The sequence below is a fragment of the Cibotium barometz genome, chromosome 7 (genome assembly GCF_041138505.1).
Source record: "Cibotium barometz isolate CiBa-2024 chromosome 7, ASM4113850v1, whole genome shotgun sequence".
NCBI lineage: Eukaryota > Viridiplantae > Streptophyta > Polypodiopsida > Cyatheales > Cibotiaceae > Cibotium > Cibotium barometz.
The window spans coordinates 24,878,235-25,022,413 of NC_141052.1; the positions used below are offsets into that span (position 1 = coordinate 24,878,235).

At 42.4% G+C, this 144,179-nt stretch overlaps 2 protein-coding genes and 1 pseudogene across 3 annotated transcripts; 1 reads left to right on the forward strand and 2 right to left on the reverse strand.

The window, feature by feature from the left end:
* Positions 1 to 22,580: 22,580 nt before the first annotated feature.
* LOC147636815 (translocon at the outer membrane of chloroplasts 64-like) lies at positions 22,581 to 72,241 on the reverse strand. Of its 2 annotated transcripts, XM_086800375.1 has the most exons (14): positions 71,771 to 72,239; positions 71,150 to 71,302; positions 70,939 to 71,063; positions 51,782 to 51,907; positions 51,396 to 51,575; positions 51,134 to 51,284; positions 50,848 to 51,016; positions 26,976 to 27,110; positions 26,659 to 26,862; positions 25,972 to 26,099; positions 25,746 to 25,797; positions 25,602 to 25,671; positions 23,780 to 23,865; positions 22,740 to 22,899 (listed from the first exon to the last, which is right to left on the reverse strand). In XM_086800375.1, the coding sequence occupies exons 1-14, from the start codon at positions 72,154 to 72,156 to the stop codon at positions 22,876 to 22,878; spliced, it is 1,989 nt and encodes a 662-aa protein (XP_086656501.1). In that variant the 5' UTR covers positions 72,157 to 72,239; the 3' UTR covers positions 22,740 to 22,875. The 2 variants fall into 2 exon arrangements, with proteins under 2 accessions (XP_086656502.1, XP_086656501.1); XM_086800376.1 differs by lacking the exon at positions 23,780 to 23,865 and having other exon boundaries at positions 22,581 to 22,899; positions 71,771 to 72,241.
* Positions 72,242 to 85,130: 12,889 nt separating this feature from the next.
* Positions 85,131 to 86,273, reverse strand: LOC147636816 (calcium-dependent protein kinase 4-like; annotated as a pseudogene).
* An 18,690-nt stretch (positions 86,274 to 104,963) lies between these two features.
* LOC147636817 (ATP-dependent DNA helicase pfh1-like) lies at positions 104,964 to 108,804 on the forward strand. The gene is made up of 2 exons (XM_086800377.1): positions 104,964 to 107,281; positions 107,428 to 108,804. Exon 1 carries the CDS (start codon positions 105,059 to 105,061, stop codon positions 106,970 to 106,972), a length of 1,914 nt encoding a protein of 637 aa, XP_086656503.1. The 5' UTR covers positions 104,964 to 105,058; the 3' UTR covers positions 106,973 to 107,281; positions 107,428 to 108,804.
* Positions 108,805 to 144,179: the final 35,375 nt, after the last annotated feature.

Here is a 144,179-nt window from a genome sequence, read left to right on the forward strand (position 1 = left end):
CTAGGGTCCATGGGGGAAGTGATGGGCTTACAATCTGTCATCCCCAAAGCATAGTTGTAAGAAACGTTTCGAGTTTTTTTTCATTTTGAGATTTTTCAAGTTTTGTTTTGAAAGGTTTCGTTCCTCGGCTAAGAAACCGTGAGGTTTTGAAAAATCCATAATTTCATAAAGCATAAATACTTAAAGAACTTATAGTAGCCATCTAAAAACATAGTGTAATGATGAAAAATGGTGTCTTCTCACACATCTCGGGGAACCATCCTTATTTTGGTGAAGCATTATGGAAATTTTGTTTGATTAGATGCCACAAGTGGTTCAATCAAGGACTCTTAAGAAATTGAAGAAGAGAAGGTAGAAATTGGGAAAGATTTAAGACATTAAAGGATAGTGTATGAAGATAAAAAGAAGAGAGGAGAAGAAGAGAAAAGAAGGAGAAGAGCAAGGGATAAGGAGAGGAGAAGTGAATGAAGGAAGGAGGACTAGAGGTGAAAGAAGTAGCAGAAGATGGAAAAGGGAAGGAGGGAGGCAGGAGAAGAAGAGGGAAGGAAGGTGATGAGGAGGATATGGAAGAAAAACAAAAATAAAAAAATCCCAAAAAATCAAGGGGGTAAGGGGGAACGAAACCTAAAATTTGGGCGAAACTGCCATACTGGAGAGGTTTCAAGGTTCTTAAAAACCGTTTCAAGTTTTCGAAAGCTAGAAACGGGTTTTTTTGTTACTATGCCTGAAAGCCTCCATCGGCCCTATAACATACCACTACTGAGAAATTAATATGCCATCTGAGCGTTGAAAAATCTCCAATCCTCCAAGAAAGAAGTGAAGCAACCCAAGATCTATCATCTCAAATTCCTATCTGAGGGCAACCTTTGTCTAAGCAATGTGTGCTAGATGGCTACCTATAATGATCAAGCTGTCCACATAGAGAATGATGAGAGTATACAACCCTTTCTCGAGATAAATGTGGAGATTTGGATCAGCCGCCGCCGTCGATCTCTTAAAACCCTTCTATTGAAAGAACACATCAATCTTCTCAAACCAAACCCTTGAGGCTTGTTTCAAACCATATAAGGCCTTTTTCAGCCCCCTGTAGACCATACCTTTGGAGCCAAGAACCTAAAATCCTGGGGGCTGTTCCACATAAACTTCCTCCTTTAGCTCCCTTGAGGAATTCCGACTTGACATCCATCCCTAAAATCCTGGGGGCTGTTCCACATAAACTTCCTCCTTTAGCTCCCCATCTGAAAGATGGGCCAATGAGAGTGTGTAGCAAGAGAAGAACAGTCCGTATGGTCGCCATCCGAGCAGGCACTGCCTGCAAAGGTATCATCAAAATCCATGCCAACTTTCTGAGAATAGCCTTTGGCCACACAAGCCTCGCCTTATGCTTATCCAGAGTCCCATCTGATTTGTACTTGGTCTTATAGACCCACTTGACACCAATCACCTTTCGCTTTGCTGGTCTAGGAACTAGCTCCCAAGTATGATTCCACTCATAGAATCAAGCTCCTCTTCCGGAAAGTGTCTCCCTAATATTAGTAGGTTCCGAGTCCTTCTTGAGATGATGTCATGGTATACAACCGCTCCGATCGACGGGGACCCCCAGGTGAAGGTAAACATGCTACCCCCGAGTCCCACAATGTCTAGTACAACCAATTGGGAATTCAACATCCCCCTCAGAAGTCAAACACTGCTCCTGAGATGAAGCTTGTTGTGGAACATCCACCAAAATCTCCTCCTCCTGATCAATGTTGGACGATTCCTCCGCCCAAGGTGCTCGAGGACATGTCGGGCCAAGTCGAGGAAGAGGAACAAGAGGATCTAGCGAGGAACCAAGGAGAGGCTGAGTCGAATCAGCCCCTGAAGATGAAGAAGCCCCCTCTGCAACGGAAGATGAAGTCTCATAGCAATGATCTTTGAGGTTGCAGGATTGTAGAGCCGATAACCTTTAGATTCTGAGCTGTAAACCAACCAAAATATGATGCTTGGACTTTTCATCCAGCTTCCCTCTGTCACCATCGGGTACATGAACAAATGCATCAGACCCTAAAACTCGAAAATGAGAAACTGTGGGTTTTCTACCGAGGTAGGCTTAAAAGGGAGTCTGGCTGTCCTAGAACAACAGTAAGTAGGGGACCGATTAATATAAACAGCAGTAGCAACTGCCTCCGCCCAAAGCTTTTGCGGAAGACTCCGATGTTCCAACATAGTCCAAGCCATCTCAATCACCGTTTGGTTCTTCCTCTTCACCACGCCATTCTCTGAAAGGAGTACCTGTGTTGGCAAACTCCCTTTGAATTCCATGTAGCTCACAATACTAGTTAAATTGATGACAAGCAAACTCGCCGTCTATGTCGGCTTGAAATGTCAAGACAGAGTGTCCCAACTATTTCTCCACCAAGGTTCTCCATGTTTGGAATCTGTCAAAAGTTTCATCTTTGGACTTGAGAAAATAGGCCCATGTATACCAGCTAAAATCATCAACCAAGAGAAAAACATAACTGGCAGAACCAAGAGACGGAGTGCGCATTGGGCCACACAAATCCGCATGAACCAACTCCAGAGGTGTTGTCACCGTGTAGCCTTCTTTGGAAAGGCCTCCCAATGTTGTTTCCCTTTGAGGCAAGAGTAACTATTACATGACCTTTTCTCCAAGTACAAGATTTCAATAAATTTTACAAATTACTTTCAATAAGTTAACTACTACAAGTTAATAAATCAACCTTAGAAGAAGAATTAAATGGAAAACTTAAACGAAAAAAATATTTATGAACACAAGACAAAAGCATTGGGTCCAATCTGTCCCCCCATATATAAGATCCGTGGTCTCACATATGAGTATTTCAATGATTTATTAAGGTATAAAGTAATTTGATACAATTATACATCTTCTCATGAGAGGAGAAAAGAGAATATAGAAAGAAAAGAGAGCTTCATCCAAGGAACCTGCAATTCTTACAAACCATGTTTAATCTCTCTCTCTCTCTCTCTCTCTCTCTCTCTCTCTCTCTCTCTCTCTCTCTCTCTCTCTCTCTCTCTCTCATGAAATAATTAAACCATATAAGGAAAACAATAAGAGAATTAATACTCCGTGTAGACGTTGCCTGTCTCAGCCTGCTGTCTTGACTCCCTGTATACAAGTACATGCCTGCAACTTGCAGCCACTGTATCTCTCTGGTTTTTCGTCGAGTTGGTACTAAAATTACGGGAATAGGCCTAGTCTACAACTTAGCGCAGGCTGTTTCACTAAATTCAACCGTATGAAAAAATCGACTTACTTTTTGGAGATCTTTATCATAAATATGCTATTTTTATCATAAATTTATTTTCTTTATATTTCTCTAATTGTTTAGAGATATTCATGTACTCTCATCTCTAACTATAATTTTTATTGAATAAATATAATTAAATTCTCAAGAAAGTTCACTCACACCCATATCACATGACATTCACACGACTTGCAGTTATCAGTTATAGTCGTTTTTACATCATACATGCCACTATCGGATAAGTCAGATATTCCACTTAATATCGGGTATTCCACCTAGTGTCTAAAGACTGATCTGTTAAGGTTCAACAGGGATGCACGACATATAATCGGCCAAGACATGCTGTGTGAGCCTTTTTGTACTGTGACAATAAAGTCCAATTCTAGCAGAATCAGCAAACCATCTGGTAATCCTACCTAGTGGTATAGGGTTTATTTACGAGGTAAAGGAGAGCTTGATGGTCCACAAAGAAAATGAACTTGGTTGTCACCAAAAGATAATGGCAAAACTTTTTAACCGTATAGACCATGTCTAACCCTTCTCTTTCTATGTATGGTGGTATAGTTCCATTCTACCTTGTTTAGTTGGTGATAATTGGCAAAGCTTATAGGGAAATACCTATTGTGTTTGCCGGGTTGTGCCAGTACGCACCCAATTGCAAAGGTAGAGGCATCAATGTGAACATGAAATATGATTTCCCAATCTGGGGATCTCAAGATGGGGGCACTTGTCAAGGCTTTCTTCAAGGTATCATACGTCTATTGGGACTCATCATACATCTAGTGGCACTCCTGTACATAAAGATGAAATGTCATTAATACCGGACATGTACCATGAATTGATGGAATTCTTCGAAATTGGTCGATGGTGGCAACAACAGCTGAAGAATGAGTCACACTTGCTATCTTATGTGGATATTCCATGCTTTGAGACAATATTTCCCATGATTACCCCATGTAGGACCCAGAATTGGCACTTGAGAGGGTTGAGAGAGAGTATGTAGAGTCGGAATCTCTCTAGCAATTTTCGTAGACACCACAAATGTGCTTTCCATGTAGATTTGACACACAAAGGTCATCCATGAAGACTTCAAGGAATTTCCAAAGATATTCCTTATAGGCTATGCACATTAGGCATTGGAAGGTGCCTAGGGCATTGATTAGCCCAAATGGCATGACTTGGTATGCATATGTGCTAGCAAAAGCTATTTTATGTTAATCGTTTGGATCGATCAACACTTGATTGTACCCAAAAAATCTAGCAGGAAGCTCTAGGCTTCCTTTCCTGTGCGAGTCTTTCGAGCACATGCTCTGTGAAAGTCAATGGACATTGATCCTGTATTGTGGTGGCATTGACCTTTTTGAGGTCCACGCACACTCGTAATTTACCTTTCTTTTTGGGCACTATCACTATGGGTGAAACCCATTCTTTATTGTCTATCTCGTAGATGAATCTGGCATCTATATGTCATTCAATTTGCTCCTGGACCATCTTGGAATATTTGGGGTTCATAGGATAAGCTCTTTGCTTAATTGGTCACACTCCCTCTACCATAGGAATGGTGTGTTTGACCACTTTGGGAGGCACACCCTTCATGTCCGTATACTTTCATGCAAAGCAATCCGTGAGAAGGACAACCATATCTTCTTCTTCTTCAGATAGGTCTTCCCCTATGTAGATGGGTCTTGAATCTTTGCTTGGGCCTGCCAAGTTAATTTCCTTAACTTTGGTTTGACCATCATAAGATATTCATGGCTTCCCATCTCGTGGGTTCTTTGGGTCGAGTCATATTATACAAAATGATCTATGGCTTTGAAGGCCCTGAAGTGTTTGGGGACTTGTTTAGTCTCCTCAGCTTTAGTGCTAACTTTTTGTTTCGTGCTTTGCATGTAGAGCAGCAAAGCTTTTGACATTCAGGCTAGGAATTGGTGGGTTCCATTAGTTTTGAGATTACCGTATTGGCCAAAATGGGAATGTCAGTGAGCTCCCTTTACCAAACTTGGTAGAAGTTGCATGTGTACTGACAACCCCAACATATTTCAACTAATGTTCTTCCACAATTGGGAAGATATATGCCTCTTTTCCGGGAAAGCCATTGGATTTATGAGTTTTGTGTAAATGGTTTCCCTGTAGAACAGTCCTACCTTACTGCCACTCCTCCCAAGCTCATGGCTTGTGACATTGGGCATGCACGCGGCGCCAAGCATGTAGAGGGATGTGATTTTTACCCGTCGAGCCTCCGCCATAGCAAATGTGGTACTCATGCATCTTGGAAGTATGTCCAAGGTAGCGAGGATATGCATCCAGTTCTCAGAGTCTTTTCGTTCTAGAAGGGGTGCAAATTCTATGCTATCCCTCTCCTCATCAATCATCTTATGGCATTTTTAGCATAAGTGGATTGCAGTGGATCTGATCGTTTTTGTGACCAAATCCTCTGTGAAAGGCCGGCCACCACTCATAAGATGGATTTTCCAAGTGCGCAGGTTGACCTTTAGTGTTTAATCTTTTTTCGGATGTAGATATGATCCGTATCCTAGTCATGGATCATTTTGGTTTCTCTCATGAAGGGACGTCCTAGGATGCAATCATAGGAAACATGCTGTTGGCCAAAGTTCATCACCACAAATGTGTGTCGAAGGTTGGTTCAAAGGATATTTATCTTCAAATCCTGTAGAAGGCCTATGGGCCTTGCTTGTGGCTCCATCAACAAGTTTCACGAGTAAGGACGTGTCATCCATGGTATGTGCTCCCCATTTCTCCCAGCATTGTTTGGTAATAATGCTTACTCCTGCTCCTCCATCTAGTATGGCGGTAACTTGAAGGCCATCAAAGGTTAGGAGTAGGGCTACATTGAGTTCATCTCCTTCAAAGTATTGCCCTAATTTTTTGACTCAGACCATGGGAACGCCCGTAATTTCATGTGGTTGTATGAATGCGTCCTCATCATCAGTCTCATCAGAGCTTCCTAGTTTCACAGGCTCTTTCATTCTCGCTCTGATGCATCCTTCCATCCAATATTTCAAATCTTTCTATAGACTCGGGCTGCCTTGGAGTAAAGTGCCAATGGGGATTTGGATTTGAGGAAGGAAGGAGGAGAGACTTGCAATGTCTCTAGGAATAGAGACATTGCAATGTCTCTAGGAATAGATGGAGTTTCCTGAGCTAGATCATCCTTGCTTGTGACTAGGCTTTTGCGGGTGTGGAGTGTTGGAATATGGATTTTCGTGTCCGTTCTTTTTGGGTGATCGTCTCTCAGGTTTTTGAGATACTCTGTAAAATAGGGTTTTTTGGTGAGGGGTATCCATAGATGTTGGTTCTACCCTTCGAGGAGGTCTCTCAAAGGGTGCTTGGTTATCAGGATCTTGTGCTAGTAGTTTTGAAGGACACCTCAGACGTGCCCTCATACAATTCTCAAGAACGAGTTCCCTTGAAGTTGTCCTCAAATACCATGGCACTCATGCAACATTGCTCAAAGGAAGTATGGGCTAGGGCGTATAGGGTGTTGTGCAAGGGACATCTTTGACGCCCTCTCTAGAAACTTCCCGATCAACCTTTCATCAGAGAACTTATCTGTATCGTTACAATGAGAATGGAGATATCTCACCCGTATAGGGTGTTGTGCAAGGGACATCTTTGAGGCCCTCTAGAAACTTCCCGATCAACCTTTCATCCAGAGAACTTATCTGTATCGTTACAATGAGAATGGAGATATCTCACCTAGTTTGATATAATCCTGGATGGACTCTCCATCCTTCTATCTTACGTTGTGTAATTGTTCGATTGGGCTCCATCAAGTTCCTTGTCATGAGTATCCCACTTTGAAATCCTCCTTCAAGGCTTCAAAGGTGGACTTGTCTTCTACCTTTAGTGAATCGAAACCACTGTCTTGATTTTCCATCTAGGGTGAGGCCAAAGGCACTCACCTTAACTTGGTCATCTACATGGGGCGAATGCCTCACAGATCTGATTGAACATTTGTAGACGTAGTATAGCATCTCCACTCCCATCAAACTTAGTGTGAGCAATTTAGAAATGTGGGCATGTTTATTTGTCTCTTGTCTTGGCCCCTACACCGGCTGAACTGGTGTTGGTGGTGTTATTCCTACAGTTACCCCCTCCCTATTTCCATGGCTATCCTCAACATTTCTACAGTCATTCTTGCCATGGTCGGTGCGTGCGGGTTGGAGCATGATAGGTGAGGGAGCTGGACCGGGTGGATAGTACACCATCGTCGGTGGTCCTTTCCTCAATGGTGGACCGGTTTGTGCTTCATAAGGATCCATATGGTATCTCGAATACATTCCACAATGCAAGTATTGTTGATACATAGGTGTTGGGTGTGGATAGAATTGTTTTGGGTAGGCTCTCTCTCTTCATAGGAGGTCTCTGAACCCTGGGGTGAGTGGGCTCTTGACCTAGGTCTAGCATGGACCTATGGTCTTGGTATGAGTCACTCGTCCTAGTAGTTGGTATAGCTTCCCAGACTGCTAGATTAGTCTTGTTTGGGTTACTCTCACTTTGCCCTATTTATTATGTGGCATGGCAGCTCTCTCTGGCTAGCGTTCCATGCCCCTGTTCCCTAGGATGTGGATCATCTGATTGTGTGTTTCCTAGGATAAAGTTTCTGAATCTCGCAGCAAGACTTCTTTGTGAATGCGTAGGGGATTCAGGGTCTTGCTCAAGGGTCAATGGTATGTCCATACACTGGGATGTCAGCCCTCTTGCCTCTAGGTTAGGGATAGCCCATCATGTGCTAGGATGTTCTTCACTTTCACTAGTGTTGTCAAGGAAAAACACCATTTGACTCCATGCTGTGTTGACCAAAGGATCTGATCTCACAAACAATTGAGCATAGGAAGGTTATTGTCATCGAACAAAGGATTGTTTCGCACTAATTTCCTTGAACGTAGGTGCATGAATGTGGAGAGTGATAATGCTAGATCACCCTCTAAACAAGTTATTTTTTTTAAGGTATGGTCGTACGCTAATCAAGATACAAGTGTACACTAGAGGAGTTACGAGCGTGGACTCATCAGGGAACGGGCATATGCTTTAAAAGAAACGAATGTGCATTAATAAGGGTATGACCGTTCACTAAGGGAAGGAACGGATGTACACTAGAGTTGGTATGGATGTGGCTCATGAAGGAACAGGCGTACATCGGTAGAGGTACGTGCGTTCTCACTCAAGGTCTGGCAAATCTTCTAAATGCGCTAGAATGACGTGTCTCCTAACAGCTACCCTCTCATATTCTCCTAACTGTACAGTTGTACCCTCTTTATACCTTCCTTCAATGCTCTTAATTCTCCTTTTAATGCACTTTATTTCTTTTTAATGCTCCCTGCTCTCATTGATGATGAGGCATATTTTCAAGGATGTAGCCGCCAGAAAGAGTGAAATGGCCATAGCTAAGAAGCGTACGGCGGTTTGTCTGAGAAGTGAACGGCCATTCACTTCTCAGAGAGAAACTGGTCGAAATGCAATCCAAGTTTCCCTCCTGAGATCTCTGTGACTTTGGGCCTTTCTTGATGTTTTTTTTATGGTTTTCTTTTTGTGGATAGCTTGGGCTAACCCCAAGCTAATCAAATCAAAGAAACATGCATACCAAAACATACTCCTACCAGTGGATTTGCTATCCAACAACCGGGCAAATCAAGACTCTAGCAAGTGATAGGATTTGCATTCCAACCGAGCAAATCAAGACTCTATCCAAGTGATAGGATGTGGAGAACCCTAAGCTAAATGCATTCCTCACAGCAGCAACGGCACCAAATATGTTCACCAAATTGAACATGCTTCCTTTCATAAAGAGAGGGTGAGGAGAAGATAAAGAAGATCGTGCAAGGTTCGGTTCGAGAACTAGCAATTAGCCAACCCTAATGAGGGTTAAGTCCCCTATGTGAGGCCACTCCAGGGGCTCACTCCACCACCACTTGTGTCACTCAAGTGGATCTTCCACAAGCTAAGTAAAGAGCAAAGAGAAAGGGAGCTATGGAGAGCTCAACCCCTACTCCATGCCTTCATGTGTGCATGAGTGAAGATGAGGGAGAAGACAAGAATAGGGAGAAGAAGAAGTAAGCCAAGAAGCCATCACCTACATGCACACACCAACAATCAAGTAAGCAAGCATAAACCTACACAAGCCTACCACCATAGCCACAAGAGAGTGAGATAGAGAGAGAAGGAAAACTTAAATGTGATAATGGGATTGTCCCTTTTCATATTTCATAAGTCACTTATATACATGAGCTCTCTTTTTACAATGGCTGGCCACCCATTTAGCAATTGGGGGCCCAAAACTGATTTCCTAGCTCTATGTACACCTCAACTTATTCTTATGGCCGAAAATACACGTCGTAAGCTACGTTCATCCCATACATCTTTTGCAAGAAGCGCTTAGCGCGGTTACATAAAAATGAGTTACATGAAGTGTAACCATGCTTGAAAATAATGTTAACCAGTGTGGTTAACACCAACTGGTCGGCCTTCTTGGCTCAACACAACTCCTATGACAATGCTACTAGCATCTGTCTCAATAACAAAAGGTAATGATGAATCCACGATCTTCAACATAGCCGCAGTTGCAACCGCCTACTTTAACTTATCAAAAGTTTGCTATTGAATGTCGGTCCAAACATAAATAGCTATAACTTGCAACAAGTTAATCAATGGTGCTGCTATTTCAGAATAAAAAATAACAACTTTCTATAAAAAAACCAAATAGTCCTAAGAAAGATCTGAGCACAATAATGTCATATGGAACTAGCCAAGCCTAGATTACTGCTACTTTCTTTGGATCCATCTATATAATGTGTCCCAAATACTCAACTTCCTCTTGACATAGGAAAGTCTTTTGTTTATTGGCATATGACACATTTTCCCTCTACACACCAAGTAATGTAAAGAAGTGTGGTTCGTGCTCCAGTAAATATTTACTATAAACTAAAATGTCATCAATGAAATCCACCACAAATTTACCCATGAATTACCTAAAGACATCATTCATTTTAGCATCATAAATGTGGCTGGCACATTAATAAGCCTAAATGGCATTACAGGTACTCATGAAAAGTAGTCTTAGATACAACTTTGTCTTTAATATGGACTTGGTGGTATCCACTTTTAAATCTATCTTACTGAGGCCTTAGCTTCACCTAGATCATCTATCAAATCATCGATCCTTGGCATTGGATATCGATGTTTTATAGGAAGTTTATTTAAGGCTCTGTGTAGTCAATACACATTCGATAAGAACTATCTTTCTTCTTAACTAGCAAAACCAGAGAAGCAAACGGTGAGAAACTCAGGTGAATGAATCCTTTCACTAGGTATTCCTTGATCACCTTTGACGCCTCGTTCTCCCCTTGAGTAAACTCATCTGGTCCTAAGGTCTATTGATCACAGTTGCATCGGGCACAAGCTCTATTTGATGTTCCACATTTTTGTGCAGAGGCAAAGAAGAGGGCAGGTCAAATTCAAAAACATTAGAAAATTCTGCCAAAAGTTTCTCTTACAAAGATTTTGTGGCATTACAAGTTGCAGTTCCACTTTCATGTGGGTCAATATAACACTTGGAACTTCTTGAACCCAACCTTAAAAGAGAGACTTACAAGATATTCTTAACATTTGTGTAGTAGTAATTAATGCATTCTTGGGTAGATCTAGCTTACCTTTAATGTGATGCACCCTCCCCTCATGCATAAATTGATAGACATGTGTTGCGAAGTTGATAAGAGGCTTCTTCCGTGCATGCCATTCTTTCCCTAGCAAAACATCAAAACACATGAGTCGAGTAATATCAAAGTTGAGCTCCTCAAAGTAGGATTGAATGGTGAGACTAAGGCCTACAACAACCTGTTGATCCCAAACCTCATTTCCTTTGCCATCTTCTAGCTCAACTATGATATCACATAAAGTAAAGCATTACTCCTTAGAAAGCCACTAATCTACTACATCAGCCATGCGAGAAGGTAAAGTGTCATTGTACTTTGGTGGTTTCAAATCCTTTAATTCAAGTTTTCACTTTAATCCCTTTTTCGAAGTACCCTCACGACCCAAGGGGATGGGTATCTGAAGTCAATGGGCTGAGGAACTATAGGTGTTATCATGGTGCATATAAATAGATTCACTTGCTCCTGCAAATCATGCATTTGTTGACGAAGAGGAATAGATTCCAGTGATTGTGGGGTAGAGTGGTTGGAATCCATTTTTAACCAATAATATGTAAGAAGCACCAAACGATGGAAAATAAAAAAAGTAGGGATAACTGAGCCCCCTGGTCGTGTGAATGTTGAAGCCAATGAAGACGGAAGCCGCGAAGAGCTATAGTCTCGAAGATCAAGCCAAGTGCCATGAGAAACATGCCATCAGAAAGAGAAATTTGTTGCTGAGAAACTCTACACGTGAACGTCCTCTTGAAAACCTTTAACAGAAAGAACCTTAGGGTTTTATTTTTTATATTAAACCCAAATATTTCATGTGGGTCAATTGAAGTGGTGTCTTCACGATGGTGGTAATTTAGTTGATGATATGATTGCTTTTTGTAGGAACCTAATCAAGAAGATTAGGGACCCGAACAGATCTTGGAATGAAGAGAAAGACGATTACAAAATCGTACTCTTCAAGAGAGTTCCTTCTAAAATAGAAAGGATATCCCTTGACAAATGCAACTTGGGAAATGGAGTTTTAGTTTCATAAGAGTTATCCTCATTTTTTCATCAAGGATGATGATTCCTAAAAGGGGGAAAGAATGTTACGACCCTTACACGTGGCAACACATGGGATGCATACACACTATTATGTGGGGTTTACATGCCAGTAATGCATGGGACACGAGGATGTTGTGTGAGAAAACCAATGGTAGAATACTATTGCACATCATCACTTATAATAATAAGTGTGAATGGGTGACGCTTGTAGAGGCAAAAGACCCAGTGATGTGTAGCATGGGGGTACCAGCGACGACAAGCGGGCGACACAAGGGGCACATGAGTATGGTGTGTGGTCGTGAAGGTACACACTGGACGCCTAGGGTCACTCATATATATAATGGTTGGGTGGTTAAACATGGTATGCCAAGCTAGGTTTCTTTTTTCTATTCTTGAGTTTATCTTCTTCTCTCTCATGTTTTTTGCATGTGGCTTGATATAGAGACCTAAACCTTTCTTGCAAGGAAGCCTAACATTTCAGAATGTTATGACCCTTACACGTGAGACATGTACACATTGTTACGTGGGATTTACATGCCAGTAATACGTGGGGCATGTGGACGTTGCGTGGGAAAACCAATGGTGTCAGCATACTATTGCACATCATCACTTATAATAATAAGTGTGAATGGGTAATGTTCATTGTGGATGACGGTTGTAGGCCAAAGACCCAGTGATGTGTAGCATGGGGGTACCACGGGGAGACATAGGGCACGTGAGGATAGTGTGTGGCTAGGAAGATACACACTCGACACCCAATTGTTTCTACTTCATCATCTTCTCTTGTAGTGGCAGGCTTTGCCTTATGGGAGAGTGGGGTATGACCTTCTCCTGTAATGGTGGGCTTTACCTTATGGGAGAGCAGGGTATGTTCTCTCTCTCTCTCTCTCTCTCTCTCTCTCTCTCTCTCTCTCTTTTCTTATGGGAGAGCAGGGTATGTTCTCTCTCTCTCTCTCTCTCTCTCTCTCTCTCTCTCTCTCTCTCTCTCTCTCTCTCTCTCTCTTTCTTACGCATTGTGTCTGCAGCATAACAATAACATCATTACAATACCAAAACTCAATGCTGCCTAAATAATAGTGTAATGGCCCAAGATCTAATGTTTTAAAAGACCTCTGTAAATCAGCCTATAAAAGCTAAAATACGATCATCATGAGGGTCTATGAGTAGCATGTCATCAACGTATAGTACGATGACCAAAAATTTATCTTTAGTCCTCTTAATGTAGAGGTTGCTATATCAGTAGGACTATTGTAAAAACCTTGTGTAACCAAGTATACATGTATCTTCTCATACCATGCTCTGGGAGCGTGCTTAAGACCATACAAAGCTTTTCTCAATCTACATACTTTTGATTCCTGACCTTTCTAAACAAAACCACGAGGCTGAGATACATAGACCTCCTCATACAAATCTCCATTCAAAAATGCAGTTTTATGTCCAATTGACATACATTCCAACCATTATGTACTGCTAATGCAATGATCCTCCTCATGGTAGTCATATGACATATGGGTGCAAAGGTCTCACCATAGGCAATGCCTTTTTCATGTGCATAACCCTTTGCAAAAACAAGCCTTTCTTTGTATCGCTCTCAACACTATCGTCGGCTTTATGTTTAAGCTTGTAAACCCATTTTGTGCCAATGACCTTCTTGCCATGAGGCAAATCAGACAACTCCCAAGTACTACTTTTTAGTAAAGCATCATATTCATACTCATCCATTATTTTGATTCCTTTGCTTCATCAAAGGACATAGGCTCCTCTTCATTACATAAACTAGCATGACCTGCGTCAACATGAGATGTGTGAGAACCTACACGTGTTCTGCTAGGCAGAAGAGTGGCCAATTTGATGTCATATAGTGTTTTCACTAGCCATTTGGCATACTTTTTGACTCTGCAATTTCCCTTCTTTCCTCATCAACTACATCATCCCACATTCGCCTCATCAATAGGCTGATGAGTGGCTGAAAAACATGCTAATTTTGAACCTGTTTGGACTAATTTTTAGCATTTCTTTGAGTACCCAAATGCTCTACATCAATGTGTCTTGCATTGAACAATGAAAGGAGAGTGTTGAATATGTCCTGTAAACATACATTTTTCTCTTTCTTATATGAAAGCAAGGGCTGACTTGTATCTTCCGCAAATACATCTCTACTCACAAGAATCCGCTTGGTAGCAAGATGATATAGGATGGTAACCTTTATTTTCTAAGTTATACTCCACAAAAATAGATTTACCAGTCTTATCGTCAAGCTTGCGGGCCAATTTGCTCAAGCACAAGTACATAAGCAAGACAACCAAAAATTCATAAGTGAGCCACAAAAGACTTTCTACCATTCCAAGCTTCAAAAGGCATAATTGTATGCAAAGCCTTTGTAGGATACCTGTTCAAAGCATATGTTGCACACATGACTGCTTCTAGCCAAAAACCATGAGGTAACTCTTGACTTTTAGCCATACGCGACTTGTTTTTGTGTTCAGCTACACTATTTTGTTAAGGTGTATAGGGCACAACACATTGGTGTTTTATCTCATGATCAGCCATGGATAAAACACATTGGTGTTTTATCCCCCCCCCCCCCCCCCCCGAGATTAGTATATGCAAGGTACCAATCTTACAACATAGCAACAAAGTGCGTAAAGCACATTAAAACCTATGATTTCTATTTCAATAGATATACCTAGGTATGTCTGGAATAATCATCAATGAACGTGGCAAGATAGAGTTAGCCCCCAATAGATGGTGTCCTCATAGGACCACATACATCACGGTGTATAAAATATAATTTTTGGACAGCTATAATTGAACCATGTTTGGCTGCATTTTCTAAGCATACACCTCATAAACATGTTTGATATACGGGCTTCAAGATGTGGCAACTCGACACCATGTCAAATGCAACAAACTGCTAAAGTTTAAGTGACCAAAGCGTGCATGCCACAACTTAGCATCACCCATTGCCTTTGTTACAGAGATTGTATATAAAACATACTTTTGTCTTTCATATGCATCTAGCCTATAAAGGCCATGAGACAAAGTACCACAAGCAACAATTGTATTGCCATTCACTATGATCATCAACAAATACATCTGCCATCCATAAACGGAACCACTAAGCCATCCTTAGTAATGCAAAGATAGATAACAAGTTCTTTCCTAGTTCACATATTACATTCGAGAGCGTGATTATTCCACCATTTACAATAGTGAAAACAATTTTACCAACTCCTTTTATATGATATGAGTTTTTCGCACATGTAGTGATGAGAGAACAAACTTCAATGAGAAGTAATGTGCTTACTAGCACCACTGCCAAAATTCCAGACATGTACATCTATAACAACCATGCATACATACTTATGCAAAGGGTCAAAGTTGCATTTATAAACAGCCATGCATAAATCCTTATGCAAAGGGTCAAAATTGCATTACACACAATGAAAGCCCAATCATCATGTGCATAGTGTACAGATTCATTGTTTTTGCATTAGATGCTAACGCATCAGCTAGCACCCATACCTAAGTCTTTCTTTTTCTCCTTCTCCAACCGCTTCCTACACTCATTAATGTAACGACCAAGTTTCCTCCAATAGTTGCATTTGCCCTTTTTCCTTGGCTTGTCATCAACCAGGATCTTTCTCCATACCAACCACAACATTCCATAGCCCCTTGGCTACCAATATATGCCGCATTATGTACGACCATAACGGGTAGTTGGTCCCACAAGCTTTATCCTCAGCCGACCTAAAACATCTGAAACACATCACTATCTGCCATTTTTTAATAATACCCAGGCAAGTAATCACGCGGCCTGCAAGTACTAAGTGATCCTTTGATACAACCAAGTGGCTGCTAATAAGGTCACTAACAATGAAGACCTGCAAGGTGTATGAAAGAAATGCAGAGAAAAGTGAGTAGAAATTTTACTCGTAAGATGTAGAGATCGATGTTGCTACAATGTAGCTCATAAACAAGATCTAGTGTGGTAAGTATTTTATGATGCTTTCACGTGTATCTACACACCCATCTGTAGTAGATCTGACAATCCATAATCTGATGAAGAAGAGTGGTCCCCGAAGATGTCTACACCAAAACCGAAAACCGCACAAACAACCCCCAAAACGTGCCCGAAACGAAAATCTGACCGCAAAACTTTAGGACAAAGTACTACACTACAATGTCCTCTTTCTTCTCCAAGAAAGGCTCCTTGATCCGATTCAAGAAGACACGCAACTCAAGGTGAAGGCAAGGGCAAGGAGCGTATGCTCTAATACCAAATGTTGGAAACAAAGCTGCAGAAAGAATGCACACAGAGTGTGGAGAAGCTCAAGGAAGCACACAATGAGATGATAAATAAATAATGAGTGTGTGTCGTACAAAGGTGATAGGTATACCCCAAGATGGGTGTATACTAGAACGGGGGGAAAACCCTCCTAAAGAGGGAAAAAGATCCCCGCCTGGTCATCACTACCAAATATGGCTACAAACAATAAGCATATATATTTTGTGATTTTTTTGATACTTGGGCCAGATGTGAATAATAGTATGCACATCCATCATGAAAAAATAGCTCAGCATGTCTTAAAGAACATGCTTACAAGAGCTATAAGCAACTACCTTTCCACCTCACATCAGGCGCTAGAGTTTCATTCCCTCCTTTTGTTGTACTCTATTTATAGACGAGAGATGCCAAATATAGAACTCCTTTGTGGTGGTAGAATAGTATAGGTGCCTCTCCATGTGGTAGCCCATTTGTTTAGATGGTACAAACTTCAACTTTTTAAGATATTCAAAAAATTCCATGGGTTTTAACTAGCACTACAATGTTACTACTTCTTACTCGAGTTTTATTATTGATATTTTTTAATATTTTATTAATTATTGATTTCTTGTCAATAACAACTTATTATTAATAAGTCATTAATATGTTACTATTAATTGGTAGTCCAGTGTCTAATTTTTATTAATACATATGTCCCTAGTATTAATAAGTCATTAATATGTTACTATAATTGGTAGTCCAGTGTCTAATTTTTATTAATACATATGTCCCTAGTATAGTACATACCCACAAATCTGATCACCCATACCTTTTTTGTATGAAATATGTTGACACATGTCCTGTGATCTAAACTCACGTGAGCTTGTCTCACGTGTCTAGGCTCAAGGCTCTCACATGTCGAGACTCACGGCTCACATCTCCAAACTTAGCGCTCATGTCTCCAGGCTCACGTGTGTTAACTCGCATTTTTTTTCACGAGAATGTGGTCTCATGTCTCCCAACCTTAGAGCCCGTGTTTGTCCTGGTTTGTAGAGTTTTTTGGACTTGATGTGGGTGATTCGAGTTTCTAATCCTAGTTAATAATGGTTATATAAGTAATTAAGTATTTATTATTATTATTTAATGAGTTTTCATGCTTCTAAGCTACCAATTCAAATAATGCATGAAAAAAAATTAACTATCCTACTCTAATCCATGCCTAATGGAGCTTAATGCTTTTGTTTTCTCAGAGTGGATTCCAAGCCTTGATTGAATGCAAATAAATCTAAGCCTTGCGGTCTCCAAAATCATGCAAATCACCAAGAAACTAGGGTTTTTTTCCTTTCTAGAATGCCCTAATGCCAACAAGCTTCAAAACAAAATAAAAAACAATAAACTAAACACAGTCAAGGCTCTAAAACCATATGTTTTTTGGTGCAACACCTTGCAATATATTGGGTGATCCTAATAGCTTTGGAATGGACGGATGAGTGTAGCTAAGCCATACGCTAATCCCCATTGCTAGCTCCAACTATGTTCAAGTCAAGTGCTTACGTTAGCATTTGCCAAATCATGTGTATTTGGGTCTTGCCTTTGAGCTGCAATGCAACTCCCTGATCTGGGTGCACTAGCTTGTCTGTCACATCCTCAATTCGTTGTCACATGTCGAATGCTCCTTGGTTTGCGAGGGGGTGAAGGGAGATCTCTCTTTGCCTAGTTGGAGGTAAGTAGAAATTGGCCTTTTTGTGGTGGTTCTCTCTCACAAAAGGCAAGAGAAGAAGACGTTAATGCAAGAGGGAAACCTATAAACAAACCTATCACCATGCATCCACCATCGAATAACCAAGATTCAATAGCATATATGCAAGGAAGAGTAGACAACAAGAGAAGAACTCACTAGGATCTACCAGATCCAGAATCGAAACCGACCTCACATTAATCCTAGTAGCCGTCTCCACAACTCATAGGAATCTAGCATGAACCTTATCTTAAACTTCTAGAGTGTATAGTGGGTTCCATCCAACTTCCCATCGCCGAGGAACAGTGGTGCTCGAGCCCTAATGGCTACATATTGTCCCATTTCTCCAAATCTACTCCTCCCAATTAGCTTCCCATCGCCGAGAGGAACAGTGGTGCTCGAGCCCTAATGGCTACATATTATCCCATTTCTCCAAATCTACTCCCAATTAGTTTCCATTTCTTCAAATCTGCTCCCATAGATCCACTTGCCAACAAACCTTTGTCTAGAACCTAAGCTCTGATACCAGGTAAGAAAAAATAACCATTGTGGAATATCACAAGACAAAAAACTTAATGTAAGAGAGATGAAGAATAATGTTGAATTATTGTTACAAACCAATGTTATAAACTGATGGCGCATGTGCACTCTGGGAGGATATCATGCACACAAGGACACAACTAGAGTGAAGATAGTTCTAAGTTGTTAACCTCAATATAACTAAGGATTCTCCCAAACGCATCTACACCTAGCGTCCAAGGTTGGTCATATCACAGGTTGAGCTATGTCGGCCACCCTACAATTGGTCCAAAAGGTGGACCAAAATCGTACATGTCACCTAACTAGGCTAATATTAGACTAAACTTCCATACCTATCTGAGGTATTTATGCATGCCCATTCGAGCCCCACAACCCAACAACTAGGTGTCCTCGAGAAGATCTTCTACCCAAAAGTAGGCATACTATCTCGCACTTGCATGGCATTGTACTTGGCATGGTGCCAAGTCTACATAAATCATATTCTACCCAAGAGGATGGTCAATCAACCTGCACTAGCATGGCATCGTACTTGGCATGGTGCCAAGTCTATATCTACATAAGCCCTCTCCTAACCATCTGGCCACACATGGCCAACATTCAATTTCTAAACTGTGAATTGTTAGTGGGACACCCAGGTGCTCAACAAAACGACTACTCATTATACACAAGGCCTTGCAAAATAGAGCAACCCATCACCCGCACAATGACAGTAATAAGGGTGGAGCATTGATTTTCAATAATGTGTACGTGTGTACACAACGATGAACAACTTGAAATATTTTCTTTGTTTATATATATCATCATTTGGTTTAAGATTTAGTGCTATTATTCCTCATGCTTGTGTCTACTCATATAACAGCCACCTAGTTGCCAAGTTAAGCTTGATATGACATTCATAATGTTCACCTCCTCTAGATCCAATCAAGAGAGGCTATTTCACCTTTAAGAACATGGTTAAACCAACTCATGCACATGAAATGAGAAGAATGCAAGGGAGTCCTTGCAATCTTTCTTCACATACACTCAAGAATAGACAAGCACACAAGAAAGAGATGGATGGTTGAATTTTGTACTATCTTCTTCACTTCTCTACAACTATGACATAAAGATAAGAGTACATATTATAAGGAAAAGTCTCTACTACTAAATAGATAAGACCCATATTGTGAACCTGACTATATGAGTTGGTGCTATCACTATGCCATAACTCTAATAACAAAAGTGGTTGTCATGCAACCTATAAACCACTGGCAGTATATTAACCATAATCTCACCAACCATCTAGTGATATAAGTGTGGAGGTGTGATCCTAGAATGTAATCCATATCTGCACTAGCTACGGTTGATATCTCAATATTTTCTATAGCAAGCAAGATCCAAGACGTGCCTCTTGATTGGCATATACAACTGATCCACTCACTACATTAGTATCAACCACATGTAGATGCTGCCAATGCGAACTCATCGATGTTTGTGATTACATCACCAAACGACATAAGAAATATCATTATATATATTGATGATGCTTGGTATAAATAATGAGGTTGCAATCTAAAACGTGATATAAAAAGCTACATGCTAAATTTCAAAAGGATTGGCTTTATTGAGATATTATCTTGGTATAAAAATTTTCATAAATAAAGATAGTACATGGATGGTATAAATGCAATATGCCATTAGCATATGCTTGTAAGGGCATGATAACATGTAAACTAATAGATACATTCCTTGAGAGAAATTTAAAGCTGAAATGAGATTAGGGCATGTGAAGATGTTAGTATATGTACATACAAATGACTAGAAACCTCGTATATCATAACATACTCGTATGATTGGTGAAGCAAACGTTTGCTAACATATGGTAGAACGGCGTATGAGACTGGCCTATCATTCTTCTTTTTATTAGTAAAAAATTTGAGATTGCTTTCCTGAAAGTGACACCGTGGTGAGATTGCTTTGCTGAAAGTGACACTGTGGTGGGTCTGCACCCAGTAGGTACTAGGCTCGGGCTATAAAGAACCTAGGCCTCAAGTTGGGCAATGGGAACTATACTATGAAAAAGCCCTAAACTGTACCAATATACTGCACATACTTATTAGTAAATATAGTATTATGAACATTCAAGTTTTCAACCTTCAACTTTCAAGTTTCCAAGCAAGTTTCAACTTTCAGCTTTCAAGTGTCAAATTGTCCGTATTTTTAAGTCCCAACTCACATGCATATAAATATGAAACGTATGATATGAACTATGATTTTGATCACGATCAATCTATTTATGCAAAACCCAAGGAGGCCACACTTAGATACAATTAGAATGCTATTGGTATCTGTTGAAAAAGTACAATTGGGTATGGATTGCATTTCATGCTTGTTTGAAATGATATGGCTTTACTTTCCTATTCTAGTCAAGAGATCCACATCTGAATTCATGTTTTTCATTAGGAGGTGTAGCTATAAACTGGTCTTCATATAAAACAATCACCAATTGCCTTATTCTTTATTGAATCTAAATACAGCGGGGCAGCCATAACAGCTTGCGAAGTGACATGGCTGAAGTTGCTCATAGATGAATTGGGGAAACCAATTAAAGATGGAATCACAATTAGCATGCAACAAATAATCTGTGTTTCATGCTTGATCAACACACATTAAACTCATTATTACTTCACTAGGGAGAAAGTGATAGCAAGAGATATGAAGCTAGTGTATGTTCATACTAACAATCACGTAGCTAACATATTCACCAAAGGTCAAATTCAAAGATTTCAACAATCAACTTGGAGTACAAATGGATTTGAGTTTTGAGGGGAAGAATTGAGACTACAAACACAAATCCTCGGGTTCAATCAGCAACGCACCCTGCCCAAGCCATATATCACAAAGCGTCACATATCATGGACATATATGTCCCTAGTTACGTTTGTTTTCTCCTTCCATCCTTGTTTAGGCCAACAAAGTCATGACAAGATGACCCAAAGGGAGTTCCCTTCAATTGCTATTTGTCTTTGATATTCTGTAAACATGTACTTATTAGGGCTTCAATCTAGCTTGTGATTGCTGGTAGCACCCTTCACCCAAGTGAGTGCAGACTTGCAACATCCATTACAGTGCTATTCCTATTAAATAAGTAGACCAAGCTTTCTGCAGCATGTAAGAGATTCACAACCCTTTACCTGAAACATGTTCATAATGTAGACATGTTTTCTGCAGTATATAAAAGGCACTCGTTGCAACCCTTGGCTAAAAAACCATGCCCTCCCATCAAGACTCAAGGAAAGCTGTTAATAAACTGGTTTAGTATTAAAACATAACCAACCTAAAATTCTAATGTAGACATGTTTTCTGCAGTATATAAGAGGCACTCGTTGCAACCCTTGGCTAAAAAACCATGCCCTCCCATTAAGACTCAAGGAAAGCTGTTAATAAACTGGTTTAGTATTAAAACATAACCAACCTAAAATTCTACCCAAAAGAGCACCTTGCTTTAACCTTACTACAGTCTAACAAACCTATCATGGCCAGACCACATTCTCAAACTTTATTACTTGCTTTAACCTTACAGCAGTCCAACAAACCTATCATGGCCAGACCACATTCTCAAACTATATTTCGTGCATTTTTTTATTGAAGTAGATATGAACGTAAGGTTTTGAACCCTGAAAAAAGAACAGTTCTTTGTGGACTGACAGGCAACACCATTCAATGTTATATGGAAGAAGTTGGCAAGAGTAAAAATGTTAGGACGCCTCCCCTGGTTATCACGTGGAAAGTCTGAGTGTTCAGCAGTACTTTTCGTGTGAATAGATATACGAAGTGCACCGACACACACTTGAACACACCTCTTCTCTTTTAAAACACCACCATAGTCTGATGTAGTCCTGACAAGCATTCTGTCTATAATTCAGAGAGTTGCTGAAGTGATGACAGGAAGAGACAAAGATCCAGCTTTATAAATGCATGCCAATGCAGAACAGCAAAAATGACAAACTCTCAACTTCTTTCACTTGTACAAATTCTTATCAAAAAGGTAATTCAAATGCCTACACTCGCAAACAAGACTCTTAAGTCAAAATTACCGAGATTCTCTGCATTAATCAAGGCCAAAGCAAATGGCCCCTGGCCTCATAACTGTACAAAGCTCACCACAAATTGCTATAATTAGCCAGCTTGGCTCAAGGCTCAAAAGAGTTCTTCATAACGTTTGACTCTTGGTGCCTGTTTGCATTCTATGCTTTTGGTAAAAAATGAATTAAACCTTCCAGCTGTACCAGTTGAATGTTGTGCATACAGAATGCTATTCATATAGAAGCTTCTTTAATCTTTTGACACCTTCCCCAGCGGTCTTGTTAGTAGGTTCTAGAACAAGAGCTTGTCCAAAATCTGCAACATTACTCAAAACCTTGACATATCAGAAAGACAGTTGTAACAATGTAGCAACCAACCTGTGTAAAAAAATTGTACACTTTCACTCCAAGTCATTAAGCACAATGCATGCACTACAAGAAGCACACTAGTAGTGAAAGTCTTAGTCAGATAAGCCCAATACTATCTATGTTACGGTTACTATACTAAGAAATTAACAAGCTTAAGGTCACAAATACATCTTATTTCATATGCCCATTGATTAATCGAGCAACCAAGACTGAGATGTCAAGGCACAATTAACAAACTTAAGGTCACGAATACACAATGATTAATTGAGCAACCAAGACTGAGACGCCAAGGCAACCCTATCGTCACATGCATCATCCACAGGCACAATGCATTAACCACACAACCACCATTGGAAGCCCTGTTCAATAGAAGGGGAAAGACCGAGAGTGACCGATTTGATTAGATTTTGCACGACTGGTGTGCAGGTTGATGGTCCAGGTCTCAACCTTATTATGATGGAGCTACATGAGTAGAGATGAATCATGAGAGGTACAACCAGAAAAACCCCAGTTGATCCAGAACGTGAACATCCAGTCATGATAACTATTTATGAACTTGGTTCAGCCTCAAAGTCAAAAATAGAAAAATGAGAACAAGCAACCACAGTCGAGATGCAGACACCCCTCTCAAACAGACTCACAAAATACTTGAAGAAACACGGACTTTTCCTCAAAAATTCTCTAGGAAGATGCAGGGAGTTTGGCAAATACGGATGCCCAAGAAAGTGCTAGAGACCAATAGGAGCCCACCCCACCTCGTCTGAGCATTCATTTATCCTCCAACCCTCTTCAACCAACCCTCAGCAGAACAGTATCCCAGAACTCACCAATTCAGTAACTCTGCAGCAAACCTTGAGATTAGAACCTTCATCTGGAAGAGGCGTAAAATTCAATATGTTGCGCTGTTCCCAGCCTGATTTGCACAGACAGCAGGGGGAGATAATTTGAGTTCATTTTTCAGCGACTACTTTGTACAGTTCTCATTTTCATATTTCTAGAAAAAATGCTAAAATGGCGACATGGCCTCAAGGAGTTTCAAAGTCTGTTGCTCTTGGTAATGGCATGTGCATGTGCACCTCATACATGGGGAGATGATGTGAATTCTTCCCATTACCTCAAGACGACGACTCCATCACAACCTAATTTGCGGCTACGCCCTACGCACAGCATCTAGCATAGACAGAAGCACATAACAAACAATTTTTAGTGTGATGGTCATCAGGATGCTCGGCAGCCCTTGAAACAATTACAGGGTCTACAAATCAGCTATAGGTTTAGGGGAAAAACAGAAACAGAAGATGGCTGTTGTTAGCTGTAATGAGTGGTTTTGCTGGACAAGAATCTCTCAGGTTGGTAAGGGCAGGCCACATGAGCTGCTGTTGAAGCAAGCTGAGAGGGTAACAGAGGCAGCTTGCACCAGCGCTGATATAAAAGTGAGCCACTCATACCCACCGACTGCCCTAAGAGACAGCCCACAGAGACAGCACCACAGCAGCCCGTGCACATTTTGGCCCAACCTGCCAAACATCAACAGCACAGAATATACCCAAGAAGCCTAAAAGAAATCAACCCACAAAAGGGTTTTTCCAAGCCAGAAGAGCGAAGCCTCATCTTAAACAGTCTCCAAAAGCCCCCATGTAAAGAGATCTTTCCATTGTTGAGAGCTCTGGGGAACCCTTCAAAAAAAACAGTCCAGCAAAACAAATTGTGATTTAAACAAGAATGTACTAGGCCACTTAAATAGCCTCTATAACAGCTAATATAAAAGGGATACTGAAGGCTGCTATAAATCAACATTTTAGTATGCCTTGTAGAGGCATTGGAAGTGATTTTGTGCTGAAAATAGCCAAGTGAGAATCTCTAAGAGCTCAAGGGTGGCAATCCCTGGGTCAAATAAGTAAAAGGGAAACCCAAATAACATTTATTCACAGGCTCCAAAATTGTCCAAATGTCCCAACAGAATCAGTATTCCCACAGACAGGCACATCAACATGAGCAGGATCAAGTTGATAAATGTGTGAGGAATGATTGACTAAAGATACACCACAATGGCAATGGCATATCTGCACTTTATAACAAAGTTCAGGATCTCTTAGAAGCTGGGCCATTATTTTCCAAAGGCCAAGCTTCATATTTTGAGGCATCCTAACCAATATGGCCATACAATGCTTTTCCAACATTCTTGTCAATGACATTGGAAAGGGTTGCTTGGCAAGTTGGAATGCAAATATTTGATGGGGTTGATCTACTGTAGAAATCCAAGCTAATTGGTAAACAAAATCCTGATTTACAGCTAGACTGTGTTAGCATTTCACAAGACTTTGTTAGCATTTCACAATGCTAGGCCAAAATAAGAGGAACCCACAGCCCGTCAAAGACTAGACATTATCGAAAGGATAGCACATATTATGTTTCATATCAAAAGAGAGCCATATTCTATCATCTAAAGAGAAGATAAATAGTTCACCAAGTCAGAACCAACAATATGTACGTGGACAACCTGCACATTGTGCTCCCTGTGCTGCTTGCGATATTTTAAATGACACAAACTTGCACATGTCCCTCACTCTCCGTCCTTAGGCACAATGCAAAAGTGTAGCACTACAGGATAGTAGGTTCGTGGTTACAGTAAAGACACATAGTCAGTACCTTCATCAGCCTCCTGGTAGTAACCGAGAAATTCCCGAGCTGTAGCCCTCCTCAGATGAGCTTTCACATTCTGTTTTGCCAGGTAAAATCATATTACTATCCAGAAACATTCAAGAGCCAATCAAAATTTAGATTGTATCGAACCTTTTTATCAAGCTCAATAGCCTTGCTGCAGTCAGCCTCTGCTTGGTGAAAACTGCAGTAAACACCCCCCCCCCCCCCCCCCCAAAAAAAAAAAACACACTCAGCTTATATTTTGGATCTACTTTAAATTTAAATATGCAGCTACTGTGATACGCAATATTTTGGATCTACTGTAAATTTAAATATGCAGCTACTGTGATACGCTAAATAAAAAAGACAAACATACCTGCACATAGCTAAATATGCTGCAGCTCGATTGTTGTAATATGTTGCATTCTTCTCATCACACCGTATAGCTTCAGAATAGCAATCTATAGCCGTTCTAAAATCTTTCTTCTTAAAAGCAGCATTACCCTATAAAACAAGTGTGTCGGTAAGTCTTATTTTAAGACCTAGAGCAAAAATAGTTACCATAACACACGCCATGCTGTTGGGTATTCGGAGCTTCACGTATGTGTGACCATCTAATGTGTACCCTCTTGTGTCTGTGTAAACAGCCCCCAAGGGATTAAGTGTACGAGTGTATGTGTGTATCCACCCTATGTGTGTGAACGACATTATTCATGTACATGTGTGTGTGTGAACACCCCTTATAACTAGATAAGTGTATGCCATGTGTCATGTCTCCATATGTGAGTGTGATTTGTAAGGGTCAAAAGATAAGGTTCTAAACCTACAAAAGCATTAAGGTTATACACATTAATCTAAGCTTTATTGAGCCGTGCAGTTTTGAGCCTCTCTCTCTCTCTCTCTCTCTCTCTCTCTCTCTCTCTCTCTCCACACACACACACATGCATGATGGAGTTTCACCCACCATAGCTGTTCCTGCTAAACCCTAACCCTAGGCCTGGTCTTCACACACGACTAGATGCCACTAATTATGATGGTACAGCTAACAGTCCAACTAAAATACCTTCTCTTTAGCTGCCTCAGCAACCTCTGGCCTTGGAGCTGCCTTAGCAGCCGGACTTGTGCCAGACCCGTAAGCTTCAACTTCCTTTTGAAGGACTGCAAAAAGTGACTTCACGTTGTTGAGTAAAAAGCGGTCTGCCCCATGCTTGGCAATCAAGGACACCGCTGCTGGACATCCATTGTGCTTTCCAATGGGTATACTCACCTGCATTAAATAAAAGGCACACCCATACCACGGCCACACAAGATTCATTTAAAAGCCGCAAAGCCAATCCAACGTCTGAGAATGTAATAGACTGCAACAAGCAGCACTTGTACCTGGCAACAGCCTGACATGCCAGCTACACTCAGGAGTGTAAAAGCCTTGTCCCGAAAATCTCCTAGCATAGACCCTTTTGACTGCAATTTTGGAGGTGCCCCAGGAGCAGTTGGCATCACTAGGATCCCATCACTCTGCAAATGAATGAGACTGGGTTAGACCACAATTGAGACTCAATTCACCCCATATTCAAGAAAAAGAAAACATATCCCTTCAAAACATGTTAAGTGGTTATCCAAAGACTCCTTGATTCTGATATGAGTATTCAAAAATCCACGTCTAAAAAAGCCAACTATAACTCACGAGTCAATAGAAGATAACACATCATGTTTAAAGGAATGCTCCGCAGTCACTACTACTAGTGGGAATCACGATCTCTTCAAGTTAACCTCCATACAACGGGCACTTCATATATGCCTATTCTGTCAAAATGCAAGGATATGCAAGGGCAGCAATTAGGGTCTTTAATCTGTTTATTTTAAGGGGTCTTTCAAAGCATGAACTGGCTATATCAAGTTGGCTCTCTGGTCTTCGCAGGTTCTGGGATCCACCACAGATTTTGGAAAAAATTCATGCGGAAGAAAAACCCAAAAAAATAAAAAAGAAGAACACAAGATCAATATGAAGGAAGGCTACCAGAATTCAGCATTCCCACGCAAATCAATCAAACAATTTTAGACTCAAGTGAATTGTGAGATAGCTGCTATAAAAAGCCCATCATAAACCCACAATCCCCCCCCCCCAAGGCATACCACCCCAGTACCACTTGTTACACTACCAAATACAGTGCCCCTTGCTCTTGAAATCTCTTCAACTCGAGTTTCTAGAGCGCGCAAAGTCGGTGCTTCATTACAAGAACAAATGTCCTCCAAAATCACCATTATAAAAGGCTTCTCTAGCTTCATGTTCCTTGCTTAACTACAGTTCTTCGTTGAAACATTCACGATTTTTTGGGTATCTGTGACAAGGCAAGCACGTGTAATACAAAAAACCGATGGCTCAAATCACAGCATACATTCAGCCGTATTAGCGGACATGCAGATTTCACATTGTGGAGTTTTCGTCCAAGTTGCGGCCAGTTGATATTGTGCTAATTCTTTCTATCTTTAGCGATGAATTTGCCCTATCAACTACTTATTTACTGTACTAATTCTTTCTATTTTCTACTTCCCTTAGTGCTAGGCTTCATTATGGTTGAGTCTGCCCTGCATCGCCGGAGGTTTGACAGCAATTCAATACGAAGAGCTTTGTGTGAATGTGTGTGTGTGTGTGTGTGTGTGTGTGTGTGTGTGTGTGGAGTGCGCGCGCGCGCGCGCGTGTGTGTGTGTGTGTGTGTGTGTGTGTAGAGTGCGTGTATATGCTAAGTATTCGCATCAAGATGTGCTTATATTGCAGGTGGATATTGCTAAGGCATTTGACAATGTTCAATGGGATTTCATCTCTCAGATCATGACAAAGTTGGGGTTTGGTCCCAAGATGGCAAATGCTGTTTACTGGCTTTATTCTGGCTCTACTGCTCAGTGCATTCTTGGGCACCATCTGTCTCGGTCATGCATATTGGGTCGATCAGTTAGACAGGGCTGCCCTGTAACTTGGTTGAACACAATGCTAATCAATACACTTAAATACACAATGAGCCGGAACGGCCGACCCCTCCCTTGAGTAAATTGTATTACTATTGGAGAAATTCAATACATAGTTTCACGGGCATCCATTGCCAAATCCTCCATGCTAATGCATATGAAATTCAGCATTTAGAAAACAATGGTATGTCGATGTAGATCACCAAGGAGCTGCCTTGATGCCCGGCCCGACTTCAGTGCCCATATTCTCTACCATTGGTTCTATGTTCTACCAAGCAAGGTAGCAACATCTTCAAGAGCACATAGGACAAGAGAAATACTACATAGGGCGGCTAAACAAGGAGTCCTGCCCTTCTACTGAGTAAGTAATGACAATACATTGTCCAATTACCTTACCAGTCTTCATAGAAGTTGTTGCAAGCGGAAGCCTTCGCGTTGGAAGCTTTAGAAGTGTTGATATCTTCGATTTGCCGCAATCCTTCGCGACAAAAGTCTTCAAGAGGATGAAGGGAACCTTGGGAAAGCTTCCCCTATGGTTCAACTTAAGAAAGGAAGGCTGAAATTAGGGTTTTCAGCAAAAAGACCAGAAATTACAGCAAAAATGAGAGCTGTTTTGCTGAATTTCAGTTGGGAGTGAGTAGGAGAGTGATTAGCACTTGGAAACACTCTTGGAAGCTTGGAAAACACCCTGGCAAGTTGGGTATGGCTATGGAGAGCTTGGAAATGGAGAGAAATGGTGGAAAAACAGAGTTTTCAGCCTCTAAAAATCCTCATGAAGAGAAAACACGAATTTAAGTGAATTGGGGTCCAATCAGGTGAAGGGACATGGGAAGATGCCCATTTATGAGTAAAAGGGGAGGATCAGGTCCTGGACATTGAGTCTTGTCTGCCTCGGGACTTCAGTGAGTGTGAACTTGGAAGAGGTCATAATTTATAAGTGACTTTTGGGCGTCTAAACTTTAATGAAATGGGAACGCACTCACTTATAAATATTGGCTAAGTCCTAAGGGCTATTTGAGCCTAGATCGGGAAATACTTACCACCTGTTCACATGCCACACAACCATGTCAGCAAACAGTTTCACACGCACGGTTCACGGGCGGGCGTCCCCTTACCCGAAACTACTCATAGGTCATGCAAGCATGAAAACAGCATGCAATTTCATTTGCAGGCAAGCACATAAAGATGCTATGCAATGCAACATTGGCATGAGCAATTTCCGTTCATGAAACCATATAAGACCAGGCGTTTCCAGGCAAGTATATGCAATACCAGACCCAGTGGAAAGCCAATCCTCCAGGCGTTTCCGGGCATGTACACAAATGCACAAGTCCCAGTGGAAAGCCAAGTCCTCCGAGCGTTTCCCGGCATGTACACAAAGGCACAAGTCCCAACGGAAAGCCAAGTCCTCCAGATATTCCGGGCATGATAACATCAAGTCCCAGCGAAGCCATGGACACTAATACAATATGTACATAGTGTGAAAGCAAGAGTGAACCATTCGGGTGGCCAAATGGTGACATTCCCGCCCGCTTCTAAACAGTTGTCCGCAACTGAAATGCATCCAAATATGTCTGAAGCACATGCGGGCAATCTTTGAAGAACTCTTCATCTACCCATTTAGCATCAATGGGAAGATGGTTCTTAAACTTCACAAGGTAACGCCTCACAACTTTGCCTGCAGCAAGCTTGCGTTCCTTGTAATACACAATCTGCTCTGGCTGCAAGATCTCCTCAAACTCATCCACTTCTGGTGGATCCTCAATGACCATTTCACTGGGCTCCGGCCCTACATATTTGAGAAGAAGACTCACATGAAAAGCATTGTGTATGTGCCAATGACTAGGTAATGCCAATCTGAAAGCCACTTCATTGATCTTCTCGATCACTCGAAAAGGTCCATAGTACCTGGTTGCAAGCTTAGGATATGCACCCTCTTTGCCAGGCCTCTTTGCAAGTCTTGCTTTCTCAAATTTCAGCAATACCCAATCATTCTCTTTAACATCCAATTGCCTTCTATGCTTGTCGGCAGCCTTTTTATGCTTGTCTTGTGACCTTGCAATGGCTGTCCGCGCCTGAGCAAAAGCAATATCCAAGTCTCTTACATACTCATCAGCTGGAAATATCTCATCCTTTGTGTGAAGGATGGGTGGCAAAACCACCTTACCATAAACAATCTCAAACGGGGCCTTTCCCGTAGATGCATGCACCGTGTTGTTGTATGCAAATTCCACAAGCGGTAAGTACTTCTCCCAATAAGACTTCTGATCCGCCACAACATTTCAAGAGATCCAACACGGCTGAATTTGCAGCCTCACTTTGCCCATCCGTTTGAGAGTGAGAAGCTGATGAGAAGTCCAATTTGGTGCCCATATTATCAAATAAGGCCCGGCGAAAGAGACTTGTAGTCCTGGGATCTCTATCCCCCACAATGGACTTCGGCATTCCATGATATTTGAACACTTGTGCAAGATGTATTTTAACCATATGCTCAGCTTTGATGGTCTTTTTGACCGGCAAGAAATGAGCTTGCTTGCTAAACCTATCCACAATTGTCCAAATCGCATTATTACCCTGTTGGGTACGTGGCAAGTCCATAATGAAATCCATTGTAATACTTTCCCATGGCTGCGTGGGAATAGGCAATGGCTGAAGCAAACCTGGTGCCTTTTGCCTATCAAATTTGACCTTTTGACAGGTGATACATGCACGTACATGTGCCTCTATGTCCTTCCGCATAGCTGGCCAAAAGAAATACCACTCAATCATGTGCGTAGTAGGCATTATGCCTCTATGACCAGCATATGGAGGAGCATGGCACTCATCCAAAACCTTTTGCCTCATGTCAGACACCACACATAGGCAATTATCTTTCATGAGATAGCCCTCTTTGATCACATATGAGGCATGTGCATGACCAGCCATCAAATCAGCCCAAATAGTGGCAAAATCAGCATCCGTATGATACAAATCACGCATGGTAGACAAGTTCCCATGAAGGGCAACTGAGATAGCTGCTACATACGGCTTTCGTGACAATGCATCGGCCACTACATTCTTCTTTCCTGGGGTGTGCAAGATCTGAAAATGAAACATAGAGAGGAAATTGGCCATCCTCATATGCTTCTCTGACAACTTAGTTTGAGTAAGAAAATACCTCAAACTCTGGTGATCTGTCTTCACAGTGAAATCAGCCCCAAGAAGGTAATGTTTCCATATAGTAAGTGCATGAATTACAGCCAAGAGCTCTTTCTCATAAATGCCAAGAGATAGCTCTGCATCATGCAATCTACGACTCTCATAAGCCACGGCATGTCTCTCTTGATTAAGGACAGCCCCTATGCAATTTCCAGATGCATCACATTCCACACAAAAAGGCTTTTGCAAATCCGGAACGATCAACACTGGACCATGAGTAGTTGCATCTTTCAATTTGAGGAATGCATCTCTCTCTACATTAGTCCATTTGAACACGGCCTTCTTCTTTGTCAAATCATGCAAAGGAGAAGCAATCCATGCAAAGTGCCGAATGAACCTGCGGTAGTAAGAGCATAATCCAAGAAAACTACGGATCTCATGGACCTGTGTGGGAGAAACAGGATTAGGGTTAGGTCATGTGGGAGACATACACAGAGAAGCAAGGGAGAGAGAGAGAGAGAGAGAGTTGTGGGGATAAGTCAACTCATGATATATGAGTGTGTGACTCCCCTATCACACATGTATATTGCACTAGTACACATAGTGCACTTAGTACATTAAAAGTACTAAGTGTACTATGTACTATAACTTTATGGGCTTGTACACACTATAAGGGTAGGCATTATGCCTTTACCCCAACAACCTCCCACTTAAAGGCAAAGTGCCCTTAAATGAAGGAAAAGAAAAATCAGCATGTACATGATAATATACAAGGCCATATCAAGGCTGAAACTGGCCTCATCCAATGCCCATCAAGTGTCTGCAATGAGCAAAACGCTCCGGAGGCAAACTCTTCGTCAACAGATCAGCCGGGTTGTCATCTGTATGAATCTTAACAAGCTGAATTTGCTTGTTCTCTATCACCTCTCTGATGAAGTGATACTTCACATCCACATGCTTCGTCTTTGCATGAAAGACAGGGTTCTTTGCCAACTGGATGGCACTCTGACTGTCACAATGCAACAATGGAATATCCCCTGTATAACCCAAATCAACCACTAACCGAGATAGCCATAATGCCTCCTTGCAAGCCTCTGTGGCTGCAATATACTCGGCCTCTGTAGTAGATAAGGCAGTGCACTTCTGCATCCTGGATATCCATGACACAGCACCTCCTGTGAATGTAAACACATAACCGGTAGTAGACTTCCGGTTATCTGGATGACCGGCATAATCCGAATCCGTGTAACCATGCACTAATGCATCCTGTTTGCCAAAACAAATGCACAAATCCTGTGTGCCCTTCAGGTATCTCATGACACCTTTCACTGCTTCCCAATGCTTCTTGCCAGGGTTGGCCATGTATCTAGAAACCACTCCCACTGCAAATGCAATGTCCGGCCTAGTAGCAACCATGGCATACATGAGACTGCCACAAGCTGAAGCATACGGAATCTTGGCCATATCAGCCCTGTCTCTATCTGACTGTGGGCTGTCCATAGCACTGAGTTTCACATATGGAGGCAAAGGAGTACTAGTCTTTTTCCCCCCGTCCATATTGAACCTCTGCAAGACTTTGCCAATGTATTCCTTCTGAGACAAATACAACACATGCTGATTTATGTCCCGAAGTATCCGCATACCCAAGATGTGATTTGCATCACCCAAATCCTTCATATCAAAGGTTTGATGCAACCTCTGCTTCAAGGCATTCATCTCTTTACGAGATTTCCCGACAATCAACATATCATCAACATACAAGATGAGGATCAATAGACTGCCATCCAAAGCTTTCTTGGTGTACAAGCAGTGATCTATGTCACTTCTCTTGAATTTCTGGGATTTCATGAATGTATCAAATTTATGATACCATTCCCTTGGTGCCTGTTTGAGTCCATAAAGACTCTTTTTCAGCTTGCATACAAGCTTCTCCTTTCCACTCACTGCATAACCCTCTGGCTGCTGCATATATATCTCCTCATGGAGATCACCGTGAAGAAAAGCAGTCTTCACATCCATCTGAATCAAGTCCAGATCACCATGTGCAACCAAAGCTAACACAGCTCTAAGTGTGGTCATCTTGACCACTGGAGAGAAGATCTCATCAAAGTCCACACCATATTCCTGCTTGAAGCCCTTAGCCACCAACCTGGCTTTGTATCTTGGCTTTGCATCAGGTGCAACTTTGAGCCTGTAAACCCATTTGCATGGCAAAACCTTCTTGCCTGCAGGCAAATGCACCAACTTCCATGTTGCTGCGTATGATCTTTCTATTCACGGGATCCCAAAGTCTATACCCCATTTCACCTCTGTCACCATATCCTAGGAATATGCATTTGTGAGACTTAGGATCAAGTTTGGTGCGCATTTCCCTGCGTATGTGCACGTACGCAACGCAACCAAACACTCTCAAGTGCTTGTATGACGGAGGCTTCCCTATCCATACTTCTTCTGGCACTTTCCCACCAAGCCTCGTGTTAGGTGACCTGTTTATAAGGTGAACGGCTGTCATAACAGCTTCAGCCCAAAAACCATGAGGTAATGCAGCATGTGACAACATAGAACGGACCTTCTCCTGAATGGTCCTGTTCATCCTCTCTGCTGTCCCGTTTTGTGGAGGATCATAAGGAGTAGAGAGCTCCCTCTTGATGCCTTTAGCATCACAAAAGTCCTGAAACTGTTTGGACATATACTCTCCCCCATTGTCGGAACGCAAAGCCTTCAGTGTTTTGCCAGTTTGATTCTCAACAAGAGCAACAAACTTCTCAAACACTGAGAATGTATCACTCTTCAAACGAAGAGGATAGACCCACACCTTGCGTGTGGCATCATCAATAAAAGACACAAAATATTTTGCCCCTCCCAAAGAAAGCTGAGGCATCTCACATACATCTGTATGCACAAGCTCTAACTGAGCATCTTTCTGTCCAAGAGCTTTCTTGTGGGGGCACTGCAGTTGCCTGCCATATATACAATGCTCACAAAATTGAAAACTTGAAAACTTTAGAGAAGGCAAGTAACCCAAACGAGACAATTGCTCCATTCCTTTGACACTCATGTGTCCCAACCGGCTATGCCACATAGAAATTTCCGGCAGCTCGGTTGCATTTACATTAGCATGGTGACAAACACCTGCATGCATAAAGTAAAGAGTGTCCACCTTACAGCCTCTGGCAACAACCAGTGAGCCCTTACTAATTTTCCACTTTCCACTACCAAATGTGGTAACATAATCAGCATCATCAAGCTGTCCAGTAGAAAGCAGATTCTTCTTGATCTCAGGCACATGCCTGACATCATGGAGCATAAGCTGTGAGCCATCTGAAAACACAAGCCTCACATCACCTCTGCCAAGAATCTTGCATGCATGGTTATCACCCAAATAAACCACTCCTTCATTGCCAGCAGTATACCTGACAAACAAGTCTCTGCAACCTGTGACATGAAAGGAGGCACCTGAATCAATGATCCATGAGTGCATACCATGACCACCTGTAAGAAGTGAATGGGCATCAAGTGAAGAAGTAAATAGGACCTCATCCTCACTGCCACCTGCATGTGACACATTGATTTCTTCAATCTTGACTCCACTTTTGCCCTTTGGCTTTACATCTTTGGCTTCATCTTTCTCTTTGTCTTTGCCTTTTCCCTTTTCTTTTTGATCATTTTTCCATTTGTAGCATTGCTTTTTAATGTGTCCCTTCTTGCCACAATAATGGCATTCCAAATCCTTTTTGGAGCGAGACTTGCTCCTTCCTCTTTCTTGGCTCTTCCCCCTTTGCTGGGATCTCCCACGTGCATTCATTGCATTGGACTTTCCAACAGAGTTGTTTTTCCTGTTCATCTCTTCTTGAAGAAGAGCACCCTCAACATCTGCATATGACAGCATAGCATGCGAATTGCTAGTGGCTGTCCTGAATGTGTCCCAACTCTCTGGCAAAGTGCATAACAGAAAAGTGGCTTTGAACTCATCGTACATTGTCAACTTTTGATTAATGACCTGGCTGACAATACCATTAAACTCATTTAGATGGGCTGTCATAGACGCCCCTTCCTTCATCTGAAGACCTATGAGTTTCTTCAACCAATACACTTTGCTTGAGGCACTTTGTTGGGCATACAAGTCCTGCAATCTCTGCCACATTCCCCAAGCTGTCTTCTCTTCACGAATGCTGAAAAGTAATGAGTCTAACACAGACAACATGATAGTAGATCTTGCCAGCTCATCCATATCTTCCCACTCTTCAGCAGTAAGAGAAGCGGGCATTACACCCCTTTCTTTGATAGGCTTGTGCTGCTTTTTTTGGAGCAACACATTGTAGCGCTGGGTTTGCCAAATATCATAATTATGTGAGCCTTCAAGCTTCTTGATGTGAAGCAATGAAGAGCTCTCACCTGTGGTTGCCATAGCAAAATGCAACCTGTCAATGCCTGACTCCCTGCAAAATGTGCAAACACTACACCAAAAGCACACAAAGTGCTCACAGTTTTTCTCCCAAGCTTTATCTCCCACTGCGGAAGCACAAATGCAACTTTTCTCCCACTTTATGTGATGAAAACACCAAAATCTGGTTGCTGCAGATTTTGGACAGCACCTTAAATATGCTCTTTAGCCCTTCCAAAGTACTGTACAACAGTACCAATTGCTCACAAATGATGTACCAAACCTGTACCGGCAAGTACAGCAGCTGAAATTGAACCTTTTGGTCACTCAAAACAGTGTACAGCCATGCCAAAACATGCACAAAGCTGTGCCAAATCTGTACCAGCAGGTACAATAGCAATAAATGCTCTCCTGGCTGTCCAAATGAGTGAAAATCAGACTTTTACAGTCCTGTACACTGTATACAACAGTCCCGAACAGAAATTGGGCAAAAGCCCCTTGACTGCAAGCTGATTTTTGAGGATTCAAGCAATAAATGTTGCCTGCTGCTTTGCCAAGCTCAACAAGCATACGAACTTGAAAAGCCCCTTGATTTAAGATCAATTTCTGATCATACATGGTACATTGACGCACATGAAGGCATCCAGAGTGTTCACGATGCTTCCCCCTGGCCACATATACATCAAATACATGAAACCCCCTTGATTTACAGGCACATTGAGTGCTTGTAAGGCATCAACACATTATCCACAGCATCAAATGCGATTGCCTGCGTGCAAATCAACCAAATCGGCACAAAAGCCCCTTGATTTGCACTGCAATTTGCTGCAATTTTGCCCAAATGTGCGATTTTTCACATCATACAGCATGTATGAGTGCTTAATTGCACAATTACATCAAAAGCCCCAAATTTCGACATCCAATTTCCTGCAAATTAATCCTGATTGTGACCAATTTCCTGCAAATTGATCCTGATTGTGACCAATGTCACCCAATTTTGCCAATTTTGCTCAGAAATTGAGCAATTCGGCACCTGTACCTGCTCAATTGATTGAATTGATAAGAAATTCCCAAAATTGAAGGCAAATACCTCTTAATTTTTGAATTTCTCTGATCTGCAGGCTGAATTTCAGTTGTTGCAGGAGAAAGGGGGGGGCACCTCTGATGCTGCTGCTCGTCAGGCTTCTACAGTCGTATTGAAACGGAGGAGGCGCCCGTGGCTAGTTGTGCAGAGTAGGAGGTTGGGCAGACCAGCGTGGCTGTTGGGGAGGCGGACTGTTGACCAGTCGTACAGAGAGAGTCGGAGCAGCGTGGCTGTTGGAGAGGCGGACATGTCATAGTACAACGAGCTACCGTGGCACGTCAAAAGGCGGCAGCTTTGTCTGCGAGGTCGATTGAGAGGCGATCCGGTCGAGCTGGCCTTTGACGCTCATATCGATGAGGCGAGAGCCGTCCTTGCCGAAGCGGACGATGAAGCCGGCAATGATTCAACGGCTGCTGCCTTCGCCACGTTTGCACGGTTGACGCCCGCCTTGTGGACTTCGTTCGCCTAGCGTTTGTTCGCCAACGCTCACTTCGCCTTCTCCGCCAGCAGCGCTAGGACTCCACGTCACTTAACTTGAGCGCCGCCTGCTCTTCGCTCCTCGCTCGACGTCTGGTTGAATGCGCTGGCTTTTGCCACCTCCACCTTGCTGCCACTTTGCTGCCTTTGCCGTGTAAGCTGAAACCTGCTGGTCGCTTCTGGCCTCTTCACACACAGGCTGCGCCCAGCCCTAGACCGAGCACAAAGGCTCTCCCACAAAGACCGAGCACAAAGGCTCTGATACCAGTTGTGTGGGAGAAACATGATTAGGGTTAGGTCATGTGGGAGACATACACAGAGAAGCAAGGGAGAGAGAGAGAGAGAGAGAGAGAGAGAGTTGTGGGGATAAGTCAACTCATGATATATGAGTGTGTGACTCCCCTATCACACATGTATATTGCACTAGTACACATAGTGCACTTAGTACATTAAAAGTACTAAGTGTACTATGTACTATAACTTATGGGCTTGTACACACTATAAGGGTGGGCATTATGCCTTTACCCCAACAGGACCGAACTCAAGTCGAGCCAATTCCGAATTGCATCAATCTTTGCAGGATCCATCCGCACTCCATCTTTGGACACAATATGCCCAAGATAATGTATCTCTGACAAGAAGAACTCACTCTTCTTTGCATTTATGAAGAGTTTATGCTTATGGAGCTCTTCAAAAACAATAGCCAAATGAGCTTTATGCTCTTCTTCGGTCTTCGAGAAGACTAGGATGTCATCAAGAAGACACCTGTAAATTTCCTGTACCCACGGAATATGCGATCCATCATTCTATTGAATGTAGCCGGGGCATTTGTAAGACCAAAAGGCATAACAAGATACTCATAAAGCCCAAATGTTGTCCTGAAAGCAGTTTTGTGTACATCCTCAGGCACTACACGCACTTGATGATATCCACTCTTGAGATCAATTCGGCTAAAGCATGCCGATCCATCCAACTTGTCAAGGATGTCGTCTATGCGTGGAATCGGAAACCTATTCTTGATCTTTTGAACCAAGAGGACGGGTGAACAATATGGGGAAGAGCTTGGCTGAACCAAACCCTTCTCAAGAAGCTCATTCACTTGCTTCATGATCTCGGATGCACTTACACGATAGGCTGGCCTATTAGGTGGTGAGCTACCCGGCACAAGATCAATGCGATGATCTTCCGGTCGTACAGGTGGTAACTCATTTGGTAACTCATCGGCAAAACAATCATTGTGCTCTTGCAAAAATTTCAGCCTATCATTACAAAGAGTGTTTACATGTACAGTAGTTTTCTCAATAGGATCTCGTACAAAAATCAAGTACGCAAAAATACTCTTTTTCATTACTTTCTTAATTTGTACATGAGATACAAGGGAAATGGTATCACCCTCTTCACCAGCATCAATTACATGTTCTCGGCCTTTATGTATGAAGGTGATCCTGTTAGTCTTGTAAGCCTTGCACGGATCAATACGTGTATGCCAAGGCTTTCCAAGCAATACATCACAGCCATTCAAAGGTGCCACAAGAAAATCCTCATGATCCACATAGCCTTGAATGTGTATGCGCAACTTGCCAAAAATAGGCATGACCTGCACTTCTCTACCAACAAAGGCAACCCCTGCTTCAATTTGAGGACCCATGTCCTCCACTTCAATACCCAAAGCAGCTGCCATCTGAGTGGATATGAAATTCTCCGATGCACAATCATCAAACATGAACAAAGCGGGTTGATCTTTGAGCTGTCCCCAAGCTTTATATACAACCCTATCTTTGCTATCATGTGAAGTGTTGCCCTGCACATCCGGAACCATATGCACATTAGGCTTCGGTACATTAGCATTTTTAGCTTTGTTCTTCTTATTTGGGCATGCTTTTGCCATGTGCTCAGTGCTGCCACAAGTAAAGCATTTGCCTTCACGCATATATTGCTCCTTCTTCTCAGCACTAAGACCAAAGTTTGCCGGCTTATAAGGGCGCTTGTTAGCAAACTTATTTTCAGCTTTTGGACCTGATTTGGCTTGGTTTTGGTCCCTTTTAGGTGGCTGTCCATCATTTTGCAGGTTTTGGATAGCCCTCTCTTTGCCTTGAAATGAGGGTTTAGCCTTGTTGGATCGACTCAATTTGAGTTCCAATTGCTCGGTGGCGGTAGCGGCTGCGATTAATTGGTGTAAGGTATGACCAGGATACATTTGTAATCCCGCTTTGTACACGGGTTGCAATCCTGATTGAAACCTTATCTTCCTTTCCGCCTCGGTGACATGCATAAATGGAGACACCTCCAAGAGCACTTTCCAAAACTTTTGTACATATGCATTTACCGATTTCCCCTCATTTTGCTTTACCCAATCCCACTTCATTGTTATCTCATTTAATGCATTGGGAGGCAAGAATTGAGCATAGAACCTCTCCTTGAACTCTTTCCATGATCTAACAGGATTCGGTGAGAGCTTCTCCGTGAGCCACCAATGGGCAGCAGTGCCTTTCATGAACATGCTTACATGCCGGATCATGGATTTCTGAGTGAAATCCTCATCACTGAAAGCAATATCAAACTAGACAATAAAAGCAAGTGCCTTTGATGCATCATATTCTCCATGATATTTGTCAAACTTCACAGATTTGTCTCCGGCTTTGAAGTCACGAGACTTTGATGCATGTGTGTGCATCTCAACATGTTTTCCCCCATGTTTGTCCATTGAGACAGCTCCTGTGTGACTGGCATCATTTTTGGACCAAAAGGTGATGCATAAGGCATAGATACATGTGCCCTGTAAGCATGAGGCATGGCTGGCCCCTCAACATGCATTGATACATTTTCAGCCATAACTTCTCCCTCACGAGCACACTCGAAGGCATGAGTGGCATGAGAGATACGCGGAATACCTGCACCAACAGAAAATTGCAGCCCATGTTGCATGTGTTGTGCATGTACATTTTCAACCGGCAATGGCATGTGATATACATTTTGACCACTGCCATAAACATTGTATCCTTCACGGGCTACATGAGATATTCCTGCATGGCGTGAAGTCACTGATTGTTCCTCTCCCATAGCATGGAGATTCATCCTCTTAGACATAACTTCTTGTTCGGACACTTGTGGGGATTCCAAGACATGTGGGATGGTTGCCTTTTCTGCATAGGCATCCTCGGTACGAGCCAAGTATGCACGTGCTGCATCCCTTGGTTGCATGTGCAACTGTTGAGCAATCATTGCCATTGCATGATCCATATAAGATTCAGCTTTCTTGGTCTTCAAACGGTCCTGTACCAATGGATCCTCGCGGCGATAGAGATTCAATTCTTCTTGTTGTGCTTGGAGAAGAGCCTGCATACGAGTAAGTTCAGCCCTCAAGACTATGGACTCTTCTTCTTGCATCTTCTCTTTGCCACGAGACGGCTGTCCGACATATTCATGTTCCCTATTGTGCACCACATGAGTTTGCTCATCCTGTAAAGCATTGGAGGCATGCATTTCATTGTCCCTGCCTCTTGTATTAGCGTCTCCAACATTCATTGTATGGCTGTCCATAATGTTCTAAGTGTAGAGATAGCTAGTGTTCACGGTGATCGTCTCTCACGATAGAAGTGAAAGAGAACCGTATGCTCTGATACCAATGTAACTTGGTTGAACACAATGCTAATCAATACACTTAAACACACTAAGATTTGAAGGACACTTGCTCAAATACAAGAAGTAAATTGCTGAATCGACAAGAGGCACACAATGAGCCGGAACGGTCGACCCCTCCCTTGAGTAAATTGTATTACTATTGGAGAAATTCAATACATAGTTTCACAGGCATCCATTGCCAAATCCTCCAATGCATATGAAATTCAGCATTTAGAAAACAATGGTATGTCGATGTAGATCACCAAGGAGCTGCCTTGATGCCCGGCCCGACTTCAGTGCCCATATTCTCTACCATTGGCTCTATGTTCTACCAAGCAAGGTAGCAACATCTTCAAGAGCACATAGGACAAGAGAAATACTACACAGGGCGGCTAAACAAGGAGTCCTGCCCTTCTACTGAGTAAGTAATGACAATACATTGTCCAATTATCTTACTAGTCTTCATAGAAGTTGTTGCAAGCGGAAGCCTTCGCGTTGGAAGCTTTAGAAGTGTTGATATCTTCGATTTGCCGCAATCCTTCGCGACAAAAGTCTTCAAGAGGATGAAGGGAACCTTGGGAAAGCTTCCCCTATGGTTCAACTTAAGAAAGGAAGGCTGAAATTAGGGTTTTCAACAAAAAGACCAGAAATTACAACAAAAATGAGAGCTGTTTTGCTGAATTTCAGTCATTGGGAGTGAGTAGGAGAGTGATTAGCACTTGGAAACACTCTTGGAAGCTTGGAAAACACCCTAGCAAGTTGGGTATGGCTATGGAGAGCTTGGAAATGGAGAGAAATGGTGGAAAAACAGTGTTTTCAGCCTCCAAAAATCCTCATGAAGAGAAAACACGAATTTCTCTTAATAAGTGAGTGAATTGGGGTCCAATCAGATGAAGGGACATGGGGAGATGCCCATTTATGAGTAAAAGGGATGGCATATCACCAGAAAGCAGCAGTTAAAATGGATTTTCCAAAGACTTCAACATAAACTGGAATACTGGAAGGTTTCGACTTGGCCTCTTCATGTCAGGCTCAGAATAGTACAATCCATTGTGATGTCTTATGTCCAGTTCTATTTGCCCTTGCTGCATTGGTCCTCCAGGGATATTTCAGCTTTTATGTCTCAAGCTATGGAGATATTATGGAAGACAAAAACTGTTGTGAAAGCATTGAGACTGATGAAGATGGAAATGGTGTGCTCCCCAAGGATGCATGGTGGACTTAATGTCCTCAATATAAAATATCATGTACTTGCAAGGAAGGCTACAATGTTGCATACTTTTTTCCGTCAACAGCAGCCATGGACTTGTATGTTAGCATCCATGTGTGTCAACAGGAGGACTTCTGTTTATGGTCATTGGATTACGGATCATTAGGAGGTTGTGATTGGGAGATTTGTAGGGAGGATACCTGGTTGTCCTTTCTCTACTGCCCTCATACTTGACTGGAAACAAGTTCTCTCTAAGGTCAAATGGGCTCCTGATAATTGCTTGCAGACAAACTCGATGAGGAAAGAAAGTATTCATTGGAGTGCCATCTTTGACACTCCGCTGGCTTTACAGGAACCTGTTCGGGCATACAATCTTATGAAATTGGGAATTAGGTACATACATGATGTGGTAGATGATCGGGGAGATGTTTTATCCTTTCCCCGTGCCACTGCTTCCTATGCATTGGGAATGCATCATAGGTTGATATGGAAGAAAATAGCTGATTTATTGCATCTCTTTTTACCTATTCCACCTGTGGTGGCTGACACAGACAGGCTTCTGGATTGGCAATTACAACCATCTACTACATGCATTCATCCTATTCCCCTTCCTGCCTTAACCTCCATCAAAGCCTATAGGCTTCTTCAGCCTGCCCCTTGGATTCATCAACATGCTAATTCTCTGTGGCATATAAGGAAGCCCCTCTCATGGTGGCGGAAGAATCTCCGGATGTTGTGGAAGTGTAAAATGCCATTGAAACAAAGACTTTTTCTTTGGAGATGTTTGATAGGCACATTGTCAGTGGGGGTCATACTTGCTAAACGTCACATTGCACCTTCCACATGTCTAAGATGTCAGGCTCCCTCAGAGACTGTTCTTCATCTGCTCTGGCACTGTCCTTGTTCCAGGATCCTCCTCAGGAGAATTTCAGATTTTCTTCGGCTCCGTTTCCCTAGTCACAGATTTGGGAAACATTTCTGGCTTTTTGGCAGATATATGCGGTCTTTGTCCCAATACTCACTATTTCGCTCTTTGGACAATTTGGAGTGAGCATAATTTGGCATACTTGGGTCGGCAGAATCATCAGTCATATGAATCCTTCAGAGCCCAATTGCGGCAATCCTTATATGATGCCTGCCATGAGGGTGATATGGATGCTTCTTGTTTAGAGCTTTTCTCTTTATGTTTCTGACATTTGGGATATTCTCCGCTTTGGAGACTTCCCATCTTGTAAATTTATGAGCATATAAATATACTACACTCGATATTACCAAAAAAAAGTGTGTAGAGTGCGTGTGTGAGAGTATATCTTGATACAGAGTTCTACACCCACTATTGGGCACTGATGACGTTAGTGGGGATGTCGTAGTATCTAGTCCATACTATGCATAATGGAGTTGATAGTTATATAGTCTTGTGGGTTGACTACCATGAGTATTTAGCATGCACGTTCCTAAAAGGTGAAGTTGGGTATGTTCCTAGATTCATCTAGGTATATTCAACATCCATCACAACATGAGCATGAATCAATACATCTGCCACAAACATCATAAATCACATACACCTCCTACAACCACATAAGATAATCTTGCACATAACACAGCACTAGGGGTTGAAGTTGGGCCAGCCCCCCCTTGAGGTATCTTTATTACCAATAGAGTGTTCTCTTATACAAGATGCGGGTGCCCGGGAGTTCCACTCCTCAGCCAGCACCAAATTTATCCAAATCTGTGGAAAACAAACAACACAAGCTCTCGGTCACCAACCAAATCAAGGCAATCACCAACTGCCCAATAGTGAAAACAAGCAGTCACCAACTGCTGTCTCGTGAAACCAAGCCCTTGGTCACCAAACTGGGCTTACACAGTCACCAATTGTTCCTTAGTTTCACGGCTTTCCACACGATTTTACAATTCAACAGCTCCAAACAAGCCCAATAAAACACTTAGGCCAATCGTTTTGCTTCCCTTGAAGCTATGTTGAAGCTAGGCACAATCTGTATCTATTCCATCTCAAGGAATCCCATGAAGTATGGCTGAGATTTGCTGTAATTCAGTACATCCAACCAAAAGAGAATCGATACAGAAAGTCGACCAGCCCTATGGAGTTTACGTGCGACTTGTCTGCTCCCTGTGGCCTGTGTACAACCCGGCCAGCACTAAAGAGGAGATGAGAAGTAGTCGGCCAGCTCTGCTGCAAGTACATCAACAGTCGACCAGCCACCTTTACTCTGTTCCAGAACTAAAGAGAAGAAGAGAAGTAGTCAGCCAGCTTCATATCTCCCTTCTTTGTTGTCCATAGCCCATGTGCTCTCTAGAGAAGGAATCGACCAGCTCTCTTGGCTATCCTTAGCTTGCTCCAAATCCCAAGCACCCAGAAAAGCAACTCCTGGATGTCAAAAATAACTCCTTGGTCTCTTTAGCAATTCGTGGGCTTTTGGTCCAAAGCCCGGGTGCCCAAACCTCATATTGGTCCCGATTCATTAAAATAGTCCAGCCTGCTGTGAACACTTATAAAATATAAGTTTGTCCGCCCAAACTTAAATGAATGTAAGCCTGCAACCATAGACTTCAGTAAACAAAGAAATAATAATTAAATAAGGCTGGGTGTGCACACTTACCACCTGCAAAACACACAAAATTCACCGCCTTAGTCCCAAACAGGTTTACACACGTGCGTCCACAGTGTGTCCAAGCATCGCCGATGTCCATGGACATTCACAGGCAAAATATCATGCAATGTCCAAGCAAACAAAACAAGTCACACATGCAAGTGCACTTCACAGGCAAATGCTTGTGCGCGATGATTTGGATTAGATCTCCCAACTTGCCTTCTTGCACACAAAAACTGTCGTGACCATGGGCACCACCCATGCTGGATCCAAATGTTGTACTCACTAGAGCCATTGCCCTTGCATGAGCCCAGCTAACTCACCAGGATCACCAACCCTTCCATGAGTTAACATACTCACTGAACAAAGTCACCAACTCTTTCATGAGTTTATGCAAACACTAGGGTCACCAACCCTTGCATGAATGCATAACTACAGTAGTCAGAGTCACTAACTCTTCTTGCTGACTTAGAGTCACTAACTCTAATCACTCCTTAAAGTCACCAACTTTTACATGAGTATGACAGTATCAATAAGATCAGTTGAACCTCTCTCTTGTGAGAAAAACGATAGGCATCCCATGCTTCACAAGCATAAGCCAGATGATACCTTGTGCGCCAAAAGTGGCATTCGGAAGAGGTTCACAAGTTGAGCAAAGATGATTCAATATCAAATAAAATATTTTCCTCACTGATTGAATTTATTATGTGTGTGCAAGCTAGCACACGTTGTGAATCCTTGAATTCCATGTGTTTAAAGCATGTTATGAAGCTTGAACTCCTGGAACTTTCTACAAATAATGTGAGGAGAAATAGGATTATCTTTTGGTGGTATGTTTACAACAGACACTTGAGGAGTGTCTTCATTGGTCTAGCAAAAAGAGGGAATAGTAGGAGATATTTCTGTCACTCTCTAAACCCGAGACTCTTCAGAGGAGGATAAGCTCAAAAAACATGCAACTGCCCAGAATTTTTTTTCAAATCAGACAACGTTGGGAGCTCCCCCCATTAGCAACCTGCGCTTCCCCTCCTCCCTTTGTCCTCGCCATCACCATCACCTCCCCTCCCGCCTTCTCTAGCATCACCCCCCTCTTTGCCTCCGCCTCCCCTTCGATCTCCACTTCTGCCCCTCCTCCTATGCTCTACACTCCTCCCATGCCATGACAATCACCATCCCGTCCATCAGATTATGCATTGCCTCCCCGGAGGATCTCCCACATGTTATTGCACTCCCATGTCTCCAAGGCAACCCAATTCTTCAGCGAGTAGAGGACGCTCGTCTCCTCATCTACAAGCAAATGGATCACCCCTCAGCAGCAGGCCCACACAAGACGGCCCCTCCCCTGCCCAAGACCTCAGCAGACGTGAGCGGCGAGGGCAAGGGGCACAATACGAGTGTAACTTCCATCGACCCAACGGTTTCACAAGACACTTGACCATTAAAACAATTAAACACTAAAATTGGCCATAGCCACATATGCCACTTAATCCACAAAACTGTAAAAGAGAGTTGTGCACAGCCTGACACCACATGGAGGCTAGAATGGCTCCCCCCCTCTTCTCTTTGGAGTATTTTTTACCCAAGGAGAAAATATCATGTACAAGCTTTGAGGGCCTTACTATCCCCACGGGAGATGCCAAATTATCCATATACAAATGCCATAACGCAACCCAACACAAGGCAACCATAAAATGCAACCAATACATAGGCTATAGAAATGCTGAGCAAACAATATATTCCATATGTACTGATTCTTTCCCAAAAACCACGAATCTTCATACAGGTACAGAATCTGAAACAACAGGTACAGCCCTTCATTCAGCCAATACAACAAGTACATGGGCTGGAACAGCAGATACAGCTCTCCATTCAGTCGATATAGCCTTCCATTCAGCCGGTACAACAAGTACATGAGCTGGTACAGCAGATATAAAATCTGAAACAGCACAAACAGCCCTCCATTCAGCCGGTGCAGCTCAGTACAGCCATCAAGAGGCTATAGAAATAGAGAAACCTTTTGTGAAGAAGTCTAGGAACTCTTCATAAAGTGTTGTAGAGAAGAAAGCGAGAAAACATCACAATAGAGGCTAGTCTACACCAAGAGAGCCTCTCTAGAAGAGAGGGGACTCCAATTTATAGATATGGGGCTCCCATGAGTAAAAAATGGAAAGTGAAGGATACAACGACAAGTGGAGAGCAAAGCTGATGTTGGGTATTTCGGAGCTTCTTGTGTGTGTCCACTTTGTGCGTGTATACCCGTGTGTGTTCGAGTGTGAACAGCCTCTAAGGCTAGATATTGTGTGTGCGCGCGCGCGCGTGTGTGTGTGTGTGTGTGTGAAACCACTCTTAGGGTGGTTAGAACATCTAGATATTATACCTATTTGACATCATTTCTTACGTCATCTAGAAGAGTCTCATGGCTATAAAAGCATGTACTCGATGTACTTCAACAGATACAATCAATCCAATACATTTTGAGTCGTGCAATCATTGTCTCACTTTTTTCTTTCTTCTCTCTCTTCCTCTGTCTACATGGACAGCTACAATGGATTCCTTTCATCCTCCATAGCTCGATCCTCCCTGTGTAATGGTCCTGGCTGATACCAACAAATGGTATCAGAGCTGGCTTGGCCTCGCCCCCATCTCGGTGCTCTGACTTGCTCTTGAGACGACCTCCTCTCTTGTGGCGGCGACTTCCCTCTGCTCAGCGACATTCTCCCTCCCCTCCCACCTCCGCCTCTAGCTGGCTGAGCCGCCCACTCCCTAGCAGACCTTGTGATAGCATGCCGGCCGGACTGAGCAGCTCCTGGCAATGCCACCCTGTTGGCCAGCTGGCTGAGCTCAGCTACACTTGTGCGTGGCATACGGTCTTATTTGTTGCGGTTCACCACCTCATTGACTCGCACCACTCGTGTCCGCACCCATCACTGCTTGTCACGCCACGCAGGTGCCACTACTCATCGCCTCTTTGTGAATTTTCTGTTCTCACCATCAAGGAGCTATGGCGGCTTTCTTCCACAGTGTGCCCTGCACACTGAATCTGCCCCTAGGCTGTATACTCTGACAGGCTAGCCTGTGATCTGCGTGCCTTATGGTGTTATAGCTTCTACACCAAGGCTCTTCTAACTCTTTCTCCCATAAATGTTGACTAAATCATCAAAACGGAGGCATTGTCTCGGCAATTCAACAAATTAGAGCTCCCAAAGCCATAAGAAATTGGGGCTTTTTCAAAATCAGGCATCCTGAATCAAATTGAAGCCTGTGCATCGACGAAAATCTGGGGATCTCTCTCTTCTACTTCAAACTTATGCCATTCCAGGTCCTCTGTCCTGGCCCTTGAGCCTAAAATGACGGTCATCTCTGGCATCAAGGGGGGATTCTACCCCGCCTTCCACCACACCCCTTTCATATTGGTGAATGTCTAGGCTAGCGACATCCTCCCCACCCCACCTTCTTAAAAGAAGTCTGCAAGTTTAAGCTTCACGCCATATATCCAAGATATAATCGTGTCCCGTCAAGTGGGCGAGACGAGACACTCAAAAATCCAATATGACTGAAAGAATCCATGTCCCAAATAAATGGGCGAGACAGAACAGTGCCATAAGTCCATATATCATAATCATGTCCCAAATAAATGGGCAAACAGTCCCATAAGATATCATAATGATGTCTCTATGTCCATACTCCAAGTCGAATCCAAACAAAGAAGTGTTGGTGTCGTATCCACCAACTCAAAGGACCAATCTCTTGTACCCAACCCCCAATCACCAATGTCACGTCAAACGCATGCTACTCTCCATTGGCTTCCATGCTTACACGTGCAAACACCAAGCAAGACCAATTGACCATGCACACGGATGTAGAACATCCGCAAACATAACGTCCCCAACATACCAGATTCCAGTTTATTGACACTTGGCATAGACATAGTCCCCTGCCAACAAGGTGTCAGTCCACATGACCCCTGCACATCTAGCAGCAGGGCCCCTTCCTCTCAAACACGGCCGGTGACCTCAATTGGCACTACATGACAACCAGTCCCCCCACCCCCCCCCCCCACCCTCCAGGTGGTATGAGGTAGTTCCCTCCAAGAGCGGCCAGCCATGGAGGGGACTACCCTCACCAATGTTTTTCCTCTCCCGAGGGTACTGAGCATGTACTTCAGCCTGTTGACTGGTTTTTCATACAACTAATATAAGGATCTATTTTCCGCCCCCAAAAAAAACAATCTTTGGTTCTCCTAGACTAACAAGAACATGGAATACTCTACTAAAACATAAACTAGGCGGCCTGATAGTCATGACACATGCATCTGAATTATGACTGGCAGGCCCTCCTGCCTTTCTTGGAACATTGGCAAGGGCAATCAACCTTGATGCTCCCCCTAGATCCAACACATCTTCAAACCTTCGACCTGGTATTGGAGCCAATTCTCCCAGTGTCAATGGAAAGTGCCTCTTTAAGCAGTTCCCAAAGTTGTCAAGCCAAGCTCTTACCATCGCAATTCACAACAAAAAAATTTGGAATGCCCATCATAGAGCTGATGAAACACTGACTGAGGGCTCCCCATCCCCCGCCCCCCTTTCCCCCACAGAAAACCCCAATGGACAATCATACCAAAGATTAACACAAGCTTAAAAGGACAAGTGGAAAGCAAGGCCTTGGGAGAAGCTGTACTATACCAAGGAACAACACAGCTAGTGTAGAGTAAGCTGGCCAACCAGAAACCCTTGACATTTCCAGAACCCAACTCAAACCTGCACCACACTTCCTAGCACAGGAGGCCTTGAGGGAGTACATTGCAGCATCTTCTAACAGTCTGTGAACAGTGAGGTCCACCTTGCCTCTCATGATGGTAAATGTACAAACCAAAATCATGCAGGCCAAAACAACCCACCAACCCACATTGTGCTTTGTTAAGAGAAACCAGTAAACGTGGTGATTACCTCTAAAGATCTGATGTTAGAAGTGCAGTCCAATTGCATATGGCAGCATTGTAAGTCTGATTGAGGACTTCCCACACCCCCTTCCCGCCACGGGGGAAACCCCAATGGACAATCATACCAAAGATTAACATAGGGACAAGTAAAAAGCAAGGCCTAGGGAGAAACTGATAAGAAGTCCTTCACAAGGAAGCTGAACTATACCAAGGAACAACACAGCTAATGTAGAGTAAGCTGGACAACCAGAAACTCCTGACATTTCCAGAACCCAACTCAAACCTGCACCACACTTTCTAGCAAGGGAGGCCTTGAGGGAGTACATTGCAGCATCTTCTAACAGTCTGTGAACAGTGAGGTCCATCTCACCTCTCATGATGGTAAATGTACAAACCAAAATCATGCTGGCCAAAACAACCCACCAACCCACATTGTGCTTTGTTAAGAGAAACCAGTAAAAGTGGTGATTACCTCTAAAGATCTGAGGTTAGAAGTGCAGTCCAATTGCATATGGCAACACTCTGTAGATCTAGAACTTCTGAGAGTACAGGCACAGATTAAGAGCTGGTCTGTCAGGTGATACCTCTTCAATAAAATGGTCATACCTCTTCTACTCTCCCAGGATGAACTGTTCAATGCAGTATCAAACTCGACTTTCAAAAGGAAAACCCAACAACCCAAATATCTCTGCCAGACTTCAAAAATCCAATCAAACATGGCAGCTAAATCCAAATACTCCAGCTTGCATAATTGTTTATCGTATGTAGCCCAAAAATAATACAAAACTTCATGCAGGTCTGCTGTCAGAAGTATCACTCATACCATTAGAAGCTCATTTAAGGCTGCACGGGCCTCCTCCCTAACTTTCAGGGTCTCTGCCACAAGCTCTGACTTTGTTTCTAATGCCGCTTTCACTCTTTCTGCAATTCCAGGGCCCAAGGCAGGCTTGACACTGCAGATCCACTGCTCATGGTTTGTCTTAAACTCGTATCTGAAATCAGTCAGAAACTGCCATCAAATCTTGGGCGTGCTAACTCAGCAAAGCAGCTTACATGAAATATAAGGCTAGCAATCAATCAAAATGGGAGAAACCTTATTCAACACATACCGTTGAAGAAGCTGCAATGCATTCCTCAAAGATTTTAAAGCAGATACACTGGGATCCACTTTTCCACTCTCCCCCTCCGTCTGAAACCTCTTGAGACTGGGAATTTTGGAAGAGAGAAATTCTCCTAGTTTCATCCGTATTATTACTTGCTCTGATCAGGAAAACGGGCAATAATACTACTTAACAGACCAAGCCGGATACAACACCACTTATCCAGAAATGAACCCAAAAAATTCAGCATACATAGGACCCTATGACATACTTCCATATGCTTGCTCAATGGAATTCACGACCACCGACAGCTGCATGCTCTGGGTATCTGACAAGCTAAAAGTGTCGTCGGCAATCAGGACACGCCTTGGTTGCTTCAGTTCAAGATAAGGCTGCTGTAATAGAACATGGCCAACTGTCCCCAGTACATTTGGATCCCTGGCAAACCAGCCTGCAAAACAAAGGAAAACAAAGTACAACAAGATGAGAACCTGCAAGCATGCTTTCTCCCCACAGCTAGGCATAGAAGACCAAAAAACTAGGCATTCTTTGATCTGATTGAGAAGTCAGGAGGCAACCAAAGTAAAAGGCACTCACTCCATGCTAATAAAATCTATGTAGAAACTACAGCCTTAAAGCTGAATGAAAATTACGTACCTACTGTATCAAAACTCTGCGCCATGGGCACAACACCAATGCATGACACAGCTCCATGAGATGGACGAAACCCTAAAATACCACAATAAGCTGCTGGTATTCTCACACTTCCACCAGTATCTGTACCTGTTGAAACAACATTTCAAATATGCTTGGTCAGCATGTGTACTCAACTTCTACAAAATCATTGTTTTATAATGATTGAAAACTTAAATCATGCATAGAATACAACATCCGTGAATGAATAATGTTTTTTCTGAAAACTGCACTGATGTCTAGCAGATTTTGATTATTGTACACTTAATCTAGAGGCTTTCTTTGCTGCCACTGCAGATCTCAAATTAGCACTCATCTTCTTCTATCAAACTGAGTCGTCCGATACTTCACTTCCACACCAACCTCCAAAATAATTAATGCCAAGCTTCTTATTAGCAACAAATGTTTTGCACATTCAGAACGCATTTCTTTTAATGCCAGGATGGTCTACATAGAAGCGTGTTAATTTCCTCCAGACACCCCGAGGTTTGCTCCTACAGATGGCCAATCACCATACTTAGCATTGTACACAGAGATCCTGGAGTTTGCAACTCAAGGGGAGGTACTACATGTGGGGGACTTTAATGCCAGGACAGGGAATGCACACGTCAATCTCTTTGACTTTGAGCGGGCCCACATGATCTTGCACAACTTGGAAACAGAGGAGATAGGGTATCAGAAGTGTTCTATGGATGACGGGGCCATTAAAGCTTTTATGGGAGATTCTTTTTGGAGCGGGGGCAGCACGTGGCCTCATCATTTACTATGGTCTCACTAGATGGCAGTCCTCCAAGGGACTGACTTGCTTTCCACGCAAAGTCGGCACATCCCACCCAAACCCTTGGGGACTGATCATGTTCCCCTAACCTTCTCCATCATTGGCTCCTTCCCAAAGAAGCCCTACCCTAGACCGATCAGTCACTATACTAAAGTCCATTTTGATCATGATGCAGATGTGGTTTAAGGCTCCAACCTTTGATATCGCCTCTCAAACGTAGACCTCTCAGCCCCCTTATCCCACATCACCTCACAACTTACAAATATTATCCATGAATCAGCCCAGATCTCCTTCCCAACCACCCGCCACTACACATCTAAGCCACAATCGGGTTCTTTGCCCCACCACAGTTGGTATGACCAAGAGTGCAAGGCAGCCCCGTAGAGACCTCCGAGAACAACAAAACATGGGGCTGATTACAGAGAAGCAAGCCCACCAGATGTCACAACCCCTCACGTGCCGTAAGAAGAGGAGGTTTCTCATCGAGAATGAGCTAACACTTTACCGCAGTCTTTTGAGCTCCAATAGCAAGCTGGGATGGGAATCGGGATGGAACATAGGCCTACACCCATTGAAGACCCTGTGATATCGCAGCAGCACACACATAAGCTTTACAACAACCCAAACCCCATTTTTATTGCCACTCCACAGCCTGCCTGCCCCATCTCATCTGGCCTCTTCACACCTCTAAATGTAGCCAAGGCCATACAAAGGTGAATAAATAAAATTGTGAGTAGAGCGGTTGTACCCGATGACCGCCTATAGATCCCTCGGCTTGGAGGGACCGATAGATTGATAGATGGCACACCAAACTATTCTTTTGGCTTCTTGTTGAGGCTTGAGCTCCTCTATCTCCTTCTGGAGCTAGGCAAGACTAGCTTCAAACTGGGAAGTTTAGGGACCATGGAGCGGAGGACGTCATACACGCATGTGATACACTTGCCCCTTTCTTGGCTGAGATCTTTAACCGTGCCCTTTGTGAAGGTTTCCCCCCATCTTGGGCAGCCAACACTCCCGATTCACAAAGCCGGAGACCCCCAGACCCAAACAACTACTGCACTATCATGATCAGCCACGTGCTGGCCAAACTTTATGGAATAGTCCTAGCAGAGCTGAGGTAAGTTCTTTTGCCGAGAGGCATGGCATGAGAGCAAGAAGTCAGGCTGGTTTTCGGAGGTCTTATTCCACTCTAGATCACATTTTCACACTAAGAACCATGATCAAGGAGGCCAATGCGAGAAAGAGCAAGATTTTCTGTTGCTTTGTGGACTTCCGCAAAGCCTTTGAGAGTCCCCCGCGCTTGCCTCTTTCACCGATTACAGGGTTGGGATTTCCAAAGCATATCATCTAGGGAGTGATGGCACTATAAGAGTCAATGACACGGAGGGACCTGGAGCTATGTCTAGTATGATCACGAGTAACATTGGGGTGAAGCAAGGATGCCCTTTGTTGTTGACTTTGTTTGGCATATACATAGATTAGATTTCAGAGTTTATAAAGAGACAAGGAGAGGTTGGGGCTATACTTGGTGTCACGTGCACAAGGCAGTGCCATGTCTAATCCCTGATCATACCCCTCATTAGGCAACAATTAGACCTAGTCGGCACCATCATATGGACGGTCGGCAACATGAAGACCCCACACATGAGAAGCATAGCATTTAATGTTACATTTTCCTCGGTCGTGGACATCCAGAACAGGCCAACAGCATCACCAATGGCTGACCAGCATCCAAACATCATGTATATATAAGTAGAGCATCTTTTGCATCATCACATCTTTCTCCCTTTTGGAGATTGGTCTTAAGTGTAACGGCAGGGCAGCTGTAACACGAAAATCTTATCAATCATGAAAACTGATCAAACATATGATCAGCTCTCAGAAGCCTCAAGAAAAGTCAACCAACAAAGGTTTACATGCCAGAAGGCGACTGGCCAGCCGAGGGAGGTCTTCGCACAAGTCGACCAGCTTTCTGGTGTCCACAAATGAGTCGACCAGCAGCTTTTCAAGGGCTGTTCACAGCAGGCCAGCACCAGAAAAGCCTCCAGAGTAATCGACCAGCACCCTCCTTCCACTTGGTTGATATCCGTCGCGATGGTTAGCGGTAGGCAGCTCCAAATCAGGTCAGCCAGCTCCTCCATGCACTAGGAAAGCATGCGCTCAGCCCAAACTCAAGTTTCCTCCAGTAATAGAGCTTGTCCTCCAATGTCCTCCAATAATATCTCAAGCGTGTGCTTTTTAGGTCCACAATGGGGCGCCTACAAGCAAATTGTCCAGTGCCTGTCTTTTGGCCGCCACGTGTATTAAAATAGTCCTGCCTAGTGTGTACAACTTATAAGTTGTCCGGTCACTTATAAGTGAGTGTGGACCTACACCAATAAATATTAGTATGTGAAATCATAAAACTGTAAATTGAGTTTTTAGGTGCACTTACCACTTGTAAAACACATGTAGACACGTGTCAGTCCCAAACAGGTGTGCACATACATGTCCACAAGGTGCCCGAGCGTCCCCGGCCCCATGGACAACACAGGCAGTAATCTCAAGCATTGTCCAGGCAAACAAGACAAGTCATCCAAAAGTGCAGCTAGACTCAAAAAAACACCCATCTTCTCAATCGTATCAAGTAAAGTATTGAGGGATTCATGATTCTTCCGGAATCTTCCCAAAACATAAATTCAAATAATCACCAAGATAGCTAGTCCCGGGGAATCACATCATGTCACGCTCCATGAGCCATACATGTACTGTCATGTCAGGCTCCATATGCCATCCAAACACACCATGTACAAGCCATACATGTATGTCATGTCACACTCCATATGCCACACATGAGCAGTAGAAAACAAGAGCAATGAGGAATTTTGTGACATTGACCGCAACTGAAAAGCTTCCAGATAGAACATCAGAAGTTTCAAATAATCCTGAAAATAATCCTCATCCATCCATTTTGCATCCATTGCCGAATAGTTTGTAAATTTCACAAGATACCTGCATATTGTTTGCCTCCCACATGCTTACGTCCTTATCAAAAACTATCTACTCATGTTGCAATATGTCATGACCCTGTGAAAATGGAACAGCACAAGTGTGGGCATGGTGGTTGCTGAGCAAAAATATTAAATGATTCACATTTGGGGTGCCCGGACAGAGATAATGATGTGTGGACATCTCCAGGTGTGAAGGGGGGAACAAGAACATTAATATTTTAATGTTTTATTTATGGGTTGCCCCTAGGCCTAAGTGGCCCCTAGGGAACTTTAATATTTATTAAAGTTGGGGCCCTAGGACAATTTTGGAGAGAGGCCACTCCACTATTGGAGTTACACGCCTCTCTCATCTCTCTCTCTCTAGCTTTTTGGAAAACGTGCAAGTTCTCAAGCGTGGAGAAGAGGAGAAGGCTAGTCGACTGTTTTGCTACTGGTTTTTGGCTGCAGGCTTCCGTTCCGTACAAAACTGGCCGTACAGTCCACATGTTGCAGGCCGTACAGCCCAGGTGGAGTTTGCCCGTACAGCCGGCTGCTGTTTGCAGGTACAAGCGGCGCAGGTCAGTGGCTGTTGCTCTGTTGTTGGCTGGTACAGGTGAAGCCATCAGGGAACCGTACAACAGGTACAGGCGGCTGTACGATTGCTGACAGGTGGTTCGTTGCAGGTACAAAACTGTACCAGCTGGTACAGTTGGGTACAACAGGCGAACAGGCAGACTCAGGCATGCGCAGCACAGTCCGTACAGTTCTGTACGGACAGATTCAGTCAGGTGCTGTGGTCCTGTACGGACGGGTGCAGAGTGTCAAGAACTGTACTATCCAGCAGGTACAGGTGGCAGCAACTGCTGCAGGCGTAGAGACTGTACAAACAATTGCAGGCAGTGCTGTACCAGAGCTTATTTGGTGCATCAGACAGGTGGTTGCAAGAAGGCAAGTACAAACTGGTACGATTGACTTCACGAGTGCAGAACCACGAGCTGATTTGGTAAGCTCTGAACAGAGATTGGGCAGTGGATGTATGTTTGTGCTAAGTTGTGGAACCATGTACATGAGATATGCCAGATGTGTGCTCAAGGCTGTCCTGCTGAATGGTCTTGGCTGATCAGAGGGAAGCACAGAGTGTTGCTTTTGTGGGACACAGATCTGTGTGTGAATCCTCTGTGCTAAGAGGTCTTGTGGGCTACCAGATTGGACATACAGGTGTATTCTCCTGGCTGGTCTTGTTGTACTCAGCTTTACATCATTTTGAATTTCAATAAAGAAATACCGAAAGGGGCACCAAGCTTTGGGGCCAACAGGTGTCGTTCTCATTTCAGATTTGGGGCACTCTAGCTCCAATCAAATTTGTTTTTATATCTGGACTACAAGTGGAAGGGTGACTGCTAGTCTACCGCACTTTGGTTTCTACCAGAGGCCGGTTTCAAGGTTCCGTTTGCCGGGACCCATCATCAACTTTCTTAAGGGGGTGAGCTCGTGGTTGACTCGAGGAAAGTCATCGCTGAAAAATTCAGCAACATGTCTGATACAGAAGACGAATATTTTTATCATGAAGAGGAAGAGCAAGAGACCTCTCCTGAGAGAAATGAATCTGAGGATATTCTTGCAGGAGAACACGCTGCAGATGATGAGCAATATGATGATGTAACACAGCCAGAAGATATGCCTAGTAAAGAGGAAGACGATGTCCAGTTTAAAAATCGTTTGGCTGGTGTTATGGATGTGTTTATGCAGCTCACACAAAGTGAGAAGTTTGTTGAATTTATGAGATCCCGTACAGAGCCCGAAAAGAAGAAGAAGAAGGTGCGTTCTAAGAACCTTCCTCAGGGTCATAGTGGTGCCTTCCCACAGGATCCATCTTTTGGATGGTTTCCGAACATGCAACAGGCTTTTGGTGCTAACTCTCAAAGTTCCTTCTTTGGACAGCCATCTATTCCTCAGCAGACTATGCATCCAGGTTATTTTGGTGGTGGCTCGGTGTTCCAATCTATGACCGGGGGTTATCCTAAGGGAGGCATGGGTATGCCAGGGACTTTTGGAGCTAATTTTCAGCCTGGTATGCAGGGGAATATGTATGGTGGTATGCAGTCCGGAATGCAAGGAAACATGTTTGGGAGCATGCAACCTGGAATGCAAGCAAATATGTATGGGGGCATGCAGCCCGGTATGCATAATGGTATGTTTGGAAACATGGCTGGAATGTATGGCATGCCAGGTGTAGGAATGGGTAATGTTGACCCTATGATGGACATGAATGCTGGGAGTAGCAATCTTGTGAAGCCACTTCCTTACGATAATCTAACGCCTATGGGTAAGGCGAAGGATTATAAGGAAGGGGGAGCTGCTGTGAAATTTGATACATTTAGTGGAGCCAAAGATAAATTAAAAGCACTTACCTTTTTACAGCAGTTTGATGCTGCTTTTTCTGGTGGTAATTACACGGAGTCCTCTAAGGTGAGGAAAGCTGCCACTTTTCTCAAAGGCAATGCATTGCAGTGGTGGTCTACTCTTCTTCTGCTGGGCATAGCACCAACTACTTGGGTACAATTTAAACAGGTTTTCTCTTCCGTATGGCTCACATCTACTTTTGAGGTGGATGTAATGACAGCATGGCACAAGTTGGATGCATCAAAGTGTGACAATCTTGAAGATTATAACAAGAAGTTTTGGGAAGCTTTACTCCCAGTTACTTCTTATCGTGCCGTGCCTTTGTCTGAGCAGGTAGAGAAGTATTGTTGTGGGCTGCCCAAGGAAGTGCGTGACTATTGTATCAAGACTCGAGTAACGAACATGTCACAGATGATAGAGAATGCTATGACAGCTAATGCGTTACTCACTGGAGTCTCATCTGGGTTTAAAGGCAGTAACTCGAGCAAGAAATCTGAAAAGTCTGGGCATGCTTCGCGTGATGCCAAAGGGTCTACAGAGACGCGGTATAAGAAGTTGCCAATGCCCAAGAGAACTCCTGAGGAGAGGCGGGCTTTGAGGGATGCTCAGAAATGTTTCTACTGAACAGAAGAGGGACATATGTCTTTTAATTGTCCCAAGAGAAAGTCCCAAAAGGACTCTGACAATAAAGGAGAGCCCAAGTCAAAGAAACCAAAACCTTCTGCAGCGTTAGTTCCTGATCTTGTTGGGGAACAACCAGGTGGTGAAGAGACAGAGTTGTGCAGGGCATGGGGCAAAGTGAGAGATCAAAATGTCTTGATATTCTTTGACACAGGTGCTAGAGCCAACTTTATTTCACCGGATTTGGCTGGCCGATTGGGGATTCGTGCAGAGGAGATGGGGCCGGTATATGAGGCTAACATGGCTTGTCCAGGGTATGCACAACCCGTCACTCCTATTATTGGGAAGCTCAGGCTTCATTTGCACGGTTATGTGGACAGCGAAGAGTTTTTCATCATGCCACTTGATGGCTGTGATGTTTTGTTGGGTATGCCATGGTGCCACAGAGTACATGCGGTGGTGGATACATATAATAGGAAGATTGCTTTGACTCATAGAGGGAAAGAATGTAAAGTTAAAACGGGAATCTGTTCCTATTGTATCAGCTTCGGCAATTTCATCAGTAATGAAAAAGCATCTTTCCGCATACTTGATTTATGTAAAGGATACAAAAGATGATGAGTCTAAGTCTAATTTGTCTATGTTAGATAAGAACAGGACTAATTTCCTATGTGGGTTCCAAGATTGTTTTTCCGAGTCATTGCCAGGGGAACTTCCTCCGAAGAGGCCAGAAAATCATGCCATTGATCTAACTCCTGGTAGTACTCCACCAAATAGACCGCCGTACCGTGTTAGTGCAGCCCAACAAGAAGAAATTATGAGTCAGGTACAAGACCTTTTGAATAAAGGGTTGATACAGCCTAGCTCATCACCCTTTTACTCACCTGTACTCTTAGTGCAAAAGAAGGATGGTTCTTGGCGCATGTGTATTGACTACAGGGCGCTGAACAAGAATACCATCAAGAATCGATTCCCCATTCCGAGGATCGATGACATTTTGGACCGCTTTACAGGGCTCCACAGTCTTTAGTCGTATTGACTTGAAAAGCAGGTATCATGGAGGTCGATTAGGAGGTGATAGTTTGACATTGTAAGGAGATCGTTTGACATAGTAAGAAGGTCGATTAGGAGGGGAGCTACTAGGGATTATATCAATACAATGATCCTCTGGCCTCTCTAGGAGTAACTGTCCAGGTAGGGAGTCAACAAAACAATCAACAAAATCACTTAAGAAATCAATCTTATCTTGATCTATAGGAGTTACAGAACCATGTTCAACATTATCACGTATAAAGACCAAGTAAGAATAAGCTGATTTTTTTATAGCCTTGGAAATAGAAATATGGCTTACAACCGGTATGGTACTCCCTATGGTACCCACATCAATACAAACTTCCTTACCTCTATGAATAAAATTTACTTTCTTGTGCAAAACCTTGGGATCCACACGATAATGCCAAGGCATCCCAAGTACCACATCACATCCCGTATGCGGTGCTACCAAGAAGTCTTCATGATCCAAATATCTTTGAATTTGTATGCGACTCTTTGATGGGAGTGACTTTAGCTTCCTTGCCCTCAAAGATGGCATCTACATGAAAATCCATGCCCAATTCCTCGGGCTTTAGTCCAAGAGCAATAGCCATCTGAATGGATATAAAGTTATTAATAGAGACATTATCAAAAAGGAATAAAGTTGTTTGATCCTTTAACTTGCCCCAAGCCTTGTATAAAATTCCGCTCTTTGGTTCATGTGCAGTATTACCCTGTACATTGGGTATAACATTCACACTTGGTTTTGCATCCTGCACATTATTCCTTTTGGCATTCTGCAGGCATTGAGATTTCATGTGATCCTTATTGAGAAGCAATTCCCCATGTAATAAATAAAATGCTGTCTGGACAGCTTAGGATCATCCTTCTTACCCCCCTTGCACTCATTGGGCATAAACTTAGATGGCTGTCCACCCTTTTTCTGCTCATTTCCAACTCTGAATTTTCCCTTATATGAGCTGAATTCTTGCTTTTTTTATGCTCCCTTGCCATGCAATTCCTCCGAAATAGTAGCTGAATATATCAGCTCTTGTAAAGTGCTGTGATTATACACAGCCACGCTCTTTTAGATGATTCATTGCAGCCCTTGCTCAAATTTTCTTTTCTTCTTGTCCTCACTAATCGTCATGAAAAGTGTGACCTTGAGATGAATCCGCCAAAATTTGAGACATATGAGGAAACGGACTTGAGTTCATCCTGTGTCAGCCAATCCCATTCCTTCCATAAATCTTTTTCGAAGTGGGGAGGAAGAAACTGATCATAGAATTGCTCCTTGAAAGCACTCCACATACGAGCAGTTGTTCTGTCCAAGGGCTTTGCCACCCACCAATCACTCAGAGTCTCTTTAAGATGCATTCCCACATGCCTGAGCATAGATTTCTCTGTAGCGTCCTCAGTGCAAAAGGCTATTTCAAATTGCCTTATGAATGCAAGTGCCTTAGTAGTGTCTAGCTTTCCATTATAGCTCTCGAATTTGATGTCCTTGTCTCCCGACTTTAACTCTTTGGCCTTCTTGCTATGCCGAGCATCCCGTCGCTCTTGTTCATCATCCCCTTCGACATGTCTACGATGGCCGCGATGCCTAAATCTAGGGCTGTTTTCCCTTGCAAAACCCTCCACTCAAGATGGAACTGTCAGAATATGCAGCGGAGATGATGACCAAGCCTGGGAACACAAGAGCAAAAGCAAAAACGCAGGCAGAAAAACAGCACAAAAAGAGAGAGATGTAGGCGTGTAACTCTGCTCTGATATACACAAGAAGATCCCGAATATGATACAAATAAGGCATGGGGGCTGAGGACCTATATATACTCCCCTAGAGGGCAGTCGGCCAGCATCAGGAAAGCCCACGACTGAGGAATATGTCCACGACTGCTGAAAATAGCAGTCGGCCAGCTACAGATGCCTCCGCCTAGACAGAACAAGTCGGCCAGCACTCTGATAGCCCACGACTGATGTAGATCCAGTCGGCCAGCTTCAGAGTGCTCCTGGCATCACCTGGTAGCCCTCCCAAGCCTCAGAAAAATGGGAAAAAAATAGGGGAAAAATACGGAGAGTGGAGAAAAATGGGAAAACACCTCATAAGGGCGGGCACACCCACAACAAAGGCCCTGGTGTATAAAACTAGACAGGAGATGACTTCTAACACCCCCTCTCAGCTCCTGGCTGTGTAACCAACCACTAGGAGCTGGGGTGCCGCCTGAGCCAGTCCTGAGAGAGCGACTTCGTGAAGAGGTCCACCGTACTGTCCTCCGTCGAACAGAACTCCAGCAAGATGTCATCAGCAACGATCTGTTCACGAACAAAGTGCCTCTGGATGACCATGGGTTCCTCCAGTGGAAGCCCAAACCTGCAATGTAACCTCCTCCTGCTCCGTAAAACTGCTCCTGGGGCATAAGTAGATCTCCTCGTGTCCGGATCTCCTCCCCAAACCGAGTCACTCCAACCGTGGAGTCGAACTCCATCCAACAATCCCCCTCTTGTGTACAAGAGTCCATGATCCTTCGCATGTCACAGAAACCACAGGAAACGCAATCCTGCCTCCCGAGGAGACATCTGCAACCAAGAGCTCAACTGCCTCATCAGGAAGCTCCCGTCCAATCCGGTGTCCATCAACCAGATCCATGAACCATACAGCTTCTGAATCACAGAGACATCACACTGCTCACAAGGATCAACACCTGTTACGGTGCACAAACAAGTCCTGGAAACCTGATGAAACCTGTCAACCACCCCCTCTGAATCCGGAACCACAAAGCCTGGAGAAACCACCTCCTTCTGCAAGTAAGCACCTGCCACTTGCCTGGCTTTCCGAAAGGTCCCCGTGGAAAGAACATCCTCAACTACTGGAAGTTCTATGTCCCGAACACGACGAGACATCAGAGCATAAGTGACCTGTTCAGCTTCCTCTGACTCACGAACACAAGAACTACCAACCTCAGTACTGGAAAGTTCCTGCCAACTGCTGCCATCTACTGGTAAGCTATCCACCACCTGGTCTCGGAAAGCTCGCACCTGCAGCGTATCCACACGAGTAGCTATTACCACACTGCCACTCATCACAATCTTGAGGACCTGGGAGAGAGAGTGCTGAAAGCCTGTAGACTCCATTCTCCACTCCACCTTCCCAAACCACTTGGCCTGTTGCTTTGTCCCGGAGAGCAACAAAATGCTCATCAAACTCCACCCGTACGCCAGTCTTGCAAACCTGATGCACTGACAACAGATGAAAACGAAGTGCCGGAACATACAACACCTGGGAGGAATGCTTCCCCCCTCTGCCATCGGGAACTATCTCCATCCTGCCCTCACTGTGAACTGGGATAGTGGACGTATCCCCAGTAAGAATATGACCAGAAAGCCTGCAGAGATCCTGTAAACCGGAACGGGAAGGAGTCATGTGCCTGGAAGCACCACTATCGAGAATCCACTCCCGAGTATCCGTTACGGAGAGTCCTCCAATCTCCTCCCTGCCTGAAGAAAATGAAACATCTGTGTCCATCACCTCCAGGTGCACAAAAGCCGGAGTCTTCATGATTGCTGAGGAGTCTTCACCCTTCTCGGTCTTCCGCTTGGGACACTGCCTCCAGTAGTGGCCTTTCTCGCCACAATCATTACAGGTCCTCTCTGCCTTTAGCTTCTCGCGGTCAGCGTCGGACATCTTCTCAGAAGACTTCTCCGATGAAGCCTTCCCCTTGCCCGAGTTACGGCCTTTCGACCGTTGGCCAGTTAAGGCCTCCGAACCTCCACCCTGAGGAGGGTTCGTGAATCGTTCCTCCTGGTCCAGGACCATGGGCACAAGCTCCTCCCACGTGATGGTGCTGAGCCTGCCACTGGTAATCAACGACGAGTAAAATGCTGAGTACGAAGAGGGCAAATGTGACAGCAACGTTATGGCCATGTCCTTTGACGATATCTCCTTCCCAGCTTGGAGAACTTCCTGCTGAAGAGCAGGCAGCTTGTTAATATGCTCCCGCATCGTCGACGACTTTGCAGGGCTCATAACCCGCATCTGTACTTCCAAGGAAATCCTCTTCATGGGCGATACCCTGTTATAAAGTGAGGCCAAATGCTGCCATATACCTCTGGCCAGCGTCATGTGCTTGACATGATTGCTTACCTGCGATGTGCAGTTGAGGAAAATAAACGAACGGACCCTGGCGTTGACACGATCCCACATCTGCGTCTGGGCCTCCCGGTCCTTTCGGGTTGACGGTAACTCCCCTTCCTCTACTTCCGGCCGTGGAACACCAACAACGACGAAATCGACGAGGTCGTAAGACTCCAAAACGGATTCCATCATCACCTTCCATATGCCGTAGTTGCTCCCGTCCAACTGACGGTCCACCGGAAACGTGGGGAGTGTCGGGATCTTCACATGTCTCTCGGCCATCTCAAACAGATCTGCCATAGCGGGGATGTACTCTGAAAAGGGTGGGTGGGTGGGAACAAAGAAGAACTGATACCTGCAAGTGGCTGTCCAGCAAATCAGCCCGCCTTCCTCTTGCTTCTCCTCTTCCCGATCAGCCCAAAACAGTCCACCAATCAACCCAAAACAGTCCACCAATCAGCCACAAAACAGTCCCCCTCTTGCTCACACAAATCCCAAGACCTATCTAGAGCCTAGGCTCTGATACCATGTCAGAATATGCAGCGGAGATGATGACCAAGCCTGGGAACACAAGAGCAAAAGCAAAAACGCAGGCAGAAAAACAGCACAAAAAGAGAGAGATGTAGGCGTGTAACTCTGCTCTGATATACACAAGAAGATCCCGAATATGATACAAATAAGGCATGGGGACTGAGGACCTATATATACTCCCCTAGAGGGCAGTCGGCCAGCATCAGGAAAGCCCACGACTGAGGAATATGTCCACGACTGCTGAAAATAGCAGTCGGCCAACTACAGATGCCTCCGCCTAGACAGAACAAGTCGGCCAGCACTCTGATAGCCCACGACTGATGTAGATCCAGTCGGCCAGCTTCAGAGTGCTCCTGGCATCACCTGGCAGCCCTCCCAAGCCTCAGAAAAATGGGAAAAAAATAGGGGAAAAATACGGAGAGTGGGGAAAAATGGGAAAACACCTCATAAGGGCGGGCACACCCACAACAAAGACCCTGGTGTATAAAACTAGACAGGAGATGACTTCTAACAGGAACTCGGGGAGCAAGAACATATCTAGAAGGTGGAGATATCACCGACAATGCATTTAGATCTTCTGCATCTCTCATATGAGCTGAAAACCCTTCATCATCAGCTCGTTTCCCTCGGGCTGCATGCCCCCTCATATCAATTGCCTGGGCTGCATGCCCTCTCATAACATCTATTCGGGCTGCATGCCGCTCACATCACTTGCCAAGCTACTCCATGCACTAGGAAAGCATGCGCTCAGCCCAAAGTCGAGTTTCCTCCAGTAATAGAGCTTGTCCTCCAATAATATCTCAAACATGTTTAGGTCCAGGATGGGGCGCCTACAAGCAAATTTGCCCAAATCATGTCCAGTGCCCGTCTTTTGGCCGCCACATAGTCCTGCCCAATGTGTACAACTTATAAGTTGTATGCTCACTTATAAGTGAGTGTGGACCTGCACCAATAAATATTAGTATGTGAAATCATAAAGCTGTGAATTGAGTTTTGAGAGACACTTACTGCTGTTAGAAATTGTGCATCTCAATGTATTTGAGGTATTGCCTATTTATGAGGTTTTATCTATTTCTCTCTTTTTTAGTTGGTCATGGGCACTCACCCAGCTCCTAGGAGCAGTCAGCAAGTTCCCTTGCATCACTACAAAAGGGGTCCTCCCATATTCACGTTGTTATATCCATCTAAGCTATTCACAGGCACATGTTCTACACCATTTGCTGGCTGATATTGCCATTGTAAAAGCCTTTTGCTAAAACACATGTAGACCACCTGTCAATCCCAAACAAGTGTACACATACACGTCCACAAGGTGCTTAGGCGTCCCCGGCCCCATGGACAACAGAGGTAGTAATCTCAGGCATTGTCCACGCAAACAAGACAAGTCATCCAAATATAAAATCAAAGTCATGCATACACATGAGTGCAGCTAGACTGTCTGCTCAATTTTAAAAGGGATCCTCCCATATTCACGTTGTTATATCCATCTAAGCTATTCACAGGCACATGTTCTACACCATTTACTGGCTGATATTGCCACTATAAAAGCCTCTTGCTAAAACACATGTAGACCACCTGTCAATCCCAAACAGGTGTGCACATACACGCCCACAAGGTGCTTAGGCGACCCCGGCCCCATGGACAACACAGGCAGTAATCTCAGACATTGTCTAGGCAAACAAGTCAAGTCATCCAAATATAAAATCAAAGTCATGCATACACATGAGTGCAGCTAGACTATCTGCTCAATTTTATCAAGTAAAGTGTTCAAGACATGATCCTTCCGGAATCTTCCCAAAACATAAATACAGATAATCACCAAGATAGCGAGTCCCGAGAAATCACATCATGTTAGGCTCCACGAGCCATACATGTACTATCATGTCAAGCTCCATATGCCATACAAACACACCATGTCAGGCTCTACAAGCCATACATGTATGTCATGTCAGGCTCCATATGCCACACATGAACAGTAGAAAACTGGAGCAATGAAGAATTTTGTGACAATAAGTAGTCAGTAGCCCTTTTGAGAAGGCCTACGGCCAAGCATAGATGTAACCTTTTTCTATGTACATAATACATTATACTAGAAAACTTGTCCATCTCTCTCTCTCTCTCTCTCTCTCTCTCTCTCTCTCTCTCTCTCTCTCTCTCTCATAAGTTTTGAGTTAATGTTCCTACATGGTGCTTAAGGACTGTGATTAAGGCATGAAAGCTTCCACTATGTCACACTTGGAGACATGTAGGTGCCTATCCTACTCTATGCAGATGACGGTGTGCTGATGTCTAGCTCCAAAGAGGGGCTACAGAAGCACCTGGAGGCATTGCAAGCTTTTTGTGAGTAGAGGGAGGGACCTCACCGTTAACCTTGGAAAAATAAAGGTCATAGTCTTCAATGCCTCATCAACGGGACTAAGAAACATGAGATTCGCATATGTAGAAAAGACAATGGAGATTGTGCACTCTGTATATCTAAGGGGTCACTTTCGCTTGAGAGATGCTTGGGGCTTTACCTACTAGAGATCATGAAGCCTTGAGACCATTTACTTCACATGAGACAGTGTTACAAGACAGAGTATTTTACCTCTTTTCTTAAGCACTGTGATTATGTTTAAGCATGTTTAACATTCACTGATCATGTTTAATTCTGTATGTGCATGTGTAAGTTTGTACACGTGTGTGGATGCAGATACATGTTTGGTGTGTGTGTGTGTGTGTATATGTGTGTGCATGCTCATATGTTTGTTCATGTGCATGTATTTTTTTGGTCTTTCTCTTACCTTGTTGCAAGAGCAGCAGCTGAGGCAACTTGTGGGTCAGCCTTGCAAGCGTAGCCAACGCAGCAAGTGATGTGGCACTACCACGTGGCACAGATACATGCAGCTGACGTGGCACAGGCAACTGACGCGTGGCACAGTCTAGCTGGACTACAAGGCTCAAGCACTGTCGTGTGGCTGGCCGCAAGCGATGACAAGCGCACGTGTGGCTGGCCGCAAGCGATGACAAGCGCACGTGTGGCTGGCTGCGGGCGATGAGATAGGCGCACGTGTGGTTGGCTACAGGCGATGGCAAGCAGGCGCACATGAGACGGCTGATGCAGGCGCTGCCACGTGGGCGAGTTGGCGCATACTCAAAATGCGAAGGCGTCGGGCAGCAGCTAAACGCAAAAGAAAAAAAAGCAATGGAGAAAAAGCGCCAAGAAACAAACGCATCATTCAAAAAAAAACGCTACGCCGTGTTATCTTTTTTTTTTTTTTTAAGAAGAAAGAGAAAAGCTTTCGAAGTGTCTTCTTTTTTTTAATAAATTGAAAAGCACTTGTAGTAGTTTTTTTTTTTTTAAGGGGAGAAAATGCTTTTCACCCCCAAACTTGTATAAAAAGGGGGCCAAGGCTCTTGTATCCCACAACACAAACTGGGTTAAGTTTCAAGGAGATTTCCTCCACGTGAAGCAAGGAGGCATCTTCTAGGGAACTAGTGCAGAAATGAAGGATTTATCTTCAGAAGAGGACGACTACTTTGAAGAAGATGAGGAAAGCGAGCAAGATTTACTTCCGATATGCCAAAATTTGAAGATGATGATGCCACCTATGAAGCAAAGATGCAGAGTTTGATTATTTTAGTCCGAGAGAGGAACACGACTGCTCATGTATTGAGTGTTGATAAAATGAAGTACAATAGCCACATAAAATATGTGACCTAAAAGTTGTGTTCACATGGTCCGGCCATAAAGTGTGTCATGTGGACCAAATCACTTATAAACCATTATAAGTGAAACTAAGCTAAAACCGGGGAAAAAACCTCCACTAACTGAAGTAAAAAGTGCCCCAGTAACCTACTAATGATCACTAGCACTCCCCTTGGTGCATACACAGCATAAAACCCAACAAACCCCCCTGGAGTGATATGTGATCACTGTACATCATCCACCAAAAGGAAACAAATTCAAAGCAGTGCGGAATGCTTCGAATTTCGGACGTGGTAATGCCTTGGTGAAGATGTCCGGGGCAAAAATCCACAGGCAGCTCCCTGCTCTAATACCAAATGTTGGGTGTTGGACTCACACACTCACACACACAAACCTGCACATTACACACAAACCTGCACATTAGGGTTAGGTGCAGGGTAGAGAAGCTCACGCACAGAAATGAGAGAGAGAGAGCCAAAAGTGTGGTATCCACAAAATGCAAGTCAACTCTTGCATGTGTGCCACATCCATATAATATAGAAGTACAAAATATTATATGTTAGAGTGTCCTTTCACACTTGATGTCCAAGGGGAAAAATCACATGGAAAAAAGTGCCCTTGGTTAAGCCCTGTTCACACATAGCACTACCACACATAGCACTACCATAAGTGAGCATATGCCTACAATGACCCTATGAAAATGGAACAACACAAGTGTGGGCATGGTGGTTGCTGAGCAAAAATATTAAATGATTCACATTTGGGGTGCCCGGACAGAGAGAATGATGTATGGACATCTCCAGGTGTGAAGGGGGGAACTAGAACATTAATATTTTAATGTTTTATGTATGGTTGCCCCTAGGCCTTAGTGGCCCCAAGGGAACTTTAATGTTTATTAAAGTTGGGGCCCTAGGACATTTTTGGAGAGAGGCCACTCCACTTTTGGAGTTGCATGCCTCTCTCACTTCTCTCTCTCTCTCTCTCTAGCTTTTGGGGAGTCGTGTAGGCTCAAGCGTGGAGAAGGAGAAAAGAAGCTGGTCGACTGCTGGCTGTGATTTTTGCTGCTGTTTTCTGTGCAAACCTACCCGTACAGCCCACGTGTGCAAGCCGTACAGAGTTGTACGACAACAGGTACTGTGTACGGCTGCTGCAGGTCAGGCGGCTGTTTTCTCTCTGCTACAGGCTCTGCTGGTACAGGCAGCACTGACAGAGGCTGAGCAGGTACAGGCGGTGCTATGGATACTGACAGAGGCTGTACAGCAGGTACAGGTGGCTATACGACTGCTGACATGCGGCTGTGCTGCAGGTACAGAACTATACCATCAGGTACAATCGGGTACAGCAGGCGCATCAATAGACTCAGGCGACAGTAGCACAGTCCGTACAGTTCTGTACGGATTCAATCAGGTGTGCAGAGGCTGTACGGACAGGTACAGTGCTGAATTACTGCCCTGTACAGACGGGTACAGCATCTTCAGTTGCACGCAGAGCTTTTCCAGAGCTTGGTTGGTGCAGTAGTCAAGTGATTGCAGGGGAAAGAGTACACACAGTGCAGACTGGTACGAACTGTTCCACGGGTGCAGAATCACGCACTAACTTGGTAAGCTCTGAACTTGTTCATCTGTCTTTCTTTCCATTGGCTTATGTCTGCTGCAGAGTTGTGCTTCTGGCCCCTTGTGAGAGGAGGGGTATGGCAGATTGAAAAGGGTGGAAACAGAGATTGGACAGTGAATGTATGTTTGTGCTGAGTTGTGGAATCATGTGCATGAGATATGCCAGATGTATGCTCAAGGCTGTCCTGCTGAATGGTCTTGGGTGATCAGAGGGAAGCACAGAGTGTTGCTTTGAGACACAGATCTGTGTGTGTGAATCCTCTGTGATAAGAGGTATTGTGGGCTGCCAGATCGGACATACAGGTGTATTCTCTTGGCTGGTTTTGTTGTACTCAGCCTTATATATTTTTGAAATTGAATAAAGAAATACCGCAAGGGGCGCCAAGCTTTGGGGCCAACAGGTGTCAGTTTTATTTCAGATTTGGGGCACTCTAGCTCCAATCAAATTTGTTTTCATATCTGGACTACAAGTGGAAGGGTGACTGCTAGTCTACCGCACTTTGGTTTCTACCAGAGGCCGGTTTCAGCATGGATGTTGTGTCACCTACTCCATGGAGTGATGGGTTGCGATCAAAGAAGAGCACTCGTCCTCAAACTGCTTTTATGTTTGCTTTTATGTTCATGTCGGAATCTGGTGGTCGTCCAGAACACCCCACTGCTTGTACTTGAAAACTCCTCAATAATATATATAATCTCGTTACCTAAGAGAAGGGGGCGGGGGGGGGGGGGTGCAGTGTGGTGTCTTTTATCTCATTTTGTTATTTCCTTTGTTGATATGTGAATGTTGAAATGGTCATCTCATCTTAATACGTGTTTAATAGTTGAGTTTAATTCCTTAAAACAATCCAGATGGGTTGGTTACAGAAGGGCGCCATGCACCATCCTGGGGAGGATAAATATCACACATGGGCCTAGTCTACAAAAGGATCAGATGCTTCAGATCCAGCTGCTTGAATTATTACAATCAGCTTTCCCACAAAGAGAATGCCAGGCAGAGCAAGCACATGATGCACATGCATCCATAGGTGGAGCTGGAAGTCGGCCTCTAATTCTAAATGGGAACAATTATCAAACTCGCCCTTGAGCTATAGAGGAATGAATTACCAATATGCATTCAACAAGTGACAATTTTAACCATAAATAACCTTGAACCACTGAGCTAAGTAACCCGAACATCTGCTATTTGGAGCACAAGTTGCTTTCACTAGCAAAAATTATATTGATATTTAATAGCACTCCATTACAGCTGATTAAATTCAGCAAGCATTTGATACTACCTCCTGAGAGACTATAACGTCTGCTTTACCAACTAAATGCTACTTCCCATTAATAGAAATCAAAATTTGAACCTTACCAAGAGCAAAGTCCACCAACCCTGCTGCAACGGCGACAGCAGATCCACTGGAAGAACCTCCAGGCACTCTGGAGGTTGCGGCTGGATTAACTGGAGTTCCATAATGCTTATTTTCCCCATTGATGCTGTCAACAAAGAAAGGTGGATTACCATTGAATGGAACTGTCAAGACAACTACTTGAATGCAAGTCTGAAAAGGGGTATCTAGTACCTGTAGGCCATCTCATCCATATGGGTCTTGCCAACACAGGTGGCTCCTGCTTGAACTAGAGCTGTGATGGCTGGTGCAGTGCGTGAGGCAGGTTCATGTGTCCTTTCCCAGTCAGGATTACCAAAGCCAGTGACAAATCCTTCCACATCAAAACTACAAAAAGAAAGAAAGTAGACAGATTGAGGTTTCTTGAAAAGTCTCTTGTTCAAAGGGAAGAAGGGCGTGTATGTCCCTTCACTGCAGGGGCAAAATCCCAACCCAGCTATATTGGAATGAAAAAGCATACCTTTTGCAAACTGTAGCCTATAATTTATGTGGGTTAAAATACATGTATTTCGACACATAAGCTGAAACCCTAGAAAGTCTTTTGCCATGTAGGTAAAATCCTATTGCCATCTGAGAGAAATGTATCGAGATGAATCTCACGGAACCCTAACCTAGCTTTATGTAAGTTGAAATGCATGCACTTCGAAACAAAGGTAGGTGAAACCCTGTGTGCCTTTCCCATAGAGGCAAAGTTATCTGAGGGCATTTTTTGGCGATGGAAAAGCATAGCTTTCCCAAACAAAGAGGTGAAATCATAATCTAGAACTCAAATGATGGAGATAGAGAAGCACTTACATGTCTTTGACAGCGAAGGTGAGGTTGCTGAGGGGATGGGGAGCGATGGGAGGTGCAGGCTGCGGCGGGGGGAGGAGCTCCAGGTGCTTGATGAAAGCGCCGAAGTCCTTGCTGATTTGCTTCTTGCGGGAGCGGTTGAGGAGGATAAGGCCGGCGATGCCAAGCCCCAGAAGCACCCAGATGTTGGAAGAAGACGCCATCACGGCCGCGCACCACGCCCGCACCGAGGAAGAGCCGCCACTTATGAGCTCGCGGCCGAGGCCCCCGTCGCTGCTACTCTTACTATTGCTACCGTTCGTGCCGCTACTGTCGCTGCGAGGGGGGCCACCGCTGCTGCTGCTACTGCCGCCGCTGCTTTCGTTGCGTACCGCCTCCCTCTTCAACATGAGGCAGCGGGAATTATCACGCAGCACCGCCAAAAACGTATTCCACCGAAGTCGGCTTCACTCGTCGAATATCACATATCTAGAATGTTCTGCCTCTTTTCTTCTTGTAAAAGTTTGAAGGCAGCTCTTTTTTTTTTTTTAACCCAAGCCAAATGTCCTTTGGAGTGTCAATGGAAATCTCACATTCACAAGCAAACTCCCAATGCAAAAATGATTTGGTAGTCTAATCAACAGCCATGGTGAACAAAAAGTGTGACCAACAAGAAACCCCTGGACACTAAGCGAACATTAAGAAAATGGGACCCAAACGGGCATTCACCTTGATCTTTACCTCCAAAAGCTACCTCACTCTACTACTTGGCCAACATCTGATTGGTGAATGGGACCCAAACGGGCATTCACCCTGATCTTTACCTCAAAAAGCTACCTCACTCTACTACTTGGCCAACATCTGATTAGTAAAGGCAAATGATATAACACGTGTCCACCCTTTGTTTGTGAAGTGGATGAAGTCCTTTTTGCCACGAATGCTTCGATCTTGCTCGAATGTGTGAGCTCAAGTGCATGCATGTTTGTGTTCATGCCTAAGATTTAGTATATTAAACCTCTTGTTGTCACGCCTAATGCCGTTGTGCAAGCCTTTACGAGACACAAAGTGTGTGTGTGTGTGTGTATCATGCAGCCTTAGAGAGAGAGAGAGAGAGAGAGTGTGTGTGTGTGTGTGTGTGTAGTGATGGATCCTCCTCTCTATTATGACCCTTCCTCTTACACCTCATTCTTCTTTTATCCTCCACTACAAGGCAAAACCATTGTCATGCTTACAAAATGTCATAAGAGAGACAGACAAACAAATAGAGACAAAGACAATGAGAGAAACAGCTTAGTATTGTCCCAGTCAGTCAATGCTCTAGAAAGATCAAGGGGTTACGCCACACACTTACAACCTAAAATAGCAAGTTTAGGTGGGAGCCAAATAATGGTCAAAGCTGACGACAACAAGGATTCATCTTCTCACCCATCAAGGATCAAGGCTGGTTGAGATTGGATCACATATCAAAACTAGTTGGGATCAAATCACTAATTAAAAATAGCAATTCTTATGATTAGTAAGTATGACACGTGTCCGGAATGCCAAAGGCAATGGATGATCACAATTTGGGTAAACTCTATAAATCACATAATGTCACAATTTGAGCGTATAGGCTTCACAACATTGCAGTTTCAACACAACTAAGGAGGATTAAGCATCTACATCGACCAAAGATGAGTTCCCAACAATAAATGAACTACATGATGGGAAGTTGATTTAGCTTTTGTGTCGTTTAATAAATAATGTGTAGCACTAGAAGCTCGTGACTTCACTAGGGTGTAGACTCCAAGAAACGGGGGGGTAGCACAACTATTATTGGAGAAGCCTTGAATGATGCAACACTGTAGTGGAAACCTACACACCGTGCAAAGGTGTGGAGTGAGAAAACCGAAGTGTTAGAGCCCTTATATCTTTGATAAATTTACCAATAAATATCCCATTGGGTATTCCCGAGGGGAACAGTCCTGAATTATGGAAAATGCTAGATGGAGAGAGATGAAATATTAAGAAATGGAGAGGTAGATGTGATGTACTATGGTGAAAAGCAAGTGAGGAGAACAACTACCAACCAAGTAACTGAAGCATCGACCTCTAGAAACCCATGAGCACCTGGGCAAGCATGAGTCTTATCTACTAAAGATAAAGAGCTAAAATATTGAAAAGGGAGAAGATAGAGTCAAGTGCTATATTTTTTCACTCGTCCCCTAGACATGCATTCTAAAAAAGCTTCCACTCCCATTCTTGTAGAGGGCTCGTGCCACTTTTGTATAGCTTATGCTGTAGAGTGCTAACTTTTTCCACTAGTCCCTAGACATGCAATCCAAAAAAGCTCCTTCCATGATGAACAGTAGCATTTCATCATACTAATTGCTCCTTAATGGATAATAGTGCTATATCTAGTATTGCACACCTTCTGCCAGTTCGTCGCCAGAATTTGTCCGCGTGGTAGTAGGAAATCCATGAGTGCATTCTGGTCAGATGCTGAATGTGAACTCCTACATTAGTAGCATCCATCTTGTGAGCTTGCATGCTAGGTTGGGCTTATGGATTATGAAAATAAAGGCTTGATGATCTATATGAAACATAAACTCATTTTCAAGCAAGTAGTGGTAGAACTTGTTGATGGAGTAAATCATTTCGAGTGCTAGTTTCTCTTTACTATGGATAGTCTTCAGTTAGCATAGTAGATAGGTTGGAACTATCCCCCCTCAGCTTCTTGCCACCATCAACACGCTTCCAAAGGCCACATTAAATGCATCTACAAACACTTGGAAAATCTTGGTCCAATTTGGTGGAATCAAAATTGGGGTTGCACATCTTTTTTAAGTTCTCAAAAGAAGTTTCACAGGCTATGGATCATACAAACAAGGCATCCTTCTTGGTGATTCCATACAGCGCACGTACACCACATCTACTAGAAATCTAAAAAATCTATTTGTGCCACTTAATCTATCCGAAGAATCCTCCCAATTCCTTAATATTTTTTGTGACTTTGAGTTTTAAATTGGCTAGATTTCCTTTGAGCCTATATGTCCTAACATGAACAAACTTAGTCGTGCTTGCCTGCACTTCTCTAGACAAAGCCTGAGGTGGTGTAGGTGTTCTACTTTCTTTCCCCATAATGAAATCATCCACAAACACCTTCTTAAAAGTTTGAGGTACTCGTAAAAGATTTCTTGCACCAATTTTATATATGTAAAAGCAATGATCCACTCATGAAAGCACAAGCACACTTGGTTGGGTTTAGACTTAGTTGTGCTTTTTCTTACACTTCTTCAAACAAAACTTGAGGTGGTGTAGGTGTTCTAGTTTCTTTCCATATACACTAAAATCATCCACAAACACCTTCATAAGATTTCCTACACCATTCACTCTCAAAGGCTACAAGTGCATTCTTTAGCCCAAATGCCAGTACATTGGAGGCAAAAGCTTCCCCATTTCATCAAAAGTGTTATTTTTGCCTCTAAATATGCGGTGCACGTGCATATAGGGTGAATCCTTTTGGTTTAACCAATGCATCAAGAATGATTAAAAGATTCACACATATAGTGCAAAGCCTTTTGGTTTTATCAATGTGTCAAGAATGTTTCAAAGATTAATGTGCACAACATACATGGATTATCTTTAAAACATTCTACATATCTTCATGTATGAACTTTTTGTGGATTTTATGTGAAAGTAGACGGTTGGCCTAAGCATTGACAAATATCACACTTCAGCATGTTTCTAAGCATCCTTGAGAACTATTGGCACTAAAGTCTAGCCTGCACAACCTTTACTAGTGATGTCACCAGAGAAGTGTCGCCACAAGGTGCCTTGGTGTGCCTTGGTGTGCCTTTATGAGCACATCTTGGTTGTTTTTCATGATCTGGGATACATCGTTCAAGCACTTTGATCCACTCCCATTTTGTGGAGGGATCGTGCCACTTTCATATAGCTTCTGCTCAAGAGTTCTAAATTGTTTTGCTTGTCCCTGGACATGCATTCTAAAAAAGCTTCCACTCCCATTCCCATAGAGGGCTCTTGCACTTTTGTATAGCTTATGTTGTAGAGTGCTAACTTTTTCCACTGGTCCCTAGACATGCAGTCCAAAAAAACTCCTTTCATGATGAACATTAGCATTTCATCATACTAATTGCTCCTGGATAACAATGCTACGCTAGTATTGCGCACCTGTTGTTGCCAGTTTTTTATTAGAATCTATCAATGCGACGATAGGAAATCCGTGAGTAAATTATGGTTAGATGTTGAATGTGAACTCCTACATAAGTAGCATCCATCTTGTGAGCTTACCTGCTAGGTTGGGCTTATGGATTATGAAAAGAAAGGCTTGATGGTCTATATGAAGCATAAACTCATTTACAAGCAAGTAGTGGCAGAACTTGTTGATGGAGTAAATCATTATGTGTGCTTCTCTTTTTGTTAATGGAGTAAATCATTCTGTGTGCTTCTCTTTTTGTCAAAATTTCATAGCTATTGACCATACAAACAAGGCATCCTTCTTAGTGAGTCCATACAACATGCACGCCACACCTACAAGAACTCTAAAAATTCTATTTATGTCACTTAATCTATCCCAAGAATCTTCCCAGTTCCTTAATATTGTTTAGTGACTTTAGGTTTTTGATCGCTACCACTTTCTTTGGACCCTCCAAGACTTCCTTTGAGCCTATATGCCCAAGCAATGATCTGCTTGTGCAAGAAGGAGGCCCACTCATCACATGGAGTAGACAACAAGGGTGTAGGTCACTATCCTAAAATCTCATGAAGGGAGCAGCTCACCATGGAAGCTTGCTCAAGGCAAGGAGATAACCATATGGTCATGTATCAAAGATATCAAAAAGGTATACAAACTTTCCCATAAGTGACTTATATAGTCACTTACTCCTAGGACCTTTAGGCCCCATATCATGTGCCTAGGCCCTCATCCCACATGTGCACATAATTTCCTACATTGCAAACCATCCCCTCCTACAATGATTTCGTTCTCAAAATTGAAGGGTGGTCGTGCAAAACAAACCAAAACCAACCCACAACACATGGAGCCATGGACCATAGCAGGTGCCAATAGTCCACGATCCTATATATAATAAGCCGAGTCACCGCCGCCAACATCAAATGGAAACCCTTGAATGTCAATGTGCAAACAACATCAACATCAAAAGGTTCTTGTAGCCTCTTGGATTCAATGGAAAACTCCATGGATCAACTCCCAAGCTGTAGAACATGATCTCGTTCGGGTCAAAAAGATGATGTAGCTGTGCATCCTCCATCATCACACAATCTCCTAGATCAAATGAAAGTCTAAAGAACCAGTGGTCCATATGCACACATGCAAAACCACATGTACTGAAGGAAGCTCCATCCAATAATCTACCAAAATGATGATCCACATGACCGCTCATCGTAATCGTCCCCATCCTCATGATAGATGGTAGTACAATGATAATCTGGCAAACCCTCCATAGGTACGACACTCTCTATGTCATCCTCCTCTAAGCAATTAGAGGAGCACCTGTCAATGTCCGCTGTACAAGGAGAGTCACCATACACATTACGGAAACAAGAAGCATCTCCAATAGGTGTGTGTAAGGCATCACTGTAATGCACAACACTCTAATCAATACATGTCAAATCATCGTGTGCATAACCATCACCACATGTGTAATCTGCCCATGTGTCCAAGGTACAATCCTCAAGACCATCATAAGCATGATCCTCATCACTTGACTCCGATAAGGCATCCACGCATGAAGCTGTCTCATAGAGCTCATAATCATAAACTTTCCACTCCGAACTCGGAAAAGCATCATACCCACGGACCATCTTTCAAAGCATCCATAAGTGAATCCCTAGTATGGCTGTCCACACACCAATCAATGCATGTGTAACACCCACCATAGGTGGATCAAAAATAAAGTTGTCCATACTATGAGTATCACATATGTCATAGGTATCCATCTCTTCTGCAAAGTCATCATACCCATGGATACATGTATCAATAGAAGGTGTAGTGCCTAAAGCAAAACGATTCACCTCTATAACATATATGGACTCCATCATCTCATGCATATCAATATCTCTTGAGGATAACTCCATCATCTCATGCATATCAATATCTCTTGAGGATAACTCCATATCAACCTAAAGAAAAGATGAGTCACCACAAGAAACTTGGTGCCAATCCACATGTGTATACTGTCCTCCATAACTATCATTAATCGATGCATCACCAAGCTAAGTGTGAAGAGTCTTTGAAGAAGGTAAAAGAAGCTCATTCACACAATCATCAATAAGCTGTAAATTTATAGCCATCACAAAGCTCATCATTGGCTCACAATGGGCCACTACATTAACACATCTGGATTTTTCTATCATAGAAAAAAGATCTATGCATGCCAGAACACAATCGGTACATGAGATAATGTCCAAAACTTCTTGTACTTGAGTGTATGGTTTCATAATCACTTTCTTTTCAAAAATTTTAGCAAGTGTGTTGACCCCTAAGGATCCAATATCTCTCCATATAGCTAGATAGAGAGTCCTCATGTGAGAATACCATGCATCGATCTCTAAAGCACTATCTAGCTCTTCCTTTGAAATGAGAAGTCACTTTATTCACTTTAACCACCAAGATCTAGCTCTTCCTTTATTCACTTTATTCACTTTGAGAAGTCACATTATTCACTTTAACCACCAAGATCTAGCTCTTCCTTTGAAATGAGAAGTCACTTTCTTCACTTTGGCAAGCTCATCATCACAAGGAAAGGCATGAAAATAGACATCCCAATTATGAATCCAATCCTTGAGTTCCATATGCAAGTGACTCCTTCACCATCAAATGCAAACAATCTTTGTGCAAATGGCTCTCCTATTTTGAACCATAAACTACTCACTTGAGTTGTGCATTTCCTTCAACCACCAAGATCTAGCTTTCCTTTGAAATGAGAAGTCTTTTTCTTCACTTTGGCAAACTCATCCCAAGGAAAGGCATGAAAATAGGCATCCCAATTATAAATCCAATCATTGAGTTCCATGCAAGTGACTCCTTCACCACATCAAATGCAAACAATCTTTGTGCAAATGGCTCTCCTCTTTTGAACCATAAACTACTCACTTAAGTAGATACCATAGGCTACTCACTTGAGTAGATATTATATACTCGAGAAAAGCTTGCACTTTCATTGATTCCAACAACCTTGTATGCAAAAGTCCATACATAATGGAAAATCTAAGCCTTGCTTTTGCATATGTTCCATAATCCTTATGTCTTCAAAAGTATATTGTCCTTTGTCTTTAATCTCAATTAATAAAGGCCTTTGATAGGCATTTTCATCCATTGATTTTGAAAATGAAAAGTCTCCGGTTGGCCTTGCTTGAGAGAAACCTTGCCCTTGTACACCATATATGCTTGAAGAAGGTTGCTTGGTAAAATCATTGCTTCTTGCTTGCATGTCATCAAAATCCTCTTCATCACTATCCTCAACAATTGAGTTTGTGAGATCACTCTCGATTGGGTTTCAATCACCATTGCTAAGAGTAACCTCATAGGAAGATTCATAGCCACCTTGATTGAGTTGAGATTCAACTTCACTTTTATGGATTCAATCATCATTGCTATGAGAGTGATCTCATAGGAAGAATCATAGCCAACTTGATTCTTGTAAGCATAAGCATCTTCTATATCTTATGAATGCCCTTGAAGATCATACTCTAGTCTTCATCACATTGATCATCATCCGACCATATCTGATTCTTCAAATAATTTCTCTGATCTCTTTTTATCAGCATACTGCTTTTGCCTATCCTGGGCAGCCTTAATATCTTTACAGATTGATTGCATTTGCTGGTCTATATCATCAATCTTTACAGATTGATTGCATTTGCTGGTCTATATCATCAAGCATCTGTTTGGACATCTCAACCCTGATTAATGCGTCTGACCAAGTTAATGGTGTAAGGTAATCTTGTCCATACAGAGCTTTGAAAGGGCTCATCTTGATGCTTTGATGATAAGAAGCATTGTAAGCAAACTCAACCAGGTGCAAATGGCTTAACCACTTCTTGGGTTCCCTGCCCCCACAGCATGACCGAAGGATATCTTCTATTATATGATTCACTCTTTTAGTCTGGCCATCTGTCTTGGGGGTGATAGGCTATTTGAGATCCAAGAAATTTCCTACTGCTTCGAAGAATGTAGTCCAGAATCTTGATGTGAACTTAGGATCTCTGTCACTTACTATCCTCCTGGGTAAGCCATGCAATCTGAAGATCTCCTTGAGGAAAACTCTGGCAACATCCATTGCAGTGTAGGTTTCTTTCACTGGAATTAGATGGGCAAATTTGGTTAGTCTGTCAACTACCACAAAAATGGAGTTGTAACATGATTGTATTGAAGGTAGTCCAGTGACAAAATCCATACTGATACATTCCCACTTCATTCGTGGAATGTCTAGGGACTGTAGCTTTCCTGGCATCTTGACTCTCTCTGCCTTGACTCTCTAACACGACATTGTCGCACATGATCAAGTACATCCTTTTTGAGTCTTGGCCAGACGAAGCTTTTCTTAATAGACATGTAGGTTTTTATGAACCTTGGATGTCCAACTATTAGGCTATCATGGGCTTCTCTCATAATATTACCCTTTATTCCCTCATCATTTGGAATGCATAGCCGATTATTATAATACATGCATCCTTCATCCAATTTGTACCCAAGAACTCAACTCATTTCTTGAGGATTCTTGCTTTCTTGCATCAGAAGGGTAGCAATAGGGGCAAAGAATTTGTCCTGCATGATTCTCTTCCTTGCTTCACTAATCAATGGATTTGACACCAATGTTATTGCAAGCAAGGAGGCTTTTCTATTGAGCGCATTAGCTACCACATTTTCTTTCCCTAGCCGATATTTAATTTCAAAATTGAATTCCTCTAGGGTCTGCATCCATCTTCTTTACGCATGTTGAGATCCCTTTGGGTGAAGATCCACTTCAGACTTTGATAATCTGTCTCATCAAGGTGAATCTCTGTCCCAAAAGATAATGTCTCCACAACTTCAGAGCATAAACTACTGAGAGTAACTCCAAGTCATGGACATCATAATTTCTCTCATGTGTTCTGAGATTTCTGGATTCATAGACTACTGCATGACCTTCCTGCATAAGGGCACCGCCTAAGGCAAAACCACTGGCATCACTAACTACCTTAAAAGGTTTAGAAAACTATGGCAACTTAAGGACATGGTTGGATACTAGGGCTGTCTTCATCTTATCAAAGGCACTCTGACACATAGCAGTCCACTGAAATAGGGTACTCTTCTTGGGAAGGTTAGTTAAAGGGGATGCTATCTGAGCATACCTGGGTATGAAGATTCTATACCATCCGGTTAATCCCAAGAATCCTCCGACTTCTTTCACTATCTTTGGCTCTAACCAATCTACGATTGCTTGAATTTTTGCTAGGTTAGGAGAAATCCCATCTTTAGACACTATGAGTCCCAAGTATTCCACCTGGTCTCATCAATAGAGAAAGAACACTTGCTCTTTTTTGCAAAGAGTTGATGCTTCCTTAGGATTTCCAGGACCTTGCACACATGATCTTCATGATCTGCAACATTCTTCGAGTATACCAAGATGTCATCAAAGAAGACAAGAACAAAATCATCCAAGTATTCTCTAAGAATATCCTGCATGAGACGATTAAACATCGCTGGGGCATTAGTCAATCCAAACGGCATGACTGTGAACTCATAATGCCCATGGCAAGTATTGAATGCTATCTTCGAGATGTCTTGTTCCTTGATTCTGATCTGGTAGTACCCGGATTTGAGATCTATCTTTGTGAACATTTGGGTTCCACTTAACCAATCCAAAAGTTTATCGATCCTAGGGATAGGATACTTATTCTTAATTGTCAATTGATTCAATCCTTTGTAGTCAATACAGAGTCTTAACATTCCATCTTTCTTCTTTTGAAAGAAAATGGGTGCACCCCAAGGTGTAACACTCGGTCTGATGAATCCTTGCTCTAGCAGTTGTCTTAACTGCTCCTTAATTTCTATGGCTTCTGGAATTGGAATTTTGTAAGCATGCTGGGCTACTAGCTGAGCTCCGAGGTTAACTCGATCTCATGATCTACTTCGCGAGTCGGAGGCATCTCACTCAGCTCTTCTGGGAACACATCGGCATACTCACTTAACCACTCTGGTTCTTTAGCCTTGCATTTTATGTCTACTGGATTCTTAACGACATAAATAGCTTGTCTCTTTCTGAGTCCCTTTAACAATATTTAATAATTTATAAGCTTTGACTAATTGCAGCACTGCGGATCCAGAAATTCCAGTTCCTTGAACTTTATTCCCATGAAGATCAAGGAAAGTGATGGTTCCATTGTGACAGTGAATGTCAGCCTGATTCTTATGGAGCCAATCCATTCCAAGGATTCCATCATAGATTCCACATTTTTTTGAATTAAAAAAACCAAGTAATGATGAAGAAAAAGGTGCCTACTTGATGGGGCTCCCCCTCCTTACCAAGGTGTCAAAAATTTATCATTTCTCCTAAATATCTTATTTTTTTAACTAATATACCTTAATTTTTAACTAATAAACCTTGTACTCAGTCAACTCTTCATCTTATGTGAGCATTTACTCATTTTTGGGTATTTTTTTTAATTCTTTGGATTTATCTCATCCCAACACTTGGATTAAGCCTATTGGCCCATAGGAACCTTAATTGGACCATAATCTAATTTTTTTTGAAATGTGGACCCTTAGGCTAAGGCCTTTAATTCACATATTTAATTGATTCCTAATGCACATTGGAGAATTTATTTTGAACTTCTGTTTCAAGGAAATATATCTTAGATATTAGGAGAATTTTTATATCCAAAAAATCTCAATATTGAATTATCTCTCTCTAGAATATTTCTTCTCTCTAGGCCAAAACAAGGGAAAACAATATTTTCTTGCATTCTGAAACAGGAGATGATTACAGGGGATTGAGGTAAAAGGTATTCAGGCTGAGGAGGAATCTTACAAGGTGTGCAGGAATTTCTCGGGCATACAGGCTACCTCGTCCAATGTATGCAAATATTTTTTTTCAACTCGACCGCTTGCTCCACTTGGATATTCCCTTCCATTGGGGCAAATTGATCGTCCATGTGCACATGGATGCTAGTGCAATAGCAGTAGGAGTAGTGCTAGCGTAGCTAGATGTAGAACTAAATATGGATAGGCCTATTCATTATGAAAGCAGGTAGCTCAATCGGGCCGAGAGAAACTACTCCATCATAGAGCGGGAGGGTTTGGCCATAGTATACTCATTTCAAAAATTCAGACATTATTTATTAGGGCATCACTTTGTGGTGATCATGGACCATCAAGCCTTGAAGTATTTGTTGAATAAAGCCCATGTGGCCCCGACAGGATCTAGAGATGGCTCCTTATCTTTCAAGAATTCAACTTTGAGATTATGGTCTGCGGACCATGTCATGGGGCTGATCATCTGTCTAGAATCACAAGTGGGGAGCCAGCCTCTGAAGATGGGATTTGTGATGATCTATTTATTAGGGCATCACTTTGTGGTGATCGTGGACCATCAAGCCTTGAAGTATTTGTTGAATAAAGCCCATGTGGCCCCGGCAGGATCTAGAGATGGCTCCTTATCTTTCAAGAATTCGACTTTGAGATTATGGTCCGCGGACCATGTCATGGCCGATCATCTGTCTAGAATCACAAGTGGGAACCAGCCTCTAAAGATGGGATTTGTGATGATCTCCCGTGGGGGACAGCATGTTGTTTGTGGTGGATGCCACCCCTACTTGGGATGAGGACATTGTGATGTTGTTGAGCACATCTAGGTTTCCCCAAAATGCCGATGCCAGGGCAAAGAGGAAGCTTTTACTTAAGAGCATGCCTTATTAGGTCATTGTAGGATAGTTGTACAAGAGGGGCAAGGGTGAAGTGTTGAGGAGATGTGTCAACCCTCATGAGGTTCCCCTCATCATGGAGGATGCACATTCTGAACCAGGTGGGAGGTCACTGGCATGGCCATGTCACCATTGGGAAGATCATGTAGTCTGGTCTATGGTGGCCCTCCTTGTTCTTTGACTACCAAAAGTGGGTGCAACAATGTGACATGTGTGAAAGGTCTGGACCCAAACTCAATAGTAGGCACTGCTCGCCTCTCCATGTTTCCCCACCTTGGGAGCCCTTCGAGAAGTGGGGCATTGATTTTGTGGGCCCCATCACCCCAAAGTCCCACCCCACCGAGTGCAAGTACATTTTGGTGGCCACCGACTATGCGACCAAATGGGCTGAGACCAGAGCCAGTCGGGACAACACCACTCTCACAATGGCCAAGTTCCAGTATGAGAGCATCTTCACCAGATTTGGGTGTCCCATAGAAATCATCAGTGATAGAGGGAAACATTTTGTGAATGAAGTCATAGATACCCTGCTAGCACGTTATCAAATCTTCCACCGGAGGTCTTGTGCATACTACCCTAGGGCTAACGGGGGTAAGTGGAGAGCACCAACAAGGTCTTGTGCAAGTCCCTGCTATGGGTAGCCAAGGAGCACTCTCACCAATGGGATCAACCCCTTTTGGGTGTATTGTGGGCCTATCGCACAACTTACAAAGCAACCACCTCACACACTCCATTCTAACTTGCTTTTGGGCTCAAGCCTCAGTATCACCACCAAAAAAACCCAATACCCCCTTAGTATTTTTTTTCCATTATAAGGAAAAAAAATGGCAAAACTTCTCTCCCCCTTATCCCTCTCACCCACCGACCACCCCTTCCCCTCATTCTCTATCTCTATCTCTCTCTCGACTCACTCTCTCTCCCCACCCCACCCTCACCGAGCATACCCACTCCTCTCTCCCTCCACCATTACAAGAAAAAAGACCCCCCTTGTCATATTTTTTTTTGGTTTCTTCTTTCCCAAAAAGGGAAAAAAACATCTCTAGCTCTCACGCACCCCCCTCACCGACCACCCCCTCTCGCACTCCCCACCAACCACTCTCCCTCTCTCTCTCCCCACTGACCAACCCCCTCCTTACCTCACCCCATCACTCCCTCACCCCACTGACCACCCCCTCCCTTCGCATCCCATAGACAACCCCCTCCCTTCACTCCCCACCCCCCTCACTCTCTCTCTCCCTCACCTCACCGAGAACACACACTCCCCCACCCCTCGTCTGTTTGTCTGTTTGTATGTCTCTCTCTCTTACTCACCGACCAGCCCCCCTTCCTCACTCACCCATGCCCCCTCTCTCACCAACCACCCTCTCCCTCTTAACCAAGCCCCCTCTTCCTCACCGACCCCCCCTTCTCTCGTGCGCCTAGCCCCACCCCCCTTCACTCTCTCGAGTACTCACTGTCACCCCCCTCTCTCGCTCTCATTGACCCCACCTGCCCCTTCCCTCTCCTCACCATAACCCCTCCCCCCCTCTCTCACCCTATGACCCCACCACCCCCCGCAGCTCTCTCCACCACTTATACTTGAACTTAAGCTGTTACACATGGTCTTCCTTCCTACACCGCCATTGCCTTTCCTCATCATGGTCACAAACACATTGTAATCGATTTGCCCATCATTATCTTGATCCACCTCCCCGATCATCTCATCAATACACACATCACCCATATTGTATTCTATGCAGGCTTACTGCAACTCATCTACCGTAATATACCCACTATTATCCTTATCAAAATATGAAAAAGCAGCAAAAAGATTCTCTTTGCGCTCTATCTTGTTAAGAATAAGAGTAGCTACAATGAACTCTCCATAATCTATGGTGCCATTGTTGTCCACATCAGCAGCTTCCATCAGGGTTTGGATTTCGGTATCCATAAGACTAGAACCAAGCTTTCTCAACCCAGTTTTTAGCTCATCAAATGTGATGGCACCACTATTATCGACGTCAATCATTTTGAACATCTCCCTCAACCCAACTATTTCCTCTTCAGATAGCCTCTCTACTATGACCCTCAAAGCTATTTTCTTCATCTTATTCATAGCCATGAACTGCTTCATTCATGAAAGGATAGCTGAATCTATAGGTCTGTCCAGTGCCACGCTGTCTTCTCTAATCCATGGATGGCATAAAGCTTGATGGGTTGTGAAATGCCTCTGTGGATTTCTGACAAGCATCTTTCTGATCAAGTCTTTTGCGCTCTCTGAGATGGTAGGCTAGGGATCGGACTCAAAATCTAGATCTCCCTTAAGAACCTATTCAAAGATCTAATGCTCTGTCTCTGCCCAAAAAGATGGAACTCCACTGGGTAGAATGTAGAGTATGACTCCGACACTCCAAACATCTGCTTCGGGCCCATAGTGCTTGTGCAAAACTTCAGGAGCCACATAATACGGACTTCTCACCACATCATGAAAAATCTCACCTGCTGGTTGGAAAAAAATAGACAATCCAAAATCGGTGGTCTTGAGCGTAGAGTCCTTATTTTTATTTGAGAAAATAAAGTTCTCAGGTTTCAAATCCCTATGCATTACACCTAAAGAATGGCAAGCTTCCACAACCCCCATAATTTGTTCTAGTAAGTTGAGCTACTTTTCTCTCACTATAATGACCCCTTTGAATGATTCGATCGAAGAGCTCTCCTCCAGCACATAACTCCATCACTAGATGAACAGAGGTCATGTCCTCATATGCTCCTTTGATTTGTGACAACATTGGGATGACCAGATAAGTGATGCATGATGTGAATCTCACGCCCCTCTCTCACCCCACCCCTCTCTCACCCCACCCCACCGGACCAGCCCACCCCTCTCTCACCTCACCCCACCGGACCAACCCACCCACTTCTCCCTCTTTCACTCACCAACCCCCCACTCTCTAGACTCACCACCTCTCTTCTCTCCTCCTTTGCCACCTCACCGCCCCCTCTCCTCCTCTCACCGAACCCCTTGCTACCCCACCCTCTCTCCCTCTCTCCCTCTCTCCCTCGCACCTCATCGCCCCCTCTCACCGACCAAGGCCCCCCCCTTTGCGGTGCCCACCAACCATCCCCCCCACTCACTCCAGCACTCCCTGACTCCCCCTCCCCACCCTCTCAGCCACTCCGCTTCACCAACCATATCACCAACCCAACTCCAGCTTCTCCAACAACACTGCCACCCCCCGCCCGATGCTCAGCTCCCCAAACTGGTGCTAAAATTTTGAGTTGCCGCTTGCATCTCTCTGTAAGAGAGATGCAAGAGAATCGAGGGGACTCCTTTGCATAGACGGCCAGGGTGTGGTCTCCTTGCTCCATGTGCTTCAAGTGCCCACATGTTGTGCCCATCGCCCAGTCACACCCGTCACTTCTTGTACCCTACAGAGCTAATTGCCTCTATTCTGTGCTCGATAAGAGCAAAATCTCATGGAAGCTACACCAAAGCATCACCCTAGAAGTGATTTGGACAAGAGAAAGAACAGAGGGCCATGATCAGCTAATATCTACGATGGGTTGCTATAAGCAACAATAGGACATGTACATAAAAACTTTATGAAAGCTTGACTAGTTACCAAATTTTGTGATGATTTGTTGCATGTAGCTGCAAAAAGAAGCTTAGGAAAAGATTCAGTTTTGGTCCAAATTGGGATAGAGAAGAGAGGCACAGAGAAGAATCTTGGCTAAGGGGATTGTTGCAAGCTACAAGGACGCTGCCGGACGATGCAGAGAGGGATCTTCCTGTATTGGCCATGGCCAGGTTTCATTTTGTATCTTTTTATGCCTAGACTTCATGCCAGAAGCTTTTCCTGGACGAAGTGGCCAGTGATGATTATTGTTTTGTTGGTTTATGCTTTTGTTGGTGTCAGAGTAAGCTTCTTGCCGGATGCCTTGCCCAGGGGATGACAGTATATAGGTAGTGATGGCTTCCTAGATGAAGTGCCTAGGAGCTCTCAAAAATGGCTTGCTGGATAAAGTGCCCAGAAGCTCAGAAATGGCTTGCTAGATGAAGTGCCCAAGAGCTCTCAGTTCAATCATTTTTTCTACAGCTCACTTGCTGGGATGAAGTTGCCTAGAAGCCTAGTTGAATCATTTTTATTATTTGTGTATCTCTCCAAAAAGAAGGTTTTCCTAGAAAGATCATTATATGCAGTATGCTTGGGATCCCGCCTGCCATATGTTTTTCTCCGAGTCTAGCTTGCCAGAGAACCACCTGTGTTTCTGTACCATCATTCACCGAGACGGTGAATAAAGTAGTAGTGGTGGATAGGAAGCTATGTCCTCCACACTCCACCAAGAGCTTCCCACCATTACCTCCGGCATCTCCAACCGCCGTGACTGCTGGTTTCCTCCAATGGCTTCGACCGCCACCATCACCACCGATGCCCTTCGACCACTCCGATTGCTCCAACCGCCATCACCGCTAGTGCCCTTTGACCGCTTCGATTATCGTCTCACTGCTGCTAGTGCACCTTCGCCATCTCAAATGTGCATGGCTAACTTCGATGGCACTCATGGAGGCAACACCCCTCTCCCTTTTCCGAGGGATGGCGAGATCCTCTTCGAGATCCTCTTGAGCACCATCTTCCTTTCCCGATGGAAGATCTTCCCTCTACACTACATGATGAGGGTTGGGACTTCGAGGAGGAGGACACCCAAGGAGGAGATAAGGAGACACACTCTCTAGGATACTCTCTCGGACAAATGGACTCTCTCTTGTAGGACATTCATTGTAGCACATTCTCTGTTGGAGCAAAGTCTCATTTGTATCATTCCTTTCAATATCTTGATATACAGTGTTACACTCTGGTGGTGTTTGGTCTATCTCTCTGTGTGAGCGAGGTGAATGAGTGGTTATGGTGTGTGTGGTGTGAGTGAGAGGCCTGTAGGGATACTACAGTGCTAGGTGGTGGTCGGAGAGCATGGTAGACAGTGTAGAGCATAGGTCTTGCATGTCTAGCCAGTGAGGTCAACTCATCCTTGGTGGGTATACTTCCTCGAGAGGATCCAAGCTCCCTTTTCCCCAACCCTAGTGTTTGTGTCGGTAGTCCTCGAGTTCCCTAGCAGGACCGGCGGAGTCACCTGCACGTATCATCGTATGTGTGTGTGTAATACATGATCATGTATATGAGATACATCATCATCATTTGTGTCGGTGTGGTATACATCCTTAGTAATATAATCACAATTACTTAAGAATGTAGGACACTCAAATAAACGACCATAGGAATTATCCCAACTGAGAAAAACTGACCCATCTGCCTTTGGGAAGTATGTGTCAATCTCTCTCATCCTATATATGGTGAGCATGTGTACTCAATAAACTTTGCAACTCCATCCTCCATCTATGGCCCGAATGGAGTGTCTCCTCATCATAAGGGGATATTGCGTGCAAAGGACCCCCAATGGAAATCTAGCATCACACATGTGCTCCCAATCATTTAGAGTGACGATTAACGCCGAAGAGAGAAAGGACCATGTTGGTGGGTAGCAGAAGGATAGTAGTACTAAGCCATGGTTGCGTGTGAACAAGCCCTAAAAAATCACTAGAAAAATGCTATCAACTCACACGCATGTAAACATGCCCAACAATCATTAAAAATATGTTGATCAAGATTAATCAAGAATCACTCATCGTTCAAGTTTGCACCAAGATTTACTGATTTCTGCACATACTTGCAAACTTTACAAATCTTCACTAAGAACCTTGTAAACTGTACTCTGCACATCACATTCTGCAATAAAGTGCACCACTCTACACTGCTGCAAACTTTGTAAAAATCTACAACAGAGCTATAAACTACACACAAATCTTCTCCAAATCATATAAGAGCTACAATCTAGACACTTTCTTGATGAAGTCTTGTTATAGGAACTTTGGTACATGGAGATTTGAATATTTTACAAATTGAATAATAGAGGAAATAAACCATAGGCACCATAGCATAACTTCAAGAGCATAAAATCAGAGAACACAAGATTGGGTGCAATCCTCCCCCCGACGTGTGTGGCTCCACTCCCACATGCGATATTTAAATCATATTTTATAAATTTAGCCCTTCGAGCCATAAATAGCATAGCTTTTCTAAAATTGGGCTTTTACCAAATTGAACCATAGTCCAATGCTTTTAAAGTATCTCATCAAAAATAAACCTTGCCTAACATATATACAATGGGCTAAACTATACCGAATTAATTATTTTGAACACGTGCACGGCTAGATAATTTCGTCTAATGTGTACCTTCGTTTTCCCGAACTCATGATCTATACTAAAAAATAGTCCACAATGCTAGATCACACTTACTTTGGAATCACTCACAAAACTAATACTGACAAATGGAAATCATTCACTACCATGATTCACATATAAACTATGCATTACACACAATTAAAACCATGCATCATAAATAATTAATCGGATTCACTCCCGCATTGGATTCACTCACAATGTCTTCACACATGTTGCATGTGTTCACAAAGTCGATCAGATTCACTCACAACCAAACTCACGCCACACGTCTCACACATCTTCACTTGCATTGCACATGTTCATAGAGTTTATCGTATTCACTCAAAATCAAACTCAGGCCACACATCTCACACGTTACCATTGATCGGATTCACTCACAATCAACTTGGCCTAAGATATTATTTTCACTTGTTGGGTCACCCAATAATTAATAAATTAATTATCGTAACATCCCTCTTGCTTGGGTTGCAACTGTTAGCACAAAAATGACCTCACTCAGAAAATGTGTACCTCTATCACTAACTAACTCCATTAGGCATCCAAACCTTGTCATAATGTTGTGATACAGAAACTTTGCTACACTACTTGTCTTGTTATCCTTCAAAGCCACATCTTCTACCCATTTAGTACAATAATCTGTAGAAGCCACCAATATGTACCTACATCCTGTTCTTTTTGACCTGGGTTTTATTGGTCCTACAAAGTCTAAACCCCACTTTTGAAAAGGCTCTAAGGGCAAAATCGGATTATCCAACATCCTATCCCCTGAATTTGGCTAGCCCATTTGCTGACACACAAAACACCTCCTTGCATGATTATGAGCATCCTTTAAAACAGTGGGCCACCAAAGCCCTGCATGCAGTATCTTCTTCCTTATTATATCACCAGAAAAATGACCACCTGAAATTCCACCATGTGCTTCTTGCAAAACTACAGGCTGTTCAAACTCAGGCACACACCTTCTTATAATTTGATCTATTCCCTTCTTATTTAGAGCACGTGTGCAATTACCAGAAATGGTTTGCTTTTTAAAGCCAATTTCCTTCTTTGATCAGTTGTGAACCCTATGGGCATTACTCCATCCGTTAGGAACACCAACATCTGATCATACCAAGAATTTGATACAGACCCTGAAACTACAAACAAGGTTGAATCATGTAGTTGATCATCTACTCTTGTTTTGGTTCTCCACTTTCCAACCTACTCAAATAATCAGCTATTGCATGTTCTTTTCCTGGTGTATGAATGATCACAAAATCAAATTCTTGTAACAAAAGCATCTATCTTGCTAATCTCCCTGTAAGATGAGGTTTCTTGATCAAATATAACAATGCTTGGTGATCCACATGGAACATCACCCTATTACTCAGCAAATAATGCCTGAATTTGTTAAGTGAATATACCATACCTAATGCCTCTCTCTCTGTGACAATGTAATTTCTTTTAGCACTTGTCATCATTCTACTTGCATAGTATACTGGTCTGAACCAGCCCTTCACTTTTTCCTGCATAAGAACAGCTCCAATAGCAATGTCAGAAGCATCAACAAACACATGAAAAGGTAAGTCCCAATCTGGGGGCTGCACTATCAGAGCTACCACCAACATTTTCTTCAAAATTTGAAATGACCTATCTTGAACTGTAGACTAGGCAAAGTCCACTCCTTTCTTTGTTAAACACATCTGACAAGTATCTTAAATACTACTGTGCCATTTAATTTGCCCCACAAATCGACCCACCACTTCTTTTAAATTGACTGGTTTTGCAGCCTTCTATATAACTTCTATCTTCTTGGCATCTATGGACATCCCTTCTTGGGACACCACATGACCTAGCAACACTCCCCTTAATACTGCAATAGCGCATTTAAAAGGGTTGAGTGTTACTCTGAACATCCGACATCTTTCCAAACAGAGCCTAAGATGATGTAAATGCAAATTCTTCTGAGAAATCATCCATGAAAGCTCTCATGAAGTCTGACAAATATGGTTCAAATGTTTTGCTTGCCACAAAGGAAAATGACGGTGGACCATTTTTTTGTCCAAAGCTCATCACTGTATATGCAAATGCTCCCCATTCTGTAATAAAGGTTGTTTTATCCATGTCTTTAGGTGCTACACTGATCCATGTCTTTAGGTGCTACACTGATTTGATTATACCCTAAAAAACCATGTAGGAAACTGTACATCTCATGTCTTGCTACTGCATCTCCTGCTACTACATCAAGGAGTGTGTCACAAAAGGGCATTGCAAATGGATGAGTGATGGTGGCTGCATTTAATTTCTTGTAGTCCACACACACCCTGATCTTTCCATTCTTCTTTGGCACCACAACTATGGGAGATTGCCATGTCACCTCATTAATAGGCTTAATAAACCCTACATACAACAATTTATCCAATTTCTCTTTCACATGTCTTGCATAGTTTGGATTCATGTGATATCTCTGCTGTATAATAGGTACTGCATCTTTCTTCAAATTTATCTTGTGTTGATGAAGAGCCGGATCTATCCCCTTCATGACAGAATATTCCCATGCAAATACATCCTTGAACTCCATTAGCAGCTTCCACAAATCTTCTTTAAACTGCCCTTTAACATGGATACTAACCCTTACTATCTTAGGGTCTTCCTCAGTCCCCAAGTTCATATCCTGAAGCTCATCTTCCTATACCCTATTGGATTTGTTAAAGTTCTTTTCATAATTATGTTCTGCTGCAATTATAACTACGGCTTGTCCCTCTTTAAACTCACCTATAGGATTTTTCGACTCACTCTCCAGATGCTGCTGAATATCTGACTAAAGTATGGTTCCTCCATTTTCCTGGTATCTCTCTACTATATCTGCAACATCGACTTCAAAGACGGGTACCACAGAGGGATTTGCTTTCAAGTATTCTTCTTCCTCATCATCCTCCACTTCTTCTGCCAAGTTAATCCCTTGAGCCCATAATGGCTTTTGAGCTTGTTTGAGAACCTTCTTTGAGAGCATAGGCAACTTAGCTGCTTTCTTGCCCTGCCTCATTATAACTATATTGTCCCCCCAATCCTGTTTTAATTTAGCAATTCTAAATAATGGCCTACCCAGCAACATTGTGTAAGAAGAGTTAGTGTCTTGCATACGAATTACCACAAAGTTCACCTGAAATAACAGTCCTGCAACTTCAATCTCTTGTTGCTTCAATATTCCTAGGAGTTGCAGCCTTCTTTGGTCTGCCATTTTAACCTGAAATGGTGCAGGTTCCAATTCTTGCAAATGCATACTTAGATAGATAGATTCTAGTAGTATATTAACCCCAGATCCCCCATCAAGAAAAACATCATCAAAACTTTTCCCATTAGACCCCACTTTTATAACTGGAACTATGAAGTCTACATCTGCAGGATTTGCTTGAGAGACTGCCACCACTGGGGACATATGAGACACAGGTTTCTCCCTTTCTGTCTTCTGCAACTTCACCAGCAATTGCTCCCTAAAGGCTGGTACCATGCTCAATCGACTTAATGAAATATGAATGGGTGCCTGAATCAATGCATCAAACAACTCACTACACCCCTTCTCCTTTCCCTCATCTGGTTGTGATTCATAAACTAAATCTACTTGTTGCTGGAACACCTGATCATTCACTTCCTGATCTTCCATCACCTTCTTTTTTTGTAGCTTATCAATCTGATTGGACACCTTCTTCCTTACCACTTCCTGGTCTTCCCACTTTATAGGCCCTTTAGCCTTTGATCTAGTTACTGCTAAAGCTTCTACTATTTCCCCTTTTTCATAATCTTCAACAACCATACATTTAGAACAATCACATTGTAGATCATACACCTTAGATATTTGACTTACCAGGTTTATTTGTGTCGAATCCTCTTCTTGTTGCTCTTGCCTACTGTGCTGCTGCCCATCTCCTGGAATTAAAACAATACTCCTGCTTTCAGTTTCTGGATTATGTATCATTTCCACCAAGATTGCACTGGCTTGTGCTGGGGGTTGCTGCTGCTTCCCTTGCTGGGTTCCTTGGCCTCTGTTACCTTCATTATATCTAATCATAGGTCTTCCTCTCTCTTCTTTATGTTTGCACCATAATTCACAAGCAGGCCCAATTCTGTGGCCCTCCTTGCGACAGTAATCACATTGCAGGACTCCCTAAGGTCCCCTTTGCTTCCCTTGTTGACCTTGCCAATTCTGTCTCAGGAAAAATGGTCTTGCCGGCCTATTATATGGTGCATTTCTGATTTGCAGGTATTACTGGATTAGCTTCAACAACTAGCTGTTGTGGCACCCGATTAACTACATTTGGAGGATATACCCCTTAATTTTTGCATGAATCGCCGGCTAGGGGGCCTCAGAACTCTTTTCCTCGGTACTCGGGCAAAAACACAACCAAATCTTTATAAAGGAATCCCACCATGGGCGGGATGGGGTTTAGGCTTGATTGGAGGATTTCTGAGAAACAACTAGATTTGATTAGTTACGTTAATTAGTTTAAATCCTGAGAAGACCTTGTTCTGTGGGAGGGGATCATCGGCTGTGCCTCGTAAATGAGGAAAAAAGTGGTGATTCCATGGACCAAGTGCAAGTCTCTTCTTGATCTGACTATGTGACTTCAGGTTCGGTTAGATCAGTTTAACTAGTTAAAACTTTGACTCGTTAGAGTAATTCCCCTGTTAGAAGATTTTTCCCATGGCGGAATTTCCCGTGCCTTCCGGGCGAGGGGAGTCTTCCGGGCTCGGTCTCGGAGGGACCGCCCGGGCTAGCCTCTCGTCCTGGACATCCGTGGGGGTGAGGCCCTGAGTGTGGATCCTTGCCCCTTGTGGGAGGCCGACACTGCTTCTGTTCGCCGGTAGGGCACCGCGGAGGGGGCAGGGACCCCACAGCTGGTATCAGAGCTTTGTTGAAAGCTAATAAGGATAAACGAATTCTTATCAGAAATTGATAATAAAAAAACTCAGAAAAAGTATTTTTTCATAATGTATTTTCATTCTGTAAGTCTTATTAATAAAGAATTTATAATTAAAGAAATTATTTTTTTAGATGGAAGTTCTATACTTATGTGGTGTTCCCGACCTCACCCAGTCAGACATGACTGCGTTCGCCTTCGAGCATCTCATCTCTTTCGCTGGAACTCGAACAGACTCGCATGCCATTTCGAGGATTTATATTTTCCTGACCCAACGGAGAGATGACAACATAAGTGGTTTGCAGGGCAGTATGTCCACGCCTCTTTTTGCGACTAGCGTACAATGCTGAGGTAGAACCTCTCATTGGCCATGGTTCTGATGAAGCTGAAAGTGGTACATGGTGTCATTCTATATCATTCAAGGCCTCGGAATTTTAGACTTTCATGCCAAATCTGTAGACTCCTTAATCGCTTTATTCCTAAAGGAGAAGATAATAGCTCCCTTAGCAGTAAGAGAACGGTTGTATCAGGGCATGGTTATGGCCCAGTATCGCCATCTTATGTGTCTCTCGAGGAGATTTTGATTTCTGGAGCCGAGCTGCTCTATGTACATATTGCAACTTTTATATAAATAAAGAAATATTTTCTGGAGAAAAATTCCCTGTTGTATAAGTGATTGTTTATGGACGAATTGATAAAGAAAAATCTGTTACACCGGACATATGTCATAGATCTCCAATAAGATCATTTATCTTGTTTAAGAAATTGTTTTCCAAATCCCTTAAGTCTTAGGATCTCGTGGATGATATCAAAATAAAAATTTAATAATATATCATTTTTGGAGGAATCATGAGACGAGAAAACCGTGGCTGTAGCAGCAGCAACCAGACCCTCTCTCTGAAGATGGTGAGCTTGATCCTGATGTTTGCAAGGCTCTTCATAGAACTCAGCCACCCCAAGACCCTTCAAAGGAGAAGGGGAGAACCTAGGCAAGGCTATGGAGAAATGGGTGGAAGCTATGGAAGAATATTTTGACGTCACAGGCTACAATGAGCGAAGCAATATTTTGACGTCAGAGGCTATAATGAGCGAAGCAAAATGGCTCTTGCCAGGCTAAAAATAGTAGAAATAGCTAGGGTGGCATGGAGGAACCATTGTGACACCAACCATCTAGACAGGAATACTCAGTCCTGGAATGACCTTAAAACCTATTTGAGGAAGAGATTTTATCCCCCTGGGTTTTTGGGAACCAAAATGAACGAATTCTTAGAGCTAAAGCAGGGGAGCAAAACCATCGAGGAATATCACCAGGCCTTTGCTCTTCTACTCAAATATTCACCACCTCTAGATGAAGAGCAACTCATGGCCAGTTCATTCGGGGAATGAATGAACCCTTGGACACACTGGTCAAGACTACCAAGCCAATGTCCATGGTAGAAGCTGTCAGAATGGCGAAGGACTTTGCCAAAGCCTTCATCGTGAAAGTCCCGCCAAAGCCAGCTCCCTCATCCTTTAAAAGATTTCAGACACCGAGAAGTTCTTCCAACTTTCCGCCTCCAAAGAGACACCAAGGTCCTAACCAGAATGTGGAGACGGGAAGCTTCAGAAATGAAGGAAGACCTTTCCCCCGAAGTACATTCTCAGGAACTCCGGCTCTCTCCAGAATGCAAAGGGAAGAGCTTCGAAGTGAGAACAAATGCTTCGAGTGTCAGGGATTTGGGCACCAGCTCAAGGATTGCCCATCTCCTTCGGTGGGCCAAGGAAGCCAGGGTCCCCGAGTTCAAAGATTGACTCCTTCATATCAGCCCAATCAGGGTCCCTCGCGCCAGAATCAGGGTAACCCAAGAAGAGTGCCAGCTCAGCCTGCAGAGCCTCCATGCAAAGAAGTCTCCGAACTCCCTCCCAGAATTGGAATAACCAAAGAGAGAGAGTTCCACCTCAGACTGCAGCAGCCAGAGTAGTCATCATAGCTGAGGAAGTAGAGGAAGAGAAAGGACAGATCTATGCAGCCATAGAGCATCAGGGGAATACCGTCAATTCTCAGTCCTCCAGACTCTACTTTCAAAAGAAGAAAGATGGAATGCTAAGATCTGTATTGACTACAGAGGACCGAATCAATTAACAATTAAGAATAAATATCCTATTCCTAGGATTGATGAACTTCTGGATCGGTTAAGTGGGACCCAAATGTTCACAAAGATAGATCTCAAATCCGGGTACTACCAGATCAGAATCAAGGAGGAGGTCCCAAAGACTTCATTCAATACTCGCTATGGGCATTATGAGTTCACAGTCATGCCATTGGATTGACTAATGCCCCGACCGCATTTAATCGTCTTATGCAAGATATTCTCAGAGAATACTTGGATGATTTTGTACTTGTCTTCTTTGATGATATCTTGGTATACTCAAAGAATGCTACAGACCATGAAGATCATGTGCGCAAGGTCTTGGAAATCCTAAGGAAACACCAACTCTTTGCAAAGAAGAGCAAATGTTCTTTCTCTGTTGAGACCAGGTGGAATACTTGGGATTCATAGTGTCAAAGGATGGGATTTCTCCTGACCCCGCAAAGATCCAAGCAGTCGTAGAATGACCAGAACCCAAGTCAGTAAAGGAAGTCAGAGGATTCCTAGGGTGGTTGACCAGATGGTATAGGATCTTTATACCTAGGTATGCTCAGATAGCATTCCCCTTAACTAACCTTCTCAAAAAGAGTACACTTTTTCAGTGGACTGCAATGTGTCAGAGTGCCTTTGACAAGCTAAAGACAGCCTTAGTAACCAACCCTGTCCTTAAATTGCCAGATTTTATCAAACCCTTTGAGGTAGTTATTACTGATGCCAGTGGGTTTGCCTTAGGCGGTGCTCTGATGCAGGAAGGTCATGCAATGGCCTATGAATCCAGAAAACTCAGAACACATGAGAGGAATTATGCCGTCCATGACTTGGAGTTACTCTCAGTAGTGTATGCTCTGAAGTTGTGGAGACATTATCTTTTAGGACAAAGGTTAAACTTGATGACAGATCATCAAAGTCTGAAGTGGATCTTCACCTAAAGGGATCTCAACATGCGTCAAAGGAGATGGATGCAAACCCTGCAAGAATTTGATTTTGAAATAAAGTATCGATCGGGGAAAGAAAATGTGATTGCAGATGCGCTCAGCAGAAAAGCCTCCTTGCTTGCAATAACAGTGGTGTCAAATCCATTGATCAATGAAGCAAAGGAGAAAATATTGTAGGACAAATTCTTTGCCCCTATTGCTACCCTTTTGATGCGGGAAAGCAAGACTCCTCAGGAAATGAGTCGAGTTCTTGGATACAAACTAGATGAAGGATGCATGTATTATAATAATCGGCTATGTATCCCCAATGATGAGGGAATAAAGGGAAGAATTCTAAGAGAAGCCCATGATAGCCTGATACCAGGGATTATAAAAACCTGTATGTCTGTGAAGAAAAGTTTCTTCTGGCCAGGACTAAAAAAGGATGTACTTGATCATGTGTGGAAATGCTTGATGTGCCAAAGAGTCAAGGCTGAGAGAGTCAAGATGCTAGGGAAACTGCAGCCTCTAGACATTCCACATATGAAGTAGGAATGCATCAGTATGGACTTTGTCACTGGATTACCTTCAGTGCAATCAGGTTACAACTCCATTTTTGTGGTAGTTGACATGCTAACCAAAGTTGCCCATCTGATTCCAGTGAAAGAAACATACTCTGCAGTAGTGGATGTTGCCAGAGTTTTCCTTAAGGAGATCTTCAGATTGCATGGTTTACCCAGGAGGATAGTAAGTGACAGAGATCCCAAATTCACATTGAAATTTTGGACTGCGTTCTTTGAAGCAGTAGGAACTTTCTTGGATCTAAGCACAGCCTATCACCCCGAAACAGATGGCCAGATGGAAAGGGTGAATTAGGTAATAGAAGATATCCTTCGGTCATGCTGCGGGGCGGGCAGGGAAACCAAGAAGTAGTTAAGTCATCTGCATCTGCATCTGGTAAAATTTGCTTACAATGCTTCTTATCATCGGAGCATTGGGATGAGTCCTTTCAAAGATTTGTATAGACAAGATTGCCTTACACTGATTGCCTTACACTGTTGACTTGGTCTGACCCATTGATCAGAGTCGAAATGTCCAGACAAATGCTTGATGACATGGACTAGCAGATGCAATCATCCGTAAAGATATAAAGGCAGCTCAAGACAAACAAAAGCATTATGCAGATAAAAAGAGGTCAGAGAGAGAGTTTGAAGAGTTAGATATGGTCTTCATTCGAGTACGACCAAAAAAAAAAGTCCCTTATCACTAGGGAAGTACAAGAAGCTCACTCCCAGATACTGTGGGCTGTATGTTGTCATAAAGAAAGTGGGCGATCTAGCCTACAAACTTCTTCTGCCTCTCCATCTCAAGGTACATGATGTATTCCATGTCAGTTTGCTTAAGAAGTATATACCTAGCCTGAGTCACATGCTTGATGATGAACAATTGATCTCTTACTCCAACATGAGGAAATCCTTGATGTTTGGGAGAAGATTCTCAGGAGCAGAGTTCTCAGAGAATTCTTAGTAAAGTGGAAGTTCTTCCCTCTAGAACACGCTATTTGGGAGAAAGAAGAAGAGTTGGCGAAGGATGACCCCCACTTTGCGAGATGAGGACATCTCGCGTTTTTCAAGTGGGAGAGGATGCAAGATTCCTCCTCAGCCTGAATAACAAATAAGCCTCTACTTCAATTCCTTGTAATCATTCTATGTTTCTGATGAATACAAGAAAATATTATTTTTCCTTGTTTGGCCTAGTGAGATAAAATTTTTTAGAGAGTGGTAAATCAATATTGGGATATTTTTGAATAAATAAATTCTACAAATATCAAAAAAATATTTTCCTGAAATAGAAAATCAAAATAGATTTTCCAAGGTGCAATTGAAATTAATTAAAAATGATTTAGAAGACCTTAGCCTAAGGGTCAAGATTTTCTGAAAATTTTGGATTAAGGTTCCTATGGACCAATAAGATTAAGTGTTGGGATAAGATAAATCCAAATAATAAAAGAAAATACCCAAAAATGAGTAAATACCCACAGAAGATGAAGAGTTGATTGAGTACTAGATTTATTAGTTAAAAATTATGAAGTATTAATAAAAAAATAAGATATTTTAGAGTAATCATTTATTTTTGACACATTGGTAAGGACAAAAGGGCCCTTCAAGGAGGCGCCTATTTCACATGTGTGGATGAGTTTTAAACTAAAAAATAATAGGATATTTTTATCTCTCCTTTCTCTTGGATCAAACCAAATAAAAAAGGGAGCCAAATTGGTCCAAATCTTGTCCAAATTCAGCCAAACTGAAGCTAGAAAATTCTAGAACTCAGTTGGACTCAGTTAGTGGCCTCCCTCACCTATAGACCCTCATTCTTTTGTATTCTCATCTGTGAACAAAACTATGCCGGTATTACTCTAAGATAAGCTTATTTTCTATTATCCTCTAAAAATCCTCTACAAATTGAAGAGATTAGAGCTTCTCTCTCTCTTCAATCTTCCTTGGAGTCTTCATCAACATACCAAACCAATTGATTGGTTGGGGGCCTCTACTTTTATTAAAGAATCAAGCAATCTAGGAGGTAAAGTGTGGTTTATGGTCTTTTTTTTTAAAATCTCCAAATGTTTCTCTCTTCTCAACCCCTCTCAAGCTTGAGAAACATTCAATTGAATGGTTTTTTAATATAATTGTAGTGATAAAACACATAAATTGTAGTGATAAAACACATAAATTTCCATTTATGCTTAAATTATAATGTTTTTTAAAAGCATTTCTCTCTCTCTCCCAAAGAATGGTCATTTCTATGACCTATTCTATATTCAAATGAAGCTTCTCAATCATGAAGCAATTCTTTAATCTAAAAGTAATTTCTATGCTTGTCAAATTGAGGTCAAATAAGTGACTTTTTAATGCTTTTATGCTATTTAATTCATGGAAAAATTAGGAAACAAGTAGCAGTGAAATTATGGTAAATTTTTTAAAAAATTAACACATAAATCATATTCATTCATAATATGAAAGAGGACTTCCTACCATATTCTAGGATTAATCATCCTAGATTAATTGAATGATTCTCATTATAACCATGGGAAAATTGATTTTTATGTTTATATATAAATAGTTAATTAGAAAAAAGAGAAATTTCTAGTAATCCATTTTTATGTTAAAGAGTAATCCCCACCATGACAATGGAAATCCATGTATTCCAATGAAGTAAGAGAAAAATTGTGATGCTAAAATAATGTATATTTTATTTAAAAATTAAAGAAAGATTTTAGTTAAATTTATCTTTTTGCATAGATAAATTTAAATGATGAAAGGGGAATTCCCACCATATTGGAATTCAAAGTGTAATTCCTAGCGTAAAGGAATTAATGGAGATTTTTATTTAAATTTTAAGAGAAAATTTACTTAAATTTATCTTTTTGCATAGATAAGTTTAAATGATGAAAGAGGAATTCCCACCATATTGGAATTCAAATATTTAAATGAGGAAAAAGTAATTCATAGTGTAAAGGAATTAATGGAGATTTTTATTTAAATTTTAAGAGAAAATTTAGTTAAATTTATATTTTTGTATAGATAAGTTTAAATGATGAGAGAGGAATTCTCACCATATTGGAATTCAAATATTTAAATGAGGAAAGTGTAATTCCTAGTGTAAAGAAATTAATGGATATTTTTATTTAAATTTTAAGAGAAAATTTAGTTAAATTTATCTTTTTGCATAGATAAGTTTAAATGATGAAAGAGGAATTCCCACCATATTGGAATTCAAATATTTAAATGAGAAAAAGAAAATTTTTAGCTTAATGGAATTAATGGATATTTTTATGTAATTTTTAAGAAGATTTTTAAATAGATTTAATTTATGGTAAAAGAAGAATTCCAGAATTTTTATAATAATTAAGAAAAGATGGATTTGAATTAAATTTTAGTGTCAAAAGATGAATTTCCACCATAATTCTACCTAATGAATTAAGGTTGAGAAACTATGTGATAGAAGGAATATCTTGGATATTTTAATTGGTCAAATCACTAATGGATAGTTACCCAAAACTAGATGTTTATCTGAAGGGAATCCTTGTAGAACTAAACCGAATGAATTGGTTAGACTACAAGAGGGACAGGCAGTAAACCTACTTATCCATCTCTCGATCTGAATCAAGTAAAAACTTCGTGACCAATTCCAGTTTTTAATCAAAGAATAGACTACCGGAACTAAACTAGTTTTTTTTCTGACTGAACTCACCAAGAATCTAGTTGGACAATCAGACTGAATGATGTGGGTAGATTATCCTGATGAAAGATCAAGGGTCCTCATTATGAAACAGGGAATATTGGAAAAAGGGTTTTTGGAACCAATCTCAAATTGAAATTTTACTTGCATTGGAACCTCTATTTTTTTTAATTCAAAGGACTGTTTTACGCCAGAATGCTGGAGGAAACAAATTTTGGCTTATGTTTTTCTAAGAGGAGGTTCGTTGGAACAGTTGGCGGGGAGTCGTCAAGGGACGTCGCTCGCGACAAAGCCTGCCGAGGTCTTGACCAGCCTCGGTACGGTTAAAATGGTGCGCTTCTGGTACGATGGGTGAGGACCGACGAAGCGGTCTCTGAGTGAAGTGCTAGGACACCTAAGGAGGATCCTAGAGGGTTCTGACCAGGCAATGCACTAGCTCGCGATTGCTACTAGGACACCCATGTGTACGTCGAGGAAGATATTGGATGGACTAAAAGGAAAGATTTTTGGGAACCAAATTTTGATACTGGATCTCGTTGGTTGGCCAGCTGGTCTTCAACAGAGAGTCTAGAGGATATTATTGTAATACAATGGACTTGAAATTTTGGAAAATGATGATCAGAGATATTATGATTTCTATTGAAGGATTGTTTTAAAGCCAGTCGAATCTGTTATAAATGGTAATTTCATATTGGGTGTGTATGTGGTATGCCTACCTTAATTTTTGCATGAATCGCCGGCGGCTAGAGGGCGGAACTCTTTTCCTCAGTACCCGGGCAAAAACACAACCAAATCTTTATAAAGGAATCCCACCAATACAGTGGTCGGGTGGTTGGCTAACCCATGGGCCAGATAGGCTGGATCGGAGGATTCCTGAGAAACAACTAGATACGATTAGTTACGTTAATTAGTTTAAATCCTGAGAAGACCTTGTTCTGTGGGAGGGGATTAGCGGTTGTGCCTCGTAAATGAGAAAAAAAGCGGTGATTCCATGGACCAAGTGCAAGTCTCTTCTTGATCTGACCATGTGACTTTAGGTTCGGTCAGATCAGTTAAACTAGTTAAAACTTTGACTCGTTTGAGTAATTCCCCCGTTAGAAGATTTTTCCTATGGCGGAATCGCCCGTGCCTTCCGGGCGAGGGGAGTCTTCCGGGCCCGGTCTCAAAGAGGGACCGCCCGGGCTAGCCTCTCGTCCTGGACATCTGCGGGGGCGAGGCCCCGAGTGTGGATCCTCGCCCCGCGCGGGAGGTCGACGCTGCTTCCGCCGCCCGCGCCGACAGGGCATCGCGGAGGGGGCAGGGACCCCACACTCTAATCAAAATTCTAAGATCAAAGCCAAGAGCTCTAATACCACTGAAAGAAAGCTAAAGCTAGATTAACATGGATTAGCCTTGATTAGAGAAAGAAAGCTAAAGCTAGATTAACATTGATTAGCTTGGATTAGATAGAGAAAGCTGAACATCTAGGGTGTAATGTCATAAAGGTCATAAATCATGTCAAAAGGTACAATAGTTGTCTACTAAGTGACGTATATAGCTACTTATCCTAAAATGTGTCCACAAAGCCTATGTGCCTGCATCCCAATGTGTACATGTGCTAGTGGAAAATAGCTTTGTTACAACCATAATTTCGTAATCTCTTATAGTTGTAGTGTTAATCGACTCATTATCATCATGCTTTCCATACTCTCCTCCCCTCCCTATGGCTCTTCTTGTTTTATCTACCCTTTACTTCTCTCTCTCTCTTTCTTTCTCTCCAAACTTCCAAAGCAAAGTTGAAGAAAAATTTTTCTTGGCTTAAAAAGTCTTTAGAGGGATTGCACCCTTTTCCTAGATTTGCGAATGGGCAAATCTAGGAAAAGGGTGCAATCCTTTTCCTAGATTTGCGAATGGGCAAGGACATGCACCCTTTTCCTAGATTTGCGAATGGGCAAGGACATAGATGGTGAAGATCCCATGTCCAGTCTTTAGAGGGATTGCACCCTTTTCCTAGATTTGCGAATGGGCAAGGACATGGATGGTGAAGATCCCATGTCCATCACTATGGGTAGTGGGGAGGACAATCCACAATTCTTGAGGGAAACTGCCTAATCTAGTGAGATAACGCTTGCACTTTGCAATGAGGAGGTGTTAGGTTCACTATCTACCCAGTCATGTAATTTCAGTACCAATCTTCGCAATGAGGAGGTGTTAGGTTCACTATCTACCCAGTCATGTAATTTCAGTACCAATCTTCGCAATAAAAATAAATAAAAACTTGGGGAAACTAAAAATGTGTAAACATAATCACCCTTAGTGGTATGCTAAGATTGGTAAAGAACCATATTAGGATTTAGTATTCGTACCTCGTTCTCTCTCTTCTCGACCCCCCCTCTCTCCCCATGGATCCACATAAGTTCGAATTGAGCTTTAGTCAACCGATCAAGGTCAAAAGTCGTCAGAGTGTGACTCTCAACCGTACAATAGGCATATTTTTTTGCAAGAAGATGAACGTGATTCGTACATAGTGCTCCAAAAAAATCCCGATGAAATTGACCTTACGCGAAAACATGAATCACTCGGTCATCACCATCATCCCAAGCATTTTTTTGCTGCAGATGCATGTATGTGCTGGTCTCCTTTTTCTCTAATCCATCTTTTTTTTTTTGGTATTGAGAGGGATATTATTTATTTATTTATTAGTGAGTGCGGGAGGGGGGCGAGTATAGGGCAAGAGCCCTTGTCCTAATCCTTTTTCAAGGGTATTTGGGATAGGTTTTTACTAAAGTAAAAACAACTCTTTCTTTTTCTTCTTATGATAGAGTGAGTTCCTACGCCGGCAGAAGAGAATTTTCTGTAAGATCATGCGACCGTAAACAACTCTTTCTTTTTCTTCTTATGATAGAGTGAGTTCCTACGCCGGCAGAAGAGAATTTTCTGTAAGATCATGCAAGAGGACGAGCCCGTCTCCCGTGCTCCTTCTCCTGCTGCCCTCACCCCGGAGCAGCGAACTCGCGTGGCCCGCCAGAAGGAGCTCGCTGTCGCCAGGCGCGCCCTCCTCCGTGAAGCCGATGGCCAACAACAACGCCACTGGACTCTTGCCAACAACACCAGCAACCCTGGTGGAAACCTCTCTGCCAAGATCAGGCAGACCTACGGCGTCATCCCGATGCCAGAAGAATACTCATGCCGCCGTCATGGCGACACACAAGAAGGGTCACATGAACACTTTGCCTCTGAAGATGCTAGCTATGCAGTAGTAGGACATTCAAGTTTGGGAGATGGACTCAAGGATCATCAGCACCATGGAGAAGATCAGGTTGAAGACATCCAAACAGGGGGTGATGCCGATGACAGCATTGCATCAGGTCTAAGAACACCATCCTCATGCATCCCTCAAGCTCTCAGCACATCTCGGAATGTTGGTGAAACTGTCGAAACAGAGTCAGCAACACTATTCCCATGCATCCCTCAAGCTCTCAATACATCCCAGCATCATCATAAGGACCACCTGAAGTTCTCCAAGCAACAGATTGAAGTCCTGAAAGCAGTTGCAGCAGGTAAGTCTGTCTTCATAACTGGGTCTGCAGGCACTGGAAAGAGCTATATCTTGGGCTTTATCATGAGGATCTTGAGAAGACGATTGGGTCCAGAGTCTGTGTATGTAACTGCCTCCACTGGACTAGCAGCTTGTGCTTTGGGTGGCACCACCTTGCACTCTTTTGCTGGGATTGGCCTGGGGATGGACGATGCAGAAACACTGGCTGCAAAAGCTTTTGGAAAACAAGAATGCAGAGATCGATGGCGGCACGCTGAAGTCCTTATAATCGATGAGATCAGCATGATAGATGGGGACCTCTTTGACAAGCTTGATTATGTGGCTCGACAAGTGAGGAAAGCTGGAAACAATAGCAAGGAGGTCGAGAGTAGTTGTTTCGGGGGTATACAGCTGATAGTCACAGGAGATTTCTTCCAGCTTCCTCCTGTTAAACCGACAAACCCTCGAAAATATTTTGCGTTTGAAGCAGACTGCTGGTCCAAGTGTTTTGATCTGCAAATAGAGCTTAAGCATGCTTTCAGGCAGTCTGATGGCAACTTTGTTGGAATGCTAAATGAGATAAGAAAAGGGCATCACACAGCTCAAACTCTTGAAAACCTCAAATCATGCTGTAGGGTTTTGACTGATGATGGCTCTGGGATTTCTCCGACAAGGTTGTACCCCTTGAAAGTTGATGTGAAAGAGGAAAACATGAAGGAATTGAGGGCTCTGGGGAAACAAACATACAGGTTTACAGCCCAAGACTCAGCTGCAAGTCCTGTTTATAGAATGATGCTTGATAGCATGAGGGCAGAGAAGGAGTTAGAACTTTGTGTCGGGGCACAAGTCATGCTTATAAAGAATTTCGATACCGAAGTAGGTTTTGTGAATGGTGCAAAGGGGGTAGTGGTAGGTTTTGATTCTTTACCTCTTAAAGAGGGTGATTTAAAGGAGGAGGTGGCTCGTTTGATCAGCCCGACACTTAAGTGGCCTATTGTGCGATTTGCTTGTAACAAGGTTGAAAGAATTATAGGGCCAGAGAAGCAGACCTTGGAATGTGGTGGCAGCGAGGTTGCAAAGAGGATCCAGGTCCCCTTGATCCTTGCATGGGCATTAAGTGTTCATAAGTGTCAAGGCATGACACTTGACAGGGTTGAGACGGACCTTTCTAAGGCTTTCGATTATGGCATGGTGTATGTTGCTCTCTCTCGTGTAAAGAATCTGGATGGGTTGCAGCTCCTTGGATTTGACCAGACTAGGATCAAAGTGCATCCCAATGTTGTTCTCTTTTATGACAAGCTCACCAGCTGTAGGCTTATCTAGCTGGACTTCATCTGCTTGGTTAAGTTATCATCATTATTTGATAGTCATCATTCTTCTTGAGCATTTCAAATATTAGCTTAGTCAAACTTGAGCACTTCTTTGTGCATAATTGCTCGTGGGAAAAAGTAGCCATTCTTTGGTGACAATCATGCGACCATAGCATAGCAATAGCTTCAAGAATTTGAGCCCACCAAGTAAGATTAAACTAGGGCTTACTAGTATGCCCTGGTGATATGTTACCTTGTGGAGGAACAACTGGTGTTGCATCCACTTCAAGTTGCATCGCTTGGTCCTTGTGGCTTGTGCCAGGTATTTTCTTCTTGACCTTACCTTGTTGCTTCAAATCAAGCTACACTTCTTAGACCTTAGGGGCAATTTCCTCATGTATTTTATCCTTGTCTTATATTTGCCGCTACCATGTGTTCATACTACTTAGTGGTCTTGTGGTTTGGCAGCTCTGCAATGTATTTGCTTTGGCAATCTGGAACTCATGGGTTGCTCAGAGTGCCTAGTGTGTGGGATGAGTGTCGGAAGTAGGAGCTTGGCCAGGTGAGGTAACAAGGAGGCCTTCGCTAGATTTTACAAAAGGAAGGCGCCTCCAAAGAATCTGGCATGGAAATGCTGAGGGCAGTCGAGTGATATTTTCGCCCTGCTGTTGCCCTTTATTGAGTAAGGGTCATGTCGGACAAGGCCATAATACCACTTTTACAATTTCGTTGACCTTGAGGGGTCCTACGTTCTTCCTCCAATCTGGTGTCTTGCCATCAGCATCCTCACCTTGTAGGTGGCCAGGCTCTTTGGTGAACAAAAGTCTCCTCTTTGGGAGCCTGAGGACAGTACGTGCATTGGACTACAGGCCTTCCTAGCTATGATTTACTGTTTGGGACTACTTGTTCAGATGTGGCTGCACTGCCCTGTGCTGTTACTCAGGTACTCTCTCTTGAGAAGTTTGCATTAGGAAGCTAATCAGGGAACTACCTAGGACAGCTGCCAACGCAAAGGCATCCAGTAAAAGGGTTCCAACCTGATTGTTCACCTGTACCTTCAATGTTTGGTGATGGAAAGGGAGAATTGCCACTGTTCTTTGTACATAAGTGTGTATTTTCTGGTCTACAAGCTAAATCTTAAAAAAAGGGCAACTGTTCTCAATATGGAAGTGGGCTCTTGGGCAGACGTAGGTTCTGATAAGATATGTACGTCAGGAGAGACCCAAAGGCAAATGCACAGGGCAGTGTGAGTATTTTACAGAAACTGTTTCATCAAATCCCTTCTACCAACATTTCAAATTGCCCACCACAGACTGAATGCAATTTGCAGGATGGAAGAAAATGCAGACAGGCTAGAGATGTTGGCTGTTGGAGAGAGCAATCACAACTGCTGCTGCTCCATGCATACTGGCCCAACTGATGCTCAAGGTGGGGAGATAGGAGGTCTAGTCATAAGAGAGAGTAGATGCTAGATTTTACTTATACGGACAGTCTCGAGCTGGTCTTTTAACTGGGACAGCTTGTAATCCCAACTTGTTTATAGGCATTGATACCGGAAGACTGGCTTGCACATGCTGCTTCCAGCCACTTGCTGCCTACCTTCTCATTTTGTTGGCCAGTTGTCCTTTCTTCTATGGAGGCCCATCTTGGGTTTTATCAACCCTCTGCTTTTTTGTGACTCTTCATTTTACTCCCTGTATATTTGTCCATAGTTGTGTAGTGTGGTTGATAGATTACACTTACTCTTGGGCGGCCTAGTGGGAAAAGGTTTGGAACTATAAATGCCAAATTCTCTTGTTTATACCTCATTTTTCCATTTGTGCAATAGAAGTGGAGTGTTCTCTCTCTCCCTCTCTCTTGCAACTGTAATCTAGTATGTGGTGTGCTTAAGGTTAGGGTTTGGGAGTGATTAGTGTTAATCACTTGTTCTCTCATGCTTCCCTATTGTTTTTTCTCTCTCTTTTGCTTGAGTGATTAGGCTACCATAGCGATCGTTTTTTGTGGAGATCCCACATGGTTGCACCACCCGTTGGATTAGCAACCACCTTGGTGTGACAATGAGTGCGGGAGGATGGCAATGGAGATCTTGAGCATAGCTTGAGCGCAGCGGATCGGTAGTTTCCCATGACACTTTAGGGTGCGCTTAACAATCATTCGTCAAATGACTATCACCTCATGTAGCAAAGTCCGACAACGACAACAAATGTAACCTTCTACAGTCCAGAGGACTTGTAGATTGCAAGCAACAAAACATTGTTCGTCTCTTTGGTGTTTTTTTAAGAAAAAGAAATTATAAAAAGTTAAACCTTCAAAGGTTTTTATTATTATTTTAGTTTATTCTCTAAGGTTTTTTAAACCTTTATATCCAAGGTTTTTAAATCCTTTTTTGTAAGGTTTTCTAACCTTTCTCTCAAAGTCAAAAGACTCCACTCACTTTGCACATCAAAGGGCAAGGTGGTCTTTAATCCTTGAATCCACGCAAGCACAATATTTTTTTTAAAATCTTGGCCTTATAAAATGAAGTTAGACACTGTCCTTGTTTTTCGCACAAGTGGTAAGACCTCTTTTATCCTTATCAATCATGTCAAAGAAGATGGGAGTCTCGATTGAGAAGTTTGATAGTGAGGTTTCCATGCTTGGTAGGTTCAAGTAAAATATATGCTCATGCTCAAAGGTTTATGACCTTTGGTAAAGGACACGAAGAAGGTGGACCTTGAAGATCTCGAGGTGGTAGAAGATGATGAGAGGGCTCAGGCCATTATTTCCCTTCATATTCATAAGAAACTCATTCATCTTGTGGCAGGTATGAAATCAACAAAAGTGGCTTGGGAGAAGCTTCATGGAGCTAGGGCAAAGCACTCAAGATTGCACTTAAGGTCAAGTTTTTTGGTCTTGAGATGTGGGAGGGTGGCTCTCTTGGAGACTTCATCAGCGAGATGAATAGCATCATGGGACAACTTGCAAGCATTGATGCCAAAGTTGAAGGAGGTGATGCTATTGGAACGCTCTTTGAAGAGCATGCCCTCGTTGTTAGTCTTGTGACCACATTGAAACATCTTCCTGATACAACATTTGAAGGTATGGTTGTAGCACTTCTTGAAGAAGATATAACGAACAAAGCAAAGGTGGACATAAAAAACTCAAGCCTTTGTGATGAAACATGGTACGTCCAACTCCTACTTGAAATGTACTTTTTGCAAGAAGAAGGGGCATGTTGAACTCTCAATGTTTCAAGAAAGATCCGTCAAAACAAAAATGTAGCAAATGTGGTGCAATATGCCATTTTGAAACAAATTGTACCAAAGATGTCACTAAGGTTAAAGGGAATTTTGTAAGTTTCATGAGAAACTCTTTTAGTTGAGTGAAACATGTTTGCTAGAATTGGGAGTGAACCACATTACTCTATTATAACTCATCTCTTTTATAAAAACCTATCATATCAAGGCTACCTATCTTATCTTCTATCATATGGTTGAGAGGGGGTATTTTTTGAACTTACATGTCTAATGCTCACCTTGTCCCATGGTGGCATTGAGAGGGTATGTTGAAATATATGATGTACAAGGGATGTACAAGGTTAAGGATGAGAGGAAGAGGTAATGGAGGTGTAAACACACTCAAATAAAGTGGGCGTGTGGGTGGCAAAGGGATCTAGGATTAGCCCTTGGTGGAGTCTATATAAAGGGCAAGAGACCTTCCTTTTTGTAACAACATGAAGGATAAGGGTAAGCTAACTTTGGAGTGGCTAAAATAGAAACTAATACAATAAGATTTCTATACATCTTGTGTCTTCTCTTAAGCTATGAAGTCTCCATGATGATTTGGTTAGTTGTTTATGCTTGCTCATTCTTTTATACTTTTCTCTCCTCTTGTTTCCATTGCTTCCGTTGTTGAATACTCTAGATACCCATGATTTTGAACTTGGCTAGGAATTGGGAACATCTCATGTCCCAAGGACACAAATGAAGCCACATTGTATTACAAAGTTGATGCAAATACTTATGGGTGATGGAGACCCAATTTGACATACAGAAATCTTTGAGACAACATGTGAAACATGTGGGCCAATAGGCGACTTAACATGTGGGCCAATGGATGAATTAACAAAAATGTATTCTTTTTTCCTAACTTTAGTAGATGGGAGGACTCACCAATGGTATATGACCTTAAAGGCTAAGGAGAAAGTTAATTTCACTTGGCTTAAAAACATGTCTCATGACATTAAAAGTGGTGTTGCCACCACCACCCTTGAGTGCACCCTAATCACTCTAAGTCTCGTCATTAGTGGGTTAGTGGTCTAATCGTCATTAGTGGGTTAGTGGTCTAATCGTCAAAGTCTCTTATGTGCTTCTATAAGGATAGTCCTTAATTAGGTGGTCGATTTCGCATTTCACACAACTCCTCTACCTGGGCATGTACTTACTTGGGTAGTTTGCGGGTCTATTATATTGACCTTGTGAGGACACTCAGCTACACGGTGAGGTCCTTAGCATTGATAACATTATAGCGGGGCTCTCATTGTGGCGGCGTTAATATCCTTGCCCTTCCATTGCAATATAGTCTAGAACATTAGTACTGGTATACATAATCTCTCATAAATTCATGCTCTTCTTGCTTAATATTGTAAAGTTGATTTAGGGCTTCACTTGTCTCCGCCGATTCGTGCAAAACTTGGTATGAACACATTCTTAAGCTGTGTAAAGTTAATCTTACCATCAGGCTTAAGCGATCAATACCATTGGTGTGCTTTCCCTTCTAATGTAAGAGAACATAAATATTTTTATTTGGTGCTAACATGCCCACAAACTTCACACACCGATTCAAATATCTCAAGGTCTTGTATGGTCGTCACCATCACCTGAGAATTTCTACATCTGTCCCACCACATGCATGGCCTTGTTGGCCTTTGTGGTGTTGGTGTGGACCTAACTCCCTAGCAACCTCCTCCCCATTTCTTTACCCATTCTTAATAGGTCGATAAGTGTTGTGACTCCCATGTGAGGGGTCACTTTGATTGGCTCCCTTGGTGGGGCATCATATGCCACCCTTTCTATGGCTAGTCCACCCGTGTCTAAGTCTCTAGTGGCTCCAACATCATGTTGGTTTCCATGTATCCTTGGTTCATGAGGTATTGGAATTGCTCCCATGTTTTTGTTAATATCATCATGGAAAATTGCTTCTCCCAGGTTCCCTTATATAACAACATGCTTTTCATATATTCTTGGAACTCTTGGGTCCTCATCATTGCTTGCATCTACGTTTACCTTGGTGTAGGTTTTCTCTGTGTTTTCTCTTGATAGATCATCATTGCCTAAGAGAGGTGTTGCAAAAGTGGTCAGGTCTTCTCGAGACTCCTCTGAAATAGGTTCTAGAGGTGGCATGCCTTCCTTCAATGTCTCATGTAACCGAGTCTTCCTCGTGTCTCAATCCACTGAGGCTGGAAGGCCCTTCCCCAGGTATTGACATATCAAAGGCATGTCTCTGGGCGATTCCTTGTGGAGATCTAGGCTCACTTTGTCTTATTCAAACTTCTTGAGTTGGGCTTACGCTTCCCTCAATCTTTCTTCGATTTCTAGCTCCCTAGAAGTAGAAAAATACATTTTATCTATCCTTTGGGAACTTATAAAGTCCCTTCTAATTTTGGGAGTAAGTTGTACCGTGGGTCGAGGATTGCTCTCCCCTGGCAAATGTTCCTCCACCGATTTGTTTCCTTCTTCTCTCAGTCTTCCAGTGTCTATTTTCCTATCTGAGCTCAATGGTTTTCCCTTGCCAACTTGTGGAGCTTCTCTTTTAGACTCATAGGTGTATCCTAGGATTCCTCAAGCTAAGCCCATGAATCAACTAGATAGTGTTGGAGAAGAAGTGCCCTTCTTTCCCACCAATTCCTCATTAAGAGGGTTATCCATGGTTTCCTCATTGCTTGATGATTTAATAGAATTCAGTCTCTGCAAACCAAACACACTCCTTTGTGTGTTGGGCAAGCGAGCTAACCCTAGGCTTCTTTGCTAGGAGGATCCCGATTGGTTTGATGCACTGTTATCAGGGGAAATGTCATCACACCAACAAGCCTTCCTGACCTTAAGTGCATGAAAAGGTTTTAACTGGAATTTTTTTAATTTGCACATAATTAAAATCACTCAAATCTATAATTACCAAAGTCCTATAAAATTATAGGCGTGATCAGGCCAAGAATAACGATAAATTTTGCTTAAATTTTCAACTATTTAAAGCTACCCCTAGTGTGAGGGTCTCCTTAGGAATACCCCTAAGAACTCAATTTGATGAAACTTAGGACATGATTTTATAGGGTCAAGAATCACGGTTGTGATCCTCTACAGAATCATGGTGACGCTTTTTACCCTAACAAGTTTAGTGGTGGTACATCTAAGTTCCTTGAGGTCCCCCAGTAACTATTTTAGTTGAATTCCAATCAGATTGTTAAGTTGGATCACCATGATTATGACATATCACCGTGATTGATGATGTCAACAATCATGGGTGTGATTACCAGCGAGGTCATGAACAATGATCACAGTTAGATAAGATAAGAAAAAATCTAATTGGTCACAATTGAAATCACACAAAAAATTCAATCTGCACATAGTTGAAATCACTCAAATTTGTAATTACTAGATTCTTACAGAATTACGAGTGTGATCATGCTAGGAATCAAGCAAAATTTTGTTACACTTAGCTTTTGAAGCTACCCCTAGTGTTAGGGTAACCTTAGGAATACCCATGAGCTACCCCTAGCGTTAGGGTAACCTTAGGAATACCCCTGAGCACTCAATTTGATAAAACTCAGAGTCTCAGTTATTTCACAGGGTCAAGAATATTGGTCGTAATCCTCTACAGAATCACGTTCATGATTTTTATCCTAACAAGTTCAATGGTGGTATATCTAAGTTCCTTGAGGTCCCTAGTAACTGTTTCAATTGGAATTCCAATTAAATTGCTAAGGTTGATCATCGTGAGTGATGATGTAAACAATCATGAGCGTGATTATCAATCATGGTCTCATGAACTATGATCAAAATTGAAAAAGATAAGATAAAAACAAATCTGATTGGTTACAAGCAATACATAATTAATGAGGTGGTAAATGGAATGCCAAAAAATTATGATCGAGGATCATGGGCACAATTTTACAATCTACAAAATCATGTCAACATGATTCTGCACGTTTTGATGAAAAAAAGATGTTTGGGGGTGCAAATCTTAGATTTTCTAGTCCAAAGTTTCCATTTTGGTCCTTTGCAACATGAATGTTGATGTGATAATTAGCAAAAGAACCAATGGCTTATTACTTTGGCAATTTTTCATGATTAAGAAAAATGCAAAAATGGTGTTTACTACATAATCACATCATGATTAATGAGCTCCCACCATGCAAATGTAGATGTAAATGACTTATTTTTCAAGTTTTCAGCTCTTTATTCATGCAAATAGACTAGTTTTTTCCTCCAATGCAACCACTGTAGGTTATTATTCTTGACATTGTGATTTGAATTGCTAGTTCTCATTTACCTATGGCTAAATGTAAAAACAACAAAAAACAACCATTCCTTTTCTCTTTTCTTCTCCTTTCTCACAACCTTATGCACTTTTCTCAACCATTCACATAGCTTCAAGAGCCATATCCAGGAAAAAGAGACTTGTAAGAAGATGATGGAAGTACAAAGAAAGTAGAAAGAGACCTATTGCTTCCCCTGCATAGCAATGACGAGTGCCAAAAATGTTAATGGCTACACTATCCCTATCGAGTGCAATGCATAATGCTTACCTTCTTATAACATGTAATGGTGGGGGAACTTGTTGACTCCGATCTCATACCTCTTGAAGACTCCAAGCTACACTAATGGTTGCTAGCTCCAATCCTTTGTCTCCACCCTCCTCAAGAGGTTTGCCTTTCTCCTCACAAGTACTCTCACTCATCTCTACTCTTACACTCATAGTAGACACAAGCACAAGAGGAACATACACCAAGATTAGAGGACTCTCTCCTCTCAACTCTCTCTCTCTCACAAACCATAGAAACACACAAGAGAGCAAGGAGATAAGAACACGGTTCAATTGGTACACAAAGAGGGATTATGTCTTTGCATTATGAGAAATGGGCATTTATGTAACTAGCCCTTATTCACACTTGGGAACCTAAACCTTAAAAAAGAAATGAACTGAATGATTACAATGGGCATGGCTAGCCATTTTAATAATTATAACTTTTATAGTGTTGTTTTATGACACTTATTATGCTATCTCTCATGTGTAGTGGGAGAGATGCTCAGTTAACTGCTCAGTTAACCACAAAATGGGGTTAACAAAGCATAATAAACAAATTACTGCAACAAAGAGCAAGGCAATTATGTAGCAAAGATTAAGGCAATTGTGTAGCAAGAAACTCCTTGATCTACTAATGATGAATGCATAGATAGATAGACACGCTCAAACAGAGCGAGTTGTATTGATTAACTGTGAATCCACATATAGCAAATAAAAACAATGATGAGTTGATCAGAAAAGACATCTATTTATAAGACCCAAAAAAGTTTTAGTAAGGACCTACTAGAGTAGAACATCAATAGGACACTACTATCAAGCTATTAATAACATGCTTTCTAAAGAAAATCTAAAAGAACTACAAGTTGAAACATCGGGACTCACTAGAACAAGAGAAGATCCAAAAGAACTACAAGCTAAAACATCAGCACTCACCAGAACAAGAGAAGTTAGAAAAAGGTTGCTCATTCCTCCATCATCACAATCAGACAACCTAGGGAAGCAGTCGAATAAAGTCTAAGAATTGCAAAAAGAGCTAAAGAATACTCAGCCAGAACTTCAACAGGCAGAAGACAACGACAATATGAAAGAAGTATCATTATGCTAACTCTATGCTAATAACATTATTGAAAAGAAAAGGGATACCACCAACATATGGGGTTTGGAAAAAGGAAAGGAGATGCTTAAGCAAAAAATAGAAGGGATACCACCACAGATGGGGTCTCGAAAAAGAAATAAATATGCTTCTATAATCGAGAGTAACTTCACACAAGTATGACAGTGTAAACTTCAAAAGTCTCACCCCTACTCCACCCCTAAGAGTTTTTTATTAGGGATAGAGCACAGAGGATCTAGATGCTAGTGGTGCCATAACGTACCTACGCACAGTTATATACCCATACCTAGGCACACTTTCATATAAGCAGAAATATCTTGATATACAGCTCCCATTTCTATTACATTTAGAGCACCAATTGACATACTAGCCCTTGGAACCACAAAAGATGATTAGCAAAAAAAAGGCCCACTAGAGATGTAGTTGACTATCCTCAACCTCCTGTTTTTTTCTCCATATTATCAACACCACATGCCCAACCTCCACAAGATTAGTCCCATGAGCCATACTAGGAACAAACTCTTGACTTTGAAAAAACAAAAGGGAACACACATTGTTGAAAGGAAATCTGGCTGGCACATCTAGATCTTCATGATGCATAACTCTTCATACCTAGCAAATTGTTACATTGTTGTAATAGCATGTACGTTAGTATTCTTGTAACCTTGATAACAGTTCTTATAATCTTGACAACAGTCAACAACATGGGTACGCCTATCTGAAGCCATTAATTTTTGCATATACAAATGTATAGTTAAGAGAGATTAGTGAGTAGAGCTAGAGCTTTAATTATTCTACATGTTAGAGCATCGGCTACACTATATTCATCTTATACATGAGCATGTAATTAGAGCATCGGTTGTACTACACTACATATCAAAGCAGTGACTACACTACACTCATCTCTTATATACATGAGCATCTAGCCGAGCTACACTACAGTCCTGATACATGAGCATGCAGCAGCGCATTGGCTGTACTATAGTCATCTTGTTCATGAGCATGCAGTAATCATAAATTTGAAAATAAGTTTGACTCTTTATCTCTCTTCTATTTGCAAGCAAGAACAAATCCCGCATGAGCAAGAAAAGCCAAGTTAATATATTCACCTCATATAAAAGGGGTCACTTCATGTAATGAGAAATGAAGCACATCTCAAGTTTCTTTATGAGTACAAGTCTCAATCTTGTAACCTAATTAACTTGAGTTCATTTTAAATTAGCACGTGCGCGCGCGCGTGCACACACACACACACACACACACACACACACACACACACACACACACACGATGAGTTTCCTTCAATTTTACCCACCTTAGATTAGTCACCTTAATCACATTAAATTAGTTTAGATTAGTGTTATCATTAGGGTAAGATTAGTGTCTAACTATGTAGTCATCTTGTCAGTAGTAGGAGAGCTTGATCCATGTTTTTAACATGGTATCACAGCATAGGTCTAGCTCTCCTAGATTAGGTTTAGATCATTAGTAAGTGTTTAGGATTATCTTCTTCACCTATTCTCTCCTTGTTCTCTATCTTTACAAAGGTTTGAGAGAGAGATGAGCAAGCTGCACACAACAAGGTTTTTTGTGTGGTAGATTGAGCTGAGCTTCACTAGGTTCATAACAGTTGGCCTATAGTAGCAAGTAAACATGGTAGCCTTCAAGCCTCTTATGAAACTCAATAACAAGTGGTAGCAACACAATAGAAGATGCCAAAGTAAGAGAAGAGTTGATAAAAGGCATGCATCATCAGGCAACCATCAACCATGCACTCCCCTTAGCAGGAGTATGCACATCAACTACACAAATCTTAAAGTTGAGAGACGAAGGTAAATCCTTGTAATAGCTAGTATGGAGTAGCTTCAGTGACTCGCCTAGCAAAGCAGCTCTAGTGACTCGTTTTTCTTCAGTGACTTGCCTAGCATAAGCAAAGAGGCATTCTTAGCACAACTAGCATAATCTGCAGATGACATTCATCTCTAAGGGCACGTTGGACTACTAGCACTAGCACAAAGGTAGAAGTGTTAAAAAACATGAGCACCTCAAGCAAGATGGCTATGGTGTGTGCTATTGAGAGAATGCTATGGTGGGTAAAGCCTAAATTACTCATGATGATGAGTGTGCTGTGTGCTAATGAATCTTGGGACTCAAGTACAAGATTGAGACTTGTACTCATAGAAAGACTTGAGATAGCTTGCTTGATTTGATTACTTAAAAATGACCCCTTGTATATGAGGTAAGTACAAATTGGCTTTGCTTGCTCATGTGGGATTATGCTAGGTGATTGACTCTCACTCCCTACCAAGACTTCTACTCTATGGAACCATATTTCTCAACACCCCCCTTCTTAGGCTACTGTAAGGTGGAATGTGAGGTATTACATGTCATCACCCCCCCTAGTGCTAACATAGCTACTTAAGGTGGTAAGGTGTAATTGCCTACACCCCCTAGTGCCAGCATAACTTCTTAATATGGTGAGTGTTGGTGGAAGCCAACAAAATTTAGGTCTACTCATTTGGTGACCTTTACAACATTTGAGATAAAAAACATAGGCTTGGGTAGTGAGCTTTTGTTGATGTAGCTCTTAAAAGAGTATATCATTGGGAATCTCCACTTTGTTCGATGAAGACTCCATGTAGTTTTCTTCTTGGTTCTTGAATCTACACTCCTCTTCTTTGTGTCCTATTATGAGGAGATGTAGGATATCATGCCTAATTTCTCTGTTATGTAAGGAGACATGCCAATATCAGTGTTTCAAACCACTATTTAGTTGAAAGAATGAGATATGTGAGAAGGGCTGCCCCATTACAATGGTTCCATAACCAAGGACCTCACCAAGTAGCATAGCAAAATTCCTGTGCAAATGGTTATGCCAATTCAACTATAAGTTCTTGTGTAAATAACAAATGTTCTAGCTTAAAATGTTCCAGTGTGGAGTGGAATATCCGATCAAAAGACTATCAATATAAAGAAAACAGAGAGGAATCAACTTCTACCAATCCTACCATAAGCTTTTGCATGATTAATGTACAACTTTAACTTTAACAAGCCCTATAATGATCTTGCCATTTTGAATAATGTGGCATTAGTATATCAAAATTTCTAGGTTGATGATCATAGGCTGCAAGAAGAAGATTGTAGCATGTGTTGAGCTAGGACCGAATGAAACAACGAAGCCTTTATTTAAACCTGGGGTCCCGAATTACCCACACTGAGACCCCCCCTGCAAGCAGGAGTATTTGTTTTATTTCTTCTTATGGAGAATTGTAAACAAGATGAACTGTGTCCACAAGACTGAGTGGAAAAAATTGATTGGCTGATTGCTAAACGCAAGGACAAAGGGACCAAACATTGGGTAGAACTGTGCATGAGCTTTAGGCAACTTTGAAGCTATCCTTTGAGAGAAATACACCAGCCCGAGATTGAGGGAGGGTGTGCTGAAAACTCCTGAAGAGACAGCTTCTTTGCCTTGGGCTGAGAGCACAAGTATGGCTGTAAGCATGCACAGGCACAAGCCTAAGCATACATCCTTGAGTGCTGATGTTGATCTCTGATTTTCTGAATGAGTATTTGGGATTGATCTGCTCTTGCTTTTTTATATGGCCTAGGGGGCTAGTCGGCTACCTCAAGAGGTTGTTGGCCTGCAAGAGCTACTCACGACTAGCTGTGAAAATAGCATTAAATGCCTTATGTGCATAGTCGGCTGGTGCTATACCTGGTCGGCAGGCTGTTGGCCAACACAATCTGGCCTGGCCAACAAGCTATCTGGCTTGGCTGACTGGTTCCCCAAGCCCATAAAATGGTTGCTGACTGGTCTAATGTTCCATGAAAAGGGGCTTGACTACCCCTTGCAAGGATAACCACCACTTGGGGTTGGCCCCTTCTACATGTAATGCAACTATATGCCTAACATGCAACCCTTGCACGGCTGACCTATACATGCTCCTAAATGATGAACACTTTGCTGAATTCTCCACAGTGGGTTAAGAGGACTGACCTAACACTCTAAGGCTGGGAGACAGACCTATGTAGCTTGTGTGCTTGACATGTCCCGGATTGGGCTCACAAAGGGGTCACGTCATACGACAAATAAATCCTAAAAGGTAGTACTTATGTACATGATTCTTGCACTGTTTATGAGCCAGAAGTTTAGGTTCTTTTCTTGGACATTGAGTAGGTATGGGGAATGGTGCGCACTTTAGGTACTGGGTCAAAGATCACAAAAATGGGTGGTGGCTCAAGTTGAGCCTGGCAGTGCTTTACTAGTGCTTGGGACTCTTGAAGATGTTGATTCTTGATGAGGATGGCATTGGGATATGTGGCCAGCTGTTTTTGTTTTTGGTTAGTTTTTGGGGGGCTGCATGGCGGAGTCGCATTTCGGCATGATTATCACTCTCGAAGGAGGATGATATGGTCTTTGTTGAGCCAGTGAGGATGCTAACCCGATCGTCACCTTGGCCTATGTGCTGCGTTGTTTCTTTTTGGATGGTGCACATTTAGTAGCTAAGGTGTTGGACTGCTTGGGTTTATTGGCCTTCTTGACTTTGTCCTGTAATAACCATGTGATGACATTCAATGGGATAGTGGATATCTTCCCATGTTGAATGTTCAACACATTGAGGGATGGCATGCCTTCGACTGTGGAGTGAGAGATGGATTGCAAAGCTTTCTTGGATGCTGTCATCGAGAAAGATCACCCATTTGTAGGCTTGATCTGTTGAGACGTCAAGCTCACCATGAGAGCTAACACTCACAAGGCGCCTGCATGACCGTTCAACATTTACATCACTGGCGGGTTTGGTAGCTGGCACCGACATATCTTCGCCAGAGATTCTACAGCTGGACTACACCGACTAGTCCACACCTACTCACTCCACTTAGCATGTTCACATTATGGACCACTTGTATATACTCTATTATGTGTGTTAGTCACTTTATCTTCTTTGTAGACCTCTTTTGTTGTGTGAAGAAGAAGAAGAATTTTCAGCCTCTCACCTTGTGTGTTCTCTTCTAGGGTTTGTGTGAGTGTGTGTGTGCTTGCAAGAGATAAAGCTCTCTTTTCCCCTACATCTTTTCATGGTATGAGAGCTTGGTTCATGTTAAGAGCTGAGCAGAAAGCAAGAGAAGCACATGAAGCGGTACGAGGGCAAGAGCTTCATCTACTCTTCCCCTTTTGTGTTGGCTACTACATCCTTGTCGGGAGCTCTTCGGGAGGCACCTGCAAATGAACTCTGACTGAGGAGATTTCTTTGTAGGAGCAGAGCTACATGTAACTATATTATCTATTGGATGGCATTTTTTGGACCGAAAACACATTTTGGGCTCGTCTGGATCTCCGTTTTTCAGTTCACAGGCGTTCATGGGTACTGGCTGGGTAAGTTTTGATTCTCTGCAGAACTCTGTTTTTTGAATTGTAGGAAGAACGATTGGTTGTGCGGCGCAGACACTGTGTGTACTACAAAGAGGTCTCAAAGTTGCCATTAGGTGTATGTATGGTTATGTGTTGGAGGATCCCACTATGTACAGGGAGATTGTGGGGAGTTTGATCTATGTCACGATCAGCAGGCCAGATTTGAGTTACACTGTTGTCTTAGAGAGCCAGTTTATGCAGTTCCACACAAACCACATCTTGACAGTGTCGACGCACACTTCGGTATTTGAGGGCCATTGTTGATTATGCATTCTTTAATGTAACAGGTGTACCATTGGAGTTATATGGGTACACAGATGCAGATTGGGAAAGTAGCATCTTAGACAAAAGATCTACCAGTGGATTTATGTTTTCATTGGGGAGTGCTGTGACATGGAGTAGCAAGAAGCAGCCCATGGTTTCCTTGTCGAGTACAGAGGTAGAGTACAAAGGAGTTGCGGTGGTAGCGTGGGAGGTAGCTTGGTTATGCAAGCTACTTGATTTGGGGTTACATGTGGAGAGAAAGGTTTTCACATATTATGACAATCTTAGTAGTATACAGTTTTCAAGGAACCCAATTTTCCATGCGCAGATGAAACACATTGAGGTACATTACCACTTCATCAGGGAGAGAGTCTTGTGGGGCAGGCAACATCGGCTTGGCCTACGTCAGCACACAAGATTAGGTTGCTGACATCTTCACGAAGGCCTTGGGAGCTGACAGGCTTCACAAATTTGGAGATATGCTTGGAGTTCATGAGTTGGATTTGAGCTTGAGGGGGAGTGTTAAGCTCAACATGAGCTGACACTCACGAGGCGCATGCATGACCATTTGACATTTACATCAGTGGTGGCGGGTTTGGTAGCTGGCACCGACATATCTTCGCCAGAGATTCTACAGCTTGACTACACCAACTAGTCCACACCTACCCACTCCACTTAGCGTTTTCACATTATGGACCACTTGTATATACTCTATTATGTGTGTTAGTCACTTTTTCTTTGTAGACCTCTTTTGTTGTGTGAAGAAGAAGAATTCTCAGCCTCTCACCTTGTGTGTTCTCTTCTAGGTTTTGTGTGAGTGTGAGTGTGTGCTTGCAAGAGCTCAAGTTCTCTTATTCCCTGCATCTTTTCATGATCAAAGATCCAACATGTGGTCGTGAAGCCTTGGATTGTGCAAGCCCAAGAGGAAACGGTCCATTAAGTGCTTGTCACTCAATTTTTCCCTCTCGTCTCACAAACGCGAATCAAGGTACTTAATGTGTGCGATGTAGTCATGTAAAGTTTCCTTTGGTTTTTGTTCCAATTAGAACAATTGGATGATGGGGCTCCATTTGGGCCCGTAGGGTACAAACCCAAGAATGAAGGTCTCTCTCACTACTTTGAAAGTGCCTTTGTGTCGAGGGTCCAAGGATTGGAACCATTGCACTGCCTTGTTGTCAAGTTTGAGTCCAAGGAGACGAACTTTTTTTGCATCGTCGAAAATTTTAAATGCCTGACAGACATGGTTAAAGACCTCTAAGTGGAATACGAGGTCTCCAACTCCATGGAATTTCGGCATAAGCTTGAAAATTGTCACCCACATGGGTTGTATATGTGATGTTTGTGGGTGCAATTGTTGGGACCCTCCCCTTCCAAGCTTGTGTTAAGCTCGGAATGTCGAGTTGTGGCTCAAGGGGAGGTGGTACATGGGTGGGGGTTGGAAATAGATCCCCTAATAGAGGGGAAGATACGTGGGTGTGCGCGGGGTGTCTATTCATGTTGGGGTGCATGTATGGAGGTACACAACTAGATGAGGGATCTTCATAAATCGTTTTGCCCTCTCATGACCAAAACGTGTTTGGAGTAGCGATCACATATAAATGCGCAATGGTGGCCGGGGTGCCGTCGAATGGAATGGAGGCACTGGGGGCATGCAACCATGATTGAAAGGTGTCCATGGTGTGCGGAGAAGCTTAGAAAAGTTTTAACAGTGCGTGCACGGGCCCAAAATGAGAGTTTTAGCTCTCTTTTGCCTCGCGTGGTGAATGTACCCTTAAGGTAAAAAATGGTATTTTGAGGCATTTTGTGCGTGTAAAAATAACTCTAGGGAGTTGGGAAGGTGGACCATAAGCACCTCTAAAGATTTGGAAATTTTAGAAATTTTAGATTTATTATTATTATTATTATTTGGGAAGGTATACCTAGACGCTTATGAGTGTACATCCACGGCTTTAGGTGCAGATAGCCATGGCAGGTTTTTTTTTTTGGGAAAGTCTGCCCGGACGCTTATGAGCGTACGCCCGTGCCTTTAAGTGTGAACGGCCGTAAGTTCCACTGTTAAATCAGCTTTTAACCCTCTTCTTTGCTTTCTAATTACTCCTTAATGGTGATGAGTTTAGAGATTGGGATTTGATAGGTTAATTAGAGACCTAATTAGAGTGATTAATTAGGGGTGATCAAATCATTGGGATACCCTAAACATTGCTGATCCCACTTAAAAGAGAAAAAATTAGGTAAATGAGACCTAATTAGTGCTAATTCTCACTAATTGTGAGCTAATGGGAGTGGACTAGGCATGGAATTAGGTCAAGGCAAGTGTTGAGAACACTAATGCCACTCCAATTACTCTAATTGTAAGAAATTAGACTCAATTTTTTTTAATTTTTAGCTCTCTTTAAGTTCACTAATCACACTAACCCAATAGATTAGTGATAATTAGTGAAAATCAAGAGATTGTTTATGATTTTTTGGGTTTGTTGGTGGATTAGGGTTCTATCTTACATTCCTAAGCTACCTATGTGCACTAATCTAACACAAAACATGTTTGGAAGCAAAAAATTAACAAAAAACACTCTATGTTTAAGCAAAAACCCTCTTCTTTGAGCTCTCTAATCGCCCAAATCTCTAGGTTTTTTGGCTTGTTGTCACACCAAGGCGGTTGCCTAATCCAATGGGTGGTGCAACCTCTCTCGCAACAAAGATGGTGTGGGATCTCCATGGAAGACGATCGCTATGGTAACTTAATCACTCAAGAAAGAGGGAGAGAAGAAGCAAGAGGGAAGCACGGAGAACAAGTGATTGGCACTCCCCAAACCCTAACCCCTAAGCACACCACACATGCTAGATTAGAGTTGCAAGAGAGAGGGAGAGAGAGAACACTCCACTTCTATTGCACAAATAGGAGAATGAGTTACAAACAAGAGAAATTGGCTTTATTAGTTCCAAGCCTTTTCCCACTAGGCCGCTCAGGAGTAAGTGACCCGAGGTGCCCACAACATAGTTACAAGGCTTTTCTCTATGGTTTGGCCAACTGACCAAGATCCTCTTGTTTTTCCTTTGAAGCTCTATACTTGGGAGCCTCTTTAGGGTGTCTCCCTAATCAACTGACGAGATTTACAATATAGTGCGACATAAGTGTGTGGACATAGTTGTCGTAGGAATGTGTTAACCAATAACAACGATGCTTGCTGCTGCCATTGTTTGACGTTGTCAGGCAAAATTTTGAAAGGTGTTTTGGGCTTGTGTACATATGGGATGCATAGCATGTAAAAAAACTTTGCCTTGAATGCCCGGGAAGATGTACAGAGTGGGTGTGGCAGCTCTAAAGGGTGTGCTGACGATGGCAAAAGGGTAGCTCTCGCATTCGTTTTGGAAAGTCATGGGCGCCGCACGTAAAGGTGAAGCATAAGGTAATGTAGAAGGGTCCTCTTGGCATCGTGGCCATCTTCTACGCCCTTCGAGACACCAAGGTGGCTGGCGAAGACCATGTCCACCTGGCTGCCTACTATACAGAGGGCGGCTTCGCAAAAGGAGACAAACGGAGAGCAGAAAAAGAAGAGCTTGGCAAAAGAGAGCGGGGAGGTTGGCCTGGCTTTGGTCTTTGTCACTCTAGTGGCTGGTAACGCAGCTACCACATAGCAGGTGAGTGTGGTTTGTTTCGGGGGTTGTTGGGCCACCGCTGGTATAGAACGAAGGGTGTGTGTCGTTTTGTATTGCTACCGCTGGAGCAAGCTGGTGGAGATGGTGAAGTTGCTCGCTGCTGCAAACTCGAGGCTGTGGTGATTTGGCGACCAGGGTACTGTGTGAAGGTGGCCGCCTCTGGATGCAGGGAGTTGAGGGTTGTGCGTAGGCGAGGATAGAGGATTGCTGGTTTTTGCTTTTGTAGCTGGCAGCTGCTGGTAGTGCAGCAGAGAAGAGGGCGAGGTCGTCACGTGAAGAAGTTGTTGAGAAGTGTGTTTTTGTGTGTTTAAGCAGATGCAGTGGATCATGTGCCGATTGAGGATGTGATGTATCCATGGCAATAATAGGTTAAAATGTTGATGTGTTTGTGGTGGAGAGGCTTGGTCGTCAGACGCAAGGTTGTAGTTCCAGTGGTGGCAGTGAGGCCGTGGTTGAATTTCCTTGGCAGTAAATCCAAGCCAGAGTGTTTGTTGTTGGTGTAGTTGAGTTTATTTGAAGTGTGGTGAAGATGGGACAGGATTTCCCAAAGTTTTATGGTGTGGATGGTGTGGTGTATGTCTACACGTGGGAACAAGACTGTAAGTGTTGTTGGGTAATTATTTTGTCTATGGTGCCCCTGCTTTGTGCTGTCTTTTTGGTGTGGGTGGTGTGGTGAATTGTGTGAGAAGTGTTCCAGCCAGTGTGCTGGTGGGGGTGCCCCAGGTTCGTGGTGTTTTCCAAGGGTGTTGGATGGACAGCTATAGAGGCAGGTGATTTCGTGTCCGAAATTTCCGACAGCTTTCTGGTACCCCCACTGAGGAGAGCTCAGGTATTTTTTCTTCGTTTACAAGGGTGTATGCCCTAGGAGTTGAAGGTTTCAGGGAAGGTGTTTTTATGGTTGTTTCTTGGGATTTGAGGTGAACTTGGAGATCAAAATGATGTCGTATCCAGAGTTTTTTGGTGGTCCTAATGAAGATGTAGCAGATTTTCTTGAAAGAATGGAGGTTGCATGCATAGGTAACCACATCAACAAGCCAGCACAGGTATTGCAGTTGTTGAATATATGTTTGAAGGGAGATGCGAGGGCATGGTTCAAAACTTTTGAAGAGTCGTTAAGAGATGTTGAGTCACGCATTCCAATGATTGAGGATGGATTGAAGACTACACTTCTTGAATAGGTTCAAGAAGGTTGAGGATCTAGACAGAGTCTGGCATGAAGTGCAGGGGTTGACACAGGGCGAATTGGAGCCAGTTGATGATTATGTGAAGAAATTCTCTTTGCTGTGGGAGACCTTGTGCAGGGCTTTTTGGGGGAGGATCAAGTACCTCCGGACATGATGAAGAAGGATCGTTTTGTTGCAGGATTGAAAGGAGGTATTCGCTGGAAGGTTGAATTAAAGAAGCCCAAATCTTATGTGGATGCTGTGGAGATTGCCAAATCAAAGGATTGGAAGTTGCAATGGATGAACTAGTTGGGGATGGTTCCAGTGGTGGTAGTGAGGCCTGAAATTAGAAGGATAGAAGTGGTACCGATGAGAATCATGCTGGAAAGAGTGTAGCCGACATAAGCTCAAGTAAATAATGCCACACCACAGGGGACAAAGGTGGCACCCACAGCTGTTACAGCTTCTGATGAAGGGCTTCAACAGGACATGAGGCAAATAGTGGATTGTATGAAGAATCCGAGTTTGAAAATGATAGGGAACATAGGTGGTGGTGGATGTGGCCGAGGCAGAGGTCATAATCAGGAAGGGGTTGAAGGTCAGACAAGCTATGGAAGTGGCCGTGGTTTTGGCAAGGATAGACGATTTATTCCTACATGTTGGAATTGTGGTGAATTGGGGCATATAAGTCCCGAGACTGTGACAAGTCTCAGAAAATGGGGGGTGATATGTATCCTTTACCCTCTCAGATTCCCAATAGAGCAAATGATTATGGAATTGAAATTAAAGGTGAAGCAGGGACCAGTGGGTTGACAAATGAGGAAAAGGGTAAAACTAAGGTGGCGAATGTGGTCACCCTTGAGAAGACAAAGGAGACGGAAGCTGATGTAATGCCTTTGGGGAAACGGATGCCACAGGAAAGGGAAGGCAGGGATGCTGCAGGGCCTAGCAAGAAGAAAGGTAAAGTGAAGGAAGGAGGGGATGTAAAGGTCAAGCAGAAGCAAAAGTCTCGTAGGAAGTTTCAAGTGACTGATTTTCCACTGGGGGTTGGCCAGGATAGCTACAATTTGCAGGAGGACATGGTTGGAAGGAAAGCTAATATTACTTTTGGGCAATTGATAGAGTTAGCTCCCAAATTGAAGCGTCAGTGGAAAAGACTTGTGAACCCGAGAGAGAAGGAACCTGCCAGAGGGATAGTGACTGTTTTATTTATTGAGGAGTTGCCTGATATATGTCCTGTGGTGGATGTATGGCACAAAGGGAAGAATTTGGGAGAGGCATATATAGATGGTGGTGCACAAATTTGTGTAATCACACTAGCAGCTGTGGAGAGGCTTGGTCTTAACATTATTGAAGCATCTGGTTTCCGTATTCGGTTGGCCAATCACCAGAAGGTCAAATGCTTAGGTGTGATCAAGGAGTTAAAACTGCAGGCTTTTGATGTAAAGGTGCTTGTGGACTGTCATGTTATGCTGGCAGGAATGGGTGCATTCCCCATGATTTTGGGAAGACCATGGCTGAGAGCGGTGAAAGCTGTTCAAGATTGGAGGAAAGGGGTCATTACTCTATATGACAGGCGAGGGGATAAAAAGCAGTTTAATATGGATAATCAGAAGCCTGTTGTTGATGATGAAGGGAAGAATGAAGCTGATTCGAGTGTTGATGATACAACTAGTAGCACTACTACTAGTGAGGGAACAGAGGACACTTCATCTAGGTGAGGAGGATGCAGAGATGGCTACCCTGGTTATTGATGAGGAAGTGCTTAGTGATGAGGTTGCCCAACAAGAAGAGGCCATACAAGAAGAATGCGAGGAAGTAGCGAGGACTGATTTTATGACAGAGGATGCTCTTGAAGAGTGTTTTTTGAGGCAGATTTCCCTCAAGATCCTGATGTACTTCCTTTGGATGCTATGATTAAGGTACAAGTGAATCATGAGCAAAGGTATGCATGTGATGTGAAAGAGTATGCTTTTGGGTCTTTGGATGATGTACCTTTGTGGGATGAGTGGGATATAGAAAGTCTGCAAGATGATGAACCTGAGTTGGAGTTGGATGATCAAATGTGCATTAATGTTAAGAAAGCCACAAGCAGAATTGATGCTATGAAGGAGGAGCAACACCAAAAGTCTATGAATGATGTTGATGCTATGGATGAGACTATGGATGCTGTAATAGATGAATTTCTTATTGGCCTTGATAAAGGTGAGCATACAGGAACTGAGGTGGATGCTTTGGCAATGGTGCCTTTTGAAGGGGAGTTTGTTTTGCATGTAGTGGTTGGCTTTGATGGTGATGTTTCTTATGTTGATGGACAAGAAAGTGCTATAGCACAACAGGTCTTTCTTGATGAAGCTTTCATCAGTTATTACCCTCAGCAGGAGTTGCTTCACTGGTTTTTCAATATTAGCGGTGACCACATCAGTGATTTTGGAATTGAGATGAGGCAGGATGCTATGTATGTCAAGAGCTTTGTTTCCAAAAGTTCTTATATTATGTTGTGGGATGCGGGATGGCAAACTACGTCTTGGGAAGATGACAGTGTTTTTTCGAACACATGGAATAGAGATGTTTTGGTTACATTGTATGATGCTCAAAGGATTGACGGAGGGAAACGTGGTCGTATGCTTTTTGCTGCTGATCATAAATGATTCAGTAGGCTAGGGGTTGGGCAAAGTATGCCAGGCAAAATTTTGAAAGGTGTTTTGGGCTTGTGTACATATGGGATGCATAGCATGTAAAAAAACTTTGCCTTGAATGCCCGGGTAGATGTACAGAGTGGGTGGCAGCTCTAAAGGGTGTGCTAACGATGGCAAAGAGGTAGCTCTCGCATTCGTTTTGGAAAGTGATGGGCACCGCACGTAAAGGTGAAGCACAAGGTAATGTAGAAGGCTCCTCTTGGCATCGTGGCCATCTTTTACACCAAGGTGGCTGGCGAAGACCATGTCCACCTGGCCGCCTACTATACAGAGGGCGGCTTCGCAAAAGGAGACAAACGGAGAGCAGAAAAAGAAGAGCTTGGCGAAAGAGAGTGGGGAGGTTGGCCTGGCTTTGGTCTTTGTCACTGTAGTGCTGGTAACGCAGCTGCCACATAGCAGGTGAGTGTGGTTTGTTTCGGGGGTTGCTACCGCTGCTGGTATAGAATGAAGGGTGTGTGTCATTTTGTATTGCTACTGCTGGAGCAAGTTGGTGGAGATGGTGAAGTTGCTCTCGCTGCTGCAAACTCGAGGCTGTGGTGATGGCGACTAGGGTACTGTGTGAAGGTGGCCGCCTCTGGATGCAGGGAGTTGAGGGATGTGCACAGGTGAGGATAGAGGATTGCTGGTTTTTGCTTTTGTAGCTGGCAGCTGCTGGTAGCGCAGCAGAGAAGAGGGCGAGGTTGTCACGTAAAGAAGTTGTTGAAGTGTGTTTTTGTGTGTTTAAGCAGATGCAGTGGATCATGTGCTGATTGAGGATGTGATGTATCCAGGGCAATAACAAGTTAAAATGTTGATGTGTTTGTGGTGGAGAGGCTTGGTCGTCAGATGCAAGGTTGTAGTTCCAGTGGGGCAGTGAGGCTGTGGTTGAATTCCCTTGGCAGTAAATCCAAGCTAGAGTGTTTTTTGTTGGTGTAGTTGTTGAGTTTGTGAAGTGTGGTGAAGATGGGACAGGATTTCCCAAAGTTTTATGGTGTGGATGGTGTGTTGTATGTTTACACGTGGGAACAAGACTGTAAGTGTTGTTGGGTAATTATTTTGTCTATGGTGCCCCTACTTTGTGCTGTCTTTCTGGTGTGGGTGGTGTGGTGAATTGTGTGAGAAGTGTTCCATCCAGTGTGCTGGTGGTGCCCCAGGTTCGTGGTGAATTGTGTGAGAAGTGTTCCATCCAGTGTGCTGGTGGTGCCCCAGGTTCGTGGTGTTTTCCAAGGCTGTTGGATGGATAGCTATAGAGGCAGGTGATTCCGTGTCTAGAATTTCTGACAACGTGTACGGGGTAAGGACAGTGCAGATCCTCCGTTTGATGGACGATGATGATGTGCCTCTATCTTGCCTCCTTTTTTGTGGGTCTAAGAAGACCCGTCCAATAGCACCTTTGCTTCTTCTTCAATTCTCCAAGGCGATCCAATGATGGAAAAACGAGGATGGAAAAATTCGTCAAAAAAATAAGGATGGAACTGCATCGTTTTTTTTCCCTTCTTCTTCTTGCCGATGATGACAGTCATCCTCTTCTTCTTCTAAATCTCAAAATCTTGTTGTGGTGGTGCAATCCTCTGCTTTGATGAAGCTCTTCAAACTTTGCTTTCTCCTTCACTCCTTCTTGAAGCTCCTCTCCTTCTTCTACCACCACCTTCTTGCTTGGGAATGGCTTATGAGAGAGAGAGAGAGAGAGAGAGAGAGAGAGAGAGAGAGAGAGAGAGAGAGAGAGAGAGAAGGAGGATCTTAACCTTAGCAAGGCTCTGATACCAAGTTAAGAATCATGGGTATCTAGAGCATGTAACAACAGAAGCAATGGAAACAAGAGGAGAACAAAGTATAAAAGAATGAATAAGAATAAACAACTTAATAAATCATCATGTGGGGAGACTCCATAGCTTGAGAGAGGACACAAGATGTATAGAAAGCTTTTTGTATTACTTTCTATTTCAGCCACTCCAAAGTTGGCTTACCCTTCTCCTTCATGTTGTTAATAAAAGTAGGGTCTTCTACCCTTTATATGTTCTCCTCCAAGGGCTAGGGTTGGGCTAACCCTAGATCCCTTTTGAGTGTGTTCACACCTAAATTACCTCTTCTGCTCACCCTTAACCTTGTACATAATATATTTCAACATTCACACCCTTTGTATTTGAGTAACCATTCTCAATAGATCAGTTAGGGTAGCTATAGGCAAGGTTTGTGGGGTTGGTCCTAGAAGACCAACTATGATGGGAGGCTTTGAAGAGGTCTTACCTAGTTAAACATCCCCCTTTCTTGTCCTCTACCCCTTCCTCATGCACGCATAGAGGTATAGGCCCTAAATTATAGGGTTGGTCCTAGAAGACCAGCTATGTTGGGTCTTTGAAGAGATCTTACCAAGTTAAACACCCCCTTTCTCATCCTTTACTCCTCCTTAGGCATATATGAAGGTATAGGCCCCAAATTGGGCATAATAAGAGTGTGTTCCATTTGTTCTTAGATGTCATCGACGAAGAGAGTTCTAACATGATTTGGTGATAGCAATATCTACATGTGTGTAATAAATTATATAGGTTATTAATATCTTCTTTTATGTAGTACAATTGGTCAAACGATCCTTTCATCATGTCAAGTTTAGGCTCTTATCAGTCAAGTTGAGTAGCTATCTCCCAACCCTCCTTCTAGCCTTCTAAAGTTGGCTCCAAAGGTGGATCTAGGGTGGATGCATGGTAAGGTGGACTCAAAACCTATGTCCTAGACATGGCTTTTAAACTGGTTTTATTTTGCCATTATCTTCATGCCATTGACAAGCCTATGCAGTAGGCATAATCAATTTGATGAGGTGAAAGAGCTTGTTTTCAATTTTTGGTTCAGCCATACTTGTGTTTCACCCAATAAAAAGGATGTATGTCACAAGCGCCTTGGCAAAACATCTGATGTTAAGCATATTCCGACACACCTTCTCGATCAATCTCAGGTAACAACAACCTGTGCTCCAACACTTGTGCTGGTGTGCTTTTATACATTACATATTCCTTCAATATAGATTCAGATACTAGATTACATGTTTCCAACCGGTATACAAACAAATGCCAGATTCTCTGCTCTTCTATGATTTTATCATCCTTGTATGTGCGTATGTGTCTATGTGTATTATGTCTGATTGTTAGATTTTCAGTCAGTCAGTCAATCTATAGCTCTTGGACTACTTGGGGAAGGTTAGGATTGAAAAACCTAGCAAATAAAAAGAAACCATCCTCCCTCACAAGGCAGGGCATGGTTCTAAACGATTTTCAACTTGGGGCGGCAAATAAACAAAACCAATAAAACCGGTGTAAAACTAGTAAGAGATTGGTGTTAAACTAGTAAGATACCTGATAAAAAACAACCTGTGTACACTTAGGCTATAGCAAAAACAAGCTTAACAAGATTTTCATCACTCGTATCATACCGCTCCCAAACCAATATGATACCGGCTGTGGAATGATAGCTGTATACAACTAACACTACTGATTAAACATTGCTATCATATTGGCTTGAGAGCATGGTCTCCTTTAATGTAATCTATATTTAGCAAATTTTCTAATCGATATTATATCGGTTAAACATTGGTATGATACCGGGTAAAGGCCGGAAGGAGAACTTGGGGTGGCTATATGATACTAGTGTTTTGTACCCTTATGATACCGTTTGGAACAATAGCTCTATGCAACATGCATTAGATATAAGGTAAAGCTCATATTTTCTTTAGATAACACCAGTTTTGAAACAATATGGTACCGGTGTTAAACCAATAAGATACTTGTTGGTGAACTATCTGCATACACTTAGGAACCTATAACTACAAAACTAGTTTCAAACCAAATGTTTAACTTGCTACGATGGTTTTGTATTGTAGGTTGAACTATATTTGTTGTTTAAGGAGATGCATCCATAGGCACCAGTTCATCAACGAGCTTTCGAGAAATTAAAGCCATACTTTGTGCACAAGCTTAAGGATTCGATACACTTGTTTGCTGTTGCATAACCATGTTCAGAAGTCATTCTTAAAAGATGTCTTGAACCAGATTAGAGGATCTACTTTTTTGGGTTGCATGGTAAAGCATGTCAATGTGATTGTGTCATTTGTAATGTGGGTTCTCAGCCACGTGGGTGCAATGCTACAGAGAAGTCCTACAAGAGTATCATAAGCGCATGGGAGTCCATCCTATGTCCCAAAGCTGAAGGTACTATTTTCCATGCTTTGAAGTGTTTGATGGGGAGTTGCACTGTTTGTGGTCCTCGAAACATATCAGTTTGTCTAGTTGAATCTACATATGTTGGTCGGCTTGTCACCATGAAGCTCTTTCAGGACATAGACTGTGGAACCACTGATGATGGCAAGACAAAGAAGAGGAAAGAGTTAATACACAATGAAATGTCATGCAAGGCACTTAATCAAATGGTCACAACAACAACAAGCTTAGAAAGTTTATCAAACATAATTTTGTGTACATGTGGCAAGCTGAGAAATACAAAGAATGCTTGTCTAATTTTTCCAAAGATGTGGTAATATTTGTGCTAGACTTTGCTGAGAATTACTCTTTTAAGGAGCAAAATGAGATACAGTCAATGCACTGGTATTCAAGCCAAGTGTCCATATTTGTGCATATTACATACTTTCACATTGTAGGTGACATCCAAAAAATGATACACTTTTATATCTCTGATGAGTGATAAGAAACATGATACCCATTTTGTGCAACATTGCTTCATGCTACATTATAATTGGGTATTATGGTATTCCCCTACAATGTCATTGGGTTTGGTATGATGGTGCTTCATCTTAATTCAAAGAAAAAATGTCTTTCTACTTTGTTCCCACGTACACTGCCATCATAGGGTTGCAAATGACTTGGAATTTCATTGGCTCTGGTCATGGAAAGGGAGAGCACGACGGTGCAGGGGCTGTGGTGAAGAGAGCACTAACTCAAGCCTAATGGTGCTAAGTTCCAATGTGTAGCTGATGTCGTAAAGTTTTTGCAAGAAATGCTCACCACCACCAGTGGAGCCAAGTCCCCGTATGCATCACAAGCTCGATACGTTAGTAGAGTCTTTTGGGAGATATAGATAGAGATGAGGCATGGAATGTCAAGGCTGTAACAAACACAAGATCCCTACATTCAGTTTCTGCATACTCTTTGCACGATCCAACAGCATTGAGGGTGCATCAATGTTATTGTAGTAATTATATGGAAAACTTATGGCGTAGATGTAGTCAGTCTCATATTCATAGCTGGGACTACATTGCCCTCGATCCATTGGTAGATGGCATTGAAGAAGACAATGTTGACATTGATGTTAACATCGCAAACATTGAGGAGGATACCTACGAAGGGCACCATGATACCCTTAGTGATGTCCTTCTTGTAGGAGACAATTTTGCGGTGACAGCCTGGAAAAGGAAATCCAGAGAATGTGGACTTCTACATCTTGAAATGCACAAAGGAGAAAGAGCTCTACAAGAGACCTACAAAGGACGGATGGAGGAATGCCATTGCATGAGGTTGTTTTACTATGAAAGGGTTCTTCTATGCACCTAAAGATGAGCAAACCTACGAGTTGTGGGATTACAAGTCCGAGGCCTTGATAGCGACGCATCTTGTATACGAGCAATCAAATTTCCAATGGACCCACAACAACCGGTTAACAAAAATCTATTTGTCCTATCTCTCCCGAGGTACATGAAGCTGTGTACAATAACAAGTATGCCATTTAATTTTCAGCATACTTGTTAGATACAAAGCTGTGTAAAATAGTATGCCATCCAATTGTGTGCATACTTAACGTTTCTATCTATGCTCATGAAATTTAGTGCTTGGGGACTATGTATTATGTAGCTTTGATGATTCAATTCTCATGAATACTTGATTGGATGCACGTAAACCTTGTCAGAATGAAGATTTTGATGATTTGAGATAGTTATGTATGGAAGCTTTAATGATTCATCTACCAAAAAGAATTTCATGCCCGTGGGGATTTGTAAAAAAAACGTCCTTAAAAGTGATCGTGCTAATTTCCTTTTCAACTCGCTATTCTTAAAAATGGCGACAGAGAACACTTGCTTTGCAAATGAGAACAATAATCCTAAATTCGGGATTCTAATTAATACAACATCAACACATGGAGACACTCAAGTACTCAATAACAGTAGTATAAAAAATGACGCACAAAGAAGAATAAGAAGACTTAAAAGACTCTCAATACTTCGAGTCTAATTTATACATACATTTGGTTTCGTTATGTTTATGATTGTAGCATATACTGTATAATCATACACTATACCTTACAATTGATCTGCGTTGAAGTGGGGTTGATGAGGAGGTGGGCTTCATTTTCTTCGGTGGTCTTTCTTGTTCTTCACCTCTTTTTGAACTTCATTTGCTGGGAGATCTATTCTTGGCAGTTGCACCTTTGGAGACAATATGTGAGATCCGTGTCCCCACCGCGCAACGAATTTAGGGGTGTTAGCAGTGGAAGTAGCACTACTTGCGCGGGGAAGGGTCCCTCACTTGGGGCCTCGCCCACGGATATCCGGACAATTTTCCCTCACCCGAAAAGCACGGGCGATTCCTCCAGGATAGTTTTACTCTAACGTGGTCAAAGCCTTAACTAACTGAACTGATTTGACCGACCCCGTAAGTCCCATAGTTAGATCAAGGAAAAGATTGCACTTGGATCATAGAGACCAACGCTTTTTTCCTCATTGAGAGGCACAACCGTTGATTCTTTTCCATAGAACAATTTTTATCTGGGATTTATTTCATCTATCGTACTATAATAGAATTGAGTCTCAATTTTAGGGATCCATCAGTCTAGCCTAACCCTATCCAGTCCTGTGGGTTAGCCAACCGCCCCAACCACTATAGTGATGGGATCCAATTAAGAATTTGGTTAGGTTTTGTCTCGGGTACCAGGGAAAAGAGTTCCTAGGCCCCCTAGCCGGATATTCATGCAAACTTAAAATTAGTCACACCACTTACACACCTCATATGAAATTGCCTTTTTTACAAAATCAGCTGTCTTTAAAACAATCATTTAATGAAACCATAGTGTCACTGATCATAATCCTCCAAAATATCTGGTTGAATCCTAATTTCTAATTTTTCCTTCATCGGTGTACCTATGGCATCGTTGGCAACCAGAATGCTCACCACCTGTCCACTCTCAAGGGACTTTTCGATAGTTCCTAGCTCATAGTAACCGGTAATATATTCACATATCAAAATGGAATCTCTGTTGAAGATCAGCAAGATCAACCAATGGATCCATATAAAAGAGCCATGGACTCATCCATTAAGGACCAGCAAGGTCAATCAACCAGATCCATGCCTGAATTTAGAAAACAACTCTTACTCCGTGTTCAAATATCTTCCTCGACGCATGCGTGGGTATCATTGGTGACCCAGAGCCCGATCACCGTATGGTCAGCACCCTCTAGGATCCTTCGCAGGTGACCTAGCGCTTCACTCATAGGCCGCTTCCTTGGTCCTTCATCCACCGTACCGGAAGCTCACCATTTTAATCAAACCGAGGCTGGTCAAGACCTCGACCGATCACCGTATGGTCAGCACCCTCTAGGATCCTTCGTAGGTGACCTAGCGCTTCACTCATAGGCCGCTTCCTTGGTCCTTCATCCACCGTACTGGAAGCTCACCATTTTAATCGAACCGAGGCTGGTCAAGACCTCGGCCGACGACCTTGCTACGCGAGACGTCCTCCATTGGCTCTCCGTCAACTGTTGCAACTTTATCAGTTTAGGTCTCCACCACGACCTCATTCACAAGACGGTCAAAATGCTTCCCCAGCATTCTTGACATAAAACAGGTCATAAATACAGTTTCTATAGCGAACTCTCGTCTTTCCACATTGTTCCACATCAATCCTCATTTATTTCATCTGTATTCCCATCCTCGTCACATCATTTTTCATTTCGTCACATCTTTTCTCATTTATCAGCATCAGATCTCATCCACTCGCATCTACCCATATCCACATCTCATCACATCACATTCATTCACATCTCATCCATTCAGACCACATCAGATCTCATCCACTCGCATCTACCCATATCCACATCTCATCACATCACATTCATTCACATCTCATCCATTCAGACCACATCACATTCACTCACATCACATCTCATTCATTTTACCTCACATCTCATTCATTCACATCTATCCAGATTCACATCTCATCCATTCAGACCACATCACATTACCTCACATCACATCTCATTTATTTTACCTCACATCTCATTCATTCACATCTATCCAGATTCACATCTATCCAGATTCACATCTCATTCATTCACATCTATCCAGATTCACATCCCATCACATCACATTCATTCATATCCATCACATTCACATTCATTCATATCCATCACATTCATATACATTCATATCCATCACTTCACATCCATCACTTCACATCCACATATATTTATGACACATCACATCTCTTTCCATCACATCACATTATTTCACATACACATCTATATCCATTCTTTCACATACTCATTCACATCCATTCTTCACATACACATTCATATCACATTCTTTCACATACACATCCACATCCATTCTTTCACATACATATCCATATCAATTCTTTCACATATACATTCACATCCATTCTTCACTTATACCTTTACATCAATTTTTCTCACATATCATCCACTCATATCCCATATCATTCATTTACATCCTGATTCACATGACATCATATCTCATCCATTCATTCACATCTATCTGATTCACATAACATCTTATCACATCTACTCACCTCACATCTCATCACCTCTATTCACATCACAACAACCACACATTCATTCATTCACACTTATTTGATTCTCATCACATCTCGTTACATCTATTCACCTCACATCTCATCACCTCTATTCACATCACATCCATCCATCCATTCACATCTCATCACCTCTATTCACATCACATCCATCCATCCATTCACATCTATCTGATTCACATCACATCTCATCACATCTATTCACCTCATATCTCATCACCTCTATTCACATCACATCTATCCATCCATTCACATCTATTTGATTCACATCATATCTCATCACATCCATTCACCTCACATCTCATCACCTCTATTCACATCACATCCATCCATCCATTCACATCTATCTGATTCACATCACATCTCATCACCTCTATTCGCATCACATCCATCCATCCATTCACATCTATCTGTTTCACATCACATCTCATCACATCTATTCACCTCACATCTCATCACCTCTATTCACATCTCATCACCTCTATTCACATCACATCCATCCATCCATCCATCCATTCACAAATCAAACGTTCACATCACATCTATTCACCTCACATCTCATCACCTCTATTCACATCACATCTCATCACATCTATTCATAGAATTTAAGAGAATTCTAATTTTTGATATAAAGATTCTTTATGCATCTATTTATGCATAAAAATCAACTTCAGTGGGAATAACACTTTTATAAAAATCCTTTTATGCATCTATTTATGCATAAATTCAATTTTAAGGAAAATAACACTTTTGAAATAAAATTAAATCCTTTATGCATCTTTCTAGGCATAAAATCAATTTTAATGAGAATAACACTTTTGAAATAAAAATAAATCCTTTATGCATCTTTCTATGCATAAAATCAATTTTAATGAGAATAACACTTTTGAAAGAAAAATAAATCCTTTATGCATCTTTCTATGCAAAAATTCAATTTTAATGAGAATAACACTTTTGAAATAAAAATAAATCTTTTATGCATCTTTCTATGCATAAAATCAATTTTAATGAGAATAACACTTTTGAAAGAAAAATAAGTCCTTTATGCATCTTTCTATGCATAAAATCAATTTTAATGAGAATAACTCTTTTGAAAGGAAAATAAATCCTTTATACATCTTTCTATGCAAAAAATCAATTTTAATGAGAATAAAACTTTTGAAATAAAAATAAATCTTTTATGCATCTTTCTATGCATAAAATCAATTTTAATGAGAATAACACTTTTGAAATAAAAATAAATCTTTTATGCATCTTTCTATGCATAAAATCAATTTTAATGAAAACAATACTTTTATAATAAAAATTTCCATTATGCATCTTTCTATGCATAGAAATTAAATTCAATGAAAACAACACTTTTATAATAAAAATTTCCATTATGCATCTTTCTATGCATAGAAATTAAATTCAATGAAAACAACACTTTTATGATAAAAATTTCCATTATGTATCTTTCTATGCATAAAAATTAAATTTTTATAATTAATATCAGTGATATCCATGCATATTGATAGGTGAATATGTACATGGAGTAAATTAGAATATTTCTTTTAGAATGCACAAACGGTGGGAGTTACTCTTTTAGAATAACATAATATAAACTTTCTTTTTCACAAAATTCAAGAAAATTTTACCATAACCTCCTTCGTATGGCTGACCATTTCTCAATTTTTACCATTCTATTTTCTATTTAAATTAACCCCAATAAGATATAAAGGACTCTACTCTACACAATTTTTAATTTCAAGAGAGTAAACAATAAGAAAAGTTTAATCAATTTGTTTGTTAATCATTCTGGGATAAAGAAAGGCTGAATTGTAAGGAAGAGAAGGGGATGGCCTTTTCATCAAGGCATAGCGTCAGAATTTAATTTAATCAACTATAAAAAATAAGAAGATTAAGAAAACCATAGATTTAAAATTTAAAAGTAAGAAGAATTTAGCTTACATAGAGTTTGTAAGATTTCCTTTGGCTTGAGGAATTGAGGGTTCTACTCTTGTTTGGATCAAGAGTGGCCACCAATTACTTTGGAGAGGATTAAGCCAAAAACAATTGAATTATCAAGAAAATTCAATGGAATTGGCTCTGGGTAGTAGGAGTAGAGTAACAGTGCATAAACACTATTAACCTTTTACAAAGGGGGAGGCTTCTTTTTATAGAAAAAAATGAGTCTCTAACCAAGCAAACTGATTCTAGAATTTTCCAGATCAGTTTGGTCAATTTTGACCATTTTTGGGTCAGTTTAGCTTACTTTTTGGATCTAGTTGAAACAGGAGAGAGGAGAGATAAAAATATCTCATTATTTATGAGTTTAAAACTCCTCCACACATGTGAAATAGGCTCCTCCTTCATGAGGGGAGATCCCCACACTGAGGTGTCAAAAATGCATCATTTCCTCTAAATATCTCTTCTTTTTTAACTAATAAACCTTGTCCTTAGTCAACTCTTCATCTTATGTGAGTATTTACTCATTTTTGGGAGATTTTCTTTTATTCTTCAATTTATCTCCTCCCTAAATTTGGATTAATCTTATTGGTCCATAGGAACCTTAATTGGGCCATAATCTAAATTTTTTTGAACTGGACCCTTAGGCTATCTAGACCCTTAGGCTAAGGTTCTTTTTACCTATTTTCAATTAATCCCAATTGCACATTGAAAAGTTCTTTTTGAATTTCTATTTCAGGGGAAACCATTTTAGACACTAGGAGGATTTTTATATCAAAAAATATCTCAATTTTGAATTATCTCCCTCTAGACATTTCTCTCTCTAGGCCAAAACAGGATCTTTCTTTTATTTCAGAGAGGGGAATAATTATAAGATCAAAAGGGGAGGTTCTTACACCTGCACACCTCAAAAGCCAGAGGGAGGAATCTTACACAATAGTTCTAAAGGAACACATTGGCTCTTTCTTGTCCTCATTAGATATCTTTTACCATATTAAGGAGGCAATGTGTCTGGTTCATTTATTCATGCCATAAGAGCCTGGGCTGTGAATGACAAGTAGTAGGGGCATCTTAGTGCTTGGCATCCATGCCCCTGACCAAACACCTCTGCAATGCAAACTATTTCTCCACCAGCACCACTTTCTCAACATTCAATGGCACATCTTATCCACCACAAAACTTGGAGAGTACTTTCAACACTTACTGTCTTCATGTACAGTAGTTGCTATATATTTGCCCATATCTGCCAAACCAAGATGGTCTGCAATTATAGCAGCCTCCTGCTTAGAAGATAATTAGCTTTCATATGTCCTAGCTTCATTGAACATGTCCCTTAATATCTCCTTGCTAGGTAGATACTCAGAGTCCTAGACTGCAGAATCAACTAGGAGGTGTTTGTCAACTCCTTGCTCTACCCACCCCATGTCTGCTTTACTATAATTTGCAAGGAATAGTCTTCACAAATATTAAAATGATGCATAATGTCTGTTAATAATACATAATCACATTGGTCTGCCCCATAGTAAAGCTAGGCAAAGAAGGAAGTGACAAGTCCCCCTGTTCATTCTCATTCGGTGGAATGGCTTCCAATGGGATTATACTCATGGGTGTTGCTGCATCGACACCAACAAGGGATGTACTAGTGGGAAATGTTTCCTTTCTGGCCTCTGCTCTCTCCTTTGTTGGATCGATAGCCAGCTCTTTCTCAACTGCATATTCCGTTGTCTGGGGGGCTGAGAGTCTTCAGTACGGAGATGCAGAAAACAAAGAAATCCATAATTGTATTGGAGAAGGCAACACTTCTTTGAGTGTAATAGGTATTTCTCCTCTACTCTACTGCCGTAGTTGGTGATTTTTTCAAGACAACGAGACTGAGCCTTCTTTTGACTTTGTCCATTTTGCAAAATCACATGGATGAACATATCATTCACCATCAGATGTCACGATGTTGCCATAAACTATTACACTTCTTTGAGTGTAATAGGTATTTATCCTCTACTCTACTGCCGTAGTTGGTGATTTTTTCAAGACAACGAGACTGAGCCTTCTTTTGACTTTGTCCATTTTGCAAAATCACATGGATGAACATATCATTCACCATCAGATGTCACGACATCAGATGTCACGATGTTGCCATAAACTATCTATTCATAATCCTGATCTCGGTCACCGAGAACAATCCTAGAAATCTTGATAATGTTCTCAAAAAAAGGAAATTCTACATTGAACATTACAGACAATTCAGGAGCACGGTGGTGGGCATGTGCATTGTATAGGAACATATACAACTTTTCTATGCAAGACTCTTCCGCCTCGTCACCAGATTCTAAGAGAATGTCCAACTCAAGAGCCGACATGCCTAAAGAAACATTTCAGTCGATTAGGGAAAGCACGCTTAATATACAAGGGGTCACTTTACCAAGCGATAAGGGGCTTAGGCGATGTATGCGAGAACCTCATCCATAAAACAAAAGGATATAAAGGGGTTAGTATCAAGCGATGAGGGGCTTACATGATGCCTCCAATCTCCCTACTGCTTGGTACTGACCCCTTCTATATAAAAGGATAGACATGGGGGTAAACACAAGGCCATATGGATCATGGGGTCAGTACCAAGCGGTAGGGGGATTACGCGATGTCCATGAGTCCCTTACCGCTTCATACTGACCTAGATAACAAAATGGAAGACCCCAAAATAAAAAAAACAAAAGGGGTTCAGTATCAAGTGATTAGGGGCTTACACAATGCTTGGACCCCTTGGGCACTATGCAAAAAATAGCAAGTGGTAACACACCGTCCCACCCATTCGGCTTCCGATGGTAGTGAAACTTTGTGAGTGGAGGGATAGCAGCCCCATGGACCTGCTTGCAAAGTTTCATTACCATTGAACGTCATATGATAATGATGCTCTGCCCAAACCCACTATTTTCAGTATAGGGGACCCCTTGGGCAATATGCAAAAAGTAGCGGGTGGCAACACACCGTCCCGCCCATCTGGTAGTGAAATTTTATGAGCGGAGAGGTAACAACCCCATGGACCCGCTTGCAAAGTTTGACCACGATCACACACCGTATGATTATGATGCCCCACCCAAACCCCTACAAGGATACCTGCTTTGGATGGTGGTGGGGAGCTCAACACCATCGTGTTAAGTTAGATGATGGCGATGGTGATGCAAAGGGTCAACAGAAGGGCAGAGAGCTACCAAGGGTTTAGGATGGGCAGAAAGCTCAATGTCCCTAAGGAGATTCGGGCCATTTTAGACCCACGTGGTAGTCTTAACGTCGCGCGCGTGGTGTGTCCTATTCATAAGTGGCATTATAAGGTCTCACGCATTTATAAGTAATTTTACCCTTCATATAAGGCCATCAAAAAATTTAAGGGTGAATTTTTCAAAGTCCCCTTGTAATGCCCAGAAAAAAAACAGCATAATAGAATTAACCCTTCAAATAAAAGTTTCATCCTATGCCTTAAAAATGAGCATCACAGTTTAGCAGGCTATGCCTTAAAAATGAGCATGCATCACAGTTTAGCAGGCTATGGTTCATTAAAACATCATAGAATTTTTTGTTTCTAAAGGTTGTTGGAGATGGAGCATACTTTTTTTCTTTCTGTAAGGTTGTGTGTGTGTGTGTGTGTTCAGAATGAATATTGTGAGCATTTAATTAGAGAGAGAGATAGAGAGAAAAGCATGCCTGTAGATTCGATTAAAAGCCTAAGTTTTCTTGTGGAGATAGAAGAAGAAGAAGGGGCGATGGTGATGCAGAGGGGTGACACAAAGGGCGAGGGAACTCCACACGCGAATGAATGAAGCTCCCGAGGGAGATATTGGCCGTTAAAGACCAACGTGGTCCCGTGACACGCCAATATGCTAGGTACTATCACTCCTCTCCTCTCCTGCAGGTGTTTGATTTATTTTAGGAAACATTATCACGGTGCCCTATTGCCTTTACTTTGTGATTGCATCTGCCTCCTCATCGACCCCCCCAAACTCAGACAACACCATCGCCTCTACATCCATCACATCTGCAAGTATTTTGAGATTTTTTGACCTAAACATAAGTGTTCGTTTTCAGGTGAGTACCGTGCGAGATAAGAGGCTCGTAGGCACTCCACAATATCTTTATCACCTGTTAACAACCTTTTCTTAATGTATTACAATCTGTTAGGGTATTGTTGCTAACAGGGTCTGCACCAAGCGATAGGAGGCTCATTGGAATCCTACTGGCCCATATCGCTTGGTACCGAACCCCCTTAGGGTCATGTTGCTCATGGGGTTAGTGCCAAGCGGCCACGAGTCTTGTTGGCATCCTTAATATACTGACCTCCTTTTGAGATTATTTTTCTCAAGGGGTTAGTACCAAAGCGATAAGAGACT

Bases quoted from the DNA above. Each gene is read 5' to 3' on its own strand.
- LOC147636815 (XM_086800375.1), bottom strand. From the start codon at position 72,156: ATGTTGAAGAGGGAGGCGGTACGCAACGAAAGCAGCGGCGGCAGTAGC. The intron at 71,303-71,770 runs GTAAGTGCTTCT...TTCTTTTTGTAG, and splicing joins ACCTTCGCTGTCAAAGACAT to TTTTGATGTGGAAGGATTTG. The intron at 71,064-71,149 runs GTACTAGATACC...CTTTGTTGACAG, and splicing joins ATGGATGAGATGGCCTACAG to CATCAATGGGGAAAATAAGC.
- LOC147636817 (XM_086800377.1), top strand. From the start codon at position 105,059: ATGCAAGAGGACGAGCCCGTCTCCCGTGCTCCTTCTCCTGCTGCCCTC.